The sequence below is a fragment of the Oncorhynchus mykiss genome, chromosome 10 (assembly GCF_057628025.1).
Source record: "Oncorhynchus mykiss isolate SJ-2025 chromosome 10, ASM5762802v1, whole genome shotgun sequence".
Taxonomy (NCBI): domain Eukaryota; kingdom Metazoa; phylum Chordata; class Actinopteri; order Salmoniformes; family Salmonidae; genus Oncorhynchus; species Oncorhynchus mykiss.
In genome coordinates, this window is record NC_143031.1 from 20,168,496 (window position 1) to 20,312,674 (window position 144,179).

The 144,179-nt window shown below is 43.7% G+C and overlaps 1 protein-coding gene and 1 long non-coding RNA gene across 6 annotated transcripts in view; both read left to right on the forward strand.

The window, feature by feature from the left end:
- The first annotated feature begins 28,462 nt into the window (after nt 1-28,462).
- LOC149979958 (uncharacterized) lies at nt 28,463-71,492 on the forward strand. The gene is made up of 3 exons (XR_016484044.1): nt 28,463-28,864; nt 67,927-68,072; nt 71,065-71,492. It is a non-coding gene; the product is annotated as an uncharacterized LOC149979958 (long non-coding RNA).
- Nucleotides 71,493-110,040: 38,548 nt separating this feature from the next.
- The window catches only part of LOC110534862 (glutamate receptor 4), a 193,258-nt gene continuing 159,119 nt past the window's right edge, over nt 110,041-144,179 (forward strand). For all 5 annotated transcript variants that reach the window (XR_005053597.2, XM_036989860.2, XM_090186096.1 and 2 more), the window contains exons 1-2: nt 110,041-110,463; nt 111,754-111,912. Coding sequence is in view for 4 of the 5 variants with exons in the window: in XM_036989860.2 (XP_036845755.2) it covers nt 110,376-110,463; nt 111,754-111,912 (247 nt within the window). In the remaining variant the exon portion in view is untranslated. The remainder of the gene's footprint in view (nt 110,464-111,753; nt 111,913-144,179) is intronic.

A 144,179-nucleotide genomic window follows, 5' to 3' on the forward strand; every position in this document is an offset into this window, starting at 1 on the left:
ACTACTGACATTTCTATATCGCAGTAGACAGCACTCAGAATTGTAGATTTGCCTCGAAACGACCACAAACTGATCCTTCATTTCCAACGCTTGTGTAAAGATACGGAGGTGGAGGGTGAATTTATACAGTGTTTAATTTATTGATTTGAGTCAGCTTGGATTTTGTGATTCTGTATTAGACGCCTAACTCCCTCAGATGGCTTTTTAATTTGGTGCTATCAGAATCGCTAACAGGAACACAGCTGGGATATCTGCCTAGGCAGCCTGTGCAAAGAGAGGGAAGAGGAGGGGGGGGGGGGCTTACCTTAACAAATTAACAGCAATTGACGAGTGATTTGATTTCGTCTCAGGAGCAGAGAACATGTTGCAGGTTGAAAATGGGATAAGGTGCGTTAATTCACCCACATGCAATGAATCAAAGTGGAGGGCCTTGGAGTTTTATGGTCGGACATGATTCAGAGGGAGAGTGGTGACATGGGTCTGGAACAACGGTTGTAAAAATCAGCAAAAACCATCAAATCCACATCACAGGTGACTGGGAGTTTAGTCGGCCATTCTGAAGTGGGAAGCTTCCTCCAGTTTAAAACCAGTATAAGAAGCCATATGTTGAGGAGGAAATGGAACATTAAGAAGTTAACTGCCTGTAGAGTGTGTATAGTGTGGAGGACAAGTTTGATGATTCTTTAAATTGGTTTAGTTAATTAAAAGCTAGATTGTTTCTCCTCACAGTTGTTTCTCCCCGTGAGTAAGCGTCTGCTACAGGTTAGATAACGTTAAGGACTTACAGATGTAAGATCTTAATTTGAGCCAGTTTGCTACAGCAGGAAAATAATCCTGCAGCAGGACATTTGAATTATTATGAGGATTATAATTCATGGACATTTTGGTAGGGGTTGATACATTTTCCGTAAGGAAAAATCTATACTTTTTAAACTCAAAAGAGGTTTTAAATGTCCTGCATTGAAGGAAAGTTATCTTGCAACAGGGTGATCAAATGAAGATCATACATCTGTAATTTGTAAAGATCTATGCTTGCACATATAAAAGTTTGGCTTGAGAAGAGTAGGTAGCAAACTAAATAAATCCGTTTTGAGGAATGTCAAAATGGATGTGTGGATAAGTTGACGGCAAGCCAAAAAATAATCAGAGCACATTCAAATTTAGCCAACAGTACATCCTTGCCCTTCACTGGTACTCTTCAATGCCAACCCTGTTCAACATACATGATGAAATGGAGAGTCATGCAGACATTAACAGGGTTGGACATTGATGAGCATAGTGAAGGGCAATGATCTATCTTTGTTGCACCTTTGTGGTTTTACTGTTGACCTACAAAGCATTACATGGGCTTGCTCCTACCTATCTCTCTGATTTGGTCCTGCCGTACATACCTACACGTACGCTACGGTCACAAGACGCAGGCCTCCCAATTGTCCCTAGAATTTCTAAGCAAACAGCTGGAGGCAGGGCTTTCTCCTATAGAGCTCAATTTTTATGGAACGGTCTGCCTACCCATGTCAGAGACGCAAACTCGGTCTCAACCTTTACAGGGGCTGAGTCACTGGCTTACTGGGGCTCTCTCATACCGTCCCTGGAAGGGGTGCGTCACCTGAGTGGGTTGATTCACTGATGTGGTCATCCTGTCTGGGTTTCAACTGACCTGAGCCCTAGGACCATGCCCCAGGACTACCTGACATGATGACTCCTTGCTGTCCCCAGTCCACCTGACCGTGCTGCTGCTCCAGTTTCAACTGTTCTGCCCTATTATTATTCGACCATGCTGGTCGTTTATGAACATTTGAACATCTTGGCCATGTTCTGTTATAATCTCCACCCGGCACAGCCAGAAGAGTACTGGCCACCCCACATAGCCTGGTTCCTCTCTAGGTTTCTTCCTAGGTTTTGGCCTTTCTAGGGAGTTTTTCCTAGCCACCGTGCTTCTACACCTGCATTGCTTGCTGTTTGGGGTTTTAGGCTGGGTTTCTGTACAGCACTTTGAGATATCAGCTGATGTACGAAGGGCTATATAAATACATTTGATTTGATTTGATTTGTGCCCCCCAAAAGTTCACATTGTTCTGCTCTCAGATGATTTCCCCTCTATGCTCTTCATAGTCATAGACAATAAATTATCTTTGCTTTTCGAGTGCTCGTTTTGTGACTGAGATGATTTACAGAGTGATCATGGCTGGCATCTGTGAGTGGCATTACCACGGGACAGATAAGGCTGGGTGGCAAGGAGGAGAGACCGACAGATGAACCACATCTCATCTGGAGATTTAGGACTGCGGTGGGGGGTGGGGGTGCATCGTTGTCCACTCAACTTTTTCTCAACATCGGCAGACGGACGCATTGACTACAACCTCACACGGATCTTATGAAATCGACATTAAAAGAGAACTTCATTAGAAAGATAGTCAAGATACAATCGGGGCGATTTATAGAGTCAAAATGGCCACCCCGTTGACATTGACACATGGTCATGAATAATGCAGTGTATTCCATATGATCCAGTCCCTCGTGGATCAGATAGATCCTTTGATTTGATGGGAGCTCTTATGATGCAAGGAAAGGCAAGGTCTTGCTCTCAAGGTTGTTATAGGTACGTTGTTGTATGCTAGTTTTGGTTGTCACTAATATTTATTTTGATTAGCTGATTTTAAAAAAATGGTTTACCTTTATTCAACTAGGCAAGTCAGTTAAGAAAAACATAATGTTTTCAATCACAGCCTAGGAACAGTGGGTTAACTGCCTTGTTCAGGGGCAGAACGACACATTTTTACCTTGGGGATTTGATCTTGCAACTTTTCGGTTACTAGTCCAACGCTCTAACCACTAGGCTACCTGCTGTGATTAAAGGTGTTTCCATTGTAAATCAGCATTTTAGTGGAAGAGAAGTAGACAAATCTATGTATTTAACTTTGGGATACAAACTATGCACCTGGTGTCAATGAGAGTAACTTTTGTGAGCGAGAGGGGAAGACGAGAGAGCATCTGGAGGCCTGTCTTCCTCTCCACCCTGTGACACATCTCTCCTTTCTCCATTTCTCCTCTCACATTGTGTTCTATTTTGACATTCCATGGAGGGAATAAACACAGATACTTGTATACTTCTCTCTCCCCTAGGCCACAGGCTACAGCTGACAGACCAAGGCTGCTTGTCCTCCCTCAGTAAGCACTTGACTGTAGACTAAACCAGACGATGAAGGATGTGATGAATGATGTGACAATTAATGTCTGTCTGTTCACCCCGCTACTATATAGAAGGCAGAGACCGTACAGGTGCATCAAAGATTGATAAACAGCTTGATAAATTGAGATTGATAAAGAGATTGATAAACAGCTTCTATCTCCAGGCCATCAGACTGTTAAACAGTCATTACTAGTTGGCTTCCATCCAGGACCATGCCCTGATCCTAAGACACTGTCACTAACTGGCTACTACCCAGTACTCTATCCTGCACCTTAGAGACTGCTGCCCAATGTACATACAGTTATTGAACACTGGTCACTTTAATGTTTACATAGTGTTTTACCCACTTCATGTATATATAGTGTATTCTAGTCATGACTCATCCTATATAACAACCGCTGAACATACCTTTTCTATTCATATACTGTCCATACTGTTTATACACACCATTCACATACATATACACTGAGTGTACGAAACATGACATAGACATGACATAGACTGACCAGGTAAATCCAGGTGAAAGGTATGATCCCTTATTGATCCCTTATCCCTTACTGTTAAATCCACTTCAAATCAGTGAAGATGAAGGGGAGGAGACACGTTACAGAAGGGTTTTTAAGCCTTGCGACAATTGAGACATAGATTGTGTGTGCCATTCAGAGCATGAATGGGCAAGACAAAAGATTGAAGGGTCTTTGAACGAGGTATGTTAGTAGGTGCCAGGCACACAGGTTTGAGTGTGTTAAGAACTGCAATGCTGCTGGGTTTTTCACGCTCAACAATTTCCTGTGTGTGTCACGACTTCTGCCGAAGTCGTTGCCTCTCCTTGTTCGGGCGGTGCTCGGCGTTCGACGTCACCAGTCTTCTAGCCATCATTGATCCTTTTTTCATTTTCCATTGGTTTTGTCTTGTCTTCCCACACACCAGTTTTCAATCCCATTCATTACCTGTTGTGTATTTAACCCTCTGTTTCCCCTCATGTCTTTGTCAGAGATTGTTTTATTGTCAGAGTAGTGTGATTGTTGTATAGGTGCGCGTCGGGTTTTCGTACCCATGTTTGTGTGTTTATGTACATTTAGTGTTATGGAGCATACTCTGTGGACTTTATTAAAAGACTCCATTTTATACTCCATTTGACTCTCCTGCGCCTGACTTCCCTGCCACCTATTACACCTACGCCTTGACAGAATCTCTGACCTTGAATATATGAAGTCAGCAGGAGAGGACAATATGCCCATGGAGCTGGAGGAACGCGTTCAGGAACAAATGAGGGAGCTTGACGTTATCAGCTCCGTCATGGATCACATTGTCATGGAAATGGATCGCTGGGAGAGACGGGGAGTCTCTCCAGCGCCACCACCACCACAACCGGAATCTCCGTGAACGTTTTTTCCTCTCCGGAATCGAGGATCCATTTATCCCTGCCTACGGGACACAACGGAGATACTGCTGGCTGCCAGGGTTTCCTCCTTAAACTGAACTTGTATCTAGCCACGGCCTCCCCAGTACCATCTGACCGTGAGAAGAGTTACGCCCTCATCTCATGCCTCACCGGGAAAGCCCTGGAATGGGCCAGCGCTGTGTGTAGTAGGGAGGATGCGGCGCTGGACCATTTTGAGGAGTTCACCCGCCAATTCCGGATAGTATTCGATCACCCACCTGAAGGCAAAGCAGCGGGTGAGCTTCTCTATCATCTGAGGCAGGAGACGAGGAGTGCACAGGATTTTGCTTTGGAGTTTAGGACCTTGGCTGCCGGCGCTGGATGGAGCGACAGGGCCCTGATCGACCATTACCGTTGTAGTCTACGCGAGGACGTCCGTCGGGAGCTGGCCTGTAGAGACACCACCCTCACCTTCGACCAGCTGGTGGACATGTCCATCAAGCTGGACAACATGCTGGCTACTCGTGGACGTCTAGATCGGGGTCTGGTTGTTCCATCCTCCCGCACCCTCTCTCCTGAACCTATGGAATTGGGAGGGATGGTGAGCAGGGATACCGGAGGGGGTTCCCGCTCGAGCACCATTCAAGATCGCAGAGAGCACACTGCTGATCGGTGCCGGGTTGGTTCCTCTGGGAATAGAGAGGGCAGGCAGGGCATTCTGGCGTCACCCCAGGAGAGTAGGCACCATTCTCATCCAGAGCCCTCTGCTGCATTAATGTTTGTCTCTGTCTCTTTTCCTGATTTTTCACTGCATTCCCAGTATAAGGCGCTAGTAGATTCGGGTGCGGCTGGGAATTTCATTAATAAAAGTCTAGCTCATAGTTTAGGGATCCCTATTGTTCCTGTGGATATGCCTTTCCCCATTCATGCCTTAGATAGTCGACCATTAGGGTCAGGGTTTATCAGGGAGGTAACCGCACCTTTGTGTATGATAACGCAGGAGGGTCACAAGGAGAATATTAGTCTTTTCCTTATTGATTCTCCTGCGTATTCTGTGGTGCTAGGCCTACCCTGGTTAGTTTGTCATAACCCCACTGTTTCTTGGCCACAGAGGGCTCTCACGGGGTGGTCGCGAGAATGCTCAGGTAGGTGTTTAGGGGTTTCTGTTGGTGCTACTACGGTGGAAAGTCCAGACCAGGTCTCCACCGTGCGCATTCCCCCCGAATATGCCGGTTTGGCTCTCGCCTTCTGTAAAAAGAAGGCGACTCAATTACCACCCCATCGACGGGGGGATTGTGCGATAGATCTCCTGGTAGACGCTGCATATCCCAAGAGTCACGTGTATCCCCTGTCGCAAGCGGAGACGGAGGCTATGGAGACATATGTCTCTGAATCCCTGCATCAGGGGTTCATTCAGCCATCCATTTCACCCGTCTCTTCGAGTTTCTTTTTTGTGAAAAAAAAGGATGGTGGTTTACGCCCGTGCATTGATTATCGAGGTCTTAATAAAATCACAGTGAAATATAGTTACCCGCTACCTCTGATCAATATGATTATTGAGTTAATGCACGGGGCACGTTTTTTTTCACAAAATTGGATCTCAGGAGTGCGTACAATCTGGTGCGTATTAAGAAGGGTGATGAGTGGAAGACAGCATTTAGCACCACCTCAGGTCATTATGAGTACCTGGTCATGCCATATGGGTTGATGAATGCTCCATCAGTTTTCCAATCATTTGTAGATGAGATCTTCAGGGACCTGCACGGGCAGGGTGTAGTGGTGTATATCGATGATATTCTGATATACTCTGCTACACGCGCCGAGCATGTGTCCCTGGTGCGCAGGGTGCTTGGTCGCCTGTTGGAGCATGATCTATATGTCAAGTCTGAGAAATGCTTGTTTTTTCAACAATCCATCTCCTTCCTAGGGCATCGGATTTCCACTTCAGGAGTGGAGATGGAGAGCGACCGCATTACAGCCGTGCGTAATTGGCCGACTCCAACCACGGTAAAGGAGTTGCAGCGTTTTTTGAGGTTTTCCAATTACTACCGGAGGTTTATCCGGGGTTTTGGTCAGGTGGCAGCTCCCATTACCTCACTGCTAAAGGGGGGTCCGGTGCGCTTGCAGTGGTCGGCTGAGGCGAACAGGGCTTTTGAGCACCTTAAGACTCTGTTTACTTCGGTGCCTGTGCTGGCTCATCCGGATCCCTCTTTGCCATTCATAGTGGAGGTGGACGCATCCAAAGCTGGGATAGGAGCAGTGCTCTCTCAGCGTTCGGGTACCCCACTGAAGCTTCGCCCCTGTGCTTTCTTTTCAAAGAAGCTCAGCCCGGCGGAGCGAAACTATGATGTAGGTAACCGAGAGCTGTTAGCTGTCATAGAAGCTTTGAAGGTGTGGAGGCATTGGCTTGAGGGGGCTAAACACCCTTTTCTCATCTGGACTGACCACCGCAATCTGGAGTATATCCGGCAGGCGAAGAGATTGAATCCTCGCCAGGCAAGGTGGGCCATGTTTTTCACTCGTTTTGTGTTTACTCTTTCTTACAGACCAGGCTCCCAGAACGTTAAGGCAGACGCATTGTCTCGGCTGTATGACACAGAGGAGCGGTCCATGGATCCCACTCCCATACTCCCAGCTTCATGTTTGGTGGCGCCAGTAGTGTGGGAGCTGGACGCGGACATTGAGCGGGCGTCACGTGCAGAGCCTTCTCCCCCTGAGTGTCCAGCTGGTCGTCTGTACGTTCCGTCTGCTGTCCACGACCGATTGATATATTGGGCTCACACGTCACCCTCCTCTGGTCATCCTGGGATAGGTCGGACGATGCGCTGTCTTGACGGGAGATACTGGTGGCCCACTTTAGCTAAGGACGTGAGGATTTATGTTTCTTCCTGCTCGGTGTGCGCCCAGTGCAAGGCTCCTAGACACCTGCCCAGAGGTAAGATACAACCTCTACCCGTTCCTCAACGGCCGTGGTCGCACCTGTCGGTTTTTGACTGATCTTCCACCTTCACAGGGTTACACCACGATCCTGGTCGTTGTGGATCGGTTTTCTAAGTCCTGTCGTCTCCTCCCTTTGCCCGGTCTCCCTACGGCCTTACAAACTGCAGAGGCCCTGTTTACACACGTTTTCCGGCACTATGGGGTGCCTGAGGATATAGTGTCTGATCGGGGTCCCCAGTTCACATCAAGGGTCTGGAAGGCGTTCATGGAGCGTCTGGGGATCTCGGTTAGTCTTACCTCAGGTTTTCACCCCGAGAGTAATGGGCAGGTGGAGAGAGTTAACCAGGATGTGGGTAGGTTTCTGCGGTCTTATTGCCAGGATCGGCCGGGGGAGTGGGCGAAGTTCGTGCCCTGGGCAGAGATGGCTCAGAACTCGCTACGTCACTCCTCCACTAACCTTACTCCCTTTCAATGTGTATTAGGGTATCAGCCGGTTCTGGCTCCTTGGCATCAAAGCCAGACCGAGGCCCCTGCGGTGGACAATTGGTTTCGGCACGCTGAGGAGACCTGGGAGGCAGCCCACGTCCACCTTCAGCGTGCCATAAGGCGCCAGAAAATTGGCGCAGACCGTCGCCGCAGTGAGGCCCCAGTGTTCGCACCAGGGGACAGGGTCTGGCTCTCGACCCGAAAACTGCCCCTTCGCCTGCTCTGCCGGAAGCTGGGTCCGCGGTTTGTAGGGCCGTTCAAAGTCCTGAGGAGAGTGAACGAGGTATGTTATAGGTTACAACTACCCACTCATTACCGTATTAACCCCTCGTTCCATGTGTCTCTCCTCAGGCCGATGGTGGCTGGCCCGCTCCAGGAGGCTGAAGTGCGTAATGTTCCTCCGCCTCCTCTAGACATCGAGGGGGTTCCGGCGTACTCTGTTCGATCCATTTTGGATTCGAGATGTCGGGCGAGGGGCCTTCAGTACCTTGTAGACTGGGAGGGGTACGGGCCGGAGGAGAGATGCTGGGTTCCGGTGGAGGACGTGTTAGATCCTTCCATGTTATCAGAATTCCACCGTCTCCATCCGGATCGCCCTGCACCTCGCCTTCCGGGTCGTCCCCGAGGCCGGTGTCGACGCGCAGCTGGAGCCGCGCGTCAGGGGGGGGGGGGGTACTGTCACGACTTCTGCCGAAGTCATGGCCTCTCCTTGTTCGGGCGGTGCTCGGCGTTCGACGTCACCGGTCTTCTAGCCATCATTGATCCTTTTTTCATTTTCCATTGGTTTTGTCTTGTCTTCCCACACACCTGTTTTCAATCCCATTCATTACCTGTTGTGTATTTAACCCTCTGTTTCCCCTCATGTCTTTGTCAGAGATTGTTTTATTGTCAGAGTAGTGTGATTGTTGTATAGGTGCGCGTCGGGTTTTCGTACCCATGTTTGTGTGTTTATGTACATTTAGTGTTATGGAGCATACTCCGTGGACTTTATTAAAAGACTCCATTTTATACTCCATTTGACTCTCCTGCGCCTGACTTCCCTGCCACCTATTACACCTACGCCTTGACAGTGTGTATCAAACTTGACACAACAGTGGGGAGCATTGGAGTCAACATGGGCCAGCATCCCTGTGGAACGTTTTCAACACCTTGTAGAGTCCATGCCCTGACGAATTGAGGCTGTTCTGAGGACAAAAGGGGGTGGAACCCAATATTAGGAAGGTGTTCATAATGTTTTGTACACTTAGTGTATTTATATTCCGGACTCATTAGATTGACGTTGCTCATTCTGATATTGCTAATTCTGATATGCATTAAAAGCTTTTGGATTATGTGTGTATTGTATTGCTAGATATTGCTGCATTGTTGGAGCTAGAACATCTGCAAAACTGTGTACGCGACCAATAAACTTTGATTTGTGATGCATTCACCTGCTATTCCTCTCCCATAAGATAAAGGAACTTACTGTATTCTCTACAGCAGTCCTCGGATAAGAACATCACACTTACTATGTATGCACGCACGCACGAACACACAGGCACACACAGTCTTGTACATCTAACCTTGTGGGGACACACAGTTCAGTCCCATTTCAAATCCTATTACCCATAACCCTAAACCAAACCCATACTCTTACCTTAACCCAAAAACCTAACCCTAAAACTAAACCTAGCTCCTAACCCTAATTCTACACACACACACACACACACACAGCCTAGTTCACACACCTTTGTAAAGATGACAAATACATAGTTCACACCCACACAGAAATCTTCCAACATGACACAACCCACCACATATCCCCTGCCTTTGCACTCCCATCATTTAAATTGTTTTATGCAATACCACGCTATAACGATTGCATCCTTTACACTTTGACTCGAGGCATGGCAATGTGTACTTTATTATACAAATTGTCCTGCAGACAGTCACAGAGTAGTCGGGTTCCTCCCAGAATCTATGTATTTTATTCCTGCCTAATTGCCTAACTTCAATATTAATGAGTTTCTCCAGCCGTTGCTGTAATCCCCGCAGAAACACTATCAAGAAGAAGCCCAGGCATTTCTTATGCAGCGTGGAAAACAAGGATGCTTCTCAAATGGCACCCTATTCCCTATATAGTGCACTACTTTTTACCAGAGCCCTATTGGCCCAAGTAGTGCACTACTGTATATAGGAAATAATGCTATTTGGGATGCAACCCAGGAGTTTTTCAAAAACTACATTTTAATCCGCCTTAAGAAATACAATCACAATTTTGTGGTACAGAAGGAGTTAAGAAGTGTACTTATTTCCCCAGCTGTCAGTTGCACCGTTGCAGACTCTTAAACCCAAATCAACTCTGAGCACAGTTAGTCTCTTGAAATATGGGTAAACTTGAAATATGGGTATGTTTGATCAGAGAATCAAACAATGCAGCTATTATTTTTCTAGTCATGCATCACCAGTATCTTATTTGTATTAGATCCTGCCAAAGCTGTGTCCAGTGGAAGAAGATTGTTGTGGCCTCATGTCCGACCTGGAACAAAGAGGACCAAGTACAGATGTAGGATCTTCATTTGATCACTCTGCAGAACAGGTATTGCAAACTTGTAGTGGTTTCAAGGTTTAAAAAGCTTCTAAAGTTTGTAATTTCCACTTGAAAATGTCAGACTTGATTTGTCCTAAAAAAAACATATCAACCCCTACCAAAATACCCATTAATTATAATGCACACAATAATTCACATTTCTTGCAGGATTATTTTCCTGCTGTGAGAAATTGATCAAATTAAGATCCTGCGTCTGTAAATAAGTTTTAGACCCCTGAATCGAAATCTGCTGGATATGTGCATATAAGCTGAAACCGTATACTTGAGTTGGACTAACATACAATGTGATTTGAAAGTTGTTTTGAAAAAAACTTTAGAATGGGGGTGCAACGGTTCAACAAACCCACTGTTTGGTCCATATTGAGGTTTTGGGGTCATGGTTTGCTTCGGTTTCGGTACAGAAGGGGAAAAAATTAAATGCCATTTGCAATGTTCCTAGCATTGTCTGTTGTGACAGGATTGTTATGTTGGGCCTCTCAAGTTTAGACTCTGATGCTGCATTTGTAACCATGTGGGAGGTGGGAATTTATCAGTTGTGATGTTGTAAATATCAGTTGGATGCATTCATGTGAACGCCTCCCTCTGCAACTGGATCCTGGACTTCCTGACGTCTTCGTGTCTCTCCCTGATGGTGAAGGTAGGCAACAACACATCCGCCACGTTGACCCTCAACACGGGGCCTCAGGGGTGCGTGCTTAGTCCCCTCCTGTACTCCCTGTTCACCCACGACTGTGTGGCAATGCATGACTCCCAACAATATCATTAAGTTTGCTGACGACACAAAGTTGGTTGGCCAACAACAATGAGACAGCCTATAGGGAGGTCAGTGACCTGGCAGCAAGACAAAGGAGCTGATCGTGGACTACAGGAAACGGAGGGCCGAGCAAGCCTCAGTCCACATTGATGGGGATGTAGTGGAGCAGATCAAGAGCTTCAAGTTCCTCTGTGTCCTGCCACCCAAGTCTTAGACTGTGCTCTCAGCTACCGCAAGCGGTACTGGAAGTCTGGAACCAAGAGGACCCTGAACAGCTTCTTCCCATCATTCCAGCCCCGTACCGTTTATTGCAACACGTAGACATTTCTGTTTCATGTTTGATAGGATTACGATACATTTTAATTTCTTACCTTGCTCTGAGTGGGCGTGAACTTTATAGTGCACATGACTGTTCACAAGACACACGAGGTAGAAGTTCTGTTTATTTCATTCAATGTATGGTTTCCTTTGTTCATATTTCCCTTTCCTGGGTTATGTCGGAGTTCCGTGTGTCTGTTGCCGCTTTCAAAACCTCTGGGTACTCGGAACTGGGAACTTGGAAATCTCAGACTTCCGACTTCAGTGCGTTCGAAACAACTAGGAACTCAAAAAAATGAGCTCAGATTGGAAAATAATCTATTTGGTCATCCAACACGAAATTCCAACTCGGGAACTCGGGCCTCTTTCTAGAGCTTCGACTTTCCGACCTGAAGATCACTGACATCATGATTTTCCCTAGTATTTTTCTGAGTTCTCAGTTGTACTGACCGCGGCATAAGTCCTATGTCTCTGAAATTTTTGTTATGCTTAATAGGAGTGCACGCGCCTCAGTGTGTATATAAATGGGCTATGTGGCCTGCGCCCCACGCTTTGTAGTCAGAACGTTGAATAAGAGTGTGACGACCCTCCTACTCTGTCTGCCGAATTCTTTCTCTTGCTCTTGTTTTCCTTAATAGGATGTGGGCGGAACCGGGAGGGTCGTCAGTGAAATGGGACACACCTGGGCTCGGGTGTGTCCCAGGATAAATGCACCTCTTCCCCATTCATTGAGGAGACTCTCTCCATGCAAATCAAATCAAATCAAAATATATTTGTCACATACACATGGTTAGCAGATGTTAATGCAAGATGTTAATGCTAGTTCCGACAATGCAGTAATAACCAACGAGTAATCTAACCCAACAATTTCACAACAACTACCTTATACACACAAGTGTAAAGGGATGAAGGATTTGTACATAAAGATTCCATGAATGAGTGATGGTACAGAACGGCATAGGCAAGATGCAGTAGATGGTATTGAGTATAGTATATACATATGAGATGAGTAATGTAGGGTATGTAAACATATAAAAGTGGCATTGTTTAAAGTGGCTAGTGAACAATGCCACTTTTATATGTTTACATACCCTACATTATTCATCTCATATGTATATACTGTACTCGATACCATCTACTGCATCTTGCCCATGCCGCTCTGTACCATCACTCATCTGTGCAGACACAGATTTTGGTTGTGGCATTTTTGTGGCTGTTTTTGGTTGTTTGCGTTGGCACCTTTCAACATCCCTCATTATCACATTTATGCACACAACCACTTACACTACTGGTTGATTACTGACTACACACACCATTGTTAAAAACTTCTTATGGATCAAATCCCTTTAGCGGGATCTATTTGACAACATCCGGTGAAATTGCAGAGCGCGAAATTCAAAACAAATTATTTGAAATATTCAACTTTCATACAATCACAAGTGCAATAAACCAAATTAAAGCTTAACTTCTTGTTAATCCAGCCACCATGTAAGATTTCAAAAAGGCTTTACGGCGAAAGCAAACCATGCGATAATCTGAGGAAAGCACCCCATCAAACAAACACATGACAATCATATTTCAACCCGCCAGGCGCGACACAAAACTCAGAAATTACGATATAATTCATGCCTTACCTTTGAAGAGCTTCTTCTGTTGGCACTCCAATATGTCCCATAAACATCACAAATGGTTCTTTTGTTCGATTAATTCCGTCATTATATCTCCAAAATGTCCATTTATTTGGCTCATTTGATTAAGAAAAACACCTGTTTCAAATCACCCAACATGACTACAAAATATCTAATAAATTACCTGTAATCTTTGTCCAAACATTTCAAACAACTTTCCTAATCCAACTTTAGGTATTTTAAAATGTAAATAATCGATAAAATTTAAGACGGGATAAACTGCGTTCAATTGCAGATAAAATGAAAGTGGAGCGAACTTCAGGTCACGAGCCTCAAACAAAACAGTCCATTTGGCTATACACCCAGAAAGGAAATGGCTACACCTTCATTTCTCAAAAGAAAAACATCAACCAATTTCTAAAGACTGTTGACATCTAGTGGAAGCTATAGAAACTGCAAGCATATTTATATTAAAACAGGCTTGCCATAGAAACCCAATGTAAAACAGATTGACCTCAAAAACAAAATTCCCTGGATGGATTGTGCTCGGGGTTTCGCCTGCCAAATCAGTTCTGTTATACTCACAGACATTATTCAAACAGTTTTAGAAACTTCAGAGTGTTTACTATCCAAATCTACTAATAACTAACTAACTATGTATATCCTAGCTTCTGGTCCTGACTAGCAGACAGTTTATTTGGGGCACGCTTTTCATCCGGGCGTGAAAATACCACCCCCTATCCCAGAGAGGTTATTAAATATATTTAGTTTACTTTAGTTAAATAAATATATTTTGTTATTCCATATCTCCACATTGTCTCCTTGTTACACACTTTGGACCGGTTCGTGACAAGAGGAAACGATTGTTCCATGTTGCATGGTGTTGAAATATCATAATAAATCATTCAATCTGATTGAGATGGATGTACCAATGTAACAATACAGTAGATGTGGAAATATCCTTTTACATTGTAGAACCAGTTTATTGGTTGTAATTGCCAACTGGGTAATTCTATGGTCCTGGGAGCCCAGGGTTTACAGTGGGGCAAAAAAAAAAAAGTATTTAGTCAGCCACCAATTGTGCAAGTTCTCCCACTTAAAAAGATGAGAGAGGCCTATAATGTTCATCATAGGTACACTTCAACTATGAGAGACAAAAGGAGAAAAAAAATCCAGAAAATCACATTGTAGGATTTTTAATGAATTTATTTGCAAATTATTATATAAATTATTAAGTGGGAGAACTTGCACAATTGGTGGCTGACTAAATACTTTTTTGCCCCACTGTATATTATGTAGGCCTACCTGTTTGAGCACCTGTCTTTGACAGATTCGATTTGGTTTCTCACGGGGAGGCTGTACAGTTTTAACCTCTACCAGTGTCCGTTCAGATAGGACAGGTTAAGCCTGATACAGTGGCTATTTGTTTTGGGCTATTGCCTGTTTATATTTAGTAAATCTGCTTTTATATTTTGTATGATATGGCGCTTTCACCATTGAATCACCAAGACCTGTAAATAATTCTACACTCTGAGCATGTCAATCTGCCTTGCCTTCTGCTGATTTCATGCCCTTATGACTACTACAAAGTCCATATTTTACACAGTCTAATAAAGATATGTTGTAGACAAAACACCAAAAAGGGCTGTCTGGTAGGCTCAATAAATGGACATAGATTTGTAGTTGAACAAGTCGTTGCATGTATAGATTTAGTTTTTACTTGACTTGAAAACTTGTGACTTGACTTGCTCTTAGAACACACAGCTTGGGATTTGACTCGAGTATTGACTCGTTTTACCTCAGGTACTGTATGTTCTTTTGCAAACTGTCTGGGACTCGTTGTTTACCTGTTAATACGCAAACACTCAAAGATATTTTACCTACTAAATCAAAGACTAAATTAACTGCAATACACTGGTCTCAAATATATTAGCATAACTAGGCTACACAGCTCTTATAGGCTAAATTGCGCTGCCAGATCCCGTACAGGGGGAGAGACTCGAAAGCCCAGCTAGCCTAGCTGGCTCGCTGAACTCAAATGGAGGCCGCTATTGAACATTTGCAATGTTGCAAGAGCTGCGTTTAATTTGCTTTATTCCGGGACAACGTGGACCGTGCTGACTTTCAACGTAGCAACTACTTGCTTGCGGAGGACTACAGAAGCAAAGTAGCTACTCTTAGCAAGCAAGTAGCAAACCTACATAAGCTACTGGGGAACCCATGCCCACCTACTTTTTATTTTTCGTCCACCCCAGTAGACGGACACCGCTCTGGTCTGGGGGAGGTTTCGCCACCGTGTCTTTATTTTCCACCATAATTTGCAAATAAAATCATAAAAAATCCTACAATGTGATTTTCTGGCCGACTGGCCGGTGCTAGGCAGGGTTCCATCCCTGAAGGGGTCTCCCACTTCCCTGGAGAAGGAGCTGATCTCGACCCAACCAACTAGCCATGGCGGCACATCACTCGCCGTGGAAGTCAAAGAAGGCGTCCTCTGGCACCTGGGGTCTCCATGGAGATGTTGAGCCCGGAACTGACACAGACCAGAAACAGCTTTGCCGCCCTGGATCCAGAGGTTCCAGTGCCTTCGTCCGTGGTGGCTTCCCAATAAAGATTGGATCCAGAGGTACCTGTGTCTTTGTACATGGCTCTGTCTCCCTCTCTGGTAGCTTCTACCTTGGGTTCACAGGCAAAGGCAAAAACCCTCTGCTACCCAGGAGCACGAGTACAGGAGATAACATTGCTGCTTCCGACTGTTCTACCACAGATGCCGGGAGCTGGGGTCAAACGACATCAGGAAGGCTAGCTTGGAACATTTGAAAATTGATTTTAAAGAACTGATTTTAGCATTAAAAGACAGAAATGCCAAGGCAGTGTTGCCGTCTATATTCAGAAGCACATTCCTGTAAAGCTTAGAGACAATCTAATGTTAAATACTGTTGAAGTAATATGGCTACAGGTTTGTCTGCCTCACCTAAAGCCCATTCTTGTGGGAAGCTGCTATAGACCACCAAGTGCTAACAGTCAGTATCTGGATAATATGTGTGAAATGCTTGATAATGTATGTGATATCAACAGAGAAGTATATTTTCTGGGTGATTTAAATATTGACTGGCTATCATCAAGCTGCCCACTCAGGGAAACATTTCAAACTGTAACCAGTGCCTGCAACCTGGATCAGGTTGTCAGTCAACTTACCAGGGTAGTTACAAACAGCATAGGAATTAAATCATCAACAGGTATTGATCACATTTTTACTAATGCTGCAGATATTTGCTTTAACTTCTTATGGCTGCAGGGGCAATATTGAGTAGCTTGGATGAAAGGTGCCTAGAGGTGCCCAGAGTAAACGGCCTGCTCCTCAGTTCCAGTTGCTAATATATGCATATTATTATTAGTATTGGATAGAAAACACTCTGAAGTTTCTAAAACTGTTTGAATGATGTCTGTGGGTATAACAGAACTCATACGGCAGGCAAAAACCTGAGAAGAAATCCAAACAGGAAGATGGAAAACTGAGGTTGGTCGATTTTCAACCCAGCCCCTATTGAATTCACAGTGGGATATGGATGAAGTTGCAATTCCTAGTGCTTCCACTAGATGTAAAATGTCTTTAGAAACTTGAATGAGGCTTCTACTGTGTTGTGGGGCTGAATGGGAGCTGAATGAGCCAGGTGTATGGCAGAGAGCCAAGGGCTGGTCACGCGCAATTCACATGATAGCGACCTGCGTTCCATGGCTTCTCTACAGACAAAGGAATTCTCTGGTTGGAACTTTATTGAAGATTTATGATAACAACACCCTAAAGATTGATCTATCTTAGGGCGGCAGGGTAGCCTAGTGGTTAGAGCATTGGACTAGTCATTGAATGGTTGCAAGTTCAAATCTCTGAGCTGACAAGTTACAAATGTGTCATTCTGCCCCTGAACAGGCAGTTAACGCACTGTTCCTAGGCCATCATTGAAAATAAGAATTTGTTCTTAACTGACTTGCCTAGTTAAATAAAGGTTAAAAAAATATATACAGTGCCTTGCGAAAGTATTCGGCCCCCTTGAACTTTGCGACCTTTTGCCACATTTCAGGCTTCAAACATAAAGATATAAAACTGTATTTTTTTGTGAAGAATCAACAACAAGTGGGACACAATCATGAAGTGGAACGACATTTATTGGATATTTCAAACTTTTTTTAACAAATCAAAAACTGAAAAATTGGGCGTGCAAAATTATTCACCCCCCTTAAGTTAATACTTTGTAGCGCCACCTTTTGCTGCGATTACAGCTGTAAGTCGCTTGGGGTATGTCTCTATCAGTTTTGCACATCGAGAGACTGAAATGTTTTCCCATTCCTCCTTGCAAAACAGCTCGAGCTCAGTGAGGTTGGATGGAGAGCATTTGTGAACAGCAGTTTTCTGTTCTTTCCACAGATTCTCGATTGGATTCAGGTCTGGACTTTGACTTGGCCATTCTAACACCTGGATATGTTTATTTTTGAAACATTCCATTGTAGATTTTGCTTTATGTTTTGGATCATTGTCTTGTTGGAAGACAAATCTCCGTCCCAGTCTCAGGTCTTTTGCAGACTCCATCAGGTTTTTTTCCAGAATGGTCCTGTATTTGGCTCCATCCATCTTCCCATCAATTTTAACCATCTTCCCTGTCCCTGCTGAAGAAAAGCAGGCCCAAACCATGATGCTGCCACCACCATGTTTGACAGTGGGGATGGTGTGTTCAGCTGTGTTGCTTTTACGCCAAACATAACGTTTTGCATTGTTGCCAAAAAGTTCAATTTTGGTTTCATCTGACCAGAGCACCTTCTTCCACATGTTTGGTGTGTCTCCCAGGTGGCTTTTGGCAAACTTTAAACAACACTTTTTATGGATATCTTTAAGAAATGACTTTCTTCTTGCCACTCTTCCATAAAGGCCAGATTTGTGCAATATACGACTGATTGTTGTCCTATGGACAGAGTCTCCCACCTCAGCTGTAGATCTCTGCAGTTCATCCAGAGTGATCATGGGCCTCTTGGCTGCATCTCTGATCAGTCTTCTCCTTGTATGAGCTGAAAGTTTAGAGGGACGGCCAGGTCTTGGTAGATTTGCAGTGGTCTGATACTCCTTCCATTTCTATATTATCGCTTGCACAGTGCTCCTTGGGATGTTTAAAGCTTGGGAAATATTTTTGTATCCAAATCCGGCTTTAAACTTCTTCACAACAGTATCTCGGACCTGCCTGGTGTGTTCCTTGTTCTTCATGATGCTCTCTGCGCTTTTAACGGACCTCTGAGACTATCCCAGTGCAGGTGCATTTATACGGAGACTTGATTACACACAGGTGGATTGTATTTATCATCATTAGTCATTTAGGTCAACATTGGATCATTCAGAGATCCTCATTGAACTTCTGGAGAGAGTTTGCTGCACTGAAAGTAAAGGGGCTGAATAATTTTGCAAGCCCAATTTTTCAGTTTTTGATTTGTTAAAAAAGTTGGAAATATCCAATAAATGTCGTTCCACTTCATGATTGTGTCCCACTTGTTGTTGATTCTTCACAAAAAAATACAGTTTTATATCTTTATGTTTGAAGCCTGAAATGTGGCAAAAGGTCGCAAAGTTCAAGGGGGCCGAATACTTTCGCAAGGCACTGTATCTAAAAGTTTTCATCCGACGTTCAGATGGACCTGCACGAGCGTTTGGATTTGTGTACTAAACGCGCTAACAAAAGTAGCTACTTGGACATAAATAATGGACATCATCGAACAAATCAATCATTTATTGTGGAACTAGGATTCCTGGGAGTGCATTCTGATGAGGATCATCAAAGGTAAAGGATTATTTATATTGTGATTTCTGATTTCTGTAGACTCCAACATGGTGGATAATTTTATTTATTTTCTGAGCGCTGTCTCAGATTATTGCATGGTTTGCTTTTTCTGTAAAGTTTTTTTGAAATCTGAAATCTGAATCTGAAATCTGTGGTTGCATTAAGAAGAGGTATAGCTATAATTCCATGTCTATAACTTACATTTTCATCTACATTTATGATGAGTATTTCTGTTGAATTAATGGTGCTATACAAAATCACTGGATGTTTTTGGAACTAGTGAACGCGCCAATGTAAACTCCGATTTTTTTTATATAAATATTAACTTTATCAAACAAAACATGCATGTATTGTGTAACAAGACGTCCTATGAGTGTCATCAGATGAAGATCATCAAAGGTTAGTGATTCATTTTATCTCTATTTGTGCTTTTTGTGACTCCTCTATTTGTCTGGAAAAATGGCTGGGTTTTTATGCGAGTTAGTGGTCACCTAACATAATTGTTTGTGGCGCTTTCGCTGTAAAGTCTATTTGAAATCGGACACTGTGGTGGGATTAACAACAAGATTACCTTTAAAACGGTATAAGATACATGTACAGTGGGGCAAAAAAGTATTTAGTCAGCCACCAATTGTGCAAGTTCTCCCACTTAAAAAGATGAGAGAGGCCTGTAATTTCCATCATAGGTACATTTCAACTATGACAGACAAAATGAGAAGAAAAAAAATCCAGAGAATCATATTGTAGGACTTTTAATGAATTTATTTGCAGATTATGGTGGAAAATAAGTATTTGGTCAATAATAAAAGTTTATCTCAATACTTTGTTATATACCCTTTGTTGGCAATGACAGAGGTCAAACGTTTTCTGTAAGTCTTCACGAGGTTTTCACACACTGTTGCTGGTATTTTGGCCCATTCCTCCATGCAGATCTCTTCTAGAGCAGTGATGTTTTGGGGCTGTTGCTGGGAAACACAGACTTTCAACTCCCTCCAAAGATTTTCTATGCGGTTGAGATCTGGAGACTGGCTAGGCCACTCCAGGACCTTGAAATGCTTCTTACGAAGCCACTCATTCGTTGCCCGGGCGGTGTGTTTTGGATCATTGTCATGCTGAAAGACCCAGCCACGTTTCATCTTCAATGCCCTTGCTGATGGAAGGAGGTTTTCACTCAAAATCTCACGATACATGGCCCCATTCATTCTTTCCTTTACACGGATCAGTCGTCCTGGTCCCTTTGCAGAAAAACAGCCCCAAAGCATGATGTTTCCACCCCCATGCTTCACAGTAGGTATGTTGTTCTTTGGATGTAACTCAGCATTCTTTGTCCTCCAAACACGACGAGTTGAGTTTTTACCAAAAAGTTATATTTTGGTTTCATCTGACCATATGACATTCTCCCAATCTTCTTCTGGATCATCCAAATGCTCTCTAGCAAACTTCAGACGGGCCTGGACATGTACTGGCTTAAGCAGGGGGACACGTCTGGCACTGCAGGATTTGAGTCCCTGGCGGCGTAGTGTGTTACTGATAGTAGGCTTTGTTACTTTGGTCAGCTCTCTGCAGGTCATTCACTAGGTCCCCACGTGTGGTTCTGTGATTTTTGCTAACCGTTCTTGTGATCATTTTGACCCCACGGGGTGAGATCTTGCGTGGAGCCCCAGATCAAGGGAGATTATCAGTGGTCTTGTATGTCTTCCATTTCCTAATAATTGCTCCCACAGTTGATTTCTTCAAACCAAGCTGCTTACCTATTGCAGATTCAGTCTTCCCAGCCTGGTGCAGGTCTACAATTTTGTTTCTGGTGTCCTTTGACAGCTCTTTGGTCTTGGCCATAGTGGAGTTTGGAGTGTGACTGTTTGACGTTGTGGACAGGTGTCTTTTATACTGATAACAAGTTCAAACAGGTGCCATTAATACAGGTAACGAGTGGAGGACAGAGGAGCCTCTTAAAGAAGAAGTTACAGGTCTGTGAGAGCCAGAAATCTTGCTTGTTTGTAGGTGACCAAATACTTATTTTCCACCATAATTTGCAAATAAATTCATTAAAAATCCTACAATGTGATGTTCTGGATTTTTTTTTCTCATTTTGTCTGTCATAGTTGAAGTGTACCTATGATGAAAATTACAGACCTCTCTCATCTTTTTAAGCGGGAGAACTTGCACAATTGGTGGCTGACTAAATACTTTTTTGCCCCACTGTATGTTTGAGGAATTTTAATAATGAGATTTCTGTTGTTTTGAATTTGGCGCCCTGCACTTTCACTGGCTTTTGTCATATCATCCCGTTAACGGGGTTGCAGCCCTAAGAAGTTTTAAAGCAGTATCCAAATCCATAGGATGTAGTGATCACAATAGAATAGCCATATCTAGGAAAATGAAAGTTCCATAGGCGGGGCCTATATAGTGCATAAGAGGTCATACAATATGTTTTGTAGTGATTCATATGTTGATGATGTAAATAATATTTGCTGGTCTGTGGTGTGTAATGAGGAGCAATCAGACACGTGGCACTTTTATGAAACAAATGATTCGTTACTGATAAGCACGCACCCATTAAGAAAATGCTGTATGGTTGAGAGGGATGAGGCAAAAGGTATGGCAATTAAGTTTGGCAGCCCAACTGATTAACAAACATACTGCAAATTAAGAAATCATGAGACTAAACAAAATATAAAATAAAAAGATACTACACTGAAACAAAGATAAATTATATAAAGAGTGATAGTAAAAAGCTTTGGGGCACCTTAAATGAAATTTTGGGGAAAAAAGCGAAATCGGCTGCTTCATTCATTTAATCAGATGGCTCATTCATCACACAGCCCACTGATATTGCAAACTACTTTAATAACTTTTTCTTTGGCAAGATAAGCAAACTTAGGGATGACATGCCAGCAACAAACGCTGACTCCACACATCCAAGTATATCAGACCAAATTATGAAAGACAAAAATTGTACTTTTGAATTCCGTAAAGTCAGTGTGGAAGAGGTGAAAAAATTATTGTTGTCTATCAAGAATGACAAGCCAACAGGGTCTGACAATCTAGATGGAAGATTACTGAGGATAATAGCAGATGATATTGCCACTCCTATTTGTCACATCTTCAATTTAAGCCTACTAGAGTGTGTGTGCCCTCAGGCCTGGAGGGAAGCTAAAGTAATTCAGCTACCCAAGAATAGTGCAGTAAAGCCCCCTTTACTGGCTCAAATAGCCGACAAGTCAGCCTGTTACAAACCCCTAGTAAACTTCTGGAAAATATTGTGTTTGACCAGATACAATGCTATTTTACAGTAAACAAATTGACAACAGAATTTCAGCATGCTTATAGGGAAGGACAATCAACAAGCACAGCACTTACACAAATTACTGATGATTGGCTGAGAGAAATTGATGATAAGATTATTGTGGGGGCTGTCTTGTTAGACTTCATTGCAGCTTTTGACATTATTGATCATAGTCTGCTGCTGGAAAAACATATGTGTTATGGCTGTACACCCCCTGCTATAATGTGGATAAAGAGTTACTTGTCTAACAGAACATAGAGGGTGTTCATTAATGGAAAGCCTATCAAATATAATCCAGTTACAATCAGGAATTCCCCAGGGTAGCTGTTTAGGCCCCTTGCTTTTTAAAATTTTTACAAAAGACATTCCACTGACTTTGTGTAAAGCCAGAGTTTCTATGCACGCGGACGACTCAACACTATACACGTCAGCTACTACAGCGACTGAAATGATTGCAACACTCAACATAAAGCTGCAGTTAGTTTCAGACTAGGTGGCAAGGAATAAGTTAGCCCTAAATATTTCTAATACTAAAAACATTGTATTTGGAACAAAACACTCACTAAACCCTGAACCTCAACTAAATCGTGTAATAAATAATGTGGAAATTGAGCAAGTTGAGATGACTAAACTGCTTGGAGTAATACTTGATTGTAAACTATCATGGTCAAAACATATTGATGCAGTAGTAGCTAAGATGGGGAGAAGTTTGTCTATAATAAAGTGATGCTCTGCCTTCTTAACAACACTATCAACAAGGCAGGTCCTACCGGCCCTAGTTTTGTCGCACCTTGACTACTGTTCATTTGTGTGGTCAGTTGCCACAAAAAAAGGACTTAGGACTTAGAAAATTGCAATTGGCTCAGAACAGGACAGCACTACTGGCCCTTGGATGTACACAGGGAGCTAATATTAATAATATGCATGCCAATCTCTCCTGACTGAAAGTGGAGGAGAGATTGACTTCATCACTTCTTTTATTTCTGAGAGGTATTGACATGTTGATTGCACCGAGCTGTCTGTCTGAACTACTGGCACACAGCACGGACACCCATGCATACCCCACAAGACATGCCACAAGACGTCTCTTCACAGTCCCCAAGTCCAGAACAGACTATGGAAGGCACACAGTACTACATAGAGCCATGACTACATGGAACTCTATTCCACATCAAGTAACTCGGTCTCAACCTTTAAGTCTCTACTGAAGACTCATCTCTTCAGTGGGTCATATGATTGAGTGTAGTCTGGCCCAGGAGTGGGAGGGTGAACGGAAAGGCTCTGGAGCAACGAACCGCCCTTGCTGTCTCTGCCTGGCCGGTTCCCCTCTTTCCACTGGGATTCTCTGCCTCTAACCCTATTACAGGGGCTGAGTCACTGGCTTTACTGGGGCTCTCTCATGCCGTCCCTGGAGGAGGTGCGTCACCTGAGTGGGTTGAGTCACTGATGTGGTCATCCTGTCTGGGTTGGCGCCCCCCCCCCCCCCCCCTTGGGTTGTGCCGTGGCGGAGGTCTTTGTGGGCTATACTCAGCCTTGTCTCAGGATGGTAAGTTGGTGGTTGAAGATATCCCTCTAGTGGTGTGGGGGCTGTGCTTTGGCAAAGTGGGTGGGGTTATATCCTTCCTGTTTGGCCCTGTCCGGGGGTGTCCTCGGAGTGGGCCACAGTGTCTCCTGACCCCTCCTGTCTCAGCCTCCAGTATTTATGCTGCAGTAGTTTATGTGTCGGGGGGCTAGGGTCAGTTTGTTATATCTGGAGTACTTCTCCTGTCCTATTCGGTGTCCTGTGTGAATCTAAGTGTGCGTTCTCTAATTCTCTCCTTCTCTCTTTCTCTCTCTCGGAGGACCTGAGCCCTAGGACCATGCCCCAGGACTACCTGACATGATGACTTCTTGCTGTCCCCAGTCCACCTGGCTGTGCTGCTGCTCCAGTTTCAACTGTTCTGCCTTATTATTATTCGACTATGCTGGTCATTTATGAACATTTGAACATCTTGGCCATGTTCTGTTATAATCTCCACCCGGCACAGCCAGAAGAGGACTGGCCATCCCACATATGCTCTCTCTAATTCTCTCTTTCTTTCTCTCTCTCGGAGGACCTGAGCTCTAGGACCATGCCCCAGGAATACCTGACATGATGACTCCTTGCTGTCCCCAGTCCACCTGACTGTGCTGCTGCTCCAGTTTCAACTATTCTGCCTTATTATTATTCAACCATGCTGGTCATCTATGAACATTTGAACATCTTGACCATGTTTTGTTATAATCTCCACCCGGCACAGCCAGAAGAGGACTGGCCACCCCACATAGCCTGGTTCCTCTCTAGGTTTCTTCCTAGGTTTTGGCCTTTCTAGGGAGTTTTTCCTAGCCACCGTGCTTCTACACCTGCATTGCTTGCTGTTTGGGGTTTTAGGCTGGGTTTCTGTACAGCACTTTGAGATATCAGCTGATGTACGAAGGGCTATATAAATACATTTGATTTGATTTGAACTAACGCAAGCAGTAAAATTTGAATTAAAAAACAGATAAAAAAAACACCTTATGGAACAACGGGACTGTGAAGCCATGCTTTCAATACTTCTAGGTTAAACTACTGCAATGCTCTACTTTCCGGCTACCCAGATAAAGCACCTAATAAACTTCAGTTAGTGCTAAATACGGCTGCTGGAATCCTGACTAGAACCAAAATAATTGATCATATTACTCCAGTGCTGGCCTTCCTACACTGGCTTCCTGACAAGGCAAGTGCTGATTTCAAGGTTTTACTGCTAACCTACAAAGCATTACATGTGCTTGCTCCTACCTATCTCTCTGATTTGGTCCTGCTGTACATACCTACACGTACGCTACGGTCACAAGATGTAGGCCTCCTAATTGTCCCTAGAATTTCTAAGCAAACAGCTGGAGGCAGGACTTTCTCCTATAGAGCTCCATTTTCATGTAATGGTCTGCCTACCCATGTGAGAGACACAAACTCGGTCTCAACCTTTAAGTCTTTACTGAAGACTCATCTCTTCAGTGGGTCACATGATTGAGTGTAGTCTTGCCCAGGAGTGTGAAGATGAACGGAAAGGCTCTAGAGCAACGAACCACCCTTGCTGTCTGTGCTTGGCTGGTTCCCCTCTTTCCACTGGGATTCTCTGCCTCTAACCCTATTACAGGGGCTGAGTCACTGGTGCTCTTTCATGCCGTCCCTAGGAGGGGTGCGTCACTTGAGTGGGTTGAGATCACGATGTGATCTTCCTGTCTGGGTTGGCGCCCAGACAGGAACCCCGTGGGTTGTGCCGTGGCGGAGATCTTTGTGGGCTATACTCGGCCTTGTCTCAGGATGGTAAGTTGGTGGTTGAAGAAATCCCTCTAGTGGTGTCGGGGCTGCGCTTTGGCAAAGTGGGTGGGGTTATATCCTTCCTGTTTGGCCATGTCCGGGGGTATCATCGGATGGGGCCGCAATGTCTCCTGACCTTTCCTGTCTCAGCCTCCAGTATTTATGCTGCAGTAGTTTATGTGTCGGGGGCTAGGGTCAGTTTGTTATATCTGGAGTACTTCTCCTGTCTTATCCGGTGTCCTGTGTGAATTTAAGTTTGCTCTCTCTAATTCTCTCTTTCTCTCTTTCTTTCTCTCTCTCGGAGGAGCTGAGCCTTAGGACCATGCCTCAGGACTACCTGACATGATGACTCCTTGCTGTCCCCAGTCCACCTGGCCGTGCTGCCGCTCCAGTTTCAACTGTTCTGCCTGAGGCTATGGAATCCTGACCCGTTCACCGGACATGCTACCTGTCCCAGACCTCTTATTTGACCTTGCTGGTCATTTATGAACATTTGAACATCTTGGTCATGTTCTGTTATAATCTCCACCCGGCCCAGCCAGAAGAGGACTGGCCACCCCTCATAGCCTGGGTCCTCTCTAGGATTCTTCCTAGGTTTTGGCCTTTCTCTGGAGTTTTTCCTAGCCAACGTGTTCAACACCTGCATTTTTTGCTGTTTGGGGTTTTAGGCTGGGTTTCTGTACAGAACTTTGAGATATCAGCTGATGTACGAAGGGCTACATAAATATATTTGATTTGATTTGATTTGAAGCAACACGAACATTGGCACGCACTATACATACACATGGATTTAGTACTGTACATATGTGGTAGTGGTGGAGAAGGGGTCTCAGGGCACACAGTGTGTTGTGAAATCTGTTAATGTATTGTAATGTTTTAAAACAGTATAAACTGCCTTAATTTTGCTGGACCCCAGGAAGAGTAGTTGCTGCCAAAGCTAATGGGGATCCATTATAAATGCAAATACAAATACAAATACTTGGGACTCGACTCGAGACTCGGACCTTGTGAATTGCTTGTGACTCGAATAATAGTGACTTGGTCCCACCGCTGCTGTATATTACTGTGCTGTATCTATCCTGTTGCCACTACTCCAAAACCGCCATAAAAAGCCAGACTACGGTTTGCAACTGCACATGGGGACAAGGATCGTACCTTTTGGAGAAATGTCCTCTGGTCTGATGAAACAAAAATAGAACTGTTTGGCCATAATGACCATCATTATGTTTGGAGGAAAAGGGGGATGCTTGTAAGCCGAAGAACACCATCCCAACCGTGAAGCACGGGGGTGGCAGCATCATGTTGTGGGTGGCAGCATCATGTTGTGGGTGTGCTTTGCTGCAGGAGGGACTGGTGCACTTCACAAAATAGATGGCATTATGAGGCAGGAAAATTATGTGGATATATTGAAGCAACATCTCAAGACATCAGTTAAAGCTTGGTCGCAAGTGGGTTTTCCAAATGGACAATGACCCCAAACATACTTCCCGCAAAATGGCTTAAGGACAACAAAGTCAAGGTATTGGAATGACCTCAATCCTGTAGAAAATTTGTGGGTAGACCTGAAAAAGCGTGTGCGAGCAAGGAGGCCTACAAACCTGACTCAGTTACAACAGCTCTGTCAGGAGGAATGGGACAGAATTCACCCAACTTGGGAAGCTTGTGGAAGGCTACCCGAAGCGTTTGACCCAAGTAAAAAAAAGGCAATGCTACCACATATGTAAAGGCAATGCTACCACATACTAATTGAGTGTATGTAAACCTCTGAGCCACTAGGAATGTGATGAAAGAAATAAAGGATGACATTTCACATTCTTAAAATAAAGTGGTGATCCTAATTGACCTAAGACAGGGAATTTTTACTAGGATTAAATGTGAGGAATTGTGAAAAACTGAGTTTAAATGTATTTGGCTAAGGGTTATGTAAACTTCCGACTTCAACTATATATCTACCTCAATTACCTCGTACCCATGCACATCAACTCTGTACTGGTGCACCATGTGCAGTGGGGCAAAAATGTATTTAATTGGTGGCTGACTAAATACTTTTTTGCCCCACTGTATATAGCCAAGTTATCATTTCTCATTGTGATTTCTTCCTCTTGTTATTATTTTTCTATTATTTATATATATTTTTCTCTGCATTGTTGGGAAGGCCCTATAAGTAAGCATTTCACTGTTAGTCTACACCTGTTTTATACAAAGCAGAGTTTTATTTTAACTTGTTGACAAACGCTGATTGGCTATTGGCCAACAAGCTGCGTCAACCTTAAACTAAAAGAACAGCAATCCCACTTGCAAACAAATTATATAGTTTGAAAACCACTTTAATAGATTGCTTTTTATAAATAATGTTTTGTTGTTGCATTTAACTGCCGAAAATAATGTTATAGAGGCCATTTCTTTAACTTCTTATGGCTGCAGGGGCAGTATTGAGTAGCTTGGATGAAAGGTGCCCATATCAAACGGCCTGCTCCTCATCCATAGTTGTAATATTTGCATAGTATTATTAGTATTGGATAGAAAACACTCTGAAGTTTCTAAAACTGTTTGAATGATGTCTGTGAGTATAACAGAACTGATATTGGCAGGCAAAATCCTGAGTCAAAAAATCAAAACAGGAAGTCAAAAATCTGAGCTTGTTTGTATTCACCAGAGTCCCCAATGAAATCCCCTTGAGATATGAATGATGTTGCACTGCCTAGGGGTTCCACTAGATGTCAACCATCAATAGAAATTATTATGAGGCTTCTGTGTTGTTGTGGTAGTGAATGAGAGCAGAATATATCAGATGTCCATCAAGCAGCCATTTTGTGATCTCACTTTTTCCTCATGGTAGTCACTTGCGTTCCATTGCTCACGAAGACAAGAAAGAATTCTCTGGTTGGAACTTTATTGAAGCTATATGTTAAAAACATCCTAATGATTGATTCTGTACTTTGAAATGTTTCTTCGACCGGTAATATCACTTTTTGAAGTTCTTGTCCGATATAACGCTGACCAGAATTAGCGTTTAGATATGTATACCAAACACTAACAAAATAAGGTATTTGGACATGAATAACGGACATTTTCGAACAAACTAAACATTTATTGTGGACCTGGGATTCCTGGAGTGCTTTCTGATGTAGATCATCAAAGGTAAGGGAATATTTATCATGTAATTTCTTGTTTATGTTTCTTGTTTATGTTGTTTATATTTATCATGTATTTTTACTTTTGAGCGCCGTCTCAGAATATTGCATGGTTTTCTTTTTCCGTAAAGTTAAAAAAAAATCTGACACAGTGGTTGCATTAAGGAGAGGTATATCTATAATTCCATGTGTATTATCATCTACATTTATGATGAGTATTTATGTTGAATGATGTGGCTATGCAAAATCACTTGATGTTTTTGGAACTAGTGAATCTAACGCGCCAATGTAAACTCAGATTTTTTAAATATAAATACGAACTTTATCAAACAAAACATGCATGTATTGTGTAACATGAAGTCCTATGAGTGTCATCTGATGAAGATAATTCAAGGTTAATGATTCATTTATCTTTATTTCTGGTTTTTGTTTATGCTATATTTTGCTGGAAAATGGCTGTGCTTATTGTTGTTTGGTGGAGACCTAACATAATCGTTTGTAGTGCTTTCGCTGAAAAGCCTATTTGAAATCGGACGCTTTGGTTAACAACTAGAAAAGCTTTAAAATGATATAAGACATGTATGTTTTAGGAATTGTAATTATGAGATTTCTGTGGTTTGAATTTGGCGCCCTCTATTTTCACTGGTAGTTGTCATCTCGATCCCGGTATCGGGATTGCAGCCATAACAGGTTTTAATAGGTGACCATGAGGTCAGCATGCCCGAGACGTGGGTGCTCAGGACGATAGAAGAGTTTCACACTAGTAATTACCAGTTCAAGGGCCGTTCAAGTAGATTTTTCCCAGTTGTATGTGGTAAATTCCTCGTCTGAGTACCATTTTCTCTAGCTAACATTCCACTCCTTTCCACTCCTTGTCACTGCCAAGTAAATCCAGCTGCATATTGAACGTTGAGATTGCCGAAAGGCCATTTTCTTTGGCAATGAAAAGGACTGTCAAAGAGTGGAATGTTATCTAAAGAGACTGGTACTTGGTTATGAACACACCATGACATAAAGGTACCACGGTACACCTCCTCTCCGAGGTAATGTGATGGGCTGTTAGTTGCTGTTAAGTAAGTGCAACAAAGGGTGCATTGGCAAAATTGATTGAAGTGAGTACTACAGGTTTGCTGAAGTGGGTGCAGAAGGAAAGTTCCTAACTTGGCTCAAGCATTTTCACAAGGTGCTGAAACCCCCTATTCTCAACCACCGAGAATGGGCACATACAGTATACACATCTATAAATAAAAGACCGTAACATTTTTTAAACATTGGCTACCTATTGCTCTTTCAATTTCTTTGGCACGAATCAGAATCAGCTGCAGAGGGGAGACAATGTTACATTTCCGCTTTGCTCTGGTAAACTGAGGTGTAAATGTGTCAACATATTTGAGGTGTTGGCAGCTGCATAGGCTAGTCTCGTTGAGGGTGGCAACATACTGTTAACGTTTTATCCACAGCTCTGTCCATCGCCATTGTAATCTACTGTTGTAATCTACATTAAATGATGATAATCCAATTCCATCACTCGTCTGAGCCTCACAAAAGGACAGCTTGAAATGCGGCAATTAAGATTTGAATTTGAATCACAACGTGCGCATAGGCTCTAGTTGTTTTAATGGAATAGGCTGTAATGTTTTTTCAGGTCAGATTTACTCAAGAGGCATAGACCTACAACGCAGCGTAGGCATAGCCTATAGGCCAAGTGTTTTTCCTTTTTGTAAATGTTTTTTTCATTTGGGTTCACAGTGCGAACCGAACCAAGGTCCCAAACCGAATGGTTCGGCATGAATACTTATACCATTACACCCCTACTGGACCGAAACCAGCAGGCTACATAACACATGACTGATTTAAGGTCATTAGCAGCTCTGCTGGGCTTCCCTTTGGGCTAAGAAATGCCCCCATACCAATGCTAGCACCGCTAAAGACGGCTATTTTTCACCGGCCTGTAAAGACCTGCTGGTCGAGGGGAAGCCTCCCATGGCGTCTCTTTCTCAGTCCATCAGCTTGTGTGTTTCAGTGTGTGTAGGAGCGTATCTCCCCGGATCTCTGCCTGTCAGGGATGACTCTTTTAAAGAAGTGCTGTGTCGCTACCAAACAAACATTAGCGCTGGATGATTTAGCACCGTGGCCCTTTGGGTGGATCTGATGGGGAGGGGACTGGGGTAACAATCACAATGGGCTTGGTACTATATCGAAAAGAGTTGAATGTGTCTGTCAGACATCAAGGCATATGTCATGGCTTGTTATGTGGTCTGGTTAGCATGCCAGCATTCGCTTTCTCACACACACACACACACACAACATCACAGTGAGTGTCCATTGACGCTGTCCTTTTTTCCATTGTCTTTATGCTTGAGTGACACTTTAAGTGATAAACCTGTCATTTTAACTAAAGAAATGTCATCTTTCTCCATCCTAGCCTCTGCTCCCACCTATCCTCTTTAGTCTAGGCATCAGACCAGGGTTGAGCACTAGGTTGAGCCTGCTCTGAGAGTGTCAGATGGTTTGAGTTTACACTGTGGGTACTATTCCATTTGTTCCAATGCGGCAGCTCAATCAAACACAGCAAAAAATGTTCAAAGCAAATGAAATCCAGGCCTGTGTCCGAAATGGCACCACATTCCCTAAATAGTGCAGTGCATTTGACCAGGGCCAATAAGGAATTATAGGGAATAGGGTACCCTTTCAGATGCAGCCTAGGTAAGCTCGGCATAGGTACAAATCTCTCCCGAATGCTGGCTCTGAGTTTAATGATTCAGCCTCAAAATGTTGTGTGTTGTTGAGCCGTTGAATTTCTGATAGACACATTTGTGCTGTGTGCGGCTGATATTGGCTGGATGTTGATCTCAGTGGGAGTGTCAGTTTTCCTGCTGATAGCTGTGGTTTCACATCACAGCAAAGTGGGAGACTTGTCGTCGGATGATGTGATGATGACAGGGGGAAAATTAAAAATGTGTTTGTCTGTAGTGCCATTCAAAAGGATAGCTAGCCTGGGTGCCAGTCTGTTTCTGCTATCATGACAATGAGTTACCATCAAGCAAAAATGAAAGTCTGAGTCTGTTGTATTTAGGCAGTTTTCAGAATCTCTGTTATCGTAGCAAATAAAGATCTTATGCCATAATGTGCACCCTCTGTTAAATACATGTGAACTGAATGATGGATGAGTATAGTAAGGGCTGTCAGCTGTGCCATTGGATTATCATTGTGGCTAAATGGTTACTTTCCATAAAGGGACAGGTACTAATATCCTGCCATTCCAGCCCTGTGTGCATTTGTGCACGTACACCCTCCGTTATTCCTTTCTTTGGCTCCAATCCACCTGGCCTAACAGTAGCATTTCACATTCCTCTACTTCCCCTCTCTTCTAATCCTGCACAGGGTTGGTTGTGCCAAGGCAATCAGTTTAAATTTGTATTTTTATGAAAGGGAATTATTCTAATGCTTATTATGGGTGAGTTACGGCAGGAGCCCGAGTCTGCTACGCGCTCCTTTTAATCTTTCTTGCTGTTAATTAAGATTGGGCATGGCTAACGAGCCTGGGAACTGGATTTGTTTCTAAATTAAAACGTGCAAATGCGTATTGGGCCACAGTAATGCTGTCTCTTAAATATTTCATTGTCCCTTAACGAGCACTTCACATTGCAGGGGGAAAGGGATCCCCCTCCCTCTATACCTGCCTGCCGATGAGGAAGCCAATACTTTCTCCTGGTGCAATCACACAACTTTGGTGTGTGTGTATGAGAGAGATGGGTTGTGTGCATATGAGAGACATGCACACAACCTGTGTCTCTCATATGCACACAACCTATGAGCGAGACAGTCTGTGCGTGTGAGAGAGAAACTGTGTGTGTGTATGAGAGAGAAACTGTATGTATGAGAGAGAAACTGTGTGTATGAAAGAGAAACTGTGTGTGTATGAGAGGGAGACAGTTTGTGTGCGTATGAGAGGGAGACAGTTTTTGTGCGTATGAGAGGGAGACAGTTTTTGTGTGTATGAGAGGGAGACAGTTTTTGTGTGTATGAGAGGGAGACAGTTTTTGTGTGTATGAGAGGGAGACAGTTTGTGTATGAGAGGGAGACAGTTTGTGTATGAGAGGGAGACAGTTTGTGTATGAGAGGGAGACAGTTTGTGTATGAGAGGGAGACAGTTTGTGTATGAGAGGGAGAGACAGTTTGTGTATGAGAGGGAGAGACAGTTTGTGTATGAGAGGGAGAGACAGTTTGTGTATGAGAGGGAGAGACAGTTTGTGTATGAGAGGGAGAGACAGTTTGTGTATGAGAGGGAGAGACAGTTTGTGTGTGTGTGTGTATGAGAGGGAGAGACAGTTTGTGTGTGTATGAGAGGGAGAGACAGTTTGTGTGTGTGTGTGTATGAGAGGGAGAGACAGTTTGTGTGTGTGTGTATGAGAGGGAGAGACAGTTTGTGTGTGTGTGTGTATGAGAGGGAGAGACAGTTTGTGTGTGTGTGTGTATGAGAGGGAGAGACCGTTTGTGTGTGTGTGTGTATGAGAGGGAGAAACCGTTTGTGTGTGTGTGTATGAGAGGGAGAAACCGTTTGTGTGTGTGTGTATGAGAGGGAGAGACAGTTTGTGTGTGTGTGTGTATGAGAGGGAGAGACCGTTTGTGTGTGTGTGTATGAGAGGGAGAAACCGTTTGTGTGTGTGTGTGTATGAGAGGGAGAAACCGTTTGTGTGTGTGTGTGTATGAGAGGGAGAAACCGTTTGTGTGAGACCGTGTGCATGTGTAATAAAAGGAGGCAGACCGGAGGCGGTGGAGGAGGAACAAGAGAACCCTGGAGAGCAGGAGGGAATGTTGGGAGCATGCTCCGTTCACTCGGCAGCAGCCAGCACCGGAGCTGGGAGAACAACAAACAGGGAACATTTTAATTTGTGGGGCCTTTGAGGCTGCTGCAGCTCGATGTGTGTGCATGTGTGTGTCTACTAACGAAGGGAAGGAAAGGGGGTCTGACTAAGTGAGTGATATGTACCTTTCTATGATTGTTGCCTAACATTACCAAAGCATTGAGAGAACTAATGACTGTAACACTTCCTTTAAATACCCTCTTTATAATTAATTAGAAGCCCACTTATAAACTCCTTATGAGATAATGCCCAACATAGACACTTATAATAGGAAGTGTTAACCAAATTACTACAATCTATAGACTGGTTCTATATATGGGTGTTGGTGGTAGTCAGGTCAATGGCACCTGTCACTGTCAGGTAAAATCACATTAGCTAGACTGAGACGTTGTAACAAAGTTACAGAAATGCCTTCTTCATGTGCGAGCTAGCTAGCATACACTCTTGCCCTTTTCACACTATCATGCCGACCTGAACCAAGCTGTGCTGGCTAGGATATTTTGTTTTCACATTGTCCTTTTCAGCTCTGTTCCAATAATTATGGTGGAGGCATAACCTTGTCAACTTACTATAGCTTGGTTTGGCTAGGTTCGGGAGTTAGAAAACCTAATTTATGCAACGCTTTACATAAAGCTGAGCAGATATGTAGTTACATTAAATAATATAATAGTCAAATGTTTTATTTCATTGTGTAATTACTTGTAGAGTTTGGCCTGTCTCTTCATTACAATCCATTGTCATTGCCTCTTATACTGTAGCTTATCTGCAGTTAGAATGTACTGTGGAGTAAGTATGGTTCCCAACATAATAGTTATTGTGCCACATTTTCCTGTCACAATGACATGCGCTGTGCCCTTATGGAAAAACACATGATTTCACATGTTGGAAATCACATGATTTCAGATGTGAAATTCTGACATGTTTTGTACATGTGAAACAGGGTTTTGGCACACTTCACATGTGATGATATTTCACATGAAGATTTACATGTAGATTTTCACATGTGATCTCATAACCTTTCACATGTGGAACTTCATATGAAATATCATCACATATAAAGTGTTCCAAAACAACATGGTTTCACATCTGGATTTTCACAAGTAATCATACAACCTCACATAAGATCATGTGAAATTCATGGTTTTTCCACAAGAGTGAGCAAACTAACCGTCACATGTCTCAGAGGGGATGAGTGAAATTACAATTTGCGCGATTTTGGTGTACACTATAGGTTAAGACAATTTAGGTTTAGACTTTAGGTCTAGACAATTTGGTGAAAATTTGTCAATGTCAGTGAGAAGGCTAAATTGAAATGTAGGTTAACAGTATGGCACAATGTAGTATTCAGAGCTCCCATCTCTTTAAAATGTTGATGTTTGCTCACAGTGCGTGTGTCAATGCTTGAGTAATCTCTTGTGGACAGACCCACGTTGTATCGTAGCATTTGTTAAGACTGTGGGATGTGCCAAATACAGAAAAACTTTGTTCCAGTACTCAGATTTTTCTAGCCATCTTTCAAATTTGGGAAGGGGAGGGGACATTTGTCCCATAGGCTTGCCCAAAACTTGCAGATTAATAATGTTGGAGGAATCTGTAATATGTAACCATACAGTAGAAGAGCAACATAGATATTATGTTAAGTGTTGCTCAAGAGCCATTGAGGTTAGAAAGGTTAAGATAATATACATGTTACAACGACTAAATATCCACAAGGTAGCATGTAGTGACTCTTACAGTACAGACCTTTTTGCAGGAGGACTATTGAGCATGTTGTTTTTTTTTTTTACAGTGAATAGCATTTTCTGATTCCCTTGTTGCCATGGAGACACCTGGTGACCGCCCTTTCCACTCTTCCGCCTTTTCTGTGAAAATATCAGCTTCGACAATCTGGTGCCTATTGTAATATATTTATCTAGGGAGGGCAGGGTGGTCAGAGAATGAGGGGAAGAAGTTTCAAGTTGTATTAGTCATGTACGTACGGTATACATAGTCCAACGAAATTCTTACTTGCAGGTTCCTTCCCGACAATGCAACAACAATAAGAAATAATAAAAGATAAGAATACAAACATTAAGTAAATGGCTCATTAGAATAGAATAAACATTTTAACAATAATATAGGAAGGCACAATTTATAGTCCAATATTTACATGTGTATTTGGGAAGGGGATGGGAGGCAGTGTATAAACTGGGCAGTACAATAAGAGTCTGGTTGCAGCAGTTGTGATGTGTGTGTGCATGGGTGAGTGCATGCTGATGTGGACGACGAGGAATTTAAAACTCGTGACTCTCTACTCCAGTCCCGTTGATGTGGATCAGGTCATGTTCCCTCATCTGCTTCCTGAAGTCAACAATCAACTTGTTTGTTTTTCTGATGTTGAGGGAGAGGTTGTTGTCATTACACTTCAATGCCAGTTCACTTACCTTCTCCCTATATGCTGACACGTTGTTGTTTATCAGGCCTTCTGTTGTCAGCAAACTTTATGGAGTTGTTGTCAGGCAAAGCCACGTAGTCGTGGTTGAACAAGGAGTACAGCAGAGGACAGAAGACACAACCCTGGGGGGCCTCTGTGTTAAGTCTGTGTGGAGGAGGTGTTGTTGCCAAGAAGGGAGGTGGGAGCTGTCTCCAGGTAGAAAGAATGCAGCATACCAGCAGTATACCACCCTGCATACCACTGCTGGCTTGCTTCTGAAGCTAAGCAGGGTTGGTCCTGGTCAGTCCCTGGATGGGAGACCAGATGCTGCTGGAAGTGGTGTTGGAGGGCCAGTAGGAGGCACTCTTTCCTCTGGTCTAAAAATATCCCAATGCCCCAGGGCATGTGTAGGGTGCTGTCTTTCGGATGGGACGTTAAACGGGTGTCCTGACTCGCTGAGGTCATTACAGATCCCATGGCACTTATCGTAAGAGTAGGGGTGTTAACCCCGGTGTCCTGGCTAAATTCCCAATCTGGCCCTCAAACCATCACGGTCACCTAATAATCCCCAGTTTACAATTGGTTCAGTCATCCCCCTTCTCTCCCCTGTAACTATTCCTCAGGTCGTTGCTGCAAATGAGAACGTGTTCTCAGTCAACTTACCTGGTAAAATAACAGATTTTATTTTTTTTAAATGCGGGGGCGGAAATAAAGGGAAGCACATTAAAGCTTTATTCAGTCCAATCTGTGGGCTGTGGAATATAGCAGAACCAGAAAGCAGTCCAAACGGTGAGAGTATTTTCACCTTATAACGGTATCGTCTCCAAGCGCACCCCTTACTGACCATTGGCTCACTTTTTTTAACACAATTTAAGGTAGCTAAATTACTGCATTTGTCATTCAAAGCAGTTCTCTGTTTAATGATTATTTTATATTTTGTAGGTCTATACAATAGCAAATTTGACATTTGTATGGATAGTTCACCAATAAATCAACATTTGACATTGTTGACAGACCTCAAAAGTGGTATAATATTGAGATGAGTCCACATCTAATGCCATCTGTTGTGTACAACCAGCTACCGAAAGTATTCATACCCCTTGACTAATTCCATATTTTGTTGTGTTACAGCCTGAATTCAAAAAGGATTAAATAGATGTTTTTCTCACCCATCTTCACACAATACCCCATAATAAGTTAAGATTTTTTTGGAAATTTATTGATCAAGAAATACAGAAATATAAAATGTACATACAGTAAGTTTCAACAGTTTAGAGAAACACCTACTCATACATGGGTTTTTCTATATTTTTACTATTTTCTAGAATAATAGTGAAGACATAATAACTATGCAATAACAGATATGGTATCATAGTGACCCAAAAAGTGTTAAACCCATCAGAATATATTTTAGATTCTTCAAAGTAGCCACCCTTTGTCTTGATGACAGCTTTGCACACTCTTGGCATTCTCTCAACCAGCTTCATGAGGTAGTCACCTGGAATGCTTTTCCAACAGTCTTGAAGGAGTTACCACATATGCCGAGCACTTGTTGGCTGCTTTTCCTTCAATCTGAGGTCCAAACCATCTCAATTGAGTTGAGGTCTGGTGATTGTGGAGGCCAGGTCATCTGATGCAGCACTCCATCACCCTCCTTCTTGGTCAAATATCCCCTACACAGCCTGGAGGTGTGTTTTGTGTCATTGTCCTGTTGAAAAACAAATGAAAGTCCCACTAAGCACAAACCAGATGGGATGGCGTATCGCTGCAGAATAATGTGGTAGCTATGCTGATTAAGTGTGCCTTGAATTCTAAATGAATCACTGAGAGTGTCACTAGCAAAGCACCCTCACGCTTCATGGTGGGAACTACACATGCGGAGATCATCCGTTCATACTCTGCATCTCACAAAGACACGGCAGTTGGAACCAAAAATCTCAAATTTGGACTCATCAAAACAAAGGACAGATTTCAACCAGTCTAATGTCCATAACCCATGTTTCTTGGCCCAAGCAAATCTCTTCTTCTTATTGGTGTACTTTAGTAGTGGTTTATTTGCAGGAAATTGGACCATGAAGGCCTGATTCACGCAGTCACATCTGAACAGTTGATGTTGAGATGTTACTTGAACTCTGTGAAGCATTTATTTGGGCTGCAATCTGAGGGGCACTTAATTGCAGATTTCTGAGGCTGGTAACTCTAATGAACTTATCCTCTGCAGCAGAGGTAACTCTGGGTCTTCCTTTCCTGTGGCGGTCCTCATGAGAGCCAGTTTCACCATTGCACTTGATGGTTTTTGTGACGGGCACCTGAAGAAACTTTCAAAGTTCTTTACATTTTCCGGGTTGACTGACCTTCATTTCTTAAAATAATAATGTCATTTCTCTTTGCTTATTCTTGCCATAATACGGACTGTTCTTGCCATAATACGGACTTGGTCTTTTACAGAATATGGCTATCTTCTGTATATGTCACGCCCTGACCATAGAGAGCTTTTTATTCTCTATGTTGGTTAGGTCGGGGTGTGACTAGGGTGGGTTATCTAGGTTATTATATATCTATGTTGGCCTGGTATTTCCAATCAGAGGCAGCTGTTTATCGTTGTCTCTGTTTTGGGATCATATTTAGGCAGCCATTTCCCCATTGTGCTTTGTGGGATCTTGTCTATGTATAGTTGCCTGCGAGCACTACATTTGCTTCACGTTTCATTTTGCGTTTGATTGTTTTCTGTGTGTTTAACGTTCTAATAAAGAGGATGGAACCATACCACGCTGCATTTTGGTCCGATTCTGATTACAACGATCGTGACAGTATTTCAACCATACCTTGTCACAATACAACTGATTGGCTCAAACGCATTAAGAAGGAAAGAAATTCCACAAATTAACTGTTAACAAGAAACACCTGTTACTTGAAATGCATTCCAGGTGAATACTTCTTGAAGCTGGTTGAGAGAATGCCAAGTGTGCACAGCTGTCATGGCAAAGGGTGGATACTTCAAAGAATCTAAAATCTATTTAGATTTGTTTAATACTTTTTTTGGGGCACTACTTGATTACATATGTGGTATTTCATAGTTTTGATGTAGAAAATAGTACAAATAAAGAAACTATTGAATGAGTGTCCAAACTTTTGACTGGTACTGTATATATTTTTTCTTTCACAAAAGTAGTGCACTGGGCCTTTACAAGTCCTGTATTAGTGGACCGATATAGCCATCTGTATCTTGCGTGTTTTGGGTTGCTTGGGGATTGCGTAATTTTTTTACAAAAGCCTCAAACATAGCCCAATTCTTGTTATAAAGTAAAATCTCAGCAAATCATTTCTCAAAGTTAGTTATTGTAACAATGAAGATGAATGAAGACATTTTCCACAAAAGTAGTGCACTGGGCCTTTACTAGTCCTGTAATAGCGGATAAACAAAGTCATCTGTAGCACCCCCTGAGACACAAAATTCCCAGCCCCTGGAATTTGCTAAAATGCATGTGTTAGAGGGTAAGGCAAAAGGTTATGTGGTCTGATGAGACCAAACATTTAACTCTTTGGCCTGAATGTAAAGCGCTATGTCTGGAAAACCAGGCACAGCTCATCACGTCTAAAACCATCCCCACCGTGAAGCATAGTGGTGGCAGCATCATGCTCTGTGGATGTTTTTCAGCGGGCAGCAACTATGAGACTGGTAAGGTGTTAACACAAAAATTAACATGTTTACCTGCTTTATTTAATATTAATAATTAATTACATATACTTAACAAATACTATTACACCTCTGTTCTACCAATGCTGTGTTTTTGCAAAAAGCTCCCTGCAAAAAGCTCCCTCCAGCTCCCTGCAGTAGGCGTGTGGTCAAGATAGGGGTATCTGGAGCTGACCATTTATTTATGAATGGGTTGGTGATAAAACCTACTGCATGCATTTCATATAATGAATTGGTGTTTTATTTAATGTAAGGTACCAGGGAGAGATGGCTTGGATATGGATAATTATGAGAGGGACCTTTGTCTTAGGGGCCAAACTCTGGTTCCTGTACAATAAGAACAGTCTTCACGGCAAATGCTATCTGGCTGGGGGATACTCCTTTCTCATATATCAAGTCTCACATTGTGACCCATTCCACACATCTGTGGTTTGTCATGTAGACTAAGGGGTGTATCTTTGCTATAGAATATCATTGTGTTCTTTGTGTCAGGGCTCTCTACCCTGCAGTCAAGAGTGTTGGGTTGACCAGCCTTGTTATTGCAGAGCACTCACATCATTCACGTGTGTGTGTGTGTGTGTGTGTGCTGTGACCTGCTTTCCCTATTAATAAGTGAATAAAGATTAAGTTTAAATCCGACTTGTGTGATATGTGTCTCTCCTCATTTGATAACAATGAAATAACCACCACAAAGGATAGAGGGAACAACAAACAGCATCAAATACAGGCAAATCCTTGATGAGAATCTGCTTCAGAGTGCAAACAACCTTAGCCTGGGACGAAGATTTACATTCCAACAGGACAATGACCCTAAGAATACAGCTAAAGCAATGCTGGAATGCCTTCAGCACAATAATGTCAAAGTACTTGAGTGGCCCAGCCAAAGCCCAGACTAGAATCACATCAAAAATACTTAAAGATTGCTGTTCACCGCAGCTCCATATCAAACTTAACAGAGCTTGAGCATGGAAGAATGGGAGAAAGTCCCTAAATCCAGATGTGCAAAACTGATAAATTCATACCCAAGTCGACTCAAAGCTGTAATCGCCGCCAATGGTGCTTCTAATAAGCATTTACTCAGGGGTGTGAATACATATGTAAATTAGATATTTCTATATTACATTTGCAAACATTTTCTGTCATCACTTTGGCATTATGCGTTAATGTTTGTAGATGGGTAGATTATTTGTTTTAATCCATTTTGAATTCAAAATAACACAACAAAATGTGGAATAAGTCAAGGGGTATGAATACTTTCTGAAGTCACTGCATGCCAAATCTATAGGATTTGGGGAAACTTTGCTTTAGAGCAGTATACAGCCAACTGAGATTGGCTTTGAGTTTGTTTCCTTCGTTGCCACCTTTTATAATATATTGTACAATGGTAAATGAGAGTTCAGTTATTATGAGAGATCATAATGTCACCAGTTTTCTCAGTTCGTATGTGGATGTTGCCTGATGGAATCGGCGCTACACCCCTTGATCTCATAACTTTCGCCACGGCTGCTGACATGCTCACACAGCTCATTGTACTGGTTCAAAACATGTGTAGGAAAATGCCTGCCATTGCTCTTGTTCTGGCTGATCTGTTGTTCTTGTTGTTTTGGTCCCTTGGGGATGGAGCAGATAAAGAAAGAGGCCTGGTGCTTAACTAACTGTTTTCTAGGCTGTCCCAGCAGAGCTGCTCGCCCTTCATTAAGCAAACCTCTTAAAATACTGAAGACGCACCACGTTATAACAAAACTGTCTCTTCAGTCTTCACAGGCCTGCAATACCTATGTGGGACTCTTGAAAACGGTGCACCTGCTCAGTTATTTTATTGCCTTGCCTTTGTTGTTTCTGGAACGCGGTCGGTGACTCGCGCACTTCTCCCACACATGGTCATTACCGAGGCCTCTGTACCTGTCACCGCACCGTTGTTTCTTCTTCTGCGGTTTGCAGATAAGTTGCTACATCCATTCGGTGGCGGCTGCTCCCCAGCCATTGCTTATCGGTCTTAAGCACACAGCTATGGTGAAACTAATTATTGTGCAAGGCTCTGGGAGCATCAACGGGACCAATAGGGATTATATACCGAGTTTCGCAGTGTGCAGAGTTTCAGCCCACACAGCCTGTCGTCCTTTTGACATCTCTCTTTGTCCCACAGATTACTCGTACACATTGAATTTGAATGGCTTGGCTGTTACAATATGGCTATCAATTATTCTATCCCTTTCTCTCACTAATTTCTCACTCTTTATTCTCTTCCTATAACCTTTGTTTAATATCGGTCGCTAGTTTTTTGTTTTCTATCTCATTGTGCGTGTCTCTGTACCTTTTTGGTCATTTTGCTCTCCATTTTATCGTTCTCTCCGTTTAACCCCCTTTAGCCAGACATTTTCAGATGTGATTTATAGTATCATGTCGTTAATCAAATGACCCCATAAAAACATTCAGGTTTCATGTTATTGGAGTATAGCCATAGCTACACATTCTACTAATCTACCTTCCGTCTGGTATGTGATTATGGTCATATGCTTATGTATGTGAGGGCAGATGATGTTTGAGGGTGTTAATGTTGCATAAAGTATGTGGTTCTTGCAGGACAATTGAAATTGTAAGCATGTGTATGACCTAGACTGTTTGTGTGCTCATCCACTTCCTTCATACCTTGCATTTGCTTTTCCTTCTCTCCCCCTCTACCCTCTAAACACACACAGCCAAACCACATCACTTGTCTCTCCCAGTCAGTCAGAACGAGGGCAGCCAGGGAAAGATAAAATGCTGCTGCTGCTTCTGCTCTTTTCCTGAGGTCTTTCTCTCTTCAGAATAACCTTCCTTTCTCACTCATGCTTTGTTTACATATGGGGACTACAAAGTGACACATCACCATAAAAAATATAAATGCTACCACTGTATTAAATGTCTGGTCATCATTAGTCATGAGCGTTATCACAAACAGTGTCCACCATGAAAATAAAACCTCCTTAGGGGTGAGAAGGCTGGGATGGGAACTGGGATCTGATCATTTTATAGCCGAGGTGAGCGTGCAATTTTCAGACCACTGAGAAGCCTATGAACCTGGACTATGCCACCATGACTGATTAATACATAAACATCATTCATAACCTTTTGTCATAAACCTAGGCTGATATTACTTTCAGCCGCAGTGGAGAATGTGAGGGTATAGGTTTGGGATGGGGTTCTTCCCGAAAAGGAATAAAAAATGTTGAGTTGAAACCAAAGTCGGGTATTTAGATTTTTGTTGTTGCTGTAATGCTCCTATTTGGTGTGGTTTCCTGCTGTTTTTTGTGTGCCCTGAATGGCAGTTTAATGTGGTTAAATATCCTGTTAACATTTTAAGCCTTGTCTGTTTGTGCTAATTAGCAGCTAATTACCCTGTGTCATTTGTGTCCGCAGATGACCCGTTTTATTTTGAAGCTCTTTTCTCAGGGAAGATGGGTTCAGAATTCCGTGTCTGAACGATTCCAGAAACAAGGCCAGCGTACACTAAGCACACAATGGTAAACACTGGGTTGGGATGGGTGTCCATTGTCTACAGTGAGGTGGTTATGGATGGCATCTCTTTGGACTTCCAGCAACAATACGCTCTAAAAAAGACCTATAGCTGCCCCACAAGGGACTCTGGACACGAGAAGATAAGTACAGTATTTATGATTGATCTTATGTGCGTTTCTTAAAACATGTAGATCTAAGCCCTTTTTCTGTGATATCTACTAACCTAACATATGTAATTGTTTTAGGATATTAATAAAATGGACCATCTAGCTGTTTAATTTTGTAATATAGGGCCCCTGTAGGTATAAAAACAATTTAAGTAAAAATGACTTGATGAAACATTGAATTTGGCCTTACTGCTATTAGCCCATAGAGACACATTCAAGAACACCAAAGGGAATATGTTTTGAAGTGTCTGAAACACGTTTGAGAGATCAGAGAAGGTTTTTCATGTGGAACAACCCTTATTCTTTAAAGTTGTTTTTACTGCACAGTCATTTTGTAGGGAGTTGGGATGGTGTCCTTGTATCCTGCACAGCTTGGCCCCGATTCTGACCCCATGAGCTGAAATAAAATATCCCAGATATTTTCTATACACAAAAAGCTTATTTCTAACTAATTTTGAGCACAAAAGGTGTGGCATATCAAGGAGCTGATTTAAACAGGTGCTGGGGACAATAAAAGGCCCCTCGAAAATGTGAAGTTTTGTCACACAACACAATGCCACAGACATATCATGTTTTGAAGGAGTGTACAATTGGCATGCTGACTGCAGGAATGTCCACCAGAGCTGTGTCGGGGGAATTGAATGTTAATTTATCCACCATAAGTCACCTCCAATGTCGTTTTAGAGAATTTGGCAGTATGTCCAACCGGCCTCACAACCACAGATCACGTGTAACCACGCCAGCCCAGGATCTCCACATCCTGCTTCTTCACCTGCAGGATCGTCTGAGACCAGCCACCCGGACAGCTGATGAAACTGCGGGTTTGCACCAATGAATTTCTGCACAAACTGTCAGAAACCGTCTCAGGGAAGCTCATCTGTGTGCTTGTTGTCCTCACCAGGGTCTTGATCTGACTGCAGATCGGCGTCATAACCAACTTCAATGGGCAAATGCTCACCTTCGATTGCCACTGGAAGGCTGGAGGAGTGTGTTCTTCACAGATGAATCCCGGTTTCAACTGTACCAGGCAGATGGCATTGTGTGGCGTTGTGTAGGCGAGTGGTTTGCTGATGTCAACGTTGTGAACAGAGTGCCCAATGGTGGTGGTGGGGTTATGGTACTGTATGGGCAGGCATAAGCTAGGGACAATAAACACATTTTCATTTTATCAATAGCAATTTGAATGCACAGAGACACCAGCAACACCCACCCGTAGCAAGCGCTCCGGCAGGTGTATCTCACTGATCATCCCTAAAGCCAACACCTCATTTGGCCGCCTTTCGTTCCAGTTCTCTGCTGCCTGTGACTGGAACGAATTGCAAAAATCGCCGAAGTTGGAGACTTTTATCTCCCTCACCAACTTCAAACATCTGCTATCTGAGCAGCTAACCGATCGCTGCAGCTGTACATAGTCCATCTGTAAATAGCCCACCCAATTTTACCTACCTCATCCCCATACTGTTTTTATTTATTTACTTTTCTGCTCTTTTGCACACCAATATCTCTACCTGTACATGACCATCTGATCATTTATCACTCCAGTGTTAATCTGCAAAATTGTAACTTCGCCTACCTCCTCATGCCTTTTGCACACAATGTATATAGACTCTCTGTTTTTCTACTGTGTTATTGACTTGTTAATTGTTTACTCCATGTGCAACTCTGTCTTGTCTGTTCACACTGCTATGCTTTATCTTGGCCAGGTCGCAGTTGCAAATGAGAACTTGTTCTCAACTAGCCTACCTGGTTAAATAAAGGTTTTACATTTTTTTTTTCACATCACCTCCTGCATGATAATGCACGGCCCCATGTTGGAAGGATCTGTGGATAATTCCTGGAAGCTGAACATGTCCCAGTTCTTCCATGGCCTGCATACTCACCAGACATGTCACTTATTGACAATGTTTGGGATGCTCTGGATTGACGTGTACGACAATATGTTCCAGTTCCCGCAAATATCCAGCAACTTCGCACAGCCATTGAAGAGGAGTGGGACAACATTCCACAGGCCATAATCAACAGCCACATCAACTCTGCAAAGATGTGTCATGCAAATGGTGTGAGGCAAATGGTGGTCACACTAGATACTGACTGGTTTTCTGATCCACACCCCTACTTACTTTTTTTTAAGGTATCTGTGACCAACAGATGCATTTCTGTATTCCCAGTCATGTGAAATCAATAGATTGGGGCCTAATTTATTTATTTCAATTGACTGATTTTCCTGAACTGTAACTCAGTTGCATGTTGTGTTTATATTTTTGTTCATATTTTGTAACTATGCCCGGGCTTTGCTCCATTTTATACAGGTCCATGATTAGTGAGAATTAGGGTAGATTTATTGCACTATTGGTCAAGCCCTATTGTACACTTTTTTTCCTCGATGATTCATACAACTTTTTTTCAATGATTCCTAACCTTAAAATGTGTCTAAATAATCTACCAGCTTTTGCAACGGAGACATGCATAGATGGCCTTCTTTCATTGTTCCCTATTTTCTGAACCCCTTTGTCTACAAAATTCTAATTGAAGAAGTTAGACCGTATTTAAGATAATTGTACTGAAATCCTATTGAATGAAAATTCCACCTAAAAAAAATCTGTTGGCCAGCAAGTGGGAGGTTTTTCATGGGTTGAATTCATAGGTTCTGCACCTTCATAAGGTAAGTACGTAGGAAAGGCGTGCGTAGGAAAGGCATAATTTCCTACGTCGGAATCGGACACCTTGTGAACATCAGAGTAAAATAGACAACACGTGTGTGTTCGTGAGTCTAAGCTTTTCAAATGTTATGGGTTGCACGTTTCGTCACAATATTGTTTTAACATTTGTTTTAGGACTGATGCCCAAACGAGCATTCAACTCAATGCATTCTCAGTGGGCGCTGATGAAGATTTTGTCTGAATTGCATTACTATCAAATCAAATACAGTGCCTTGCGAAAGTATTCGGCCCCCTTGAACTTTGCGACCTTTTGCCACATTTCAGGCTTCAAACATAAATATATAAAACTGTATTTTTTTGTGAAGAATCACCAACAAGTGGGACACAATCATGAAGTGGAACGACATTTATTGTATATTTCAAACTTTTTTAACAAATCAAAAAAAAAAAAATGAAAAAAAATGAAAAATTGGGCGTGCAAAATTATTCAGCCCCTTTACTTTCAGTGCAGCAAACTCTCTCCAGAAGTTCAGTGTGGATCTCTGAATGATCCAATGTTGACCTAAATGACTAATGATGATAAATACAATCCACCTGTGTGTAATCAAGTCTCCGTATAAATGCACCTGCACTGTGATAGTCTCAGAGGTCCGTTAAAAGCGCAGAGAGCATCATGAAGAACAAGGAACACACCAGGCAGGTCCGAGATACTGTTGTGAAGAAGTTTAAAGCCGGATTTGGATACAAAAAGATTTCCCAAGCTTTAAACATCCCAAGGAGCATCAGACCACTGCAAATCTACCAAGACCTGGCCGTCCCTCTAAACTTTCAGCTCATACAAGGAGAAGACTGATCAGAGATGCAGCCAAGAGGCCCATGATCACTCTGGATGAACTGCAGAGATCTACAGCTGAGGTGGGAGACTCTGTCCATAGGACAACAATCAGTCGTATATTGCACAAATCTGGCCTTTATGGAAGAGTGGCAAGAAGAAAGCCATTTCTTACAGATAAAAAGTGTTGTTTAAAGATTTCCACAAGCCACCTGGGAGACACACCAAACACGTGGAAGAAGGTGCTCTGGTCAGATGAAACCAAAATTGAACTTTTTGGCAACAATGCAAATCGTTATGTTTGGTGTAAAAGCAACACAGCTCATCACCCTGAACACACCATCCCCACTATCAAACATGGTGGTGGCAGCATCATGGTTTGGGCCTGCTTTTCTTCAGCAGGGACAGGGAAGATGGTTAAAATTGAAGATGGATGGAGCCAAATACAGGACCATTCTGGAAGAAAACCTGATGGAGTCTGCAAAAGACCTGAGACTGGGACGGAGATTTGTCTTCCAACAAGACAATGATCCAAAACATAAAGCAAAATCTACAATGGAATGGTTCAAAAATAAACATATCCAGGTGTTAGAATGGCCAAGTCAAAGTCCAGACCTGAATCCAATCGAGAATCTGTGGAAAGAACTGAAAACTGCTGGTCACAAATGTTCTCCATCCAACCTCACTGAGCTCGAGCTGTTCTGCAAGGAGGAATGGGAAAAATTTCAGTCTCTCGATGTGCAAAACTGATAGACATACCCCAAGCGACTTACAGCTGTAATCGCAGCAAAAGGTGGCGCTACAAAGTATTAACTTAAGGGGGCTGAATAATTTTGCACGCCCAATTTTTCAGTTTTTGATTTGTTAAAAAAGTTTGAAATATCCAATAAATGTCGTTCCACTTCATGATTGTGTCCCACTTGTTGTTGATTCTTCACAAAAAAATACAGTTTTATATCTTTATGTTTGAAGCCTGAAATGTGGCAAAAGGTCGCAAAGTTCAAGGGGGCCGAATACTTTCGCAAGGCACTGTACATGCGTCTTCTGTTTGTCTGTTGCCAGTTTCTTGTCAAGTCCTACCAGTATGTTTCCTGTGCTCTAGTTTGTTTTTCTTCCCAGTTCTGACCTTTCTGCCTGTCCTAATTCTGCCTGCCGTCCTGTACCTGCCTGACTGATTTGGACTGCCTGCTCCTTGTACCATAATAAACTCTGAGACTCGTACTATCCTCCTCCTGTATCTGGGTCATATCCTGAGTCGTGATAGTACGAACTTGCCATGACTGACCCAGCTGACTTGGACCAGCTCCAGAACGCTGTCTCCGTCCAAGGAGTCGCCATTGGTAGACATGAGATAGTATTTCAAGACCTTATGGAAAGACTCCAGACCTGGGCGGAATGCCATGACCATGCTTTCACTGCATTGCTGTAGCAATTCCGCTGGATATCTACTAAGCAGCAAGCCACAACAGTAACCCCCCAGACTGGCAGTTACCCCGCTACCAGTGGCGCTTCTTCCCAATCTACCCTGGCTTCCCGAGAACACTGCTTACCTCCTCCAGAGTGCTACGCTGGAGTTCCAGGATCCTGCGGGGCGTTTCTCTCCCAGTGTTCTCTCATCTTTGAACTGCAGCCCTCTTCGTTTCCCTCGGATTGCTTGAGGATAGCGTACTTAATAACGCTAATAATGTCTGGGAGGGCTCTCAATGTGGGAGCAACAATCCACAGTTTGCCTCAGTCTGGAGGAGTTCGTGGCGGAGGTTAGAAAGGTGTTTGATTCTCTTCTGTCCGGAAACAGGCTGCTCGTAAGCTACTGCAACTGCGTCAAGACTCCCGTAGTGTGGCAGACAACGTCTTAGATTTTCGTTACTTTGTTCGACACGTTCCTGCATGGATTATCGGAGGTGATCAAAGACTAGTTTGCAGCCCGGGGGCTTCCCATGGATCTCGACTCTGTCATAGCCTTGACAATAAGGATCGATGGGCGGCTACGGGAACATAAGAGGGAGAGGAGGTCTTCTCCCGGTCACACTCGCTTGTCCAAGATGCTCACCTCGCCTCCAAGGAATCCCGGAAGGATCCGATGTCACCCAAGTTCTCTCAGGAATCTCTGAGGGCTATCGACTCGCTGCCTCTGGAGCCCATGCAACTGGACTGGGCCAGATTGTCTCTTGCTGAACGCTTGCGCAGACTAAGCACCAGGAGCTGTCTGTATTGTTGAACAACAGGACATTACATATCTACCTGTTCATTAAAAGACCAGGCTCATCAAGTAGGTACGAATACGCTGGTGAGCCGTACAGGGAGTTTCCCATCTTCCATTTCTTGTACCCCTCTCCATGCTATCCTGTTGTGGGGTGACCAGTCCAAATCTCACCGGGTGCTGATTGATTCTGGGGCTGACTGCCCTGGTGTCGGAGCTGGGAATCCCTACACAACCCCTCTTCATTCCCATGGACATCAGAGCGTTGGATGGGCACTCTATTGGCAGAGTCACCCACACTACTTTTCCCATTAACCTGAGCGTGTCAGGTAATCACAGTGATTCTATGCAGTTTCTGCTCTTGAATCCCCTCATGCACCTGTGATTTTTTTTTTTTTTCATGGCTCCAGAGGTGCAATCCTCTGATAGATTGGGCTACTGGTTCTATCATTGGTTGGAGCCCATTCTTCCATGCACACGGTCTGAAGTCAGTGCAGCCTGCCCCGGGACGAAGCCTCAGATCTCTCCTCCATTCCCGCGGAGAACCTATCTGCAACATTCTACAATGTTTGCCTACAGAAAGTGGCCCTGGTGTCTCTGTTGGTTATGGTGGTGTTACATTGTTACAGTTTCCCCCTGACCTCTTAGAAAACAAATCCAGTTCTCATCTGTAGCACCAAATCAAAGATCTGGGTCATTAAGTTACCACAGCTTCTCTCACAATCAACATCACATACACGCATAATATTTTTCACTCGTATGCTAAGCTGTGTTACCGACAAAACATTCCACATTACACAAAAGGTGTACACACGCGTACACAAACATTGATTCTGGCAAACTGCATTTGACAAAACTAAAGTACACTTATTTACACCCCCCTCACCGCACGCACACACACACGCATCACTTTGTTACATCGACCATTTACTGTACACAGGAAGCCATGTGACCATGTGATTGATCAGGGTAATAGTGTGTGCCACAGTCCGTTAGCTCCGCCCCAAAAGGTGCTCTCCTGTCACCAGACTTAATTAACCATGATGTGTTTCTTCTGATACATGGTGGCGGACTCTTTGACAGATTGAGATATCAAGGAGTGCGTTTTTGTGGGCCGCCGCACCGCCGCCTCTGTATGGAGATGTATCCAAATTAGAGGAAGTAGTTCCCAGGATAATCATGCACTCGGGGGAAAAAGGGTCGTTTGGAGGTCATCAGCATATAGATCCACTGGCACACACACAACTGTAGTCAGCTACCTGATTCCCACTCACTTCTTTTACTAGCAATCATTTTCTTTAGAGGATGAATTTTCCCAGGCTGTGAATCAATATAGTTTTGGTCACAGTGTTGCAGCGCTAAACTGAATGATGTATAAATAGCCTCGTATTGTGGCTTAGCCTGTGATTGGCTCGGATAGACTTTTGTGATGGAGAGAGGGAAAGTGGAGTGCAGGGAGTTTTGTCTAAATACTGGTGGGTGATGTAAATGCTTGGAGAGGTGGGTGAGGCGGGCTCTCAAGGGTGTCTGGGAAAGGTTGGCGCTTTGAGCGGGAGCCTTTTATTTTCGGAGGCCTCCAAAGACCTCCCTTTTTCCTTTGTACTCCTTCGAAAATGTGCAGGATTTTGCCTTTCTCCAGCCTCACTTGAGACTCCCTGTCAACACTAGTTATTAACTGTTTCTATGAGGATTTCATAAATGTACCTCATAGTGTTGGAGAGTGCTCGGCCTCGCGGTACTAGTGCCTATAGAATACCATTGGGTGTCTTTGAAGGATACCAATATTTTCATAGCGATGTGGGGTTATTTTTACTATAATGGTGTCCTCAACATCCGAGTTAAGAAAGTTCCCTAAACAATGTTGATTGAGTGATAACTGACTTTGAGCTAAGCTTGTTATTGAAGAGAGGATGTGCTGACTAGCTGATATCCATTGTGCACTGACTAGGTCCACTCTGAACATTTAGTACTATAACTTTAAAGCACCTCTGTCAGTAGGCAGGTCAATTACTAGTGTTGACAGGATGATTGCTCCAGTATGATGTTTCATAATCAAAAGGAAGTTTGGTTGGAATTTAAATGAAGGCATTACTATTGACATGTTTATGTTAGCAAGAACTTCCCGACTTAACTGTGACATGTATTGTGGGAGTTATGGGAGTAAGTATGCTTAGGATATGTAGGACAGAACTGAATCGAATGTTGACTAGGCCTATATATGTACAGTAAGTGAATTTACACTATTTTACATTTTCCCAATGTGCTTTAGCGTTCCGATATAGTTCTGGATGTATTGTGATTGGTAAAGTCCAGGTGGGGAAGGCAGAGCTTGTCCCTGAGGATTCTTTAATGCTTTTCAGAGAATCTGCTCCCCTGCTGGCCTCTTTAAAAAAAAAGGCAGCAGAGAAAACTAAATCAAAGTAGGACTTCTCCAAAGCAGCGATGGGAAGTTTGTCTCTTTTTATTGACTCGTTCAGTGGAAATACAAATATTTGGACTAATTTAGTTCATTTGAGTCAGTAATGCCCAGAGCATGCAGGACCCCGTATAGGCGAACGATGAACTGAATACTTGAACGAGTCAGGATTCCACAAGCCTCTCGTTCACGTCATTCACCATAGGGGGCTTATTGGAGCTGTCATTTGTGACTGAGACTTGTAAAAGAATGCTTTAAACAATGTACATTTGTTGATTGCTAGGCCTACAAATACGGTTATTTCTTGGTACCTAGAGCCCCCCCAGTGGAGGTGTCATAATACCCATTAAACCTAGTGATCAAACAGGGAAATGGTTCCAAACGTTTTCCCACAATTCATTTTTCTCATAGGGGATAAACAGTTGAAATAAGGGCTGTGTTTTGAGTAGGCTTATCCTGGCGTGAAGTTTTGATATCCGTGTAAATCTCTCTCGGACTAGGTTACTTTCATCAATATATTCACTCTCATGGCAGTCAATGCATTGCTTGACTGCCATGAGGGTGATAAGCACAATATCGTTTGGGAACTGCAGCACCCCAAACTATCGTTTTCGAGTTTGTGAGCAAGAGGCTGTGAATGTTATGTTTCTACAAAGCTGTGTCCATCATAACACTCAATACTCAATTAATTGAATTCATTCTTGTATCATGCGATCAATTATCAGTTCTAAGCATGTATTTTTCTTCTCTATTCTGCCTGCAGCATGATATATTTTGCTTGCGTGTTTATATGACAGGCAGTTGTTGGCCTGAGTCCTGCTGTAGATTTCATTGCGGCCAGCAGGTGAAACGAACGAGTATCCGTAGAGTACAACCTTAACTCTCACAGAAAGCGGTGCAGGTACTAATCCAGGCAATTGTCATCTCCAGTCTGGACTACTGCAACTCACTGTTGGCTGTGTTCTCCGCTTGGGAAAGCCCACCTTGTGTTCAACTTTCCCAAGTTTTCCCATGTCACCCCTCTCCTCCACACACTCTACTAGCTTCCAGTTGAAGCTCACATCCACTACAAGACCATGGTACTAGCCTACGGAGCAGCAAGAGGAACTCCCCCTCCCTACCATCAGGCTATGCTCAAACCCTACAACCCAACCTGAGCACTCCGTTCTGCCACCTCTGGTCTCTTGGCCCTCCCACCCCTACAGGAGGCCAGCTCCCGCTCAGCCCAGTCCAAGGTTTTCTGTCTTTTCTCTTTTCTTATGAAAACATCTGAAACCCTACCTCTTCAAAGAGCATTTTAAATGATCCCACAGCACCCACCCCCCTTCTCACCCCAAAAAGTATTTTGTGAACTAACACACAATTTAATGGATTGTGGTTGTTGTGGATGGCTGTTCACAAATGTATATGTGTATTTTAACCCAATAATGGTTGAATTGAGGAAATGTAATTTGTCTGTCAATCATTGTTTTTGATACCAGTGGACAGCCAGTGAAAATGAGTACCTGCAACAGCTGTATAGTGCGGATCCTTGCCTGGAAACCAGACATTGAGTTGCATTGAATCATACGTCAGGCAGAAATTAGCATTTGAATCAGCAAAGTTTCCTCTCATGACCTCTACAAGCCAGAATGTTGAATAAAATAATATTTTTACGTACTTTACCGGTTGTCTGTGCGGTTGATCCTTTTGGCGGTGAGACAATTTATCCACAAGAAAGTATAATTACAAAAAAGCGCTGGTAGTGCTTTTAGATTTCTATTACCTGAAGCATGTGCACAAGATGAAAATACATGCATGAGACACATGCATACTTGCTGATCTTGTGCACGTGTTTACATGGTTCTGGGCATGCTTCCATGACAACAAAATCATAAAACTACTAAGCTAATAAGTCCTTCGTTTTTTGGGTTACACGTCCTATTCTTGAAGATCAAGAGCTATTCAATTAATTGGAATGACTGGAAATCTGGATTGGATTGAATGTAAAGATATAGCCTAATGATATTATTATCTGTATTGAAGTAGAATGCAATGGGTTAGAATAAGCCTACATAACCTATAAAGTATACTGCAACTTCCATTTACAGCCAGCTATGTAAACTCTAACATTGATTTATCCTCCAATAGATGTCGTTCAATTGGTAATATACATTTTTGTTTTAATCTAATGATTAAAAAAAATAAAGTATTCTAAAAGTAGAGTTTGGGTAACCTAAAAGTTACGCTACTGATTACAATTTTGGACAGTTAACTAGTTACTGTAACAGATTACATTTAGAAAGTAACCTACTCAAAACTGGGCACAAAGTAAACAGAAATGCTGTTTGCCAAAAATCGCTGATGAAAGACCTGACCACTCTGCTCTGCAAATTGGAAGAAAAAAGAAAGGCTTTGATTGCCTCTGAATTCTCTGTTTTTATATGTTGGGATGACAGTAAAGTCATTAGGTTGGAAATAAGGTGGAAGAGGTGACTGAACCATGCTAGATCACTATTAGCACATTCATGCAGGAACTGCAGATGGTAGAGGCAAAAAAGCACGGGTCACATGAGGTGTGTGTGTGTGTGTGGGGGGGTGGATTGGAGGGTTTTTGAATGATTGTAGGATTACTGAGTTTGTTCCCACCCGTGTCTTATTGACATAACTTTATGATGCTAATCACGTCCTTGGATCTCACAGTCAAATACTTTAGGTTATTCTGATGGATAGAGAGACTGCTTGGCACCATGCTCAATACCTTGGGGCTAGTTATTCTTACAGGTCTGAAACAGTGTGACATGGCTCTTTGCTGTATTTGAACATCAGTAATTAACTTCTCTCCTATAATTTCATCCAGGGCCATGTTCAGTAGGACACAACGTAACAAAACGTTAAGTAACTAACAAAAACCAGTGTTCTCATTGGAGAGCTTCAGGTAGTACGTCCCCATTATACACCGTTTCTAAACGTTTCCTCCCTACTGAACACAACCTTGGAGAAAGGCTCTTGCAAAGCCCAAATATGCTTTATTCTTCCTCAATATTTGATTTTGATATTTGAGGAGGTCCACATTGCTTTTTAATTGAAACAGTCCCACTGTTCCATCTCGGACTACACTGCCAGCTCCCTCTGATTGTGGGTTTAATTGTCAACAAGCTCTGTCTTGCACCAAAGTGAAAACCCAATGAACCTCTTCAGTCTGCTCTACCCTGGGAGAGACGGCTGCCAACTCAGGCGCCCTCAGCTCTGACTGTGATGGATAGCCTGTATCTCCAGCTCACCTTGCTGTTGTAATTGGGGTTATGGTTATCATAGCGAGACTATAGAACAACAGTAAGGGTTGGATAAAGTCACACTACCACACTGCTGAGTTAAAGGTGGAGTTAAAAGTTAGGGATGCCAGTTTCTCAGACACAGATCAAACCTAGACCTGGATACAAAAGCAATTTCAATGGAAAATTTACAAATTGACTAGGACTCATATTCGCTGACATTGAGTACTCTAGGACAGGACTTCATTTGAGTCGGAGGAAACCAGCTCAAAGAGTATGCTTTTTTGGAGTGCTGCCATGTTAACTGTTATTGATTGATTAATTTAAAGATAAACGGGTGGTTTTGCGGACACGGGTTAAACCTAAACCTAGGCTAAATTACACTTTTAAACTGGACTAACTGAAATTGTATTTCTCAAACATGGTTTAAAATAGTCTCAGACTTTCCCTTGTCTAGATTTTTTTAGTATTTTTAGTATGATTTCCAGAAGGACGATTAGAGTTAATCTAGATCTAAGCGAAGCTTTAAAGAAGCAGGTTTAACCAATAAGAGTCTAAACCCTGACTAAGTCAGGGGTAGGGGTGTTCTACTAAGCTACACTATACAGTGTATTCGGAAAGTATTCAGACCCCTTCCCCTTTTCCACATTTTGTTACATTACAGCCTTATTCTAAAATGGATTAAATAAATTAAAAAAACACATCAATCTACACACCCTACTTCATAATGACAAAGCGAATGTATAAAGGCACACACCTGTCTATATAAGTTCCCAAAGTTGACAGTGCATGTCAGAGCAAAAACCAAGCCATGAGGTCGAAGGAATTTTCCGTAGCGCTCCGAGACAGGATTGTGTTGAGGCACAGATCTGGGGAAGGATACCAAAAAATGTCTGCAGCATTAGCAGTGGCCTCCATCATTCTTAAATGATGGAATAAGTTTGGAACCACCAAGTCTCTTCCTAGAGCTGGCCGCCTGGCCAAACTGAGCAATCGGAGGAGAAGGGCATTCGTCAAGGAGGTGACGAAGAACCCGGTGGTCACATTGACAGAGCTCCAGAGTTCCTGTGTGTAGATGGGAGAACCTTCCATAATGAAAACCATCTAACCAGTTAGCCTGGAGCTAGCCTCGAGCTAGGCCCATCTCCCGCGTAGCCAAAGAGTTCCACCAGCCAATTCTTGGGCTAAAATACCACTTTGCCAATTGGCCTGGACCCTTTACTGCCGACACGGAGCCCCGCCGATACATCACGACTGGTCTGCCGACGTAACCGTCCGAGGTGGTTTCAACAGGCTCTTCCATTGCGATGTCGCCGGATGCCCATCTGCTAGCCCCGGCCCGCTAGCTGTCTGAATCGCCGTGTCTCCAGCTAGCCTAGCATAGCAGCAACTACGGAATTGGCTACCTGACTCATCTAGTGCAACTCACTGGATCCTATGATCACTCGACTACACATGCCTCTCCCTAATGTCAATATGCCTCATCTATTGCTGTTTTGGTTAGTGATTGTCTTATTTCACTGTAGAGCCTCTAGCCCTGCCCAATATGCCATAGATAGCCCTATTGTTCCACCCCTCACACATGCAGTGACCTCACCTGGCTTAACTGGTCCCTCTAGAGACAACGTCTGTCATCGTCACTCAATGCCTAGGTTTACCTCCACTGTACTCTCATCCTACTGTACCCTTGTCTGTACATTATGCCTTGAATCTATTCTTCCACGCCCAGAAATCTGCTCCTTTTACTCTCTGTTCCGAACGCACTAGACAACCAGTTCTTATAGCCTTTACCCATACACTTATCCTACTCCTCCTCTGTTCCTGATGCAGAGGTTAACCCAGGCCCTGCAGCCCCTAGCACCACTCCCATTTCCCAGGTGCTCTCATTTGTTGACTTCTGTCACCGTAAAAGCCTTGGTTTCATGCATGTTAACATTAGAAGCCTCCTCCCTAAGCTTGTTTTATTAACTGCTTTAGCACACTCCTCCAACCCTGATGTCCTAGCCATGTCTGAATCATGGCTTAGGAAGTCCACCAAAAATCCTGAAATGTCCATCCCTAACTATAACATCTTCCGACAAGATAGAACTGTCAAAGGGGGCAGAGTTAGCCTGCAGAGATCTGCCACACTATCCAGGTCTGTACCCAAACAATTCGAGCTTCTACTTTTAAAAATCCACCTCTCCAGAAACAAGTCTCTCACCGTTGCAGCTTGTTAAAGACACCCTTCAGCCCCCAGCTGTGCCCTGGACACCTTATGGGGCGGCAGGTAGCCTAGTGGTTAGAGCATTGGACTATTAACTGAAAGATCGAATCTCCGAACTGACAAGGTAAAAATCTGTCGTTCTGCCCATGAACAAGGCAGTAACCCAGTGTTCCGGGGCTGTAATTGAAAATAAGAATTTGTTCTTAATTGACTTGCATAGTTAAATAAATAAAAAAAATAAAAAATATGTTAATTGATTGCCATCTATCTTCAGAGTTTGTTGACCTAAACTGGGATATGCTTAACACCCTGGCTGTCCTACAATCTAAGTTAGATGCCCTCAATCTGACATAAATTGTCAAGGAAACTACCAGGTACAACCCTAAATCTGTAACCATGGGCACCCTCACAGATATCATCCTGACCAACCTGCCCTCTAAATACACCTCTGCTGTCTTCAACCAGGATCTCAGCGATCACTGCCTCATTTCCTGCATCCGTAATAGGTCTGCGGTCAAACAACCACCCCTCATCACTGTCTAACGCTTCCTAAAACACTTCAGCGAGCAGGCCTTTCTAATTGACCTGGCCCGGGTATCCTGGAAGGATATTGACCTCATCCCATCAGTAGAGGATGCCTAGTTGTTCTTAAAAAGTGCTTTCCTCATCATCTTAAATAAGCATGCCCCATTCAAAAAAATAGAATTAGGAACAGATATAGCCCTTGGTTCACCCCAGACTTGACTGCCCTTGACCAGCACAAAAACATCCTGTGGCGTTCTGCATTAGCACCGAATATCCCCCGCGATATGCAACTTTTCAGGTAAGTTAGGAACCAATATACACAGCATCCTGTATCATTAATTCCAAAAAGTTTTGGGACACTTTAAAATCCATGGAGAATAAGAGCACCACCTCCCAGCTGCCCACTGCACTGAGAATAGGAAACACTGTCACCACTGATATATCCACAATTTCAATAAGCATTTTTTTTACGGCTGGCCATGCTTTCCACCTGGCTGCCCCTACCCCAGCCACAGCTCTGGACACCATGCAGCAACTTGCCCAAGCACCTCAGAATCCCCTTCACCAAAACCCAGACAGTTGAAGTTCTGAAAGAGCTGCAAAATATGGATCCCTACAAATCAGCTGGGCTAGACAATCTGGACCCTCGCTTTCTAAAATTATTCACTGAAATTGTTGCAACCCCTATTACGAGCCTGTTCAACCTCTCCTTCGTATCGTCTGAGATCCCCAAAGATTGGAAAGCCTCTTCAAAGGGGGAGACACTCTAGACCCAAACTGCTATAGACCTACATCCATCCTGCCCTGCCTTTCTAAAATCTTCAAAAGCCCATTTAACAAACTGTTATGGGATTTTTATCAATATTGACTAAATGAGGTAAACTGCACTATAACTGGCAAGAATTCTACCCTGTCTTTCTTGTAGTATTAAATGTTTGTCCATTAGCAGGGTTATATTAGGGGGGTTATATGGCATGTACCTAGGAAGAAAGGTATGTATGTGGAGATAAGAGAGGACAGGGAGGGCTCCTCCAGAGTTATGATGTCTGGGGGAGCCTGGAACGGTCAGTTGAGGGGTTATAAACTGGTTAGACTCATGAGAAAATCCATGTTGGTGTGTGTGTAGTTTAGGATGATTTAAGAAGGAATGAATTTGTGGAAACTTTGTAGCTCTCGCAAATAAATTGGAACCTGATCAATTGTGACCTGGGAATTCTGTCTGTTTTATTTAAGACAAACTCTGGGTATCAGACAGATTTATATAATTGGAATTTATGAACACTGATTAAATAATTACCTGACACAAACAGATCACCAAACATTTCAAATCCCACTGTACCTTCTCCACTATGCAATCTGGTTTCCGAGCTGGTCATGGGTGCACCTCAGCCACGCTCAAAGTCCTAAATGATATCATAACTGCTATCGATAAAAGACAGTACTGTGCAGCCTTCTTCATAGACCTGGCCAAGGCTTTCGACTCTGTGAATCACTGCATTTTTATTGGCAGACTCAACAGCCTTGGTTTCTCAAATGCCTGCCTCGCCTGGTTCACCAACTACTAGACAGAGTTCAGTGTGTCAAATCGGAGGGCCTGTTGTCCGGATCTCGGGCAGTCTCTATGGGGGTGCCACAGGGTTCAATTCTCGGGCCGACTCTTTTCTCTGTATACATCAATGATGTCGCTCTTCCTGCTGGGGATTCTCTGATCCACCACTACGCAGACGACACCATTCTGTATACATCTGGCCCTTCTTTCGGCTTCCTATTTTGCAACAAAGTGTCCTTCACTCATGCTGCCAAACATACCCTCGTAAAACGGACTATCCTACCGTTCCTTGACATCGGCAATGTCATTTACAAAATAGTCTCCAACACTCTACTCAGCAAGCTGGATGTAGTCTATCACAGTTCCATCCGTTTTGTCACCAAATCCCCATATACTTCCCACTACTGCGACTTGTATGCTCTCTTTGGCTGGCCCTCACTACATTTTCGCCGCCAAAGCCACTGGCTCCAGGTCATCTAGAAGTCTTTGCTAGGTAAAGCCCCGCCTTATCTCAGCTCACTGGTCACCATAGCAACACCCACCCGTAGCACACGCTCCAGCAGGTATATTTTACTGGTCATCCCCAAAGCCAACACTTCCTTTGGCCGCCTTTCCTTCCAGTTCTCTGCTGCCAATGACTGGAACGAATTGGAGTCTTATATCTCCCTCTCTAAATTTTAAGCATCAGCTGAATTTAAGCATCAGCTGTCAGAGCAGCTCACTGTACCTGTAAGCTGCACTGTACCTGTACACAGCCAATCTGTAAATAGCACACCCAACTGCCTCATCCCCATATTGTTATTTATCCTCTTGCTCTTTTGCACCCCAGTATCTCTACTTGCACATCCTCAACTGTACATCTATCACTCCAGTGTTAATGCTAAATTGTAATTATTTTGCCACAATGGACTATTTAATGACTTATGTCGCGTCCCTACTCTTCTACATTTGCACACACTGTACATAGATTTTTCTATTGTGTTGACTGTACGTTTAATTACGTGTAACTCTGTTGTTTCTGTCGCACTGCTTTGCTTTATCTTGGCCACGTCGTAGTTGTAAATGAGAACTTGTTCTCAACTAGCCTACCTGGTTAAATAAATCTCTGCAGCACTCCACGAATCATGCCTTTATGGTAGAGTGGCCAGACGGAAGGCACTCCTCAGTAAAAGGCACATGACAGCCCGCTTGGAGTTTGCCAAAAGCCACCTAAAGGACTCTGACCATAAGAAACAAGATGCTCCGGTCTGATGAAACCTAGATTGAATTCTTTGGCCTGAATGCCAAGCGTCAGGTCTGGAGAAAACCATGAAGTATGGTGATGACAGCATCGTGGGGGATGTTTCAGCGGCAGGGACTAGGAGAGTAGTCAGGCTTGAGGGAAAATACAGAGCAAAGTAAAGGGAGATCCTTGATGGAAACCTGCTCCAGAGCGCTTAGGACCTCAGACTGGGCTGAAGGTTCACCTTCCAACAGGACAACAACCCTAAGCACACAGCCAAGACAACACAGGAGTGGCTTCGGGCCATGTCTCTGAATGTCCTATAGTGGTCTAGCCAGAGCGCGGACGTGAACCCGGTCAAACCTCTCTGGGGAGACCTGAAAATAGCTGTGCAGTGATGCTCCCCATCCAACCTGACAGAGCTTGAGAGGATCTGCAGAGAAGAACGGGAGAAACCTCCCAAATACTGGTGTGCCAAGCTTGTACCCAAAAAGACTCTAGGCTGTATTCGCTGCCAAAGGTTCTTCAACAAAGTACTGAGTAAAGGGTCTGAATACTTATGTAAATGTGATATTTATAAATTTGCAAACCAAAAAAATACTTGTTTTTGTTTTGTCATTATGGAGTATTGTGTGCAGATTGAGGGGGGAAAGAAAACAATTTAAAAATCTATTTTATGACAAGTCTGTAATGTAACGGAATGTGAAAAAAGTGTGTATACAAAAGTATGTGGACACCCCTTCAAATGAGTGGATTTGGCTATTTCAGCCACACCCATTGCTGACAGGTGTATAAATCAAGCACACAGCCATGCAACTCCATAGTCAAACATTGGCAGTAGAATGGCCTTACTGAAGAGCTCAATGACTTTCAACGTGGCACCGTCATACAGTAGGATGCTACCTTTTCTCTGTCCTGCAAGAGCTGCCCCGGTCAACTGTAAGTGCTGTGATTGTGAAGTGGAAACATCTAGGAGCAACAACGGCTCAGCGGTGATGTGGTAGGTCATGCTTGTAGCGAAAGGCTTGTGCTTCTAGTTCCAACAGTGCAGTAATATCTAACAATTCCCCAATAACTACCTAATACACACAAATTTAAAGGGGTGAATGAGAATATGTACATATTTAGTATATGGTAAGTATATGGATGAGAGATGGCCGAGCGGCATAGGCAAGGTGCAAGAGATTGTATAAAATACAGTATATAATGTGATATGAGTAATGTAAGATATATATATATATATATAAACATTAAAGTGGCATTATTTAGAGTGGCATTGTATAAAGTGACTTGTGATCCATGTATTAAAGTGACCAGTGATTTGGTTTCAATGTAGGCAGCAGCCTCTGAGTTAGTGATAGCTGTTTAGCCGTCTGATGGCCTTGAGATGGAAGCTGTTTTTCAGGCTTTCGGTCCCAGCTTTGGTGCACCTGTACTGACCTCGCCTTCTCCACTGCTGTCCCGTCCATGTGGATAGGGGGGTGCTCCCTCTGCTGTTTCCTGAAGTCCACGATCATCTCCTTTGTTTTTTTTGACGGTGAGTGAGAGGTTGTTTTCCTGACATCACACTCCAAGTGCCCTCACCTCCTCCCTGTAGGCTGTCTCGTTGTTGTTGTTGTTGGTAATCAAGTCTACTACTGCTGTGTTGTCTGCAAACTTGATGATTGAGTTGGAGGCAAGCATGGCCACGCAGTCATGGGTGAACAGGGAGTACAGGAGGGACTGAGCACGCAGTGTTGAGGGTCAGCGAAGTGGAGATGTTGTTTCCTTCCTTCAACACTTGGGGGCGGCAACTCAGAAAGTCCAGGACCCAATTGCACAGAGTGGGGTTGAGACCCAGGGCCTCCAGCTTGATGATGAGATTGGAGGGTGCTGAATGCTGAGCTGTAGTCAATGAACAGAAATCTTACATAGTTATTCCTCTTGTCCAGATGGGATAGGGCAGTGTGATTGCGTCATCTGTGGACCTGTTGGGGCGGTATGCAAACTGAAGTGGGTCTAGGGTGGCGGTAAGGTGGAGCTGATATGATCCTTGACTAGTCTCTCAAAGCACTTCATGATGACTGAAGTGAGTGCTACAGGGCGATAGTCATTTAGTTCAGTTATCTTTGCCTTCTTGGGTACAGGAACAATGGTAGCCATGTGGGGACAACAGACTGGGATAGGGAGAGATTGAATATGTCTGTAAATACCCCTGCCAGCTGGTCTGCGCATGCACTGAGGACGCGGCTAGGGATGCCATCTGAGCCAGCAGCCTTGCGAGGGTTAACACGTTTAAATGTTTTACTCCGGAGCAGTCCTTGTTAGTGGGCCGTGACGGTGGCACTGTATTTTCTTCAAAGCAAGCAAAGATGGTGTTTAGTTTGTCTGGAAGCGTGACGTTGGTGTCCGTTACGTGGCTTCTTTTCTTTTTGTAGTCTGTGATTTCCTGTAGACCCTGCCAAATACGTCTCGTGCCTGAGCCGTTGAATTGCGACTCCACTTTGTCCCCGTACTGGCATTTCACTTGTTTGATTGCATTGCGGAGGGAAAAACTACAATGTTTATATTCAGCCATATTCCCAGACCTCTATCCAAAGTTAAATTATGTGGTTTGCGCTTTCAGTTTTGCACGAATGCCGCCATCTATCCACGGTTTCTGGTTAGGGTAGGTTTTAATAGTCACAGTGGGTACATCTCCCATGCACTTCTTTACAAACGCACTCACCGAGTCAGCAGTCGATGTTGTTCTCAGAGGCTGACCGGAACATATTCCAGTCCGCGTGATCAAAACAATCTTGAAGCGTGGCTTTCCATTGGTCGGACAGCGTTGAATGGTTCTCATCACTGGTACATCCTGTTTGAGTTTCTGCCTATAAGACGGAGGAGCAAGATGGTGTCGTGGTCGGATTTGCCGAAGAATTTAGATAGTCTTGTTCTCAAATTTACTTTGTTAAAATTCCCAGCTACAATAAATGTAACCTTAGGATGTATGCTTTCCAGTTTGCATATAGTCCAGTGAAGTTCCTTGATGGCCGTCTTGGTGTCTGCTTGAGGGGGAATGTACACAGCTGTGACTATAACTGACGAGAATTCTCTTGGTAGGTAAAATGGCTGGCATTTGATTGTAAGGAATTCTAGATCGAGTGAGCAGAAGGAGTTCCTGGATGTTGTTATGATTACACCATGAGTTGTTAATCATAAAGTATACACACCCGCCCTTCCTCTTCCCAGAGAGGTGTTTATCTATGTTGGCGCAATGTATGGAGAAGGCCGGTGTCTCGACCGATTCCGACAACATAGCCAAAGAGAGCTATGTTTCCATGAAACAGAGAATCTTGGAATCTCTGATATCGCTCTGGAAGCCAACCTTTGCTTGAATTTCATATGCCTTGTTGTCAAGAGACTGGACATTGGCTAGTAGTATACTCGGGAATGGTGGGCGACATACCCGCCTATGGAGCCTGGCCGGGTGGCCACTTCGTCTGCAACTTCTGCGGCGTCGTTGTTTTGGGTCAACCACTGGAATTAGATCCATTGTCCTGGGTGGTGGTCCAACTACTGGGTGGTGGACTACTGGAACTCGATCCATTGTCCTGGGTGGTGGTCCTGTGGAGGTCCTCATGAGAGCCAGTTTCATCATAGCGCTTGATGTTTTTTTGCGACTGCACTTGAAGAAACTTTCAAAGTTCTTGAAATCTTCCCTATTGACTGAACTTCATGTCTTAAAGAATTGAATGTCTGTTTGTCTTCACTTATTTTAGCTGTTCTTGCCATAATATGGACTTTTACCAAATATGGCTATATTCTGTATACCACCCCTACCTTGTCACAACACAACTGATTGGCTCAAACACATTAAGAAGAAAATACATTCAGTCTCCAGATCTCAACCCCATAGAAAATCTTTGGAGGGAGTTGAAAGTCTGTGTTGCCCAGCAAAACATCACTGCTCTAGAGGAGATCTGCATGGAGGAATGGGCCAAAATACCAGCAACAGTGTGTGAAAACCTTGTGAAGACTTACAGAAAACGTTTGACCTCTGTCATTGCCAACAAAGTGTATATAACAAAGTATTGAGATAAGCTTTTGTTATTGACCAAATACTTATTTTCCACCATATTATGCCAATAAATTCATAAGAAATCCTACAATGTGATTTTCTGGAATTTTCTTCCTCATTTTGTCTGTCATAGTTGAAGTGTACCTATGATGAAAATTACAGGCCTCTCATCTTTTTAAGTGGGAGAACTTGCACAATTGGTGGCTGATTAAATACTTTTTTGCCCCACTGTATTAGTGTGTAGCCCAAACTGTTCAGACTCTACAGAGAGAAGTTGGCAGGTCGGCTGTACCGACTGCTAACGGGTCCCAAGACACTTTTTTTAGGGGTCGTAGAGCAAAACAGAACACCATTGTGTTCTTGAGACCTCAAATCAACTTTTATGTCACATGCGCCGAATACAACAGGTGTAGATCTAGACAAGTCTAGATTCTTACTTCAAGCCCTTAACCAACAATGATCTAAGAAGTTCAGAAGAAAAAAGTGGAGTAAAAAACGTATAAAAAATATTAAGAATCTCATCTTTCCATTGTGGGGTAATTATTTGTAGGCCAAATCATTCTAAAACCAAACGACTTTGTGAGAAGACCGATTTTTCAGGATGTCTCATCTGCTGCGTTCAAAACAACTGGGAACTCTGAAAATACAAGGTCAGTGATCTTCAGGCCGGAGCTCTTGATAGAGGCCCAAGTTCCTGAGTTGGATGACCATTCAAATAGATTTTTCCCAGTCAGAGCTATTTTTTTCAGAGTTCCCAGTTGTTTTGAAACCACTAGGGTTGGAAGTTGGAGATCTCCGAGTTCCCAGTTGTTTTGAAAGCAGCAAAACACCACTCTAGCTTTGTCCCCTTTCACCGCAAAAGTGCAACATAGGCAGATGCATAGGTGGATTGAGACGTCTCTAGCTTAAACTGGCAGATTTTATTGGGGATTTTTTTTATGATGCTAATTTCAGTTCCGAAGTGGCGCAGACTTTAGAGAGTCAGGACACCTATTTAACGTCCCATCCAAAATTACCTCTGTCCATTGTTTGGTTTAGGTGACTTGCTCCAATTCCACACAATGCTTGGGCTACACATGTATTAGTGTTCAATCCCTGGTTTTTGACGCATCCTCAGGTCAGCACCAAGTGCACGTCGTTAATCTCATCAGGCTTCACAAAGATGAACTAGTTAGTCCGTATTTACCTTAGTCTGAGACTCCCTAGTCTAGAACGATGAATCTGAAGTTAAGCAACGTCTCAGAAAGCCATTTTTAAATCTAGATTAATTTAAGTAGAATTAGCCTAGTCCTGAAATAAATTAAACTCTGTCCGTGAAACCAACCCCCCAAAATATTTTTGGTTTGTTCTCTAGCAGTAGTAGTCTTCATTGTCTAGATATAGGGCCAGGTATTGACTCTACTGGGAAATGTCTTCACTGATCCCTTTAATTAATTTGCGATCTATTAAACAAGCAACGTTTTGTAGCAGTTTGATCTCATTTGAATAAGTGGCATGTGTGCCGCATACATGTATCAAACAATGGAGAATAAAATGTTTCTAATTAATTCTGGAGGCTAGAACAGCTGCTGCACTTTCCTGATTTGGCCATGTTTTAGATTTGGTTCATTAAGAAATGCTTCTTCTTCAGGATTGAGTTGGCTGATCGCATCCAACTTTTAGGTGCATACATCGCCACCTACTGTACTGGAGTGAGAGACCAGTCACAGCCTACCTATGTCAAATACCAGTAATACAAAATTGGGGAAAAGGAAAATGACCCTGGAAACTATTAGCCCTCACAACAACAACAACAAAAAACCACCCTATTCCACTATTTAAGCCTATCTAATCTTACTCCAGGCCAATGGTCTGGGAGGACAGAACTCTACCAGTCAACACCCCCTACAACTCTTCTGCAGTAAAACCTCACAATCCCAAGTAATTCTCTATAGCTGCCACCACAACCTATTTTCTGTGACTTACATTCCATTTCTGCAGTAGAGTTGACAACCATGGGTATGAATGCTAAGAAACCCACCTTACTGAAGCACATATTATTCCCATCCCTCTCTATTGGTCTCTGCCTATTGACAAGAATCCCCTCAGGATCTCTCACCCTGTCCCCATCTTCTTCTACCACTCTCTTCACTGCTTCAGCATACGGCACTTTCTGTACTACTCTTTCTGTACTACCTGCCTTCTCGCACCGGACACCTCCGATCTCCAGCCCCATGGTCACCCCCACAGCTAACACACACACCTTTCTCCACTGATACTACACATCCCTTCGTCTCATGCCCTCCTGCGCACTTCTCACATCTAGGAATCTCCCTTTGCTGCAACATGACCATACGCTTGGATAAAGAAATGCTATGCCAAGACTGAATTCAAGCGTGAGTTGGTTTCGGGGAGTGGTCATGTGGGTGTCTCATGTGTGTTCGCAGGTGGGAAGAGTTAGCCAAACTATTTTGACAATTAACTTCAGCCGGCTGGCGTGCGACCGTGGCAAACCTATCACCCAAGATTTTTAGGGACCGTCAATAAATTGTAATGTGAATAGGACAAAATGTTCATGTTGCACATCTTTTATTAATTTTTTTCAATGTTTGTAAATTAATTTCTACAATTTATAGCAAAACATTTTTTGTGCTATTGACCTTTTGAAATATTGTCCCATTTTGTAATTTAATGATGGTCCCTAACTAGCCCCATGGGGATACAAAATGTCATACCAAATTGACCATGGGCATTACAATTGGGTTGAGTGCAGCTGTGCTCTGAAAAGATGATTACTTGAGTGCTGCCAGCTGTGGGCATGTGGGCAGGATAAAAAAAAAAAAACAACAACACACAGAACACCCTTATGGTACCCTTTATTCTGTGAAATATAAATCTCAGTTTTGGACAAGACTGACTTTATGAATAAAATTGCCCTATATACATTGTCCTATTGTAGGCAATTTTGACACTAGAATACATGGCTCCGGCTCATATTGATGCCACATAGGCCATTTTCAAAACGAGAAGTTGCTAATAAGGGGCAGTCGCTCTTCAAAGACATTCTGCCTCCACAGATGTTTAATACATAGGCCTAACAGAGCAGGCTAGCGGCCACTAAAGCTAACAGAAGTTGTAATATGTGTAAGCAAACATCCACAGTGTGTAGCAGCAGATGGCAGCTGCGGCACTGCACTGTCACTCATGCACTCAGAGAGATGAGGAGCGTTCAGGCTTTACCCAGGCAGGCTGTGTCAGGCTCTTTATATCAATGGGCTGTTTTGTCAGGTGTCTTAGAAATGCTCTCTTGTACACACAAAGATAGTTAGACACACACACACACCAACATGACACAAGCAAAGACACAATGAATCCAGCGTGCGAGAGAGGGAAGGAAATAGTGGGTATAGAAAAGGAGAAAAGCAAAGGGGCCATAAGCCACTTTTCACACGGTCTATATAGCTGTTGTTGTGGAAGATCAAAGCATTCACCGTTACATTCCCCCCCCCCCCTCTCGCTCTCTCCCTATCTCTCTCTCCAGGATTTCAGAGCTGTGCAAACCTACAGCTGAGCTAAGGGATTAATCCCAGCCTTGAATTTAAAGAAGAGAAAGAATCGAAGGAAATGGTTTGAGTTTGAGCCTAAACTTGGCCCTCATTGGGGGAAAAAACATGTTACTGTCTTGCAGTAAGTGAATGATCATGTCTGTCTTGAACAATATCCATCCAATATACTGTACTGTATACACTGTTACCTTTCTGTGTGATAGCCTTTCTGAGGTTGATTTGAGAAGAAGATTAGCTGGGGAGACTCCAAATGTATAGGCCTAGTAAACCTTATATTTGAATATGTCTGCAGGTTTGTTTTACATTTGTCAGGAACCTTTGACAGGAGCCTTGAAGGTATGGCTCTTTAAACTGTGACTTTACAAAAGACATGATTTCATTACCTCTAAGAATGTCCAAATGTAAACGGGAAGATTAAACGCAAAAGAAAGATGTTGAATACAAATGGGAAATTACACATATATACATAAAAAACATACCTGGTAAATCGAACTGGACTTTAAATAGAGAGAACGCTGACAACTCGGAGCCAGTCAGAGCTATGAATATGTCAAATATGCTAGGTCTATAAGAACGTAAGTATATCCCATCAGTGATGGTATGTGACTGCTTAATCCCTTTTACCATCCCACTGTTCCCCCATGTTCTACCAGCCTGGGCCCATTACAGCTAATATAGAGCATGCTGAGCTTATATCTGTGGATGGCCTCTTGTGTGAAATGCTGCCGCCACCAACACACAGTGATCATCATGCTTGGAGCATTCTGCCAAAGACACACGCACACTCACAAATGAGCAAGCCTAGAACTGGACTAAGCATCTGGGGCCCATTGAAAAACACTCGACCAATGATCCGTTGATGCGGATTGCCAGCTTTGATCCATGCCTGGACCTGGAGGACGCAAAGTTCTTTGTTTGTCAGACAAATTATTAGGACGAAACTACAGAACCGTACAAAACAAGAGAACACACATGGTTGATGTTCAGAAAATACAGTGCCTTGCGAAAGTATTCGGCCCCCTTGAACTTTGCGACCTTTTGACACATTTCAGGCTTCAAACATAAAGATATAAAACTGTATTTTTTGTGAAGAATCCACAACAAGTGGGACACAATCATGAAGTGGAACGACATTTATTGGATATTTCAAACTTTTTTAACAAATCAAAAATTGAAAAATTGGGCGTGCAAAATTATTCAGCCCCTTTACTTTCAGTGCAGCAAACTCTCTCCAGAAGTTCAGTGAGGATCTCTGAATGATCCAATGTTGACCTAAATGACTAATGATGATAAATACAATCCACCTGTGTGTAATCAAGTCTCCGAATAAATGCACCTGCACTGTGATAGTCTCAGAAGTCCGTTAAAAGCGCAGAGAGCATCACGAAGAACAAGGAACACACCAGGCAGGTCCGAGATACTGTTGTGAAGAAGTTTAAAGCCGGATTTGGATACAAAAAGATTTCCCAAGCTTTAAACATCCCAAGGAGCACTGTGCAAGCGATAATATTGAAATGGAAGGAGTATCAGACCACTGCAAATCTACCAAGACCTGGCCGTCCCTCTAAACTTTCAGCTCATACAAGGAGAAGACTGATCAGAGATGCAGCCAAGAGGCCCATGATCACTCTGGATGAACTGCAGAGATCTACAGCTGAGGTGGGAGACTCTGTCCATAGGACAACAATCAGTCGTATATTGCACAAATCTGGCCTTTATGGAAGAATGGCAAGAAGAAAGCCATTTCTTAAAGATATCCATAAAAAGTGTCATTTAAAGTTTGCCACAAGCCACCTGGGAGACACACCAAACATGTGGAAGAAGGTGCTCTGGTCAGATGAAACCAAAATGGAACTTTTTGGCAACAATGCAAAAAAAGGCATAAAAGCAACACCCTGAACACACCATCCCCACTGTCAAACATGGTGGTGGCAGCATCATGGTTTGGGCCTGCTTTTCTTCAGCAGGGACAGGGAAGATGGTTAAAATTGATGGGAAGATGGGTGGAGCCAAATACAGGACCATTCTGGGAGAACCTGATGGAGTCTGCAAAAGACCTGAGACTGGGACGGAGATTTGTCTTCCAACAAGACAATGATCCAAAACATAAAGCAAAATCTACAATGGAATGGTTCAAAAATAAACCTATCCAGGTGTTAGAATGGCCAAGTCAAAGTCCAGACCTGAATCCAATCGAGAATTTGTGGAAAGAACTGAAAACTGCTGTTCACAAATGCTCTCCATCCAACCTCACTGAGCTCGAGCTGTTTTGCAAGGAGGAATGGGAAAAAATGTCAGTCTCTCGATGTGCAAAACTGATAGAGACATACCCCAAGCGACTTACAGCTGTAATCGCAGCAAAACTTAAGGGGGCTGAATAATTTTGCACGCCCAATTTTTCAGTTTTTGATTTGTTAAAAAAGTTTGAAATATCCAATAAATGTCGTTCCACTTCAGGATTGTGTCCCACTTGTTGTTTATTCTTCACAAAAAAATACAGTTTTATATCTTTGTTTGAAGCCTGAAATGTGGCAAAAGGTCGCAAAGTTCAAGGGGGCCGAATACTTTCGCAAGGCACTGTATATATGTATATATATTGGTCATATTGGTCATGGCTCCCGAGTGGTGCAGCGGTCTAAGGCACTGCATCTCATTGCAAGAGGCATCACTACAATCTCTGGTTCGAATCCAGGTTGTATCACATCTGGCCGTGATTGGGAGTCCCATAGGGCGGCGCACAATTGGCCCAGCGTCTTCTGGGTTTTGCCGGGGTAGGCCGCCATTGTAAATAAGAATTTGTTCTTCAAGGTTAAATAAAATATATATATATTACAGAGCCTTTCCATAAGTCCACTCAAGTTTCTTCAAATGTCTTCTGACTGTGATTAGAGCGACGTTAATGTTGTGCTGTGATGCCAGCAGATTCCAGACTGCATTTGCCGATCGCCCATCATCTTAAACCATCAGTGAGTCGATGGCTTGAACAGTCTCGCTGGAAGTTGAATACAATGTAAAAATGATGACCAGCAGTGTCAAATAATATAAACAGTGGTTTATATAGGGTGTGTATTAATTGTATGTGTATTCATCTTTTCTTACTTTTGTTGACACAGATTTCACAGGTCCCCACTCCTTTACTGCACATCGGCGGAAAATCCATTTCACCATGAGAGTGAAATCATGCTGGCCTTTGATTGGGAGAACATCCACGCCATAGAGGACGTCCCCATGGGGCTCTGCTGGGGCTGTATTTTTTGTTTTCAGTAAAATTTCCCCAAAATGTAAAAAATACTTATATTCTTGTCACGTCCTGACCTTAGTTCCTTTTTTATGTCTCTGTTTTAGTTTGGTCAGGGCGTGAGTTGGGGTGGGCATTCTATGTTTTTGTTCTATGTTTTGTATTTTTGTGTTTGGCCTGGTATGGTTCCCAATCAGAGGCAGCTGTCAGTCGTTGTCTCCGATTGAGAACCATGCGTAAGCAGCCTGTTTTCCCACTATGGTTTGTGGGTAGGTGTTTTCTGTGTTTTCACCAGTTGTAATAAATTTACGACGCTGCATTTTGGTCCGATCTATCCTACTCCTCATCAGACGAAGAAGAAGTTCGTTACAGTTCTGGGGATAAGAGAAGTTGGGGTGAAGTTACCAGGGCCGGTCATAAAGATGGCAAACTTCCTAACATAATTAAGTGGTTGTTGGGCACACACACACTAAAGCAAAAAAAAATCTGTATTTAGCATCAAGTCTACAATATTGTTAGTTTACCTATGATTCATTTTTAATGTATGTTGTTTTTTTGTACATAATTATTTTATGATATAATGAAAAGTGTATGTATTTATTATGGTCTGACATGTCTGCAGAAATGTTGCAATTTTGCAATGTGTTTTGTTTGGTAAATTGTTTTGTAAATATGAATTCACATTTGTGGTACCGCTAAGTAAGCAATTAATTATTTCAGTCAATATTGTTATTATTATTACTAAAAAAATATAATGGAGTGACAGACAGTTAAAAAATGATAAGTTGTTTTTTTTGAAGAACCTTTTTCAAGCGTTCTTCAGAGAACTTATAGTGGTTCCCCCACAGTTTCAATTTGAAGAACCTTTACTTTTTAGAGTGTATGAGTAAATGTCAGTTGGCTTTTCATAGTCGGGCATTAGGTGTCATGGAAATTCAGTAATGAGAGAGACTTGGTCATTTCTTCAAACATTGATCTTTATTTAACACCGATTAATTATTGCAATAATGAAACCATCGACCGCACACTAAGTTTTGTTGCCGAGAGCTTCCCTAACAATGAAAAACAGACATCTTTAAAGGACTCCAAGAAGGCTTAGTTCCAACCCTCCCAGGCAGATCAAAGAGCATCATAAGTCACTCTGGGTTCATCCTGGCTTTATCTGCACCTGGCGTTACCTTAACCCCTGACCCTGGCCTAATTTCCCACATGCCAGGATGTCTAAGACCCTTTGTTCCAGTCCATCTCTATCCCAGTTACAACCACCCCACATCCTGTCCATGGAATACATCTCCCCAGTGCACCACTGATCATAGAATGGAATGTGGCTGTAAAGTTTTATCACCAGTAAAGCCCATTTCCTCCATGCCAAGACTAGCTGCAGGAAGCTAGAGTGGACACCATAAAAACTCAGCCTTAGCAGGCCAGTCTTACTCTTAGTTAAATATATAATTGTTTAGTATTAATATTAAACAAATCAGCTAAGTATGTAATTTTTCTATCACAAAGGTCAAGACAGCAAGTGCGTAAGAGAGAGAGAGAGAAAATATCGAAGCTGGTTGCTGAGTTCCGAGAGCCGATCTGTTATCCAACGATTAGATTAATAGCTACTGTGTGAAAATCCCCCCAACAAGCAATTGCCTACCCGCGTGTGGTCAACTATTTCAGCACCGTTTTGAGCTTCTCTGAGACAAAAAGTATACTTAATAAATATACATTTTGTAATTAACCCTGCATTATAATTGTATAAAAGCCCCTTAGATATGAATGTTGAATCCTCTAAATTGAATTAGATCTACCACTGTACAAGGACATTTTATGGATCTGCCAGTATTATAATTCAGAGATTCCGGTAAAGAAATGTGTATGTAGAGGGGGAAACATTCTTCACCAGTTCTCTTACCATGTTGTACAATTGTGTGATTATCCTACCAGTTGGTGTAACTGTAATGTTCATTTCCTTGAGGGGAATTTTGCTTTCACTATCACAATATTAAAAACTTTCAAATGCATTCATGAAGTAAAATTGCTTTAGCTGACATGCTGCAGTTCATCTAATGAAGATTTGACTCGATCTATAAGCCCAGGACGATAGTAAAACGGGCAATAAGAGGCACTACAAGAAAGGGAACACATTTATAACCGTAAAAAAACGGTTGCAGGTCAGAGGGCCAAAAGTGAACAGTGGGAGTATCTATGACTCTCTGACGACCGGGTAGTGTAGGGGGCCCACACCCTCTACTTCTCCCCTCCCTCGACGCAGGGTTCTGGGCCGGGAGGGAGGCTTTGGCTCTCGCCCAAGCTCGGATCCCCGCATCTCCATGTCTCCTGGGTTGCGCTCGACCGGCTCCATCCCTCTTTCCCAGTTAGGCATGGCCGTATGGCTCACCCCCAATATCAAGGTGCACATGGGCCTATTTATATAATGAATGTGAATTCAGACGGCAGAAATGATTAATTATTAAAGCATTAGACCACTCACTAAAGGCGTCAGTCATACTAAAGTTATACTTAAATCCAAACTGGTTGGAGAATATAAGAGTACATGGCCATAAAGGCTAGATCATTTTTCAAGCTGTTCAAACATTCATTGATGACCAGCAGGGTCAAATAATATAAACAGTGGTTATAGAGGGTGCAACCGGTCAGCACTTTAGGAGTAAATGCCAGTTGACTTTTCATAGCCGAGAATTCAGAGGTCAAGACAGCAAGTGCGTGTGCGAGAGAGAGAGAGGGAATCAAAACACACAGTAATGTGTGGAATATAACAATAAGAATGTCAGTTCAATATGCAGTGCAGATCATCTATTACCCTTCTTAGAGTTTTAAGAATTGTGCGTGTTCAATTATTTGTGACATTGTGGCATTTAAAGCATATTGAAGATTTGAAGTAATAGCCTACCCACGTGTGGTCAACTATTTCAGCACCGTTTCACGCTGCTCTGAAACAAGAATGGGGACTGGTCTTGATAAATCTATGATAATTTTTTTGTTCACTGAATCTCCATTTGGGTATTGGATAGACAACTATTAGGCTGTGAAAATCTTAGGATTATTTTGCTCTTTGTACTGTAGCCTACTCCTGACCGGTCACGTTGCACAGTGCCATATTTTTAATGGAAACCCTGAGGGTTTTGTTTTTTGTTTTTCTTGGAATAGAAACACCATAATATTAATCAAATTAATTAAGCTAATTTTCTTCAAATCAATCCCATATATTTTGTTCTTACAAAAAAAGGTTTGAAATTCTCTAGTACAGCCAATATTAAAGTCCTTGAATTTGACTTACCAATGTCTGTTTAAACTCTGCTTAAAGGATGTATAGTCCTAGACCTATGTTGTTGTATAGGTGGAGTAATGTACAATTTGCATATGTTCCTCTAAGTACACTGCATAAAAATAATAGTATTATTTTTTTAGAAATGTTGATCCCAATGTCACACATTGGCCCCATTATGTATAGATAGACCCAGGTATACCACATGATAAGATAAATATGCAGGTAGGTACCACTTTGATGCCTGTTTCCATTTTTTGAAAGCTTCCGTCACATTGCAATTTGAATTCAAATGGGATGTTCTCCTTTTGAAAGGGAAAGAAGACAAATTACAAATTTTGCCTCTCGGCATTTATATTGCCTTATCAACAGTATGCTTGTAAGCAGGGGGTGGGTGAGATATCAGCCGATGTCAGTTCCACTGCTGCAGGGGCTGCTGCCTGTCAGACTACGTGGCTGCTATTCAAATTGCAGTTGCAGCAAAGGTAATGAATAGCTGACCGACCTGTGGTAACTGGGGAGCCATAGGGAGCCGTGGCAAGCTGCTTGGGGATTGAAGTTAAAGGTACATTTGGGGCATGGCGGAAGCTCTCCTATGATTTAGAAACGACACTGGTTATGTTAAGTTGTCATCTTCGTAGCTGAACTCCCGTTCGAGGGTGATGGCTGTGCGTGCATATGAATGCGTGTCTTGATATCATGGAGGATCAATCCTTGCATAAGTAGCTCTTGCTTTGAATTTGAGAGTGGTTACATTTCTCCAGGCCCATCCCACAGTATTTTACCAAAACTGCTTTGTTATTGTTTCAATTAAGGATTCCAGCTTTAAGCTAATTCCAGCCCTGATTATGGCAAAACAATAAATAGCAGACATGGTTTCTTTAAACCATGTCTTCAAAGAAAACCATACATTGTCATTGTTAGACCTTGCCTCAATAACTATTCAGCGAACTACTATAGCTCGCTAAAAGTATGCCGTATTTTCCACACTTAAATCAATTAACCAGTTGCTATTACCCCAATAATTCTTTGGTTGTCTCTGTGAGCTTTATTAAAAACTGTAACGAGGAATCCGTTAGGCCTCTCATTGATTATTTTGGTAAATACGAAGAGTGCTGATGAATGGACTAAAATAGTCTTATCCGCTTGTTTAGTGATGCTGTAAATAAGCCTAATTGTGTTGACTCTGAAGTCGTTAATTAGGGTAATTTGTCTTAATGCCCACTGTAAATGCATGGAAAGAATGGCGCGGGCATGATGCAGGAGCCTACGGTAGCTTTGTCTCGATGCAAAGGGGGAGGAAAGTGGGTGAAAAGGGAGGATCTGTCTTCCAATGAGATTATCCATAGGTTCTCCTGTTCGTTCAGTCTGCCGCAGTTAGAGTAGAGCAGAGGCAAGCAGAGATATTTGGTTACCAAGGCAGCCCTGACTTATTGCTTAGTGACAATGACAACAACAAAATTGAACACACATTTTCAACTGCCTCTCAGAATGTTTTGCTAAACTCTTTAGTAGCAACTGTACTGTTGCAGCAAGCAGGGACAGGCGCATAATAGATAACACTGTAAGCCTCTGTGTTTACCTGGACAGAGATCATATGCATAATATTGGAGATTCAGCTAGTGTGCCCTTGGCCTCTCATTCTAATCCTCCTCCTCGGTCGTGGTGGTGATGGTGTTGATAGTGATGGTAGTGATAGGGTTGTGATGGTGGGGAAATTGATGGGGTGGTGGTCATAATGATGATGGTGATAGTGGTGACAGTGATGGCATGGTGGTCATAGTGATGTGAGGGTGGTCATAGTGTTGTAATGGTAGTGATAGGGATGTGATGGTGATGATAGTGGTTTGATGGTGGTGATGATAGTGATGGTAGTGACATGGATGTGATGGTGATGGTGATAGTGATGGGGTGGTGGTGGTGATAGGGATGTGATGGTGATAGTGATGTTTTTATTGAGAGAGTGATATGATGGTAGAGATAGTAATGGTGGTGATAGTGTTGTGATGATTTTGATGGTGGTGATAGTGATGTGATCATAGTGTTAGTGATGTGATGGTGATCATAGTGATGTTATGGTGGTGATTGTGATGTGGTGGTGATAGTGATAGATGGTGGTGATAGTGTTGTGATGATTTTGATAGTGGTGATAGTGATGTGATGATGGTGATAGGGATGTGGTGATAGTGATTGGTTGGTGGTGATGTGATGGTGGTGATAGTGGCGGAATTCCGCCTTGGCACAGCCTCACTGCTCTTTTTTATCTCCTGACCCAGTTCTTGCTCACTCACTCTGCCCTGCCAGAGAGATAGTAGGGAATGATGACAGGGAACCTGGGCCCTCGGAGACCCGCAGGGGCCTTGAGTCTAACCCCCCCTATCCCGGGCTGGGCGAACTACAGTATTAGCCCACAACATCAGTCATATATAATAATAATAATAATAATAATAATAATAATAATAATAAATGGGATTTATATAGTGCCTTTCAATGCCAAAATATTTATCCACACATGTCAAAATACATATTCTATTTGGAAAGTAGTTACTATCCTACTTATTCTCATGGTGGATTGTTCTTTTATGTACATTCCACTTGAATTTTAAAGGCAATGTCTTAATATTGGGGTGCATCCGAAAGGGCACTTGATTCCCAAAATAGTGCACTACTTCTGACCAGAAGTGTTACCTTTCATTTAATCTACATTATTTGCATATGTGTGTTAGATGATGACTGTCCTTTATTTTTCATCCTGACTCAGTATCTTGTCTTTGCATGAGTATCCTTTTTCCTGCTCACAGTTGCAGAATAGACATTAACGCATGTAAATAATTGTTTTTTCCAGTCCATTTGGAAAATGGTACTTGCTATTGTTGTTGTTGTTTTGTCCTCAGTTTTGCTCTCTTTCCAGGCTCTGCCTGCAGCTGGTTTTCTCTGTTTAAGAGGACAAATCGCACCAGGAAACTAAAACTGAAATGTAATAAGAGCAAATGAATCATAGAACACAGTTAATCTCTCACACAATACTCCAATGACTGAGCCTGGTGGAACCATCTGATAAGCAAGCCAAAGCATTCCCTATTGAAATAATGATTAGTGTATTTGTTGTTGTTGCAAAGATGGGCAACTAGCCTCCTATTGATAGTGGATTTGGATCAATTGACAATGACGTGCCATTGAAGATTCAATGGCACAATGCATTTTTATACATTTGCAATGATGCAGTGGGTTTCAAGGTGGTGTTTTGTTACCTCTGAGGAGAATGTATTGTTTTTATTGTTGTATTGTGTGTTTTAACTGTTGTTTACACACACACACGTGCATGTGCTCACATACACACACCACCACCACCACCACCACAAAGCTGATATACTGTTTCTCATAACGCTGCTTTTCCTCTATAGTACACAATGTTGCCGTTGGGCTGAAAAAAATGGTGCGGCAACATTTTCCAGGGACAGGCCAGGCGCCAAATACACATGGGGCTGAGAGAGAAAGAGAGAGGGTTAGAGATGTAGAGAGAGGGGGAGAGCGGCAGAGGGGGGAGAGAGGGAGAAAAAGAGAAAGGGGGAGAGAGAACAAATGAGAGAGGGAAAGAAAGGGGGAACAGAGAGGACTCAGAGTAGAAAAACAAGCCTCTAATCACATAGTAGCTCTAATCACACAGTAGCTCTAATCACACAGTAGCTCTAATCCCACAGTAGCTCTAATCCCACTGTAGCTCTAACCACACAGTAGCTCTAATCCCACAGTAGCTCTAATCACACTGTAGCACTTATCACACAGTAGCTCTAATCACACAGTAGCTCTAATCCCACAGTAGCTCTAATCCCACAGTAGCTCTAATCACACTGTAGCTCTAATCCCACAGTAGCTCTAATCACACAGTAGCTCTAATCACACAGTAGCTCTAATCACACAGTAGCTCCGATCACACAGTAGCTCCGATCACACAGTAGCTCTAAACACACTGTAGCTCTAATTATACTGTAGCTCTAACCACACAGTAGTTCTAATCACAGTAGTTCTAATCACACAGTAGTTCTAATCACAGAGTAGTTCTAATCATAGAGTAGTTCTAAACACACAGTAGTTATAATCACACAGTAGTTATAATCACACAGTATTGCACAGATGTTTGTTTTTTTACATTAGCAGAAAAAATACTGTCATAGGGAAGTGTGTGTGTCTGTGTGTGTGTAAGGTGAGAGATGCTGCAGGAATGCCAATAGAGTTGGAAGTGGATGGTGAGACACGCGTGTGTGTTCTCTACTATATTTCTTCCTTTCTCCATTGTATTGTCACACAATACAATGCCACAGATGTCTAAAGTTGTGAGCATGCAATTGGCATGCTGACTGCAGGAATGTCAACCAGAGCTGTTGCCAGATATTTGAATGTTCATTTATCTACCATAAGCCGCCTCTATCATTTTAGAGAATTTGGCAGTGCATTTAACCGGCCTCACAACCACAGACCACGTGTAACCATGCCAGCTCAGTACCTCCACATCTGTCTTCTTCACATGCGGGATCATCCGAGACCAGCCACGAGGATGGCTGATGAAACAGGAGTATTTCTGTCCGTAATAAATCATTTTTTGGGGAAAAACACAGCCAGGGTGGGCCTGGGAGAGCATATGCCCGCCCACTTGAGACCCATGGGTGTGCCTCTGCCCAGTCTTGTGAAATCTATAGATTAGGGCCTAATACATTTATTTCAATTGACTGATTTCCTTCTATGAACTGCAGCTCAGTAAAATCTTTGAAATTGTTGCATGTTGTGTTTATATTTTTGTTCAGTATAATATGGATTCTGTTTCCTTCCCATCAGGGCTCCGGGCAGAGTATGTAGTAAGGTGTAATGGCTCTCGTGGGTTGAAGAAGGTGCAGCGTGGTAGGCGTTCATGATTTTTAATTAACTGAACACCACAACAAAATAACAAAGTAGAAAAAAACTAAAGTGCACGGTTCTGTCAGGCAACAAAACCGCTAAACAGAAAATAACTCCCCACAAAACCCAAACGGAAAATCACAACTTATATATGATCCCCAATCAGAGACAACGATAGACAGCTGCCTCTGATTGGGAACCACACTAGGCAAAAACAACAAAGAAATAGAAAACAGATTCTCCCACCCGAGTCACATCCTGAACTAAACCAAACATAGAGAATAAATAAGGATCTCTAAGGTCACCCCCGCACCCCAAAGGCGCGGACTCCGGCCGCAAACCTGAACCTATAGGGGAGGGTCCGGGTGGGCATATACTCTCGGTAGGGGCTCCTGTGCGGGACGCAAACCCCGCCCGATTTAGGCTCCCCCCACCTCCGGTGCAGGGATCGTCGCCGGGACCTCCGGACCATACATCATCGCCAGAGGCTCTGGACTGCAGACCGCCGCCAGGGGCTCGGGACTGCGGACAGTCGCCGGAGGCTCGGGACTGCGAACCGCCGCCGGGGGGGCTCGGGACTGGGGACCGTCGCTGCAGGCTCCGGACTGGGGACCGTCGCTGGAGGCTCCTTTCCCTGGATCCTCACTGCAGGCTCCGTGCCATGGATCATCACTGGAGGCTTCGGGCCATGGATCATCACTGGAGGCTTCGGGCCATGGATCATCACTGGAGGATTCGGGCCATGGATTATCACTGTAGGCTTCGTATGTGGAGCCGGAATAGGTCTCACTGGAATGAGGAGATGAACTGGAAGCCTGGAACCGGAACAGGTCTCACCGGACTGGGGAGATGCACTGGAAGCCTGGTGCGTGGAGCAGGCAGCGGATACACTGGGCCACGGAGGAGCACTGGAGGTCTCAAGCGTAGAGCTGGCACAACCCGTCCTGGCTGGATGGTTACTTTCGCCCAGCAAATGCGGGGCGCTAGCACAGGACACACTGGGCTGTGCAGACGCACCGGAGACACAGTACGCAGAGCCGGCGCAGGATATCCTGGGCCGAAGAGATGCACTGGAGGCCAGGAGCGCTGAGCCGGCACCCTCCATCCTGGCTGGATGCCCACTCTAGCCCCGGCCAATGCGGGGAGCTGGAATATAGCGTACCGGGCTGTGACTGCGCACTGGAGACATGGTGCGCATCACCGCATAACATGGTGCCCGACTGGTCACACTCTCCCCACAATAAGCACGGGGAGTTGACTCAGGTCTAAACCCTGACTCTGCCAATCTCCCCGTGTGCCACCCCCCCAAAAAAAACATTTTTGGAGCTGCCTCTCGTGCTTCCGTGCTAGCCGTGACCCCTTGTATAGTTGCTCCCTCCTTGCTGCCTCCGTCAGCTCCCATGGGAGGCGATCCTTCCCAGCCAGGATCTCCTCCCACGTCCAGGATCCTTTACCATTCAGAATGTCCTCCCACATCCATTCCTCCTGACCACGCTGCTTGGTCTTTTTGTGGTGGGGAGTTCTGTAACGGCTCTCGTGGGTTGAAGAAGGAGACCAAGGTGCAGATTGGTAGGCGTTCCTGATTTTTTTATTAACTGAACACTGTCATGACGTTGGCCTGGGGGTTGGTTTATGACTGTCATAAATACCTCTTCCCCCCTTTTTCCTCTCTCTATTTGCAAAACCCCTTGGTTAACATAGAGATTCTGGAAACGTCAGAATGTGGGGGGAAATTAAATATATACTGGTAATCCGAACAATTGAATATATGCAGTGGTACTTAATGAATATGATGTCAGTTCGGTTGTCATCTGAGACATTCTCATCAATGATAAGATGACATAAACTCCACAGTGGAAAATCTATGCATTTGAATATGAAATGATTTGTGATGGGATGAAATGTGATTTTAGCTTCTAAAATGTGAAATGTGGGTTTTCATAAGTTAGGGCTGCTCACTCAGTGGCCCGCCCACGTGAAGAGACAAAGGCTGTAAAACTTTTCAAACACACCCTCCTCTTCCTTCCTATATAAGCTCTTCACTACAACATAACTTCCTGTTCCGATGAGGTAGGATGACGATCCTATGTCAGAATGGTTCAGATAAAACTACAGAACAAAGCCAACATCAGCATGAGCTTTGGTTGCGAATGGTATGAACTTTGAACAGCTAGTGATACCTCCTAGCCGTTGAGATAGCGACCGCAGCTGCAAATGCAGGTTAGGAAGGAACAGACAGAGTATCCCATCTACCACACAACGGCGTTACTACAACTTATTCAAGTGACCACCAGAGACATTCTTCAAAGGACTCGGTTTGGCAACACGGCATTCCATCTACCACCAACCTACTGAAGCGCAGCTCAGAGTAAATATTTATTGCATTTTCCTTTTCCAAATGGGTGGTAATTTAGAATGCATAAGATACTGTATTTACGATAGCACAGCTTCTCCCCTTTGTTCCCCAGTCTCCCGCTCTTTCACTCAAACACCGCCCCTTTTCCTTTGTGTAACAAGCTGTCATATCTGTTCTGCCCGCTAGGGACGTTTCCTATGAAGTACAGAATTATCCCGGTATAATTAATTCTTTGTATATGTTATTCTGTGTGATTAGTTGGGTTTAATTATGTATTTACTAAATACCTCATTTTGTATTGCTGATTCAACTTGTTAGCCAGGATTTTTGCAGATAACCAAGAATTTATAACTTTCAGAATATGAGACTGAAGTAAGATGATGTTTAATGTTGACTGCAATTGATGTAAAATATTGCTAAATCTTTAAGAGTTTATTCGGAAGATAACAGCTCTCTAAATATTATTTTGTGGTGCCCGACTCTCTAGTTAATTACATTTACCTGATTAGCTCAATCAGGTGATATTAATTACGGAGAAAGTATTTTATAGAATAGCATGTCATAGCAATTAATCCGGCATAGCCAAAGACACAACATATTGGTGCCCCCTGTGAGGAATCTAAGCTAGAATGAGGCTTTCATTTTGGATCAGCCTGTATAAAATTGAAAAACAGATTACATAATATACCAAGTTATTGTACACATTATTGCAGTGTTTTAGACAAGCATTATTGGTTGTGTGTGTGTGCTGAATATTCCCCGCCTCCGTGTTATGCTCTGACGTTGTCAGTGGGTAACGTAAGCGTGTACATTTCTGTATGAGAGCTGATACAGCTAATTATAGAAATCTGAGAAATAGAGCGTTTGGCCAAACGCAGGGCTATTTCTGCCTCGCCCGTTTCAGACGCGGCTAGGCCCGGTCATTATTAATTTCTCGAGCGAGGACAAAAGGCCCAGCCGATTGAAATTCAGGAGATATAAGCTAGCGATACAGTGGGGCAAAAAAATATTTAGTCAGCCATCAATTGTGCAAGTTCTCCCACTTAAAAAGATGAGAGGCCTATACTTTTCATCATAGGTACACTTCAACTATGACAGACAAAATGAGAAAATAAAATCCAGAAAATCACATTGTAGGATTTTTTATGAATTTATTTGCAAATTATGGTGGAAAATAAGTATTTGGTCACCTACAAACAAGCAAGATTTCTGGCTCTCACAGACCTGTAACTACTTCTTTAAGAGGCTCCTCTGTCCTCCACTCGTTACCTGTATTAATGGAACCTGTTTGAACTTGTTATCAGTATAAAAGGTATGAATAGGTAAGCAGCTTGGTTTGAAGAAATCAACTGTGGGAGCAGTTATTAGGAAATGGAAGACATACAAGACCAATGATAATCTCCCTCGATCTGGGGCTCCACGCAAGATCTCACCCCGTGGGGTCAAAATGATCACAACGGTGAGCAAAAATCCCAGAACCACACAGGGGGACCTAGTGAATGGCCTGCAGATAGCTGGGACCAAAGTAACAAAGCCTACCATCAGTAACACACTACGCCGCCAGGGACTCAAATCCTGCAGTGCCAGACGTGTCCCCCTGCTTAAGCCAGTACAGGCCCGTCTGAAGTTTGCTAGAGAGCATTTGGATGATCCAGATGAAGATTGGGAGAATGTCATATGGTCAGATGAAATCAAAATATACAGTGCCTTGCGAAAGTATTCGGCCCCCTTGAACTTTGCGACCTTTTGCCACATTTCAGGCTTCAAACATAAAGATATAAAACTGTATTTTTTTGTGAAGAATCAACAACAAGTGGGACACAATCTTGAAGTGGAACGACGTTTATTGGATATTTCAAACTATTTTAACAAATCAAAAACTGAAAAATTGGGTGTGCAAAATTATTCAACCCCCTTAAGTTAATACTTTGTAGCACCACCTTTTGCTGCGATTACAGCTGTAAGTCGCTTGGGGTATGTCTCTATCAGTTTTGCACATCGAGAGACTGACATTTTTTCCCATTCCTCCTTGCAAAACAGCTCGAGCTCAGTGAGGTTGGATGGAGAGCATTTGTGAACAGCAGTTTTCAGTTCTTTCCACAGATTCTCGATTGGATTCAGGTCTGGACTTTGACTTGGCCATTCTAACACCTGGATATGTTTATTTTTGAACCATTCCATTGTAGATTTTGCTTTATGTTTTGGATCATTGTCTTGTTGGAAGACAAATCTCCGTCCCAGTCTCAGGTCTTTTGCAGACTCCATCAGGTTTTCTTCCAGAATGGTCCTGTATTTGGCTCCATCCATCTTCCCATCAATTTTAACCATCTTCCCTGTCCCTGCTGAAGAAAAGCAGGCCCAAACCATGATGCTGCCACCACCATGTTTGACAGTGGGGATGGTGTGTTCAGCTGTGTTGCTTTTACGCCAAACATAACGTTTTGCATTGTTGCCAAAAAGTTCAATTTTGGTTTCATCTGACCAGAGCACCTTCTTCCACATGTTTGGTGTGTCTCCCAGGTGTCTTGTGGCAAACTTTAAACGACACTTTTTATGGATATCTTTAAGAAATGGCTTTCTTCTTGCCACTCTTCCATAAAGGCCAGATTTGTGCAATATACGACTGATTGTTGTCCTATGGACAGAGTCTCCCACCTCAGCTGTAGATCTCTGCAGTTCATCCAGAGTGATCATGGGCCTCTTGGCTGCATCTCTGGTCAGTCTTCTCCTTGTATGAGCTGAAAGTTTAGAGGGACGGCCAGGTCTTGGTAGATTTGCAGTGGTCTGATACTCCTTCCATTTCAATATTTTCGCTTGCACAGTGCTCCTTGGGATGTTTAAAGCTTGGGAAATCTTTTTGTATCCAAATCCGGCTTTAAACTTATTCACAACAGTATCTCGGACCTGCCTGGTGTGTTCCTTGTTCTTCATGATGCTCTCTGCGCTTTAACGGACCTCTGAGACTATCACAGTGCAGGTGCATTTATACGGAGACTTGATTACACACAGGTGGATTGTATTTATCATCATTAGTCATTTAGGTCAACATTGGATCATTCAGAGATCCTCACTGAACTTCTGGAGAGAGTTTGCTGCACTGAAAGTAAAGGGGCTGAATAATTTTGCACGCCCAATTTTTCTGTTTTTGATTTGTTAAAAAAGTTTGAAATATCCAATAAATGTCGTTCCACTTCATGATTGTGTCCCACTTGTTGTTGATTCTTCACAAAAAAATACAGTTTTATATCTTTATGTTTGAAGCCTGAAATGTGGCAAAAGGTCGCAAAGTTCAAGGGGGCCGAATAATTTTGCAAGGCACTGTAACTTTTTGGTAAAAACTCAACTCGTCGTGTTTGGAGGACAAAGAATGCTGAGTTGCATCCAATGCACACCATACCTACTGTGAAGCATGGGGGTGGCAATATCATGCTTTGGGGCTGTTTTTCTGCAAAGGGACCAGGACGACTGATCCGTGTAAAGGAAAGAATGAATGGGGCCATGTATCATGAGATTTTGAGTGAAAACCTCCTTCCATCAGCAAAGGCATTGAAGATGAAACGTGGCTGGGTCTTTCAGCAGGACAATGATCCCAAACACACCGCCCGGGCAACGAAGGAGTGGCTTCGTAAGAAGCATTTCAAGGTCCTGGAGTGGCCTAGCCAGTCTCCAGATCTCAACCCCATAGAAAATCTTTGGAAGGAGTTGAAAGTCTGTGTTGCCCAGCAACAGCCCCAAAACGTCACTGCTCTAGAGGAGATCTGCATGGAGGAATTGGCCAAAATACCAGCAACAGTGTGTGACAGAGTTCAAACAACGTTTCAAAAAAGTTTGAAATATCCAATAAATGTCGTTCCACTTCATGATTGTGTCCCACTTGTTGTTGATTCTTCACAAAAAAATACAGTTTTATATCTTTATGTTTGAAGCCTGAAATGTGGCAAAAGGTCGCAAAGTTCAAGGGGGCCGAATACTTTCGCAAGGCACTGTAGCTATGAAGTATACTTCTTCATACCTACCGCCACTACAATAGTGGAAGTCAGTGACTGGTAGTAAAACCACTACAGACTCCCTCGACACTAATTCTGACTGACCTCCAGGCATTGACTTGAAAATTACCTGACTACGTCAGACTCATTCTGAACAAGTTGTAATCTGCCAGGATACTTGGTTTCATTCCCTTGACGTGTGCTTGTGTAAGCATAAATGCACATGCACAACGGAACATCCAATTAAGATTTATGCTAGGATCACTTAAGGGTCCGAGCAAAATACCAGCCTTAGTAAAGTTGAACATTTATTTTGAGGCCTTTAACTCTACAGCTACAGCACACCAGTTTTCTTCTCAGAAGTCCACAGGTCATCCATGTAGACTGCCCAAAACTAGTGCCTTACAGCTGTAGACTTATCATATAGTTATCAACTTAGGATAGTACCCTAAGCAACACCCAGCAAATTAGGAAAGCCTTAGATATGACATTAGACAATGCCATTATAGGGTCATTTTGCCAAGAACATGGACGTAGATAGAATACAGTCCAATTAAATGATTAAGGTGGCATAACTATATTTTGTTTGTTTATGCTTTCATTAATTTTGTTTCATTTTCTTCAGCACATAGAAAGTGATAGAGCCATTAACAACTTCCCCATACAACCATCAGGTAGTGTCACAACGCCGCTCATTTGGGAGGAAATGTAATGATATATTTCATGAGTGTGTGTGCGTTGTTAACATCTGCCTAAGTTACTGCCCAGATTTTCCAGTCTGGACGACCAGACGACGGGTCCGGAACGGCGATCCCAATCCGGACATCCGCTGCCCAGCCATGGAGCGGACTTCTTCCTTTGCAGACACCCTACCCGGGTCGACCACACCAGAGGGGGGACTGCAACGGTGCTCCCAATCTGGACATCCGCTGTTCAGCCATGGAGCGGACTTCTTCATTTGCAGACACCCTACCCGGGTCGACCACCAGATGGGGACCATATTGATGACCCACAACCAGGACAACCCATGGTCATTTTTATGTTGGTTTGCAACATGCAGGTTAATCGCAAGATTGAATCCAACATGGGGGGACTGTCATGACTTTGGCCTGGGGGTTGGTTTATGACTGTCATAAATACCTCTTCCCCCCTTTTTCCTCTCTCTATTTGCAAAACCCCTTGGTTAACATAGAGATTCTGGGAACATCAGAATGTGCGGGGAAATGAACTATATTCTGGAAACCCGAACAATTGAACATATGCGGTGGTACTTAATGAATATGATGTCAGTTCAGTTGTCATCTGAGACATTCTCATCAATGATAAGATGACATAAACTCCACAGTGGAAAGTCTATACATCAGGGTTATCAGATTCACATGGAATTGTTGTTCAATTTAAATGTTTGAATATGAAATGATTTGTGATGGGATGAAATGTGATTTTAGCTTCTAAAATGTGAGATGTGGGTTTTCATAAGTTAGGGCTGCTCACTCAGTGGCCCGCCCACGTGAAGAGACAAAGGCTGTAAAACTTTTCAAACACACCTTCCTCTTCCTTCCTATTTAAGCTCTTGACTACTACTGAAGCGCAGCTCAGAGTAAATATTTATTGCATTTTCCTTTTCCAAATGGGTGGTAATTTAGAATGCAGAAGATATTGTATTTACGATAGCACAGCTTCTTCCCTTTGTTCCCCAGTCTCCCGCTCTTTCACACCGCCCCTTTTCCTTTGTGTAACAAGCTGTCATATCTGTTCTGCCCGCTAGGGACGTTTCCTATGAAGTACAGAATTATCCCGGTATAATTAATTATTTGTATATGTTATTCTGTGTGATTAGTTAGGTATTTAGTAAATACATAATTAAACCCAATTTTGCATTGCTGATTCAACTTGTTAGCCAGGATTTTTGCAGATAACCAAGAATTTACAACTTTCAGAATATGAGACTGAAGTAAGATGACGATTAATGTTGACTGCTATTGATGTAAAATATTGCTAAATCTTTAAGAGTTTATTCGGAAGATAACAGCTCTCTAAATATTATTTTGTGGTGCCCGACTCTCTAGTTAATTACATTTACCTGATTAGCTCAATCAGGTGATATTAATTACGGATAAAGTATTTTATAGAATAGCATGTCATAGCAATTAATCCGGCATAGTCAAAGACACGACAACACTGCAACAAAATAACAAAGTAGAAAAAAACTAAAGCACACAGTTCTGTCAGGCAACAAAACAGCTAAACAGAAAATAACTCCCCACAAAACCCAAATGGAAAATTACAACTTATATATGATCCCCAATCAGAGACAATGATAGACAGCTGCCTCTGATTGGGAACCACACTAGGCAAAAACAACAAAGAAATAGAAAACAGATTCTCCCACCCGATTCACACCCTGACCTAACCAAACATAGAGAATAAATAAGGATCTCTAAGGTCAGGGCGTGACATAAGGTGGTTGTTTTATTCCGTCCTGTGGCTTCCCCCCTACATATATTTATCCTTTTCCTTTCCTTTCCTTTCGTGTGTGTGTGTGTGTGTGTGTGTGTGTGTGTGTGTGTGTGTGTGTGTGTGTGTGTGTGTGTGTGTGTGTGTAGATGTGTTTAACTATACTCATGGAGACCAGAAGTCCCCACAAGTATAGTAAACAATCATTTGACCAATTTAGGACATTTTGTTAGTCCCCACAAGATCAAATGCGATTTCTAGGTGTTTTAGCGTTAAGGTTAGAATCAGTGTTAGTGTGAGAATTAGGTTTTGGGGTTAGGGTTAGGGCTTAGGGGAAATAGAATTTTGAATGGGACTGAATTGTGTGTCCCCAAAAGGTTAGTTATACAAGACCGTGTGTGTGATATGTTCTGTTGTAACAGGAAGTAGGGAGCTTCACATGTCACTGGGACATGCTGATGGGTTCTGTGTGTGTGTGTCTAAATATTTTTGTGTATCTGCCGCTCTCTGCCGCTCTGCCTCATATATATATATATGAGATAGAGAGATGACCGGAGGTGTTGGCTCTACCTCTACTATTGTTTTGCCTTTAAGCTGGGTATGTACTTTTCTCTTTATCTCATCACCAACCGACACTAGTCACCCAGTGCTTTTTGTGATTCGTGTCCTCTGGTTCGTGGAATGCATTATGACCTAGTAGTAGACCTAGTCTGGTTACACCAGCCTGAACATAACACTCACTATTGTTTGACTTGAAAGCAGCATTCAGACTGATTTAACCATGCTATGTTAGGAGGCCCACTCCCATTCAACAACAACAACAACACGCTGTGACTCATCAGTCCGTGTGCGTCACATTACAAACACAGGATGTTAGCTAGGCTATATACTCCAGCCAATGATGTCATCACGATTATTCTCCCTCCCTTGTCATTAAAATGAGAGAGAGGCTGTGTCCTAAAAGGCACCCTATTCCCTACATAGTGCACTACTTTTCAACAAAGCCCTGTGGGCCCTGGTCAAAGATAATGCACTGTATAGGGAAAGGTGCAATTTGGGACGCAACCAGAGTATAATGAGCTTAGAGCTTGACTCCCTGAGTCCATCATCTATAGCTCTTCTCTGCTAGTGGACTGTAGTACAGGCAGCCAAGCGCATTGCAGGCACTCCATGTTATTCCATATTCATGAGAGAAGAAGACTAAGGGGAAATAGATAAGAGAGAGTAGAGAGAAGAGAGAGAGGGAGGCAAAAGAGGGAGGAGAGGGCAAATACACAGAGAGAGGGAGGAGAGATACGAGCGAGAGGGAGGAGAGAGGGAAGAGAGGGCAAATACAGAGAGATAGGAGAGAGACAGAGGGATAGTGAAATCAGAGAGAGGAGATGAGAGAGAGAGAGAGGAAGGGGAAGGGAATAAGTAATCATTCCCGTTTGTGTTTCAAAGGGGCATCCCAGTTGCCATGGAAAGTGGAGCTAATCATTTCAGGGTGGAGGGTTCGGTTCAATGAATCAATTGGTGCCTGTAAAGGCGTATTCCGTTGGGGTGGACGGGGTGGAGGGGGGGGGTTCTGCCATATCGCGCCAACTTATACGTCAATCAACAGATCCCTATGCTGGCCGCTTAGCGATCAGTTTGTCTCATGTCTCATTCTTCCTCCTCCTCAAGTGTCATTGTTACGGTGCGTGAATGAGGACCCAAAAGCGAATTAACTTAAACAGAGCTTCTTTAATTACCAAACATAGGTAGGCTCAGACGGACCGGCAGATTCCGACAGGACAAGACAAGGTTACAGCAAACATGACGACAGTCTGGTTCAGGCATGAAACACAACAAACAAGAATCCGACAAGGACAGGAGCAGAAACAGAGAGAGATATAGGGACCTAATCAGAGGGAAAAAGGGAACAGGTGGGAAAAGGGGTGACGAGGTGGTTAGGAGGAGACAAGGCACAGCTGGGGGAAAGAGGGGGAGAAAAGGTAACCTAACAACGACCAGCAGAGGGAGACAGGGTGAAGGGAAAGGACAGAGACAAGACACAACATGACAGTACATGACAGTACCCCCCCACTCACCGAGCGCCTCCTGGCGCACTCGAGGAGGAAACCTGGCGGCAACGGAGGAAATCCTCGATCAGCGCACGGTCCAGCACGTCCCGAGAGGGAACCCAACTCCTCTCCTCAGGACCGTACCCCTCCCAATCTACGAGGTACTGGTGACCACGGCCCCGAGGACGCATGTCCAAAATTCTACGGACCCTGTAGATGGGTGCGCCCTCGACAAGGATGGGGGGGGGGGGGGGAAGACGAGCGGGGGCGCGAAGGACGGGCTTGATGCAGGAGACATGGAAGACCGGGTGGACGCGACGAAGGTATCGCGGAAGAAGAAGTCGAACTGCGACAGGATTAATGACCCGAGAAATACGGAACGGACCAATGAACCGCGGGGTCAACTTGCGAGAAGCCGTCTTAAGGGGAAGGTTCTGAGTGGAGAGCCAAACTCTCTGACCGCGACAATATCTAGGACTCTTAGTTCTACGCTTATTAGCAGCCCTCACAGTCTGCGTCCTATAACGGCAAAGTGCAGACCTGACCCTCTTCCAGGTGCGCTCGCAACGTTGGACAAAAGCCTGAGCGGAGGGGACGCTGGACTCGGCGAACTGAGATGAGAACAGCGGAGGCTGGTACCCGAGGCTACTCTGAAAAGGAGATAGCCCGGTCGCAGACGAAGGAAGCGAGTTGTGGGCGTATTCTGCCCAGGGGAGCTGTTCTGACCAAGACGCAGGGTTGCGAAAAGAAAGACTGCGTAAGATGCGACCAATAGTCTGATTGGCCCGTTCTGCTTGACCGTTAGACTGGGGGTGAAAGCCGGAAGAGAGACTGACGGAAGCCCCAATCAAACGGCAAAACTCCCTCCAAAATTGAGACGTGAATTGCGGACCTCTGTCCGAAACGACGTCTGACGGAAGGCCATGAATTCTGAAAACATTCTCGATGATGATTTGTGCCGTCTCTTTAGCAGAAGGAAGCTTAGCAAGGGGAATGAAATGAGCCGCCTTAGAGAACCTATCGACAACCGTAAGAATAACAGTCTTCCCCGCTGACGAAGGCAGTCCGGTGACAAAATCTAAGGCGATGTGAGACCACGGTCGAGAGGGAATAGGAAGCGGCCTGAGACGGCCGGCAGGAGGAGAGTTACCGGACTTAGTCTGCGCGCAGACCGAACAAGCAGCCACGAAACGACGCGTGTCATGCTCCCGGGTGGGCCACCAAAAACGCTGGCGAATGGAAGCAAGCGTACCCCGAACGCCAGGGTGGCCGGCTAACTTGGCAGAGTGAGCCCACTGAAGAACGGCCAGACGAGTAGGAACGGGAACGAAAAGAAGGTTCCTAGGACAAGCGCGCGGCGACGGAGTGTGAGTGAGCGCTTGCTTTACCTGCCTCTCAATTCCCCAGACAGTCAACCCGACAACACGCCCCTCAGGGAGAATCCCCTCGGGGTCAGTGGAGGCTACTGAAGAACTGAAGAGACGAGACAAAGCATCAGGCTTGGTGTTCTTAGAGCCCGGACGATAAGAAATCACGAACTCGAAACGAGCGAAAAACAGCGCCCAACGCGCCTGACGCGCATTAAGTCGTTTGGCAGAACGGATGTACTCAAGGTTCCTATGGTCAGTCCAAACGACAAAAGGAACGGTCGCCCCCTCCAACCACTGTCGCCATTCGCCTAGGGCTAACCGGATGGCGAGCAGTTCGCGGTTACCCACATCATAGTTACGTTCCGACGGCGACAGGCGATGAGAAAAATACGCGCATGGGTGGACCTTGTCGTCAGAGAGGGAGCGCTGAGAAAGAATGGCTCCCACGCCCACCTCTGACGCGTCAACCTCGACAACGAACTGTCTAGAGACGTCAGGTGTAACAAGGATAGGAGCGGATGTAAAACGATTCTTGAGGAGATCAAAAGCTCCCTGGGCGGAAACGGACCACTTAAAGCACGTCTTGACAGAAGTAAGGGCTGTGAGAGGAGCTGCCACCTGACCGAAATTACGGATGAAACGACGATAGAAGTTCGCGAAGCCGAGAAAGCGCTGCAGCTCGACGCGTGACTTAGGGACGGGCCAATCAATGACAGCTTGGACCTTAGCGGGATCCATCTTAATGCCTTCAGCGGAAATAACAGAACCGAGAAATGTGACGGAGGAGGCATGAAAAGTGCACTTCTCAGCCTTCACAAAAAGACAATTCTCTAAGAGGCGCTGGAGGACACGTCGAACGTGCTGAACATGAATCTGGAGTGACGGTGAAAAAATCAGGATATCGTCAAGGTAAACGAAAACAAAGATGTTCAGCATGTCTCTCAGGACATCATTGACTAATGCCTGAAAGACAGCTGGAGCGTTAGCGAGGCCGAAAGGAAGAACCCGGTATTCAAAGTGCCCTAACGGAGTGTTAAACGCCGTCTTCCACTCGTCCCCCTCCCTGATGCGCACGAGATGGTAAGCGTTACGAAGGTCCAACTTAGTGAAAAACCTGGCTCCCTGCAGGATCTCAAAGGCTGAAGACATAAGAGGAAGCGGATAACGATTCTTCACTGTTATGTCATTCAGCCCTCGATAATCTATGCAGGGGCGCAGAGACCCGTCCTTCTTCTTGACAAAAAAACCCCCGCTCCGGCGGGAGAGGAGGAGGGGACTATGGTACCGGCGTCAAGAGCTACAGACAAATAATCTTCGAGAGCCTTACGTTCGGGAGCCGACAGAGAGTATAGTCTACCCCGGGGGGGGGGTGGTTCCCGGAAGGAGATCAATACTACAATCATACGACCGGTGTGGAGGAAGAGAGGTGGCCCTGGACCGACTGAACACCGTGCGCAGATCGTGATATTCCTCCGGCACCCCTGTCAAATCACCAGGCTCCTCCTGTGAAGAAGAGACAGAGGAAACAGGAGGGATAGCAGACATTAAACATTTCACATGACAAGAGACGTTCCAGGAGAGGATAGAATTACTAGACCAATTAATGGAAGGATTATGACAAACTAGCCAGGGATGGCCCAAAACAACAGGTGTAAAAGGTGAACGAAAAATTAAAAAAGAAATGGTTTCACTATGATTACCAGAAACAGTGAGGGTTAAAGGTAGCGTCTCACGCTGAATCCTGGGGAGAGGACTACCATCCAGGGCGAACAAGGCCGTGGGCTCCTTTAACTGTCTGAGAGGAATGTCATGTTCCCGAGCCCAGGTCTCGTCCATAAAACAGCCCTCCGCCCCAGAGTCTATTAAGGCACTGCTGACGAACCGGTCCAGCGTAGATGGACCGACAAGGTAGTGCAGGATCTTGAAGGAGAGACAGGAGTAGTAGCGCTCACCAGTAGCCCTCCGCTTACTGATGAGCTCTGGCCTTTTACTGGACATGAAGTGACAAAATGACCAGCGGACCCGCAATAGAGACAGAGGCGGTTGGTGATTCTCCGTTCCCTCTCCTTAGTCGAGATGCGGATACCTCCCAGCTGCATGGGCTCAGCACCCGAGCCGGCAGAGGAAGATGGTAGTGATGCGGAGAGGGGGGCAACGGAGAACGCGAGCTCCTTTCCACGAGCTCGGTGACGAAGATCAACCCGTCGCTCAATGCGAATAGCGAGTTCAATCAAGGAATCCACGCTGGAAGGAACCTCCCGGGAGAGAATCTCATCCTTTACCTCTGCGCGGAGACCCTCCAGAAAACGAGCGAGCAAAGCCGGCTCGTTCCAGCCACTGGAGGCAGCAAGAGTGCGAAACTCAATAGAGTAGTCTGTTATGGATCGATTACCTTGACATAGGGAAGACAGGGCCCTGGAAGCCTCCTCCCCAAAAACAGATCGATCAAAAACCCGTATCATCTCCTCCTTAAAGTCCTGATACTGGTTAGTACACTCAGCCCTTGCCTCCCAGATTGCCGTGCCCCACTCACGAGCCCGTCCAATAAGGAGAGATATGACGTAGGCGACACGAGCAGTGCTCCTGGAGAAAGTGTAGGGCTGGAGAGAAAACACAATATCACACTGGGTGAGGAACGAGCGGCATTCAGTGGGCTCCCCAGAGTAACACGGCGGGTTATTGATTCTGGGCTCCGGAGATTCGAAAGCCCTGGAAGTGGCCGGTGGATCGAGGCGGAGATGGTGAACCTGTTCTGTGAGGTTGGAGACTTGGGTGGCCAGGGTCTCAACGGCATGTCGAGCAGCAGACAATTCCTGCTCGTGTCTGCCTAGCATCGCTCCCTGGATCCCGACGGCTGAGTGGAGAGGATCCGAAGTCGCTGGGTCCATTCTTGGTCGGATTCTTCTGTTACGGTGCGTGAATGAGGACCCAAAAGCGAATTAACTTAAACAGAGCTTCTTTAATTACCAAACATAGGTAGGCTCAGACGGACCGGCAGATTCCGACAGGACAAGACAAGGTTACAGCAAACATGACGACAGTCTGGTTCAGGCATGAAACACAACAAACAAGAATCCGACAAGGACAGGAGCAGAAACAGAGAGAGATATAGGGACCTAATCAGAGGGAAAAAGGGAACAGGTGGGAAAAGGGGTGACGAGGTGGTTAGGAGGAGACAAGGCACAGCTGGGGGAAAGAGGGGGAGAAAAGGTAACCTAACAACGACCAGCAGAGGGAGACAGGGTGAAGGGAAAGGACAGAGACAAGACACAACATGACAGTACATGACAGTCATCTAAAAATTCTCCCCTCCTCCCTACTCCTCCATCCTCCCCCTAGTGATTTAGCTGGCTACTTGGAGTAAACCACTACCCGGGGAGGGGGCAGAGGAGGACAGGGGCCACGTAGAAATTAAAACAAATTAATTTACTCTGAGAAAATGTTGTGTGTCGGGCCGGCCCGGAGCTAACGGCATGTTGCGGGGAAAAGAAAAGGGTATTTATCAAAAGTCTATGACTTTTTACTTACAGAGAGAGAGAGAGAGAGAGAGAGAAATGAAATAGCCCTGGGCAGGAGCACATATTGCTAATACACACATGTACGTGTACTTGCACGAACACACACACAAACTCCCTCTAGTGATCTAGCTCAACAGCCTAGAGTGCCATATGAGACTTTATGGTATTTAGGACACTGTGGCAGTCCCCATTGTAGGGTGTAGTCACACAACACCTGAGTTAAACAGTTGTGGAGAGGGATGGCTCCTGTCTCACCCACAGAGAGTGTTGTTTTACCCTTTCTCTATTTATTTTCTTCTCTTTTCTACCCTCCCTTCCGCTCTTCCTCTACCCTCTTCTCCTCCTCTCCTCTTCTCTCCTTCCTTACCACCTCTCCTCCCTCCTGGCAGTAGGACATGGAAGAGACTTTGTCAGCCTGGCAGAGTAGAAGTCTCCTGGATGCGTCTCAAATGGCAACATATTCCCTATAGTGTACTACTTTTGTCTAGAGCCCTATAGGCCCTGGTCGAAAGTAGTGCATGCACTATATTGGGAATAAGGTGCAATTTGGGATGCATCATCCTCGCCTTGATCCCATTTCCTTAAAAAATATATTTTTAATTTAATTGTGTTTTTTAGACAATAGATATATACAATTTAATAATTCACAGACATGGATTTACTAAACTAGACATTACATTGGCTGGGACTTTAATGCCCAACCTTCAGCATAGAGAAAAAAGACGAATAAAGACAAAAACACCAAAGCCTCACTTCCATTTCCAACCCATCTGCAGGCCCACTTCGGAAATCAATAAAAGTCCTTCTCCACGCCTCAGCAATTCAATCGGAGATTTGATCCAATCGCAAATTCATTATATGCAAGGGGAGACAAACGAATACTCCCCCACCACCTCTCTCTCCCTCTCTCTTTCTTTCTCTCTCTGTATCTCTTCCTCTCAATCTCTCTTTCAGTCTTAATGTCAGACACATCATTGCACAGTCCTCTCTCTCTGTCTCTCTCGCACTCTCTCTGTCTCTCTCTGTCTCTTCTTCTTCCCTCTACCCCCGCCCCCCTCCTCCATCTGGAGCCACCATTGGAAAGCACAAGGAGTTATTTCATGGTCTTATGGAGGGGTTCCAGACCTTGGCCATGAACGTGCGTTGAACACATTGCTGGAGCAATTCCGCGGGTTGTCTGTCAGGCAGCTTACCACGACGGTAACTTCTCAGACCCTCAGTAACCCGGATGTTAGCGGCAAGGCCTCCCCGGCCACACCAGTTTCCTGAGAACCCCGCTTACCTCCCCCGGAACGCTTCGCTGGAGAGTCGGGAACCTTTCATGCATTTATCGTGCAGTGTTCTCTCATCTTCGAGCTGCAGAACTCCTCCTTCCCCTCAGACCGCTCAAAGATAGCGTACCTCATCACGCATGGGCTACGGCCGTGTGGGAACAACAGTCAGCTGTATGCTTCAGTCTGGAGGAGATTGAGAAGGAGGTGAAGAAGGTTTTCGATTCTCCATTGTCCTGGAGAGAGGCTGTCTGGAAGTTACTCCAGCTTCGGAAAGACTCCCGCAGTCTGGCAGACTATGCAGGGGATTTCCAAACGTTGCCAGCTGAGAATGCTTGGAAACCAAATCACTGTTCGACACGTTCCTGCACGGATTATCAGAGGAAGTGAAGGACAAGCTAGCAGCCGGGGAACTACTGCCTTGACCATCCAGATCGATGGGCGGCTACAGGAACGTAGGAAGGAGAGGAGGTCCAATTCCACCTCGCCTCCGAGGCATCCTGGAAGTCCCCGACGTCTCCGTGGCCGAGAGGACCCGAGGCTACCCAGGTTCCCCCGAGAGTCTCCGAAGTCTGCCGATTCAACTCTTCCAGAGCCGATGCAACTAGGCAGAGCTAGGCTGTCCCCAGCCCAACGTCTACACCGGCTTCACACGAAGAGTTGCCTCTATTGTGGGACTACTGGTCATTTCGTGTCCCCCTGTCCACTAAAAGACCAGGCTCACCGGTAGGGGCGAGTACTCTGGTGGGCCATACGCACCCCTTTCCATGCCATCCTGCTGTGGGGGAACTAGTCGAAATCTCTCCGGGTACTCATTGACTCTTAGGCCGATGAGAGATTTATGGACGCTACCCTGGCATCTGAGCTGGACATCCCCACACAGCCCCTCTCCATTCCCATGGACGTTAGCTCGCTGGACGGGTGGTCTATAGGCCGAGTCACCCACAATACCACTCCCATCAACCTATGAGTGTCAGGGAACCACAGCGAGGCAATCCAATTCATGCTAATTACGTCTCCTCAGGTTCCCGTGGTATTGAGATTCTCTTGGCTCCAGCGCCACAATCCCCCCTTAGACTGGACTGCTGGTGCCATCATGGGCTGGAGCCCGTTCTGCCACGCCCATTGCCTAAAGTCAGCGCAGCCTGCCCCGGGACGTTTTCCTGTGGGCTCGAAAGTTGCCCAGGACCTCTCCGCAATTCTAGAGTACTAGATCCTCCTGGAGGTTTTCAGTAAGGCCTGGGCCACTTAATTTCCTCCACACAAACACTGTGACTGCGGGGTCCACCACACCACCCCAGGGACGACTGTAATCTCTGTCGGGTCCGGAGACCAAGGCTATGGAGACCTACATTGAGGACTCACTAGCTGCAGGGTGTATCCGTCCTTCTGCCTCCCCCGCCGGCGCATGGTTCTTCTTTGTTGAGAAGGACAAAATCCTGCGCCCGTGCATGGACTACCGGGGCCTCAATGACATCACAGTGAAGAACCGCTACCCGCTACCACTCATTGCCTCAGCCTAGGGGGCCACCGTTTTCTCCAAGTTGGACCTGCGGAACACCTACCATCTGGTGCGGATATGGGAAGGGGACGAGTGGAAGACGGCCAGCAGTCAAGCCCTGGTGACGTTCTTCGCGACGTCTTGAACCAGTTCGTCTTCGTCTACCTCGACAACATTCTCGTTTTCTCCCACTCAGCCCAAGAAGATGTGCTCCACGTCCGATAGGTCTTCCAGCGCCTCTTGGAGAACCAGCTTTTTGGGAAAGCAGAGAAATGTGTATTCTATTGCTCCACCATCTGCTTCCTTGGTTACATCATCATTGCAGGGAATGTACAGATGGATCCCGGGATGGTGAGAGTGGTGGTGGATTGGCCCCAGCCTACGTCCAGAGTTCAGCTGCTACATTTCCTGCAATTCGCCAACTTTTATTGCCACTTTATCCGGGGTTACAGCACCCTGGCTTCACCCCTGTCTGCACTCACCTCTCCCAAGGTTCCATTCACGTGGTCCCTAGCTGCTGACCAGGCGTTCTGGGACCTCAAGCACCACTTCACACAGCTCCCATATTGGTTCATCCTGACCCGTCCTGTCAGTTCGAGTGGGGGCTGTCCTGTCCCAGTGTTCAGCACTGAACCACAAGTTACATCCCTGGAGGGGGCTGAACATCTGTTCATTGTGTGGACAGATCACAAGAACCTGGAATGTCTCCACACCGCCAAGCGTCTCAATTCCAGGCAAGCTAGATGGGACCTGTTTTCACTCGGTTTAACTTCTCCGTCTCCTACAGACCGGGATCCAAGAATATCAAGCCGGATGCGCTGTCATGCCGCTATAGCCCCATGGCTACACCCTCGGAGCCCGAGACCATCCTTCTCACCTTGGTCCTGGAGTGGACTCCTGTCTGACCCTGGTCTTTGTCCGGCAACGCTTTTGGTGGCCTACCATGGTTCCAGACGTCTCCGCGTTTGTCGCCAACTGTACAATCTGTGCGCAGAACAAGACTCCACTGGAAAGCTACATCTGGTCTCCTTCAACCACTGCCTTTCTCTCTCTGTCCCTGGTCTCACGTATCCCTGGACTTTGTTACAGGTCTCCCCCCGTCTGATGGCAACACTGCCATCCTGACAGTAGTGGACCGGTTTTCCAAAGCCGCCCATTTCATTCCTCTCCCCAAGCTACCATCTGCCAAAGAAATGGCCCAGCTCATGGTGCAGCACATCTCCTGGATCCATGGACTCCCGGTGGACATGGTCTCCGACCGGACCGAGGTCCTCAGTTCTTGTCCCGGTTCTGCAAGGCGTTCTGCACACTCATTCAGTCATCAGCCAGCCTGTCCTCCGGGTGCCACCGTCAGTCCAACGGCCAGTCGGAGCGAGCCAATCAAGACCTGGAGACGACTCTTCACTTCCTTCTGCCAACCCCACCACCTGGAGCCAGCAACTCAATACCCTCCGTATACATTTCATGTGTCCAGAATTAACCCTATGTCTCACAGCCCTTTGTCTCCTGTTTCCAGTCCCCAGCCCTCTCCTCTATCTCATCGACGGCCAACCGGAGTACACGGTGAGACACCTCCTGAAGGTTTGACCGCAGGGCAGGGGATTCCAGTACCTGGTTGACTGGGAGGGTTATGGCCCAGAGGAGAGCTGCTAGGTCCCTGTTAGGGATATCCTGGACCCAGGCCTCATCGCTGAGTTCCAACACCGGAACCAAGGTCAACCAGGTACGCACCCAGGTAGGGCGCATACCTGGTGGGGTGGTACTGTCACACCCTGATCTGTTTCACCTGTATTTGTCTCCACCCTCCCTCCAGGTGTCGCCCATCTTCCCCATTATTCCCAGTGTATTTATAACTGTATTCTCTGTTTGTCTGTTGCCAATTAGTTTTGTTTCGTAAATTCTACCAGGGTTTTTCCCGTGCTCCTGTCTTTCTCTAGTTCCTGTTTTCTAGTTTTCCCGGTTTTGACCATGCTGCCTGCCCTGACCCTGCCTGCCGTTCTGTACCTTGTCACACCACCCTGGATTATTGACCTCTGCCTGCTCTGACCCTGAGCCTGCCTGCCATTCTGCACCTTTTGGACTCTGCTCTGGATTACTGACCTCTGCCTGCCCTTGACCTGTCGTTTGCCTGCCCCCATTTTTGTAATAAGCTTTTGTTACTTCAAAACTGTCTGCATCTGGGTCTTCTCCTGAGCCTTGACACTAAAGAGTGGATTATGTTGAGGGAGAGTGAAACAAATACTCACCTCCTCCTCTCTGGGCCCTAGTCAAAAGTAGTGCACTACTAACTAGAGGTCGACCGATTATGATTTTTCAACGCCGATACCGATACCGATAATTGGAGGACCAAAAAAAGCCGATACTGATTAAATCGGCCGATTTTTAAAATGTATTTGTAATAATGACAATTACAACAATACTGAATTAACACTTAATATAATACATCAATCAAATCAATTCAGCCTAATTTCTTTTAGCTAAATATGCAGGTTTAAAAATATATACTTCTGTGTATTGATTTTAAGAAAGGCATTGATGTTTATGGTTAGGTACACATTGGAGCAACGATAAGCACTGCATCGATTATATGCAACACAGGACACACTAGATAAACTAGTAATATCAACCATGTGTAGTTAACTAGTGATTATGATTGATTGTTTTTTATAAGATAAGTTTAATGCTAGCTAGCAACTTACCTTGGCTTACTGCATTTGCGTGACAGGCAGTCTCCTCGTGGAGTGCAATCAATCATAATCACTAGTTAACTACACATGGTTGGTATTACTAGATATTATCTAGCGTGTCCTGTGTTGCATATAATCTGACTGAGCAAACAAGTATCCAAGTATCTGACTGAGCGGTGGTAGGCAGAAGCAGGCGCGTAAACATTCATTCAAACAGCACTTACGTGCGTTTTGCCAGCAGCTCTTTGTTGTGCGTCAAGCATTGCTCTGTTTATGACTTCAAACCTATCAACTCCCAAGATGAGGCTGGTGTAACCGAAGTGAAATGGCTAGCTAGTTAGTGCTCGCTAATAGCGTTTCAAACTTCACTCGCTCTGAGCCTTGGGGTGGTTGTTTGCTGCTTCGATGTGGTGGCTACAACCTAAAACTTCTTACCTGGGAATATTGCAGACTCATGTTAAAAGGAACCACCAGCTTTCATATGTTCTCATGTTCTGAGCAAGGAACTGAAACATTAGCTTTCTTACATAGCACATATTGCACTTTTACGTTCTTCTCCAACACTTTGTTTTTGCATTATTTAAACCAACTTTAACATGTTTCATTATCTACTTGAGGCTAAATTGATTTTATTGATGTATTATATTAAGTTAAAATAAGTGTTAACTCAGTATTGTTGTAATTGTCATTATTACAAATACATTTTTACATTTATTTTTAAATCGGCATCGGCTTTTTTGGTCCTCCAATAATCGGTATCGGCATTGAAAAATCATAATCGGTTGACCTCTACTATGGGCCCTAGTCCAAAGTAGTGCACTACTAACCCTATGGAACCTGGTCAAAAGTAGTGCACTACTAACCCTATGGGCCCTAGTCAAAGGTAGTGAATTACAGAGAGGTCACCGTGGGGTGAGAGAGAGCGAGACCCAATGCTGTGAGACCCTGTGTGTGTTTGTCTGCCTGCCTGCCTGTCTGTCTGTGTGTGTGGCATGTCAGTGAGAAAGAGAGAGTGAATGTGTGAGAAACAGATTATGTCGATGACAGGGGGTTATTATGCATAAAACTTAATGCTAATATAAATCCATGCCATCTGTTTTTCAAATCACACTAATTCAAGGTCACCTTAATAACAACCTTCACTTATATCATGTCAGCCTCACCAATAATTCTTTAAACGGGCAATCTGAGATTCAAACAACAAGTGACCTGTTAACCTTTTGGTTAACAGTGGGTTGTGATGGAGTAAGACAGTTGAACTAAGCTCAACTAAGGCATTTAAAAGTTATATTTATAAAGAATAAATAGCTATACTGTGGGGCTCCGGTCTAAGGCACATCATCTCAGTGCTAGAGGCGTCACTACAGACCCTGGTTCGATTCCAGGCTTAGACCGGAGCCCCACCATAGGGAGGTGTACAATTGGCCCAGCGTCTTCCGGGTTTGGCCTGGGTAGGCCGTCATTTTAAATAAAAATGTGTTCTTAACTGACTTGCATATTTAAATAAAAAAATATTGTATGTCATTCATTTGATAGTCCAAAAACCTACCGCTGGCTACCCATCAGTCTGTAATGATGGCAGACTGACACACACACACACATAGACCCCCCCCCCAACCTATGCCTCCCGCAGCTACACAAACTACACTTTCATTCACAAAATCTTAGCACATTCAATCACTCACACACTACACTGACTTACATCCAGTAAAGAGGAAAAGACAGTGTGAGCTGAATGACACAAACAGCGTGGCTAGCTTTCGCCCTAATGGTATTTTGTCTACATCCCAAATGGCACCCTGACTTATTTCCTATATAGTGCAATACTTTTGACCAGAACCTATGGGGATCCTGGTCAAAAGTAGTCACTTTATAGGGAGCAGGGTGGCATTTTGGACGCAACCTTTGTCTGAATCGATGACTTGGGGTTATGACAGACAAGCCTTTCTCTAAGTTTGTGTCCCAAATGACACTCTATTCCCTATATAGTGGACTGCCTCTATAGGATCTGGTCAAAAATAGTGCACTACATAGGTCTAGAGGATAGGGTGCCTAACCACTCGACTATAATGAAACGTCACATAATGTCAGCCATGAGAGATGTGTCTGTCTCTTTGGCAGCGAAACAAGGTCTTTCAAAATAATTCCAGAGAAAAAAAATGACATTTGAATTTAAAGAGGAGACAGCCTAGAAGACTGATCCTAACACTTAACCCATCTGGAGTCTGACATACAGTGCCTTGCGAAAGTATTCGGCCCCCTTGAACTTTGCGACCTTTTGCCACATTTCAGGCTTCAAACATAAAGATATAAAACTGTATTTTTTTGTGAAGAATCAACAACAAGTGGGACACAATCATGAAGTGGAACGACATTTATTGGATATTTCAAACTTTTTTAACAAATCAAAAATTGAAAAATTGGGCGTGCAAAATTGGGCGTGCAAAAGGTCGCAAAGTTCAAGGGGGCCGAATACTTTCGCAAGGCACTGTACATCATCATGAGGCCTAATCTACATAATTGTTTTGTCTTTTTGGACTTTCAGCCACTTCTAGGGCCGTATATACCACATATACAATATATTACATGATGTGCCCCATGTGTCTCAGTTGGTAGAGAATGGTGCTTGCAACACCAGGGTTGTGGGTTTAATTCCCATAAGGGACCAGTACAAGAAAGTATGAAAATGTATGCAATCACTAATGTATGTTGCTCTGGATGAGTGTCTGCTAAATTTAAATACAAAATAAATAGATCCATAATTTGCAAATAAATTCATTAAAAATCCTACAATGTGATTTTATGGATTTTTTTTCTCATTTTGTCTGTCACAGTTGAAGTGTACCTATGATGAAAATTACAGGCCTCTCACATCTCTTTTTAAGTGGGAGAACTTGCACAATTGGTGGCTGACTAAATACTTTTTTGCCCCACTGCATATGTAGTGTGATTAGGAAATGTAAACCAGGTGTGCGGGGAAACAAGACCAAACACACAATGAAAAGTGGAGCGGCGACGGCCAGAAGACCGGTGACATCGAACGCCGCCCGAACAAGGAGAAGAGCCGACTTCGGCGGAAGTCGTGACAACGTGTTGCATATTCGTAACATATTTACATTTTGCAAATTCATAACATATCATATGAAATGGGTGATGGACATCCACAAATGAATACATACTATACGTAACATATGTATCAGGTGTATCAGATTGAGATATGGCAACACTGATGGTCCCAGAGGAACTGTGTCTTTTGGACCGTTATAGATATGTTACCATTGTAGGCCTATCAATGTAATTTTTCTAGAGGAGGCTAGTCTGACTATGAGAATAAAAAGGTATAAGTAGTGAGGTTTAAAGTGATGATAATGAAGTAGGGTAATATAAAAAAAAATCTGCAATCACAATCCTGAATGCCTAAAGACCCATTTCCCGGCAGCGTCATGAAAAGTTGCGCACAACGTTCGTCATCAGATACCTCTTTGTTTAGCTAGCAGTGGATAGGATCGTACAGTATGCGACTTCAAATGTAGCTCGTGCAAGTTAACAAACACATAATCACATGGTTATCGTCTACAACATTGCAGATGTCATCAGAGGATTGATTACCTAGCAAGCCAGCGAGGCAAAGTCAAATATCACAAATAGAGCTAAATAAAGCCAGAAGAATAATATACTTGATGAACATAAGTATAGCCATAAGTATTGTGTGTTTTCATGGTCCTCACTCACTCACTGTTAAGTTTGTCAAGGTCCCGACATCAGCGTTAGCTATCCTGCTAGACAGTTTATTCATTTCGGGATGCACCCGCATCATTCAAAAGTGATGTTTGATGGTAAACACCAAATCTAAATATAATTTATTATTCACTTGATACATTATGTTGAACACAGGCCTATATACATATGGTTACATATGTATATGTAACCAGTGGTACAATGTAAAGCTGTGTAGAACAGCAATGGCACTGGGATCATCTTCCCCTCCCCCAAACCTAACATTAACCATTAGTGGGGAAATTCCAAACTGACCCAAGAGGCAACTTCACCCTACTCCAACAAGCTCAGACAGGAGACGTTCTCTCTCTTGTACATTTGTTATTTTGTTAATCACTGATGCTATTTACCGACAGGAGCTCCCTAGTTCCATAACAGTGGGCTTGATCAATTGAACATGTTTCAATCCTCAAGTTATTTGTTGAGTGACGAACATTCCAAGACCACCACATGTTCATAAAGCAAGACCACCACATGTTCATAAAGCAAGACCACCACATGTTCATAAGTTGCCTATGTTATTGTGTGTTCATACTGTTTCACCCCTCCTGGTACTGTAGTAGTTCATAAAGTTCAGTTTATCAGCACGCTAGTTTCAGTACTGCAGACTGACAGTTTAGTTTAATTTCAGCACCATGGACAGCAACCTAACCCACAGAGCCCTGGTTTTGCACTTCCTATATTTACAGTATAAAAAATATATATTTTACCTTTATTTAACAGTAGTATAAAGGTTGGTTATATTTGAGGGCTATATATACTTTCAGTACAGTGGACAGAAGTTTCTTTCAGCACCATGGACAACAGCCCAAACACAGTAAGCTTACTTTATCTGTCTATTAGTTTCAGGACCCACGGACTGACAGTTTAGTTTCAGCACCCTGGACAGCGGCCTAACCTACAGCACAGCGCCCCCGCCCTACGTAATTTCTGTCTGGTTGAAAACGTTGAAAGAGCAGATAGTGCTGCTGACATACTGTATACGTTGCTGCAATATCACATTCTGATCTGTCTCTCCGATCTAATATCGCTATCATTCCTTGTAGCAAGGGCAGCTCGAGCATGGCAATTAGGAGTGTGCAATCTGCATAGGCTACATAAACGTCTTAATTAAATCCATTGGAGCGCGAGCGAAAGTGAGGGTGATCAAAGTTGTTTTCCATTAGCATATTGACAAAAGCAAAATCAATTTACAGTTTGCCTTTTATACTGTTAAAGATTGCCTGCCTGCGTCTGTGCGGGTTTGTCTTCTGCGTGCAGGTCCTTAATAGTCCTGTGGGTAGGCCTAAAACCTGCTATTCACCTTGCAATGAAGAAAGCTAAAGAAAATACTTGAATAGTGAATAGGCCTACCGAAGCAAGGTTTGTATTGAATGTGAGATGGCCTAGTCCTTTGTATAGCGATGCAAATACAAATCTCAAATCAGCAAAACGTGAAGTGAATGACAACAACAACAACAACGCTGGCATATACACGATTTATCCAAAAGTATGTGGACACCCCTTCAAGTTAGTGCATTCAGAAGTTCCAAACTTGGAAGCAATGTCAGCACAATAACTGTTAGTCGGGAGCTTCATGTAATGGGTTTCCATGGCCAAGCAGCCACACACAAGCCTAAGATCACCATGTGCAATGCCAAGCATCGGCTGGAGCAGTGTAAAGCTTGCCGTAATTGGACTCAAGCAGTGGAAATGTGGAGTGCTGAATTATGCTTCACCATCTGGCAATCCAACGGACAAATCTAGGTTTGGTGGATGCCAGGAGAACGCTACCTGCCCCAATGCATAGTGCCAACTGTAACATTTGGTGGAGGAGGAATAATGGTCTGGAGCTGTTTTTCATGGTTTGGGCTAGGCCCCTTAGTTCCATTGAAGGGAAACTTTAACTCTACAGCATACAATGACAGTCTAGATGATTCTACACTTCCAATTTTGTGGCAACAGTTTGGGGAATGCCTTTTCATGTTTAAGCATGACAATGGCCCTGTGCACAAAGCGAGGTCCTTACAGAAATGTTTTTGCAAGATCGTTGTGGATGAACTTGACCGGCCTGCACAGAGCCCTGACCTCAACCCTATCGAACATCTTTGGGATGAATTGGAATGCTGACTGCGAGCCAGGAATAATCGCCCAATATCAGTGCTCAACCTCACTAATACTCTTTTGGCTGAATGGAAACAAGTTCTCGCAGCAATGTTCCAGCATCTTGTGGAAAGCCTTCCCACAAGAGTGAGTGGAGGCTGTTATAGCGGCAAAATAATCTCAACCCGGCACAGCCAGAAGAGGACTGGCTACCCCTCAGAGCCGGTTTCCTCTTTAGGTTTCTTTCTAGGTTCCTGCCATTCTAGTGAGTTTTTCCTAGCCACCGTGCTTCTACATCTGCATTGCTTGCTGTTTGGGGTTTTAGGCTGGGCTTCTGTATAACACTTTGTAAAAAGGGCATTATAAATATGATTGATTGAAAGGGGGACCAACTTTATATTAATTCCCATGATTTTGGAATGAGATGTTCGATGAGCAGGTGTCCACATATTTTTGGTCATGTAGTGTATTTTTCTCACTATTATCTAGAAGTTCAATTTTGGTTTCATCTGACCAGAGCACCTTCTTCCACATGTTTGGTGTGTCTCCCAGGTGGCTTGCGGCAAACTTTAAACAACACTTTTTATGGATATCTTTAAGAAATGGCTTTCTTCTTGCCACTCTTCCATAAAGGCCAGATTTGTGCAATATACGACTGATTGTTGTCCTATGGACAGAGTCTCCCACCTCAGCTGTAGATCTCTGCAGTTCATCCAGAGTGATCATGGGCCTCTTGGCTGCATCTCTGATCAGTCTTCTCCTTGTATGAGCTGAAAGTTTAGAGGGACGGCCAGGTCTTGGTAGATTTGCAGTGGTCTGATACTCCTTCCATTTCAATATTATTGCTTGCACAGTGCTCCTTGGGATGTTTAAAGCTTGGGAAATCTTTTTGTATCCAAATCCGGCTTTAAACTTCTTCACAACAGTATTTTGGACCTGCCTGGTGTGTTCCTTGTTCTTCATGATGCTCTCTGCGCTTTTAACGGACCTCTGAGACTATCACAGTTCAGGTGCATTTATACGGAGACTTGATTACACACAGGTGGATTGTATTTATCATCATTAGTCATTTAGGTCAACATTGGATCATTCAGGGTTAGGGTCAGGGTTAGATCCTCACTGAACTTCTGGAGAGAGTTTGCTGCACTGAAAGTAAAGGTAAAGTAAAATCTGAGAATGACAGGGTGATTAACAAAAGGCTAAGCTGTGTCTCAATATATTTCATTTGTGATTTTCATGAATAGGAATATTTTCTAGGAATATTTATGTCCATTGCGTTATGCTAATTAGTGTCAGGCGATGATTACGCTCCCGCATGCGGGATGGTGAGTCACTGACTTGCCGAGTTAAATAAAGGTTAAATAAAGGTAGGAATATTTATGTCCGTTGCGTTATGCTAATTAGTGTCAGGCGATGCATGCAGGATGGGGAGTCACTGACTTGCCGAGTTAAATAAAGGTTAAATAAAATATATACACTGCTCAACAAAAAAAAAGGGAACACTTAAACAACACAATGTAACTCCAAGTCAATCACACTTCTGTGAAATCAAACTGTCCACTTAGGAAGCAACACTGATTGACAATAAATTTCACATGCTGTTGTGCAAATGGAATAGACAACAGGTGGAAATTATAGGCAATTAGCAAGACACCCCCAATAAAGGAGTGGTTCTGCAGGTGGTGACCACAGACCACTTCTCAGTTCCTATGCTTCCTGGCTGATGTTTTGGTCACTTTTGAATGCTGGCGGTGCTTTCACTCTAGTGGTAGCATGAGACGGAGTCTACAACCCACACAAGTGGCTCAGGTAGTGCAGCTCATCCAGGATGGCACATCAATGCGAGCTGTGGCAAGAAGGTTTGCTGTGTCTGTCAACGTAGTGTCCAGAGCATGGAGGCGCTACCAGGAGACAGGCCAGTACATCAGGAGACGTGGAGGAGGCCGTAGGAGGGCAACAACCCAGCAGCAGGACCGCTACCTCCGCCTTTCTGCAAGGAGCAGCAGGAGGAGCACTGCCAGAGCCCTGCAAAATGACCTCCAGCAGGCCACAAATGTGCATGTGTCTGCTCAAACGGTCAGAAACAGACTCCATGAGGGTGTTATGAGGGCCCGACGTCCACAGGTGGGGGTTGTGCTTACAGCCCAACACCGTGCAGTACGTTTGGCATTTGCCAGAGAACACCAAGATTGTCAAATTCGCCACTGGCGCCCTGTGCTCTTCACAGATGAAAGCAGGTTCAGACTGAGCACATGTGACAGACGTGACAGTCTGGAGACGCCGTGGAGAACGTTCTGCTGCCTGCAACATCCTCCAGCATGACCGGTTTGGCGGTGGGTCAGTCATGGTGTGGGGTGGCATTTCTTTGGGGGGTCGCACAGCCCTCCATGTGCTCGCCAGAGGTACCGAGATGAGATCCTCAGACCCCTTGTGAGACCATATGCTGGTGCGGTTGGCCCTGGGTTCCTCCTAATGCAAGACAATGCTAGACCTCATGTGACTGGAGTGTGTCAGCAGTTCCTGCAAGAGGAAGGCATTGATGCTATGGACTGGCCCGTCCGTTCCCCAGACCTGAATCCAATTGAACACATCTGGGACATCATGTCTCGCTCCATTGCACCACAGACTGTCCAGGAGTTGGCGGATGCTTTAGTTCAGGTCTGGGAGGAGATCCCTCAGGAGACCATCCACCACCTCATCAGGAGTATGCCCAGGCATTGTAGGCACATGGAGGCCACACACACTACTGAGCCTCATTTTGACTTGTTTTAAGGACATTACATCAAAGTTGGATCAGCCTGTAGTGTGGTTTTCCACTTTAATTTTGAGTGTGACTCCAAATCCAGACCTCCATGGGTTGATAAATTTGATTTCCATTGATAATTTTGTGTGATTTTGTTGTCAGCACATTCAACTATGTAAAGAAAAAAGTATTTAATAAGAGTATTTCATTCATTCAGATCTAGGATGTGTTATTTTAGTGTTCCCTTTATTTTTTTGAGCAGTGTATATATCTGGTAATGAATCGATGACATTCGTATTATGCCACAATATCAGAGCCTCAAACATTCTGCAGTGTCATAGATAGGCAAATTATATAAGTGTGCTGAAATTCAATGGTTCTCTTTATACCATAACTGGTATACATACCACAACTGGTATAATATAATGTAGGTTGACGTTTATTGTCATGAGTTTTGTCCTGGACAATGAACTGAGTGATTTTCACTTAGGTCATCTGTAAAGTCAAAATTTGATATATTGTAAAAATTCATGAAAACTAAAATTAGCTTTTGGTCTTAATTTAAGTTTAGGGTTAGGCATTAGGGTGTAGTTAAGGTTGGGGTTAGATTTGAGTTTAGTGTTAGGCATTAGGGTTAACTGTGTAGTTAAGGTTGGGGTTATATTTAAGTTTAGGGTTAGGCATTAGGGTTATTAACTGTGTAGTTAAGTTTAGGGTTAGAATTAAGGTTAGGGTTAGATTTAAGTTTAGGGTTAGGCATTAGGGTTAACTGTGTAGTTAAGGTTAGGGTTAGATTTTAAATAAGATTTTATGACTTATGACTGTGCCCACTAGTGACCACTCTGCAAAGCTGCCTCCAGAACAAAACGCTAACCTGCTTATAGAATAGGACACTTCTTCTCAACGAGTAACAGGGTGGCGTTGAGGGAACATGTGCGGGAGGAGTTCGAGAACGGCAGCAGAGAGTGAGACAGGCTTGAAAGAAAGCGCATGTGTGATTCCGCTCTCCATGCAGGCAGCCCACCACTGACAAGCTCCCCTCATCTTGTGTGAAACGTCTCTACTGCCCAACAGCCGTATGTACCAGCGTTTGCCGGCACTGCGGGGGAAGATTCAACCCATAATGGATTGCTAATGAACGGAGCCTCTTTTTCTTTTCGTCTTGTTTTTCCCCCGACTGTCATCCTCTTCAATGTCTCTTATCAGTTTTTAACCAAAACAAAATGAGGATTTCTTGTGACCAGTTTCTATTGATATTGTCTGTCTTTCGGGGACTCACAATGGGGGCTTTCCCAAGCAGTGTACAGATCGGTAAGTGTAGCCTACAGCAGTGCTTGACAATTAAAAGGGCATGGACATTTGCCAATCGGGTTATGAAGTGGTGAATAAGGTCTTGTTTTCATTATAGTTTATGTGACCTTGTTAGGAAATTGGCTACTTGTTCATCATTCATGATCACATAACATTGACATTGCAAAGTAGAATTGACTGAGAAATTGACTGAGAAACCTATTACTGTATTAACATTACAATTTCAATTTGTTCCTAGTTGATTCAATGTTTTGTCTCGTACGTCTCGTATTTGCAGAAGGGAAACATGTATATATGGTCATACATAACTGTTTCAGTGCGGTCCTAAGCATTCGGTGTCCTTTCAAAGCCCCACTGCAGCAGTAGCCTAGTGCTCCGAGCAATGACTGGATGCTTCGCTTGGTCGGAGCGAATGGATCAGCAGCGGGAATTCTCTCAAAGTGTGTGTAGCCCTGCTGCAGAGTGCACACTCACCCCTGTTACATTCAGAAGACTCCGTTCTGCTTTTGCATAAACCCGTTTGTCATGGTCATACTGTTTTATATGTTGCTGGCTGGGTTCGTTGCCACTGAGAAAACACGAGGAGCGCGTTTATTCAATCTAGAGCCTCTGTCCGAACCCAGCTAAAGCACTGACTGACTATATGTAGCCTAAAAGCCGCGCCGTGGAGGGATCTCTGCTAGTGTCAAGTGCCCTCGGTCTTTTGGCCTTTAACTTATGGTGTTGGCCGTGGCCCAAAAAGGAACCGTAAATCCAGTGCGTTAATATTACTGCTGAGTCGATCGAATTGGCTTCTTTATAGCTCAAGCACATCCGAACAAATCATGCTGAACGCAAATAATTCTGGGTCGAATGATATCCCTCTGTCGAATAATAATTTTGAACTTAATAGATGTGTGGTGTGTTTTAAAGGTATATTCCAATGGGCCACATGTCTAGTCAAGCTTGGTTGACCTTTTACGATTTCCAGGCAGGGTCCTTTGGGAGGGACAATGTGTTAAGGTTATTGGCTGTGGCTCTTGTTTTTCATCAAAGCATTTACTGTATGCTCAGTGACAGACATCCCATTGCTCACTCACTCTCTCACTCTCCATCCATCCATCCATCCATCCATCCATCCATCCATCGCTCTCTCTCCCTGTCTCTCTCTCTCCCTGCATTTAATTTCGCTATGTATTTATAGCTAAACGTGATAAAAGGATTTTAAAAATATTTACTGTATATATATAATACATATAATAATAAATACCTCTCTCTCATCCCTCTCTCCCTTTCTCCCTCTCTCTGCAGGTGGCCTGTTCATCAGAAACACGGATCAGGAATACACAGCGTTTCGCCTGGCCATCTTTCTGCACAATACCAGTCCCAATGCGTCCGAGGCCCCCTTCAACTTGGTGCCTCATGTGGACAACATCGAGACGGCCAACAGCTTTGCTGTCACCAATGCCTGTGAGTACAGACTGGCCAGATGCATCCCAATTTCATGTTTTAATGGCTATCTTTCTCATCTGACCAGTCAAGTCAAACTCTGGTTTGGATGCCAGGGTGTTGGCATAACACAATTGTGTCCATTGTTAGACTGTGATTGCAGACGGTTAAAACCCAGGTTGGGGTGGATGGAAGGGTCGTTGGGATGCGGATTGTCTAATGGCATGAGAAAGTTTGCCTATTACCGTTGTGAGACTATAGTGGTATGTTACTGTATGCTATGGTGAGATTGTGAGAAGATAGTGTGTCTGTGTGCCTTATTTCTTTCTCTGTCACACACATGTGCACGCCCATGATACATACACACAGACACAGTATACAGTGTGTCCCCATGAACACTGCAACATGACAGGATACTCTCTGGCTCCCTCCCAGCTTCAACTTAGTGTGTGTGTGTGTGTGTGTGTGTGTGTGTGTGTGTGTGTGTGTGTGTGTATGAAACAAACTGTGATTCTTATCTAGCAAGGCACTCTCTCCTCTTTGCATACATTAGAGCATGTACATTCATTTATGTATGTACGTCTATGCAATGTATGTGTGTGAGGTTGTTGTGGCAGGCTGTGCATGTTTCCCTTCATCACTATGGCTCAGCAGCAGGTAGCGAGGAGCAGTGTTGGCTAAGCCTGTCATTGTTTGTTTGCGGGGAGTGACTGCTGGTTGTGGTGGTGAATACCCTGCTGCTAACCTTAGGAGCCCTGTGTGAGAGAGGCTTGTCCTTTCTTGCCCCCGGGTACGACTGCAGTCTGGTACTGGACGTGACTTCATCTACTCTGCTTTAGTATACACACACATGTTTCTCCCTCACTGTCAGGCTTTTCTCCCTCACAGTCATCTCTTCTCATCATCCTCAGCTGGGTCGGCTTCCATAGTTAAGGTCCACATCTGCCCGTTCTCAGTCTATCTCTCCGCTCATTGGGGGTTTGTATATAGTATAGAATTATATAGTATAGTCACTGGCGGACTTACCATTAGGAAGAAGAAGCAATTGACTCAGGCCTCACATCATAGAGGGGCCTCATGAGCTGGGCCTAAAAAATAAATAAATATGTTGGCTTACCGCATCTGCTGGTGTTTGTCAGACCAGGAGATATCTTGAAAATCGGGTTTCTCACGAAAACGTCTGTAGAGTCGGTTTGCCCTACAAATTAATATGTTATTATGACCCCTCTATGGAAAGAGGAGACTCTCACAAACACAACCGTGTTCTCTGTTCTGCTCTATGGGACTCGTATGAAGGTAACCCGGTGCCGGGACGAAAAATGAATGGAAGTGATTAGGGCATTTCCACGTCAAAGGTATACAAGTAATTCCATGGTAATAAAAAAATCACTATACATGTATATCTCAGAAATAAGACAGACACTTCAAAACATACTTTATTTTGATAAAATGTTGGACTTCCTGTTATTTTATATATGAATCTGTTATTCAATGTGTTTCTATGGGTTAATAGCATATTATGTTTCATCAACAACAACAACAAATATCTTAATTCTGTTTTGTCAGAAGTGTGCTCTATTCATAAAATTGACATACATCCCAAAAAATAATTATCTTTCGATTTCCCTGCCACCCTCACTATAGACTGTGAAAATAATTGTCACACACTGTTGCACGATGGCACTAAACTGGTGAGCGCTATTGGAGCTCCGCCCAAGCAAGGCATTCAATTGGTTTGACGTTTAGCGAGGCGAAACTGATTTACACCGGGTCTTCACCCCTATTTAGCTAGTTTTCTGCCATGAACTTTCCCAGGCTTAACTTCTTAGGGAGACCTGGTTCTCATTGAGGCTAGCTAAGTAGAAACCCAGCCCAGGGCCCTCGGACTCTAGGGGGATACAATACGCATTTATTTTGGAAAATGACAGGTGCTGCTGATAATACTGCCATTGTCGTTGAGGCAGAGGACATATATGTGTAGCCCATGTGTCTGATGCTGTCTGGTGAAAAAGAGGATGGCATGTCAGCATCAGATACATGGGCTACAGATAGTAAGACAGAGGGGCGCTGTTTCGCTCGCTCGGAGGCTTTCTCTGGTGAGATAGTTTCTCCACTTGCAAATTGTAAGTTTGTTGGCTGGTGCACAGTGCACTGTTTGGATGCTGGAATAATTTTGGGATGAACGTGTGAAGATAATCTACTTTCTGAAGTTATTTTTTGACAATCAGATAAAAACACAATGACTGGTTTGGTTTACGGCACATTAAAAGGTAATACATTTTTACAGTTAAATTACGTCTTTAATATAATAACCCATTAAAACATTTTGTCCACGCATTTCGAGGGACAGAGGGTGCCTCAGACTGGCCTGTCTGGAGCCTCCAAATCACTAAGTCTGCCGTATAGTACAGCCTCACTGGTTAGGGCCTCAGTTGTTAGGGTCACAAGGTCGAGTGATGTCACATTGAGCATTGGTTGACGGTTGGGAAACAGTCCATTCCATTCGGTGTTATTTGAACACAGATACGTCACAGCCTGTGTTAGTGTCACATCGAGTCTCGTCACGTACTGTACTTACGTCAAGTTGAAGGTTGTCACATTGAATTGCGTAGTATGGCATGTCACGTCGAGTGGGGTTTCAATTCACTGCATTCTCACCAGCCCCCCATGGTTCACATTATGTGCTCTAGTCTTTGTCTGCATCCCAAATGGCACTCTGTTCTCAGTATTGTGCACTTGTCAAAAATAGTGCACTACAGTATGTAGGGAATCGGGTGCTATTTAGGACACAGACTTTGTATTTAGTTTCGATTCAATATGCTTATTCCCCCATCTCCCATTCACCGTTGTATAACTGCAATCTACGGCTAGGCTATGTCCCATTCTTTATGGCTGTGTGTGTACCGACTTCTACTTTCCATGCTATCCTCAGTGCCCATGGTTCATATTGGACGTTTGTCTATTCAGTTCCATCCATTCTCTATTGCTGGTCACTGCAGAGTCTATTTCTCTCTTCTGTCAATCCTCCATGTCTCATACCAGCATTTGAGTTTCACCTACTAACTAAAGGCTATGTTCCATCCATTCTCCATTGCTGTGTGCGTAGCAGTAACATCCAATCCATGTCTCATATTTGGTGTTCATCTACTATAAGCTATATAGTCTGTTCTCTTTTGTTACTTTGCAGCAGCATGCACTATCTCATCATTTCTCTCTCTTTCGCACCAATCCCCATGTCTCATATTTGGTGTGTTAGTGATTTGTTGCTCTCTGGTTCTCTGGGGTGCAGTGTTTCTCTCATCTGTGTTTGGCCCCAAGGCGGGTTCCCAGGACAGATGATTTGGCTTCTGATGATCCCTCTCGCCCTCCAGGAGTCTATAAATACACCAGGCCCCCCGCCCCACCGCTTGTCTTTTATTATCAACGATGCGATATTAGAAAACTGATGGCTAAGTTAAGCAGAGGATGAAGAGTTGTGTCTGAGACATGTGTTTAAGGAATGGGGTGTGTGTGTGTTTGTGTGTGTTTTTACAGTGTGTTTGTGTATGTGTGTTTATAGTGTGTGTATGTGCTTGTGCGTGTGACACTCTAATGTACTTGCTCAGTTGTGCACCGGGGCCTCCCACTCCTCTTTCTATTCTGGTTAGGGCCAGTTTGTGCTGTTCTGTGAAGGGAGTAGTACACAGCGTTGTACGAGATCTTCAGTTTCTTGGCAATTTCTCACATGGAATAGCCTTCATTTCTCAGAACAAGAATAGACTGACAAGTTTCAGAAGAAAGTCTTTGTTTCTGGCCATTTTGAGCCTGTAATCTAACTCACAAATGCTGATGCTCCAGATACTCAACTAGTCTAAAGAAGGCCAGTTTTATTGCTTCTTAATCAGCACAACTGTTTTCAGCTGTGTTAACATAATTGCAAAAGTGTTTTCTAATGATCAATTAGTCTTTTAAAATGATAAACTTGGATTAGCTAACAAAACGTGCCATTGGAACACAGGAGTGACGGTTGCTGATAATTGGCCTGTACGCCTATGTAGATATTCCAGTTTCAGTAGTCATTTACAACATTAACAATGTCTACACTGTATTTCTGATCAATTTGATGTTATTTTAATGGACAAAAATGTGCTTTTCTTTCAAAAACAAGGACATTTCTAAGTGACCCTAAACTTTTGAATGGTAGTGTATAGCTTTTTTTATGAGCATGTCCTTATTTCTGTTACAGCATACTGAATGACTCATTCATATTCCATTCACCCAGCTCAATGTAACATTGATAGATTTAGGGTACTACACGATACTCAAATTTCCCTATACCCATCATGAGGTTGCTACAACCTAGCCTATGAATTAATGTTTACAATGTAGGTGCATAGGTCAAGAGAATCTTTAGTAATCAAGGTGACAGACAGTGACACATTTAATACTGCCTTGCACACTCTTGCATGCATCTAGCTGATCTAGGTTGTAATCATTAGTCCAACAGTTGCAAACAAGAGTTTCTATTGGACAAATTCAAGTATGTTTATCCCCGTTTTGTACCGTTTGCTTCTGTTTAAGGAAAGTTTTTCAACAGAATCGGCGGAATGGATACACCCCTGGTCACACGCGCTCCTCCTCTCTCACCTTTTCCCTTCGCTTATGGACTTCATTGCACCACACGTCAGCTGTCTATGACCAGGCAAAAAAAAACTTTCCAAGCCAAACACTCATATCATAACCGCTATAGACAGCCTACATCATTGTCGCCATCTAACGTCATAGTCAACACAGCCAATAGAACAAACGCATTAGTAAACCTGCTCAAATCATGCAGTACAGTGTATAGTCAGCAAGCACATTAGCAGTTACCAGCTTGCCCTGGTGGCAATTAATTAATACAACCAAAAGCTTGCCTTGGAAGAGTTCCAGTGTTGGATATCCATAGCCAGCTAGCTAATTTAGCATCCTTATCTGTTTGAGCTGGGTGTTTGAGTATGCTAAACTAGCTAGCTATCAAAGTAAGTGAAAGTGGGAAAAATACAATGAAAAATAGCTAGCTCTCCCTCTTGCTTCTCCTTCATTTTTTAAGAAATGAATTTGTTAAAAACTGTTAAACTATTGTCTTTCTCTCTAATTTAGTCAACTACCACATTTTATGCACTGCAGTGTTAGCTAGTTGTAGCTTAAGCTTTCAGTACTAGATTCATTCTCTGATCCTTCGTTGTGTGGACAAAATTTTATTTTCATTCTGCAAGAGCTCTGATAGGTTGGAGGACGTCCTCCGGAAGTTGTCATAATTACTGTGTAAGTCTATGGAAGGAGACGAGAAGCATGAGTCTCCTTGGTTTTGTATTGAAGTCAATGTACCGAGAGGAGGACGGAAACTAGCTGTCTTCCAGCTACACCATGGTGCTAACAGAGTGCTGTTGAGGCTACTGGTGACATGAGTATATTAAGTATAGTTGTATCTATAGTTTCACTGTTTTTATTTTTGTGAATTTCACTGAGGAGGATGGTCCTCCACTTCCTCTTCTGAGGAGCCTCCACTGGATATATGTAATATAATCTCCTATATGAATGTGCTGCTTTTCCTTTTAATCATCGTCAGTAAGAATGATTGAACAGACAGTGTCTTTGACATTTATTTGACATTGTAGTGGATTGGTATTGTCACCTTTATTTTCCATTGTTACCTGATAGAGAAGTAACCAGTCAGCTGGTTTCAAAACTAGTCGCAACAACGTTATTCTAGCGGTATTTTCTGACGACATGGTTGTCTACTGATAGAATTACGTTTTTTTTTGTGATTGTAATATCACGTTTCTACAACCAGCAAACTAGTTTATAAACAGAAAATAACATTATTATGACGTCCCATGCCCAATTTTGCCCGCTAGGAACTGACATATAGCTTGAGGTAGAGCCAAACCATTTGTCCTCCTGAAGTTAAGTGTAAAAAACTCCCATCAAGAAGAGCAGAGAATTCAGACTCCCTTTCCTCTCAGCTTAATGGAAGTCAACCATTGATTGGTCGAGCCAAATCAGAACGGAATTATATCAGCCAATCAATGCGGCCCCAATAGCCGAGGGGCAGGAGAGTCTCTCTCTCTCTCTCTCTCTCTCTCTCTCTCTCTCACACACACACACACACACACACACACACACACACACACACACACACACACACACACACACACACACACACAAGATTGGGATTCCCATAGGGCGGCGCACAATTGGCCCAGCGTCATCTGGGTTTGGCCAGGGGAGGCCGTCATTGTAAATAAGAATTTGTTCTTAACTGACTTGCCTAGTTAAATAAAATATATATTTTAAATCCATTGTTTACATCACACTCTCTCTCCCTGTCTCTGCTTAGATATAAAGGGTTTGAATAGGGTCCGAATGACCTTAACGCTGGTTCAAGGACATATGTTTCCAAAGAGAGAAATAAAGAGAGCCTGAGAGAGGGACCTACAGTAATTGTGTGGAAGATGTACTTCATCCAACAAATCCTGTCGGTGACAGTCTACAAAGCTGACAAGGGTAATTGCCATGACGATGAGAATGGATGCTGGTATGTGCACCCTTTTCACACTACCGAGCCAAGCTGAGCCATACTGAGTTGACTTGGTTGGGCATCCACCACAGTTCCTGGAACCGTGCGCGAAAGGACAATGGGAACAGAACATATCCAAACCAGTACCACAAAGTACAATACCGACGGAGTCGGCCCGATAGTGTGAAATGGGCAATTTTGGATTTCTCTCCAGGCAGAGATTTCTTTCCAAAACACCAACATTGACTGTGACTTATTGAGTGAGTAGATCTTGGGAGGAAGAAAAAGAGGGGAAAGGGTTAGAGATTGAATGGGTTGAGTCCAGCTCTCACAAACTGAGCTGCTGCCCCCCTGTCTCTCTCCTTATTGACATAGTGACACGTTCATCTCTGATGACTCATTACTATTCTGCATGGCACTCCGACTCAGTCTCCTCCACACCAAGTGTATGGGTATGTGTGTTATATAGTGGGTAGTCAGGTATCTACATTTCTATATTCTATAAGGGTCTACTCTGGTTTCTAAAGGTGTCTAGGAGCACATGTATGTCCTTGTATCTCTCGATGTGTTTCTGTATTCATGTGTGTGTATGAACAGTATATTGTTAGATGATTTTAGTAACTATGTGTTCATTAACCAATTCAATTAAAACACTGTCCATACAAGTATTTTACACCATTTTAAAGATAAAATTCTCATTAATCCAGCCACAGGGTCTGATTTCAAAAAGGATTTACAGCGAAAGCACCACAAACGATTGTTAGGTCACCACCAAGTCATAGAAAAACACAGCCATTTTTCTAGCCAAAGAGAGGAGTCCCAAAAAGCAGAAAAAAGAGATAACATGAATCACTAAGCTTTGAGGATCTTCATATTTATATAAGAAAATCTGAGTTTACATTGGCGCGTTACGTTCAGTAGTTCTAAAACATGCGTGATATTGCAGAGAGCCACATCAATTTACAGAAATACTCATAATAAACATTGATAAAGATACGACTATTATACATGGAACTTTAGATACACTTCTCCTTCTCCTTCTCAGATTTCAAAACAACTTTACGGAGAAAGCAAACCATGCAATAATCTGAGTACAGCCTTTAGACAACAAAGCAGCCAAAAAGATACCCGCCATATTGGGTAGTCAATTACTCAGAAATAGCATTTTAAATATTCACTTACCTTTGATGATCTTCATCAGAATGCACTCCCAGGAATCGCAGTTCCACCATAAATGTTTGATTTGTTCGATAATGTCCATCAGTTATGTCCAAATATCTTCTTTTTTTAGGGCGTTTGGTAAACAAATCCAAAAGCGGGTTCAGGTCGCGCCGAACGTCCGACGAAAAGTTTAAAAAAGTTCCGTTACAGCCCGTAGAAACATGCCAAACTAAGTATGGAATAAATCTTTAGGATGTTTTTAACATAAAACTTAATTAATGTTCCAACCGGACAATTCCTTTGTCTGTACAAATGAAGTGGAACGTAGCTACCTTTCACCAGACCGAGGCTGTGGCACTCTGCCAGACCACTCACTCAAAGAGCCCTTACGAGCCCCTCCTTTAGAGTATAATCCTCAAAAAAGGTTATAAATACTGGTGACATCTAGTGGAAGCCTTGGGAAGTGAAACATAACTAATATCACCCTGTACCTTCAATGGAGGCTGAGTTGAAAAACTACAAACCTCAGATTTCCCACTTCCTGGTTGGATTTCTTTCTCAGGTTTTTGCCTGCCATATGGGTTCTGTTATACTCACAGACATCATTCAAACAGTTTTAGAAACTTCTGAGTGTTTTCTATCCAATAGTAATAATACCATGCATATTCTAGCTTTTGGGCCTGAGTAGCAGGCAGTTTACTCTGGGCACCTTATTATCCAAGCTACTCAATACTGCCCCCCAGTCCCAAAGAAGTTAATGGAACCCTTTCTGGGGCTTTTCCAGAAAGAGAGAAATTGAGAGAATGAGATAGAAAGAGAGAGGGCTGAGAGTGGCATTGAAATGACAGGTATCATGCCTGATGTCTTCAAGGATTTCTGATGTACTTAAATGGAGGTAATTGGTTGTGTGTGTGTGTGTGTGTGTGTGTGTGTGTGTGTGTGTGTGTGTGTGTGTGTGTGTGTGTGTGTGTGTGTGAAATTCTTGGAGACAGGTTAGTAGGTGTTGTTAGGAGAGAGGAAGGGATTGAGGGATGTAGGGAGGGGCAAGGGGAATGGCGAGGGGGCTTCTCCTCTAATGAGGGATTAATGTGGCCAGGCGGATGAAGGGATGGAGGGATGAAGGGAGAGGGAAGAGGGGGAGAGGTGAAGCTGGAGGGGACTCATAAATCCTAACCCTAATTCCCTTAATTAAGAAACAAATCACCTGAGAGCAGCCACACAGAGAGACCACCTTAATGGAGAGCCATGGAGATGAGAGAGAGTGTTTGTCTCAGTCTATATCTGCTTGTAAAAGAGAGTTACATAGAGCGAAAGATACACTGTGAGGATGTGTGTGTGTGTACACGAGCTGTCATAGCACCATTCTCCCTCTAGCGCGAGATGCACCCTTGTGTTTGTGTATGAACTTCTCAGCTGTAACTCCAGTATTGACTTGGCATTTCTCAAAGCTGAGAGGAGCGAGCGGTCAGGGAGAGAAGAGACAGAAGAGCTAGCAGAGCGCCCATCTTTTGTCAGACCCAGGGCTTCCTTCCTCTTCTCATATACAGTAACTGAGGAACCAGTGTCCTGTTCAGTAGGTGGAAAACATTTTGAAATGTTTTGAAACGGGGAGGTTATATACTATCATATTATTTTGGCCTGCTCCAAAAAACAGCTTCCCCTTTGTCACTGTGTGTGTGTGTGTGTGTGTGTGTGTGTGTGTGTGTGTGCGTGTGCATGTGCGTGTGTGTGTGTGTGTGTGAGTGTGTGTGTTTGCATGCGTGCGTGCGTGAAGGAAGGAAGGAAGGTAGGATAGCCATATGTATGGCATTTCCCATAGCTTATTAGGCGCATAGGTGGAGCCAACACCATATTGCCAGTTCAGTTTGTCGAAAATGTTTTCAAACGAGGAGGTGCTACCTGAACTTCTTCAAAAATAACACATATTTTTGTTATCCATTGCAAAATGTTTTTCTTCAGTGCGCCCAACTGAACGCAACCCATCTTTTTCATAATCATTCCTGTTGACGATGTAAAGCCTTTGAACCTGATTCCCAGCCAGGCCCTGTTCACCCCCAGTGGAACATTACAGTCTGCTCTTGGCCCTGATTCTGCTCTACCTGTCCTTCAGCCTGATCTAGTGCGTGCCTGTATGTGGGTGTGTGTGCGTGCGTGCGTGTATGTGTGTGTACTTTGGTTTTATTTGATTTGGGAGACCTGGCTGATAGCAGGGCTCTCTGTTTTATGATGAATCACTCCAGTCTCAAAGCACAGTGGGTGAGGACAGGAACAGGGAGAGAGGGAAAGAGGAAGAGACATACAGTGAGAGTGGGAGAGGGGAAGGGGAGAAGGAGGGGGCGGCTGGAGACTAGTCAAAACACAAGGACGTCACTGGGATGGGTTGACTTTGCATTAATAGCCCCCTCACCCTTCCCCCATCCAGCCAACCCACTTCCCTCCCACGTCCAGCCAACCCTCCACTGTCCTCTACCTAGCATCATCCAGATATTGAGCAGGATTCACAGACCAGGGTAGGAGCGCTGATCTAGCCTCTACAGGATCCCCCCCCCCCCCCCATGGGACGGTTGAGCTAACATAGGCTAATGTGATTAGCATGAGGTTGTAAGTAACAAGAACATTTCCCAGGACGTAGACATATATGATTTTGTCAGATAGCTTAAATTCTTGTTAATCTAACTGCACTGTCCAATTTACAGTAGCCATGACAGTGAAATAATACCATGCTATTGTTTGAGGAGAGTGCACAGTTATGAACTTCAAAATGTATTGATAAACCAATTAGGCACATTTGGGCAGTCTTGATGCAACATTTTGAACAGAAATGCAATGGTTCATTGAATCAGTCTAAAACTTTGCACATACACTGCTGCCATCTAGAGGCCAAAATCGAAATTGCTCCTAACCTGGAATAGTACATTGTGACCTTTCTCTTGCATTTCAAAGATGATGGTACAATCTGATGGTACTTATCTTTTACCAGATCTAATGTGTTATATTCTCCTACATTAATTTCACACTTCCACAAATTTCAAAGTGTTTCCTTTCAAATGGTACCAAGAATATTCATATCCATGCTTCAGGTCCTGAGCTACAGGCAGCTCGATTTGGGTATGTCATTTTAGGCGAAAAAAAAAAATCCGATCCTTGAGAGGCTAGGATCAGTTTTGCCTTTTAACATATCAATGAATAATGGATAGGGGAGAAAATATCCTCGATCAGCACTTCAACACTTTATGAATGCAGGCCTAAATCAAGGATGTCTTCAAATATTCTTTACAGAAAAGGGCAAATAGAGAGACTATTTTGAAATTGAGATCAAATTATATAAATGTACTCTATTTGTTCTACATCTCCAGACAACATATTGAATTGACTGCAGAGGTAATTTGGGTTGTTGGAGATGGTACTATCGATGATTGGCGATGAAATACAACCAACTGACGTTTGGGTACAGCAACTATTTCAGCTCTTAAGTCTCCTCATGTCAAAAAGCGATGAAATGAGGCATAAATGAGGTTGTGCTCATGTGGAGTAGAGTTGTTATGATGTTGTTGACTAACATGTTGACAGCATCATCAGTAACTCCTTTTGCTCTGTCTGCAGGGCAGATATTGACTTTGCTTCATATTGCAGTGTGCTACTATCTGTAAAGTCAGTAGTGAAGATCTTTTATATTTTGGACTGCAGCTACGAACTCAGTGGGGCAGGTGGTTGAAATGGCGTCATTACAACCAACTTTGTTTTTTAAATGAAATAACGTCATTACAATGTCATTACAACCAGCTTTGAAGAAAAGAAGGAAGTGAAGTTGAGTGCTACCTAGCCCAAAATGCCTGTGCTCATTTTGAGGGTATTGGTTTCAGTTATATGAACATGATCTATACAAGTATACCTTACATCCCACTGGGCAAAAACTGGTTGAATTAATGTTGTTTCCACATCATTTCAACCTCCAAAATCAAGTTGATTATGTTTAATCAAAATGGAAAACTGATTGGATTTGCAAAAAGTCATCAAAGTCATCAACCATCAACACGGCAATTTTTTACCTTTTTATTTCATGTTGAATTCACTTTAGTTGACAACACAATCAAATGTAAATCAAAACTATACATTGAACTGACATCTGTACCCAGTGGGATGACTCTCACATCTTTATCTCATGTTTTGTAATTTATCATTCATACATAGTCGTTGTCATAACTCTTATAACACACATTGGTTTGTTTATGTTTGTTGCTATTTTTTGTTAGCCAACATCTTTTTTGATGACATCATCAAGATGTCTAAGAAAGTAGTATTTTGGTTGTTGTCTGGTCAGATTACAACCAGGTAAAGATGTCTTTCTCTGGTCTCAAAAAATATATGTACAAAAAAATCCTATTACAATCAGTGTACACCTTATCACAACGTCACAATCAACGTCAGCCTGACGTCATTGCAACAAGTTTTGTCTGCTGGGATCTAGCTGTGATAGTGTATTATTATGATGATGGGTTGTTCTGATAGACGGTCACAGTGGACTATGACCCCAGTGATTGAGCCATTCTTGAGTCAATTTCTATCAGCATGTTAAATGTGCAACCAGAGGGAAAAAAACTCTAGACCACCTTTACTCCACACACAGAGACGCATACAAAGCTCTCCCTTGCCCTCCATTTGGTAAATCTGACCATAATTCTATCCTCCTGATTCCTGCTTACAAGCTCAAATTAAAGCAGGACGCACCAGTGACTAGATCAATAAAAAAGTGGTCAGATGAAACAGATGCTAGGCTACAGAACTGTTTTGCTAGCACAGACTGGAATATGTTCCAGGATTCCTCCGATGGCACTGAGGAGTACACCACGTCAGTCATTGGCTTCATCAATAAGTGCATCGATGATGTCGTCTCCACAGTGACCGTACGTACATACCCCAACCAGAAGCCATGGATTACAGGCAACATCCGCACTGAGCTAAAGGGTAGAGCTGCAGCTTTCAAGGAGTGGGACTCTGACCCAGAAGCTTATAAGAAATCCCTCTATGCCCTCAGACGAACCATCAAATAGGCAAAGCGTCAATACAGGACTAAGATCTAATCGTACTAGACTGACTCTGACGCTCGTCGGATGTGGCAGGGCTTGCAAACCATTACAGACTACAAAGGGAAGCACAGCCGAGAGTTGCCCAGTGACACGAGCCTACCAGACGAGCTACACTACTTCTATGCTCACTTCGAGACAAATAATACTGAAATGTGCATGAGAGCACTAGCTGTTCCGGAAGACTGTGTGATCACGCTCTCTGCAGCCGATATGAGTAAGTCCTTTAAACAGGTCAACATTCACAAGGCCGAAGGGCCAGACGGAATACCAGGACGTGTACTGCGAGCATGCGCTGATCAACTGGCAAGTGTCTTCACTGACATTTTCAACCTCTCTCTGTCTGAGTCTGTAATACCAACATGTTCTAAGCAGACCACCATAGTGCCTGTGCCCAAGAATACGAAGGTTACCTGCCTAAATGACTACCGACCCATAGCACTCACGTCTGTAGCCATGAAGTGCTTTGAAAGGCTGGTCATGGCTCACATCAAAACCATTATCCCAGAAATCCTAGACCCACTAGGAGGTCAGAGACCTGGCCGTGTGGTACCAGGACAACAACCTCTCCCTCAACGTGATCAAGACAAAGGAGATGATTGTGGACTACAGGAAAAAGATGACCGAGCATGCCCCCATTGTCATCGACGGGGCTGCAGTGGAGCAGGTTAAGAGCTTCAAGTTCCTTGGTGTCCACATCACCAATAAACTAACATGGCCCAAGCACACCAAGACAGTTGTGAAACCTCTTCATGACAAAACCTTTCCCCCTCAGGAGGCTGAACATTTTTGGACCCTCAGATCCTCAAAAACTTCTACACCTGCACCATCGAGAGCATCCTGACTGATTGCATCACTGCCTGGTATGGCAACAGCTCGGCCTCTGACCGCAAGGCACTACAGAGGGTAGTGTGAACGGCCCAGTACATCACTGGGGCCAAGCTTCCTGCCATCCAGGGCCTCAATACCAGGCGGTGTCAGAGGAGGGCCCTAAAAATGGTCAAAGAATCCAGCCACCTTAGTCATAGACTGTTCTGTCTGCTACCACACGGCAAGTGTAACCGGAGCTCCAAGTCTTGGTCCAAGAAGCTTCTAAACAGCTTCTACCCCCAAGCCATAAGACTCCTGAATGTCTACCCAGACTATTTGCATTGCCCCCACCCCCCTCTCCTCCTCTTTTACACTGCTGCTACTCTCTGTTGTTATCATCTATGCATAGTCACTTTAATAACTCTACCTTCATGCACATATTACCTCAACTAACCGGTGCCCCTGCACATTGAATATGTTCCAGCAACCCCCTCTATATAGTCTCGCTATTGTTATTTTAATGCTGCTCTTTAATTACTTGTTACTTTTATTACTTATTCTTATCCGTTTTTATTTTAAACTGCATTGTTGGTTAGGGGCTCGTAAGTAAGCATTTCACTGTAAGGTCTACTGTCACGACTTCCGCCAAAGTCGGCTCCTCTCCTTGTTCGGGCGGCGTTCGGCGGTCGACGTCACCGGTCTTCTGGCCGTCGCCTCTCCCCTTTTCATTGTTCCATGTGTTTTGTCTTGTTTCCCCGCACACCTGGTTTACATTCCCTAATCACACTACATATATATTCCCTCTGTTCCCCCCATGTCTTTGTGGAATTGTTTTGTTACGTGTTTTGTGTGACGAGTCAGGCTGGTTTTTCCCCGGGTACCGTGTTTAACCCGAAGTAGGTTTAATTGTTAAACATTTGCATCATTGTGACTGCATTTCGCTACACTCGCATTAACATCTGCTAACCATGTGTATGTGACAAATAACATTTGATTTGATTTGTCGTGCTTTTCACTTCTGCCATTGGCTGGATGTTTTTTGACCCAGTTGCGTCCGTCTGTTGTTGCTTCTGCCAAATAAAGTGTGAGCCTGATCACAACTCTCTGCTCACCTGCACCTGACTTCTATACCAGTAGCGCACAACCTGACATCAACACCTGTTGTATTCCGCGCATGTGACTAATAACATTTGATTTGATTCCATCAAGGTCTTCACTAGATGAGATCGTGGTGTAGGCACACAATCAGATTGAGCAAAAAATGTATATACAGTACCAGTCAAAAGTTTGGACACACCTACTCATTCAATAGTTTTTCTTCATTTTTACTATTTTCTACATTGTAGAATAATAGTGAAGACATCAAAACAATTAACTAACACATATGGAATCATGTGGTGACCAATAAGTGTTAAACAAATCATCATACTGTATATTTTATAGTTGAGATTCTTCAAAGTAGCCACACTTTGCCTTGATGACAGCTTTGCACACTCTTGGCATTCTCTCAAACAGCTTCATGAGGTCACCTGGAATGCATTTCAATTAACAGGTGTGCCTTGTTAAAAGTTCATATGTGGAATTTCCTTCTTATTGCGTTTGAGCCAATCAGTTGTGTTGTGACAAGGTAGGGGTGGTATACAGAAGATAGTTCATATTATGGCAAGAACAGCTCAAATAAGCAAAGAGAAACGACAGTCCATCATTACTTTAACACATGAAGGTCAGTCAATGCAGAAAATTTCAAGAACTTTGAAAAATCTGTTTGAAGAATCTGATTTGTTTAACACTTTTTGGGTTACTTCCATATCTGTAATTTCATAGTTTTGATGTCGTCACTATTATTCTACAATGTAGAAAATGTAAAAAATAAAGAAAAACCCTGGAATAAGAAGGTGTGTCCAAACTTTGACTGGTACTGTATATACAGTATATGTTTTATTTAATTTGTTTATGCTTTATTTGTCAGTGTTCCAAACGGAACATTATGTGTATTTTTACTTAAGCACAGCACATGACTTGGCAAGGAGCTCACAGGAACTGAATACCGGCACCTCAAAAGTTCCTCTGCTTGAGCTCCTGCAGCTCCTTTTGAATATTAGCACAAAACTATTAAGGAGATTCTGCACCTAAAAATATACTGTACCTGCACCCAAAATGAGTACCGACACCTATTTCAGTCCAAGTCACTGGCCTCAACATACACCATCAGATAGAATTCGGAACAAGCAGTAGGGAGGGGGTGGGACAATGAAAGAAATATACGTATATTGACAATAATACTACTAATAATAATACCTTTTACTTGGTAGATGCCATTCAGGACATTCAAGGATATCTTACATAAATTGTAGTGCTGTAAATGAAATCAATTTAATTCATGCCTATGTAATGAATTTGAATTATGCTTGATTATTTATCGGGAAAAAACTATAAAAACGAATGGTAAAAAAATAACAATCAGCTTATCAATTTCTAATTATTGGGAGGTTTCAAGCGCGTGTCACATAGCACTGATACCATGTACAATAAACAGTAGCTATCGCTGTATAGGCTAGAGTACACTGTGTACGTTACTCACCGTTAGCTAGCTAGCTAAGACTCACTAGCCAACTTGGCTAGCAAAAACAAGTCAAATGGCCAAACGAAGCTCACTGTTCAATTTTTTTTAAGAGACTGTCTACAGAAGAGGATGTTGGAGAATTTGCGAAGTTATTTGATATCAGTGATTTTGCCATGAAGGGCCTCCTGTCCCCTGATTGCATTGATCTAATCGAGGGCCTTAAATATAGTTTCAGTACATTCAGAAACAATGATCAGCACTATAACACTGTTTTTATTCAACACTTTCAGAAATCATGAAACACGCTTCTGTACTTCATCTCGCACTCTCTCCCTTCCTCTGCTGAAACATGACCATCAGTCCAGTGAAATAAAAAATTAAGTTATTTCAGTTTCTGCTCTGATATGCCTCGCAAGTAATAGGCTACAACAACTGACCTCTGACCAGTGTTATCATATAGCCTAGCTACAACAACTTACCTCTGACCAGTGTTATTATATAGCCTAGCTTGAGACTTGAGTTTAAAAAAATAAGGAACTCTACGTTATTTATAATAAGTGGTAGGCCGACATGGAGAAAATCAAACCTTTCTAAGAAAAGGTTGATGACCATTGTTCTAGTCTACAGTATAAGCAATGTGATTATTACTGTTGTATTAGGGCATATGTTCTAGTCTCATAGTCTATTAATTATAGGCCTATGATTTATTATGTGTAGGTCTATGAGTCATGAATGTTTGGTCTATTTGGTCTGTAATGTGAAATTATATTAGATGGTTTGTTGAGTGCGATCGATTACAGTAGGGTATAGGGTAGGCTTTAATGATAATTTACAGACGGACGTCACTCAATCTAGATGGGCTGGAGGCTCTGCTTGATTTTGTAAATTAATTTATATGTATCTTACGTATGGGTTCATATATATATATATATATATAAATCCCTCCTCCTTCTACATATAGTTCCAAATTGCCCAGTAATACTGTGATAATACAGTAGTAATACTGTGATAATACTGTAGTAGTACAGTGATAATACTGTAGAGTTCAGTCTCCATACAGTACACTACAATGGAGTCTCCATACAGTACACTACAATACAGTCTCCATACAGTACACTACAATACAATCTCCATACAGTACACTACAATACAGTATTCATACAGTACACTACAATACAGTATCCAAACAGTACACAACCATACAGTCTCCATACAGTACACTACAATACAGTCTCCATAATGTACACTACAATACAGTCTCCATACAGTACACTACAATACAGTCTCCATACAGTACACTACAATACAGTCTCCATACAGTACACTACAATACAGTCTCCATACAGTACACTACAATACAGTCTCCATACAGTACACTACAATACAGTCTCCATACAGTACACTACAATACAGTCTCCATACAGTGCACTACAATACAGTCTCCATAATGTACACTACAATACAGTCTCCATACAGTACACTACAATACAGTCTCCATAATGTACACTACAATACAGTCTCCATACAGTGCACTACAATACAGTCTCCATAATGTACACTACAATACAGTCTCCATACAGTACACTACAATACAGTCTCCATAATGTACACTACAATACAGTCTCCATACAGTGCACTACAATACAGTCTCCATAATGTACACTACCATACAGTCTCCATACAGTACACTACAATGCCGTCTCCATACAGTACATGCTACTCCCTTGAAATGGGATGACATGCCACCTCAGCAATTCTATCTCTATCCTACCCTTCAACTGAGCCCTGGTCATAATGAGAGAGCTAGAGAGAGAGAACGAGAGCGTGACCTCCCTCCACTGTCTGTTGACGTCCTGACCCTTAGCTCCTCCTGCCTGGCTTGTAACAATGACAGATTATTATTGGAGTCCATTTACTGGCCATCAGCCTCTCACCTCCCACACCCCTCACACCATACCAGGACCAGAGAGAGAGAGAGTGTGTGTATCCGTATCCGAATATGTGTGTGTGTGCATCCTTATCCTTGTGTGTATGTGTGTATATCCATGTTTGTGTGTGAGTGTGTTAGCAGCTGACATGTGAGGAGGCGCCTCAGGAGGTGAGGGTGGATGATGTGGGTGTTAGCAGCTGACATGTGATGATGCGCTTCATGAGGTGAGGGTGGATGATGTGGGTGTTAGCAGCTGACATGTGATGATGCGCTTCATGAGGTGAGGGTGGATGATGTGGGTGTTAGCAGCTGACGTGATGAGGCGCCTCAGAAGGTGAGGGTGGATGATGTGGGTGTTAGCAGCTGACATGTGATGAGGTGAGGGTGGATGATGTGGGTGTTAGCAGCTGACGTGATGAGGTGCCTCAGGAGGTGAGGGTGGATGATGTGGGTGTTAGCAGCTGACATGTGATGAGGTGCCTCAGGAGGTAAGGGTGGATGATGTGGGTGTTAGCAGCTGACATGTGAGGAGGCGCCTCAGGAGGTGAGGGTGGATGATGTGGGTGTTAGCAGCTGACATGTGATGAGGTGCCTCAGGTGGTAAGGGTGGATGATGTGGGTGTTAGCAGCTGACATGTGAGGAGGCGCCTCAGGAGGTGAGGGTGGATGATGTGGGTGTTAGCAGCTGACATGTGATGAGGCGCCTCAGGAGGTGAGGGTGGATGATGTGGGTGTTAGCAGCTGACATGTGATGAGGCGCCTCAGGAGGTGAGGGTGGATGATGTGGGTGTTAGCAGCTGACATGTGATGAGGTGCCTCAGGAGGTAAGGGTGGATGATGTGGGTGTTAGCAGCTGACATGTGATGAGGCGCCTCAGGAGGTGAGGGTGGATGATGTGGGTGTTAGCAGCTGACATGTGATGAGGCGCCTCAGGAGGTGAGGGTGGACGATGTAAAGACCTCACCCGTTCACCTTGATCCCCTGCTCGTCAGAGAGTTGAAGCCCACCGGTTACACCAAAATCTGCTGTGGAACATTGTTCAGTGTGAGCTACACTACGTTGGGCAAGACAAAAAAACAAACAAGAAAGACAGTCATTTAAAACTTCTTATGGTATAGGGGACGGTTGCGTCCCACTTGGGCAAAAAACAGGGAAAATGCAGCGCGGCAAATATTTTTTTTATATATAAAAATCTAACTTTCATTAAATCACACATGTAAGATACTAAATTAAAGCTACACTCGTTGTGAATCCAGCCAACATGTCAGATTTTAAAAAGTCTTTTCGGTGAAAGTATAAGACGCTATTATCTGATGATAGCACAATAGTAAACAAAGAGGTTAGCATATTTCAACCCTGCAGGCGCTACACAAAACGCAGAAATAAAATATAAAACATGTATTATCTTTGACGAGCTTCTTTTGTTGGCACTCCAATATGTCCATAAACATCACAATTGGTCCTTTTGTTCGATTAATTCCGTCCATATATATCCAAATGTCAATTTATAAAGCGCGTTTGATCCAGAAAAAAACAGCTTCCAAAAAACACAACGTCACTACAAAACATTTCAAAAGTTGCAATAAAAACTTTGCTAAAATGTTTCAAACTACTTTTGTAATACAACTTTAGGTATTTTTAAACGTTAATAATCGATAAAATTGTAGATGGGTCTATCTGTGTTCAATACAGGAAGACAACAAACCATGCTACTTTTCATGTCTTGCGCACTCTCAACAGTGTTACCCAGTACCTAGATGGCCTACTTCTTCATTGGACAAATTAATAACCTCAACCAAATTCCAAAGACTGGTGACATCCAGTGGAAGCGGTAGGAAATGTATACCAGTTCCGAAGAAATATCGTTTGCCAACGAGAACTCACTGAACAGACAGAGACCTAAAGAAAAAAAGATTCTGAACGGTTAGTCCTCAGGGTTTTGCCTGCTACATAAATTCTGTTATACTCACAGACATGATTCAAACAGTTTTAGAAACCTCAGAGTGTTGAAATTGGGCACGCTATTTATCCAAAAGTGAAAATGCTGCCCCCTATCCCAAAGAGGTTTTTAATGTGAGGGGCTCAGCGATGTTAGGATTTTGAAAGTCATGTAGTGCACTGTACGCCTGGCATACGTTGCAGTCCCGAAGCTAGTCATGATGGTGATGATGATGGTGGTGATTATAGTTATGGTCATCATGAGGGTGATGATGAAGTTATATTTAATTTGAGGGAGAATTTAAGATGTTAAATTCTGTTGCATGGTGCATCATAGCTTTGTTGTATAGCGTGTACGATCTGACATTTATACATACTTTGTATGTTACATTATACATACTAGCCAGAGACATAGGCTTACTTGTTAAGTCTATCTCTGTCATGAGAAACACACACACACACACACCGTTTATTTTCTTGAAGTGGACATGGAGAGAGGATGGAGAAGCTGATTAAGCCATGAGATGCCCTTGACATTTCCAGGCATCTCATGGCGGGTCTGTAAGACGGTAGAACCGCATTATTATATTGGATCTCCCTTGAATTCAGACGGGGGATTTTTGCCTCTCCCAACCTCCCTATATCTGTCTCTCCCTCTCTCTTTCTCTCTGTCTCACTCACTCACTCCCTCTTTCTTTCTTTCTTTCTCTCTTTCTCTCTCTCCCTCTCCAACTTTCTTTCTCTCCCTCTTTCCTTCCCCTGCTCTCGGTGTCATTGGAACAGGCTCTCGTGTAAATCTGCTGGCGCAGACTGTAATGCTCCCAAGGAGAAAGACAAGACAGAATCAAATGGTCAGGTATCCTTGGGTTTTCTCCGCTCCCGAGGGGAGGGGGTCGGATGACGTACTCTACAAAATAGAGGGAGGCAGGATGGGGAGGAATGCAGGGAAGGAGGCAGGTGGGGAGGGAGGCAGGCAGAAAGGCAGACAGGCGTAGGTGCAGATGGACGGAGGGACGAACATTCAGACAGGAGTTCCGCAATTGCACGCCACTCCATCTTCTACCCTCATCTTGCTTTCCTCTCTCCTCCTCGCTCTCCCTAACCACTCCTCTCTCTCTCTCTCTCTTTCAAGGGGAGTCAAGGGTGGATTAATGAGGCATAGACATCAGATGATGATAAGTGCTTGAAAGTTGTTTATTTTGTACAAATTGCAGTTATTCAGCACACTACCAACATATTTTCTTTGGTGAGTAGCAAAAGTATATGTTAAATTCAGTCACTAAACAAATTGGTCAATCATTTTGTCAATCTAGTTTTGCACTGAACCATGTAGGGCGTTAATGTACAATAATGCACTGGACCAGCGCAAGGCCTGACATAACGTTCCTCTGACTGACTCACACTCTACAATACTGTACCAAGGCACATATACTACTTCCGGCGCCGACAGAGATGGCCGCCTCGCTTCGCGTTCCTAGGAAACTATGCAGTTTTTTGTTTTTTTACGTGTTATTTCTTACATTAGTACCCCAGGTCATCTTAGGTTTCATTACATACAGTCGAGAAGAACTACTGAATATAAGATCAGCGTCAACTCACCATCAGTACGACCAAGAATATGCTTTTCGCGACGCGGATCCTGTGCTCTGCCTTACAAACAGGACAACGGAGTGGATCCCATGCAGCGACCCAAAAAAACGACTCCGAAAAAGAGGGAAACGAGGCGGTCTTCTGGTCAGACTCCGGAGACGGGCACACCGTGCACCATTCCCTAGCATTCTTCTTGCCAATGTCCAGTCTCTTGACAACAAGGTTGATGAAATCCGAGCAAGGGTAGCATTCCAGAGGGACATCAGAGACTGTAACGTTCTTTGCTTCACGGAAACGTGGCTTACTGGAGAGACGCTATCCGAAGCGGTGCAGCCAACAGGTTTCTCCACGCATCGCGCAGACAGAAACAAACATCTTTCTGGTAAGAAGTGGGGCGGGGGCGTATGCCTCATGACTAACGTGACATGGTGTGATGAAAGAAACATACAGGAACTCAAATCCTTCTGTTCACCTGATTTAGAATTCCTCACAATCAAATGTAGACCGCATTATCTACCAAGAGAATTCTCTTCGATTATAATCACAGCCGTATATATCCCCCCCCAAGCAGACACATCGTTGGCTCTGAATGAACTTTATTTGACTCTTTGCAAACTGGAAACCATTTATCCGGAGGCTGCATTCATTGTAGCTGGGGATTTTAACAAGGCTAATCTGAAAACAAGACTCCCCAAATTTTATCAGCATATCGATTGCGCAACCAGGGGTGGAAAGACCTTGGATCATTGTTACTCTAACTTCCGCGACGCATATAAGGCCCTGCCCCGCCCCCCTTTCGGAAAAGCTGACCACGACTCCATTTTGTTGATCCCTGCCTACAGACAGAAACTAAAACAAGAGGCTCCCACGCTGAGGTCTGTCCAACGCTGGTCCGACCAAGCTGACTCCACACTCCAAGACTGCTTCCATCACGTGGACTGGGACATGTTTCGTATTGCGTCAGACAACAACATTGACGAATACGCTGATTCGGTGTGCGAGTTCATTAGAACGTGCGTTGAAGATGTCGTTCCCATAGCAACGATTAAAACATTCCCTAACCAGAAACCGTGGATTGATGGCAGCATTCGCGTGAAACTGAAAGCGCGAACCACTGCTTTTAATCAGGGCAAGGTGTCTGGTCTCCGCAAGGCTATCAAACAAGCTAAGCGTCAGTACAGAGACAAAGTAGAATCTCAATTCAACGGCTCAGACACAAGAGGCATGTGGCAGGGTCTACAGTCAATCACGGACTATAGGAAGAAATCCAGCCCAGTCACGGACCAGGATGTCCTGCTCCCAGGCAGACTAAATAACTTTTTTGCCCGCTTTGAGGACAATACAGTGCCACTGACACGGCCTGCAACGAAAACTTGCGGTCTCTCCTTCACTGCAGCCGAGGTGAGTAAGAGATTTAAACGTGTTAACCCTCGCAAGGCTGCAGGCCCAGACGGCATCCCCAGCCGCGCCCTCAGAGCATGCGCAGACCAGCTGGCCGGTGTGTTTACGGACATATTCAATCAATCCCTATACCAGTCTGCTGTTCCCACATGCTTCAAGAGGGCCACCATTGTTCCTGTTCCCAAGAAAGCTAAGGTAATTGAGCTAAACGACTACCGCCCCGTAGCACTCACTTCCGTCATCATGAAGTGCTTTGAGAGACTAGTCAAGGACCATATCACCTCCACCCTACCTGACACCCTAGACCCACTCCAATTTGCTTACCGCCCAAATAGGTCCACAGACGATGCAATCTCAACCACACTGCACACTGCCCTAACCCATCTGGACAAGAGGAATACCTATGTGAGAATGCTGTTCATTGACTACAGCTCGGCATTCAACACCATAGTACCCTCCAAGCTCGTCATCAAGCTCGAGACCCTGGGTCTCGACCCCGCCCTGTGCAACTGGGTACTGGACTTCCTGACGGGCCGCCCCCAGGTGGTGAGGGTAGGCAACAACATCTCCTCCCCGCTGATCCTCAACACTGGGGCCCCAAAAGGGTGCGTTCTGAGCCCTCTCCTGTACTCCCTGTTCACCCACGACTGCGTGGCCACGCACGCCTCCAACTCAATCATCAAGTTTGCGGACGACACAACAGTGGTAGGCTTGATTACCAACAACGACGAGACGGCCTACAGGGAGGAGGTGAGGGCCCTCGGAGTGTGGTGTCAGGAAAATAACCTCACACTCAACGTCAACAAAACTAAGGAGATGATTGTGGACTTCAGGAAACAGCAGAGGGAACACCCCCCTATCCACATCGATGGAACAGTAGTGGAGAGGGTAGCAAGTTTTAAGTTCCTCGGCATACACATCACAGACAAACTGAATTGGTCCACTCACACAGACAGCATTGTGAAGAAGGCGCAGCAGCGCCTCTTCAACCTCAGGAGGCTGAAGAAATTCGGCTTGTCACCAAAAGCACTCACAAACTTCTACAGATGCACAATCGAGAGCATCCTGGCGGGCTGTATCACCGCCTGGTACGGCAACTGCTCCGCCCTCAACCGTAAGGCTCTCCAGAGGGTAGTGAGGTCTGCACAACGCATCACCGGGGGCAAACTACCTACCCTCCAGGACACCTACACCACCCGATGTCATCATCAAGGACATCAACCACCCGAGCCACTGCCTGTTCACCCCGCTATCATCCAGAAGGCGAGGTCAGTACAGGTGCATCAAAGCTGGGACCGAGAGACTGAAAAACAGCTTCTATCTCAAGGCCATCAGACTGTTAAACAGCCACCACTAACATTGAGTGGCTGCTGCCAACACACTGACACTGACTCAACTCCAGCCACTTTAATAATGGGAATTGATGGGAAATGATGTAAATATATCACTAGCCACTTTAAACAATGCTACCTTATATAATGTTACTTACCCTACATTATTCATCTCATATGCATACGTATATACTGTACTCTATATCATCGACTGTATCCTTATGTAATACATGTATCACTAGCCACTTTAACTATGCCACTTTGTTTACATACTCATCTCATATGTATATACTGTACTCGATACCATCTACTGTATCTGCCTATGCTGCTCTGTACCATCACTCATTCATATATCCTTATGTACATATTCTTTATCCCCTCACACTGTGTACAAGACAGTAGTTTTGGAATTGTTAGTTAGATTACTTGTTGGTTATTACTGCATTGTCGGAACTAGAAGCACAAGCATTTCGCTACACTCGCATTAACATCTGCTAACCATGTGTATGTGACAAATAAAATTTGATTTGATTTGATTTGATTTGATTTATTGTTAAATCAGACAGGCAAACCAACTACCTTAATGGGTTTCATATTAAGCCTTTATGCAACTGAGAACATATTCATCTCAGTTTGTTAGTGAAATGTAATAAATAAATCAGACACACACACACACACACACACACACACACACACACACACACACACACACACACACACACACACACACACACACACACACACACAAAGCTATAATACACAATATTGTTTTATTTAATTCTATATTTCGACCACTGTGGGTCTTGGCCAGACCTGAAACTTTGGCTTTGCTGCATTAAAACTCTGGAGGCAAAATCCAAACTGTCTCTTCATATTCTCTGTTCCTTCCGCATTAGACCAGAGGCCTGGAGGCTCTGTCGTGCACTGAGGGTGTACAGAGAGTACGGGGAACGGGGATAAGGTTTGTGTTGAGGGGTGTTGGGGCGTAAAGTGTCACTCTGATATAGGACATGTCTGGTAGAGAGAGGGGTAGAGAGGGAGTGAGAGAGGTAGAGAGGGTTAGATAGGGGTAAAGAGGGTTACAGAGGGTTAGAGAGGGGTGGAGAGGGGTAGAGAGGGTTAGAGAGGGGTAGAGAGAGAGCTAGAGGGGTAGAGAGAGAGAGCTAGAGGGGTAGAGAGAGAGAGAGCTAGAGGGGTAGAGAGGGAGATAGAGGGGTATAGAGGGAGATAGAGGGAGCCAGAGGGGTAGAGAAGGGTAGAGAAGGGTAGAGAGGGGTAGAGAGGGAGATAGAGGGGTAAAGAGTGTTAAAGAGGGTTAGAGAGGGGTGGAGAGTGGTAGAGAGGGTTAGAGAGGGGTAGAGAGGGAGCTAGAGGGGTAGAGAGGGAGATAGAGGGGTAGAGAGGGAGATAGAGAGGGAGCTAGAGGGGTAGAGAGGGAGCTAGAGTGGTAGAGAGGAAGATAGAGGGGTAGAGGAGAGGAGGAGAGGCCTGATGTGAGTGACAACTGCCTCACACTCTTCCACTTCCTTCTCCCCCTCAGTGAAGGCCCTGTGCTGTCTGTATCCTAAAGTCTCCTAGAGTCAACAGCACACACAGTGTGTGGTACTATGACTGTGGAGCCTCCGTGGACAGGCCTATAGCCCTCAAACTCAACCTGCAATTCATTATCAGGTAGAACAGAAAACCACTCCTCATAGGGTTAGAGTTGAATACCCCTGGCCTATAGTATCCATCATGGACTGCCCTGGTTGTATGATGGGCATCCTGTGGTGACAACAGTTCTGAAAAGAGAGATGTGTTACATATAAAAATGCCATTTGGCAGACACCCTTTATCCACACAGTAGTGTGTGCATACCTTTTTTTATATGCATGGCCCCCAGTGGGAATTTAACCCACGACCTGGGGGGTGCAAGTGCCGTGCTCTACCAACTAAGCCACACAGGACCACAGGTGCTGTTAGATAATCGTGAGAGAAGGATAGTGGCAGGAATGAACGATGTACGAAACACCTCTATTTTTTTGTCCTGCAGTCTGCTATGAGCTGTGTAGTTCTAGCAACACATCTTTGGCTGTATCTCAAATCAAATCATTAAAGATCTGATTTTATTTGTCACATTCACTGAATATAGCAGGTGTAGACTTTACCATGAAATACTTACTTACGAGCCCTTTCTCAACAATGCAGAGTTAAAAAATAAGTACAATAACTGAGTAACTCAAGAGTAATACAATATACCGGAATGAAGCTATGTACAGGGAGTACCACTACCATATCAATGTGCAGGGAGGGGTAAGAGGTATTTGAGGTAGAAATCAGTGGGGGAGGACGATTATTTTTTTAATGAACATGGCCTTATTTCTATTACAGCATATTGGATGACTGTCATTCATATTCCATTCACCCAGCTCAATATAACATGGATAGGTTAAGGCAACTACAGGATACTTCCTATACCCATCATGAGGTTGCTACAACCTAGCCAAGAATGAAAGTTTACAACATAGGTGCAAAGGTCGAGAGAAATGTATGTAATCAAGGTGACAGACGTTGACACATTCAATACCGACTTGCACACTTGTGCCTGCATCTAGCTGGTCTAGGGTGTAATCATTAGTCCAACAGTTGCAAACATGAGTTTCTATTGGACAAATTCAGGTATGTTTATCCCCCATTTTGTTCCGTTTGCTTCCGTTTAAGAAATGTTTTTCAACAGAATCAGCGGAATGAAAACACCCCTGATCACAATCAAACACAGTTCACTTTCATAGCAGCCACATACGTACAGCATGATCCCTTTGATCGCTGTAGAATTCCTTCTCGCGTCTACACGCTTTCCTCCTCTCACCTTTTCCCTTCGCTTGTGGACTTCAGTGCACAACACATCAGCTGTCTGTGACCAAGTGGAAAAAAATACTTTCCAAGCCAAATCTTCACATCATAACCTCTAACTACTACATTACTGCCTACATCGTTGTCACCATATTATAATGTCATAGTAAGCATAGCTACTATAACTAATGCATTAGTAAACCCGCTATAATCCCCAAGTCTAGAACAGACTATGGGAGGTACTACAGTACACAGAGACATGACTAACTCTATTCCACATCAAGTAACTGATGCAAGCAGTAAAATTAGATTAAAAAACATATAAAATATATCTTATGGAACAGCGGGGACTGTGAAGCAACACAAACATAGGCACAGACATATGCATACACACATACGCACTATACACACACGTACACATTAATTTTGTGTTGTAGATATGTGGTAGTGGAGTAAGGACGTGATGGCACACACTTAGTGTCTTGTGAAATCTGTTATGAATGTATTGTAATGTTTAAAAAATGGTATAACTGCCTTATTTTAGCTGGACCCCATTAGCAGCATAACAAATACAATAATACGGTCACGCAGTACAGTGTACAGTCAGCAAGGAGTTTAGCAGTTACAGTTTAGCAGTGGCAATAAATTAATAAGACCAAAAGCTTACCTTGACTTGGAAGAGTTCCAGTGATCGATAGCCATAGACAGCTAGCTAACTGGCTAGCTGCAGTCGCTAGCTAAGTAAGTGAAAGTGAAAAAAATAAGAAATATAGCGAGATCTCTCTCTTGCTCTCTCTCTCTCTCGCACTTCTCCTTGATTTTTGAAGAACTTCATTTGCTCAAAACTGTTCAACGATTGTCTTTCTATTCACCACATGTTATGCACTGCAGTGCTACTAGCTAGCTGTAGCTTATGCTTTCAGTACTAGATTAAGAGGTCTGATAGGTTGGAGGACATCCTCCAGAAGTTGCATTAATTACTGTGTAAGTCTATGGAAAGGGGTGAGAATAATGAGCCTTCTAGGTTTTGTATTGAAGCAAATGTACCCAGAGGAAGACGGAAACTAGCTGTCCTCCAGCTACACCATGGTGACCATTGCAAAATAGTGTGTTTTAATCAATTATTTGTTGATGTGAATACAGTGCCTTGCGAAAGTATTCGGACCCCTTGAACTTTGCGACCTTTTTCCACATTTCAGGCTTCAAACATAAAGATATAAAACTGTATTTTTTTGTGAAGAATCAACAACAAGTGGGACACAATCATGAAGTGGAACGACATTTATTGGATATTTAAAACTTTTTTAACAAATCAAAAACTGAAGAATTGGGCGTGCAAAATTATTCAGCCGCTTTACTTTCAGTGCAGCAAACTCTCTCCAGAAGTTCAGTGAATGATCCAATGTTGACCTAAATGACTAATGATGATAAATACAATCCACCTGTGTGTAATCAAGTCTCCGTATAAATGCACCTGCACTGTGATAGTCTCAGAGGTCCGTTAAAAGCGCAGAGAGCATCATGAAGAACAAGGAACACACCAGGCAGATCCGAGATACTGTTGTGAAGAAGTTTAAAGCCGGATTTGGCTACAAAAAGATTTTCCAAGCTTTAAACATCCCAAGGAGCACTGTGCAAGCGATAATATTGAAATGGAAGAAGTATCAGACCACTGCAAATCTACCAAGACCTGTCCGTCCCTCTAACCTTTCAGCTCATACAAGGAGAAGACTGATCAGAGATGCAGCCAAGAGGCCCATGATCACTCTGGATGAACTGCAGAGATCTACAGCTGAGGTGGGAGACTCTGTCCATAGGACAACAATCAGTCGTATATTGCACAAATCTGGCCTTTATGAAGAGTGGCAAGAAGAAAGCCATTTCTTAAAGATATACATAACAAGTGTTGTTTAAAGTTTGCCACAAGCCACCTGGGAGACACACCAAACATGTGGAAGAAGGTGCTCTGGTCAGATGAAACCAAAATTGAACTTTTTGGCAACAATGCAAAATGTTATGTTTGGCGTAAAAGCAACACAGCTGAACACACCATCCCCACTGTCAAACATGGTGGTGGCAGCATCATGGTTTGGGCCTGCTTTTCTTCAGCAGGGACAGGGAAGATGGTTAAAATTGATGGGAAGATGGATGGAGCCAAATACAGGACCATTCTGGAAGAAAACCTGATGGAGTCTGCAAAAGACCTGAGACTGGGACGGAGATTTGTCTTCCAACAAGACAATGATCCAAAACATAAAGCAAAATCTACAATGGAATGGTTCAAAAATAAACATATTCAGGTGTTAGAATGGCCAAGTCAAAGACCAGACCTGAATCCAATCGAGAATCTGTGGAAAGAACTGAAAACTGCTGTTCACAAATGCTCTCCATCCAACCTCACTGAGCTCGAGCTGTTTTGCAAGGAGGAATGGGAAAAAATGTCAGTCTCTCGATGTGCAAAACTGATAGAGACATACCCCAAGCGACTTACAGCTGTAATCGCAGCAAAAGGTGGCGCTACAAAGTATTAACTTAAGGGGGCTGAATAATTTTGCACGCCCAATTTTTCAGTTTTTGATTTGTTAAAAAAGTTTGAAATATCCAATAAATGTCGTTCCACTTCATGATTGTGTCCCACTTGTTGTTGATTCTTCACAAAAAAATACAGTTTTATATCTTTATGTTTGAAGCCTGAAATGTGGCAAAAGGTCGCAAAGTTCAAGGGGGCCGAATACTTTCGCAAGGCACTGTATATATAGTATAGTTTTATCTAAAAATGATAATTCACTGAGCAGGATGGTCCTCCCCTTCCTCCTCTAAGGAGCTTCCACTGGTAAATGTGTATATATAGGCAGAGTATAGATAATAAATAGAGTAAAAAAGGAACAGAGTGTACATGAGTGTGTAAGTATGCATGAATGTGTGTGTGCATGTAATGTGTGTGTGTGTAGTGTATGTGTGTATGTGTGTGTGTGTGTGTGGGGGGGGGGGGGTACTGTGTGAGAGTGTGGGTAGAGTCTTGTGAGTGTGCATTGGGTTAGCACAACATAGGGTCATTGCAGATGGTCTGCTTAAGCATTTGATTAACTATTTAGTATTCTTGTGGCTTGGGGGTAGAAGCTGTCTTAGAGCCTGTTGGTCCGAGAGATGATACTCCGGTACCGCTTGCCACACGGTAGCAGGTAGAACAGTCTATGGCTTGGGTGGCTGAAATCTTTGGCAATTTTTTGGGCCTTCCTCTGACACCACCTGATATAGAGGTCCTGGATGGCAGGGCGCTTGGCCCAAGTGATGTACTAGGCCATCTGCACCACCCTCTGTAGCATATTGCGGATGAGGGCGGTGCAGTTGTCATACCAAGCCAGTCAAGATGGTGCAGCTGTAGAATTGTTTGAGGATCTGAGGGCCCATGCCAAATGTTTTCAGCCTCCTGAGGGGGAAGAGGCACTGCCATACCCTCTTCCCGACTGTGCAGGTGTGTGTGGACCATGTTAAGTCCTTTGTGATGTGGACACCAAGAAACTTGAAACTTGACCCACTCCACCCCTTGTTTCCTGTAGTCCACAATCAGCTCCTTGGTTTTACTGACATTGAGGGAGAGGTTGTTGTTCTGGCACCACACTGCCAGGTCTCTGACATACTCCCTGAAGGCTGTCTCATCACTGTATGTGATCAGGCCTACCACTGTCTTGTCATGAGGAAACTTTATTATGGTGTTGGAGTCATGTTTGGCCATGCAGTCGTAAGTGAACAGGGAGTACAGGAGGGGACTAAGCACACACCCGTGAGGGGCCACCGTGTTGAGGGTCAGCGTGGCAAAGGTGTTGTTGCCTACCCTCAGCACCTGGGGGCGGCCCTTCAGGAAGTCCTGGATCCAGTTGCAGATTGAGATGTTCAGTCCCAGGGTCCCGAGCTTGGTGATGAGCTTGGGTGGGACTATAGTGTTGAACACTGAGCTGTAGTCAATGAACAGTATTCTCACATAGGTGTTCCTCTTGTCCAGGTGGGAGAGAGCAGTGTTAAGTGCAATTGAGATTGCATCATCTGTGGGTCTGTTGGAGCGGTATGTAAATTGGAGTGTGTCCAGGGTGTTGATGATGTTGATGTATGCCATGACCAGCCTTTCAAAGCACTTCATGATTTCAGTTGTGAATGCTACGGGATGATAATCATTTAGGCAGGTTATCTTGGAGTTCTTGGGAACAGGGACAATGGTGGTCATCTTGAAACATGTTGGGATTACCGACTTGGACAAGGAGAGGTTGCAAATGTCAGTGAAGACACTTACCAGCTAGTCTGAGCATGCTCTGAGAACGCTCCCTGCCCTTGCAAGTGGTAACCGGTTTAAAAGTCTTACACACAGAGAGCGATACCACACAGTCGTCTAGAACATCAGGGGCTCTCATGCGTGACTCACTGTTATTTATCTTGAAGCGAGCAAAGAAGGCATTTAGTTTGTTAGGGAGGTCTGTGTCACCGAGATACTCATGACTGGGTTTCCCTTTGTTTCTGTAATCGTCCGCAAGCCCTGCCACATCCGACAAGCATCTGAGCCGTTGTAGTCTGATTCAATTTTAGCCCTTTTCATGTTTGATGGCTCCTCGGAGGTTGTAGCGGGATTTCTTGTATGTGTCTATGTGTCCCGTTCCTTGATAATCCATGGTTTTTGATTTAGGTATGTATGTATGGTAACTGTGGGGACGATGTTGTTGATGCACTTATTGAGGAAGCCTCAATGCTATCGGATTAATCCCAGAACATATCCCCGTCTGAACCACCAAAACAGTCTTGTAGCCTCACGTCCTCTTTATCGGACAACTTCCATACTGAGCACATCACTGGTACTTCCTGTTTTAGTTTTTGTTTGTAAACAGGAAGCAAGAGGATAGTGTTGTGGTCTGAATACTCCCAATATTCTTTACATGGTGTCCTTTCCTGCCCTCATCTTTTGTCCCGGATATACTGGATATATATCTCCACCATATTCCTGTAACCTATCCAGTGCTTACAGCAGTGGGCATTAAGGAAAGGAGATGGCAAGTGGATACTAGGAACACAGCTCCGGCCCACTGTGTCTTCTCCTCTCTCTGGCTGGAGGGAGGATGGA